Here is a 121,896-nt window from a genome sequence, read left to right as displayed (position 1 = left end):
TGCGAATAATCGCAGAGCTTACAGGAGGAAAGGAACTGATCGGGGTAGCGGGCTTCAAGGAAACTAGGGTGGGGAGAAGTATGGGTCGAGTCGACGCATCTCAGCTGCGGCTAGCCTGAGTAAAAGGACAGGAAGGAGAGCGAAGACGAAACATAGAGAGGAGCGATAGAGGGAAATAATAGGGGGAGGGCGGCAATATACACAATTTACAAACAGAAATATGCTAGTAAAAGCCACCGTAAGGGAAGGGCGCTCTGAGAGTTTCGCCTACAAGGAAAACACAGTCTGGCGGCGCTAGATACACTTGGCGTCGTTGAGAGGAGGATGCCTCCTCGCAAACTTCAGCAAACGAGATTATAGGTGGCGTAGCCTGAGCCGTGCCACGTGACAAGGTGGATAAAACCTTTCGATGATGACGTGTACGAACAGTGTTCGACCAGAACTGGAGGCGAATGGTGGCGTACGGCACGGCGGAGCCGTGCTCTGCTCCTGGGTCATCTTTACCTACCGACGTTGGTGTTTTACAAGGGAAACACGTGTTCCGCATTGCACCCTCCGCTTTCTCCGCTTTCCTTCACCTCCAGACTGCAGGCTCCGACCACAACGCGCCAGGCAAGCGTTCCGCCTTCCTCTCTGAGAAATGACCGAGGCTCCACACAAGGTCCCGGGAGCGACGCTGTGCTCCAGGTTCGACCTTCCTTTTTTCTGTGCATTTCTTGATTCCCTCTTACTGCTCGCGTACATACGAGAACAACAATTGCACTTATTCTGTCTATTACGGCCCAAAACATGGATATTGGTACAGCGTGACCAGCTCTGGGCTTTTCGGTGCGGCGTCCCTGCCAGCGTTGCATGCTGCCTTCAACACCATGTAGCCGCGTGTGGAAAAACAAGGTAGACGACTTTCTTGGTTGTGTTCGAGTCAATAACTCGGTTGCGTTCGCGGTGTCCGCAGGCAAAGGACAGTACAGAAGGATCCAGACATCCGAGGTAGAAAGAAGATAGCTTTCGGGACATTTCCTAGGCTTTCTTTTTGATCTACCACAATGATGACGTAGATTAGGCGGAGGCGGACACGAAGCGGAGCCAGCGCACCTGACCGTGCAATCGTGGCCGCGTTCGACGTTCGATGCGAAGTAACGCACGTGCCGGCATCTTGCGTTTCAGCGTTCGGTGCGCTTCGTGGTTTCTTTTTCGATTCGGCACTTTCTTACAGCTTGCCCTGCCTTGAGACTGACTAGCGATGCCTTGAGACTGACCAGAGGAAGATGCTCTCCTTCTGACACAGCATTAACAGTCAGCGTGCCCGCCGCGGTGGCTCAGTGGTTACGGCGCTCGGCTGCTGACCCGATAGACATGGGTTCGATCCCGGCTGCGGAGGTCGAATTTCGATGAAGGCGAAATTTTAGAGGCCCGTGTACTGTGCGATGTCAGTGCACGTTAAAGAACCCCCGGTGGTCGAAATTTCCGGAGCCTTTCAATACGGCGACCCTCATAGTCTGAGCCACTTTGGCTGCAAGTGCTGCGTCAGAAGGAGAGCGTGTTCCCCTGGTCAGTCTCAAAGCATCGCTGATTACTGAGCCTCAATATTCAATAACTCTTTGAGCCAGCATGGTGGGCAGCATTTAGCAAGGCACTGCCAGTCTTGTAAGATCAATGACAAGAATAAACAAGTATTTTGTACGCCGCTTTTCAAGCAAACGAAGATTATAGGCTGCGCGAAGGACAAGAAGGCACGCGAGATCTTTGAAGCCTGGCAAATTGCTAGATACGGTGCGGAAAAATGTGTTAGCGAGGCATCAATTCACTTGTATAAGAAGGAACTTGACTTTTTAGGTTGATAAGATTGTGTACTTTTGCTTTGGGCGTTAAGTTTGGTTGCGCATGCGTTGCTTTTGAAGGAAGATTGTTTTCGACCAATAAATCAGTTGTTAGTCTACGCTCGTCCTGTCTGCTTCTTTTCTGTGTCCTGTTTCCTGCGTAGTTTTGTGTCTTCAGTATGTCTTACCAACTAGCCTCCCATCACACACTTCTAGAACTCAATATTCAGCCGAAGTTTGCAGGCTTGCCACGGACGGCAAGCTATAAGAGAGTACCGAATCGAAAAAGAAACCACGGAGCGCACCGAACGCTGAAACGCAAGATGCCGTCACGTGCGTTAGCTAGCATCGAACGCCGAACGCGAACCCCATAAACCAAGCCAAACCATTAGACAAGACGCATTACTGGCTTTGCAGGTGGGAGCCTGAACAGCGCTGTGAGGTAGAAAGAACGAACGCCACTAAAAGCTTGTTTCCAGCTAACGCGTCCCACCCTATCGTTTACGCGACAGGGTATTCCAGCTCGTTCGGTCGAAAAGCTAACGGTATCGTAGTTGGCACCGACGCTCATTCCGGCCGTTTGCCGCAGGATGCTCTGGGTGGCATTAACTGATTCGGCGTTTTGTTCAGCCTAATATTAAGGCGGAAGCCTTTAATGCCTCATCGTTGTAAGCAGGAGTTGTCGACAGAAAATGTCACGCTTTTCAATTGGTCGAAATGCTCGTGACGTCACAGTGCGCGAATTTCAAATGGGGCCAATTGTACTTTGGCTAGTAACCATGCAACCAATCAAAGGGATCGTATAGTGATGCTCCAACTAAGTGGGACTGAGTTTAGTTAATTGCTTAATTAATCAATTAGCCTAATTAAGATAGAGGAGAATGAAGAGGTCAGAAGACAGAGGCATAGAAAAGAAAAGAAAGAAAGAAAGAAAGAAAGAAAGACGCGCGTCGCAGCGACAACAGCGTCCGCGGAAGGAGACGTTGCTGAAAAAACATATGTACGAAGCCGCGTTCGCTCCACCACCACGCACTTCCCCACTCAGTTCGACGTAGCTCGTTTCATATACGTTGTGTCGAACATCCTAGACAGTTCCAACATTTGACAGGTGAATGACAGAACACGATGGATAAAAATACAATGATATAAATATGAAATAGCCTAATTAACCTTTCTAGTTAGACCGCATAAATCAATAAAACAGAGAACGAAATTGGTCGAGTTGGGGAATCGAACCAGGGTCTCCGGAGTGCGATACGAGCACGCTAGCCACTCCGTAATGCCAGCTGAATGGTTTGGAATGAACAAAGGCGCGTCTAGCTAATACGGCGTCTTCGTTCACTTCCATCTTCCCCCTTTCCCTTACGGCGAGGTGCAGGTGTCCACCCAGATATGCGAGAGAGATACATTTCCTTTCCTCAAAAAATAAATTTACCGTCCAGCAAGGCGTACAGCCGAATTGGCGATGGCGTTCTGTGGACTCCCTGACAGCGTTGCAAGACGCTGTCGCGTTCCACTCTTACAGGCGAAGCTAAACATGTTAACCACACGTCAGTAACACACGCAGACAGCCAATGGACGCGTCATTCGCTGGTAGCACTTGAATAATCATTCACAACCACATTCGTGGCAGAATGCTGTACTCAGGCTTTCGCCTTGCACCACTTTAGTCGCCAAAGTGACTCCTAATTTTTACTGGTTAAGTTGCAGCCTAGCTTGCGGCAGCAATTCTAACCGCCGACCTATAAGCGGAGGCTGTGGGTGTCCACCGAGATATTCGATACAGTTACTCTGTCATTTTCTTTCTTCAGATCAACCCACCGCGGTGCCTCAGTTGTTACGCCACTCAGCTGTTGGCCCGAAAGATGTGGGTCCGATCCCGGCCGCGGCGGTTGAATTTCGATGGAGGCGAAATTCTAGAGGCCCGTGTGCTGTGCGATGTCGGTGCACGTTAAAGAATCCTAGGTGGTCGATATTTCCGGAATCCTTCACTATGGCGTCTCTCATAGCCTGCTTTCATCGCAAGTTCAATTATATTGCGTTGGGTACATGAGTGCTAGTTTCGAAGGTCTAAAAGAGGCTCTCGTCTGGAGTCTACTCCACGTTACCTCCTCTTTTCTACAGCTTTTTGCCTGGTGACAGATATATCCCCTTTTCTAGTTTGCGCTGTAATATTAGTGTTGTTGTGAAAGGATTCGAATGCATCTGTCGTGAAATATGGAGACTCAACCCGGCTCACTACCCGGCTGCCATCCTCGAGCTTTACTGGGAGCCAGCTCGTTTGCCTCTTCCTGACGTGCACCGGCATCCATAATAGTTCCATGTTCCTTTTGTTTCCGTCTTGATGTCAGGATTTGATATGTCTACATGGAGATCATACCCTGCGCGAAATTGTTTATAGCGACTTTGAAGTGCTATAGTAGGATACAACTTTAAAAAATGGCTGAGGTTTAACTTGGTTAAGCCTGGAGAATGCGAAGCATCATCGTGTCGTGTAATTTGGAGGCGCACAACCACAGCGGCGGCGCGAGGTGGGCCCCCGTTTCTCTACTGTCGTGACGTCATCGTGTCACGTGGTGTGACGTCATGTATCACGTGATTTGGAGGCGCATAACCACGGTGAAGGGCTGAAGTGGTAGCTAAAGTAGTATGCTTCGCATAAAACAGCAGTTCCCAACAGTGCGCCACCGTCCGCGGCATCCTGTATTACACCGCTGGCCATTCGCAACTGTAAATAACATTAGTTTTTAATGGTTCACTATACCAAACAGTCTACGTATCAAAATTCTGGAGCTCATAATTTTTTTTCATGTGATAAGCTTCTTATTTACGTAACAAGAAATGTTTTAGCAGCGGACTACTTTTACGCGGTGGAGGAATTCTGTGCGCGGAGGCTGAATATGTGGGCGGAGCTTCACTGTAGACTTAAGTTGTTTGGTTGGTTTGGTTTGGTTTGGTTTATGGGGTTTAACGTCCTAAAGCGACTCAATCTATGAGAGACGCCATAGTGAAGGGCTGCGGGAATTTCGACCACCTGGGGTTCTTTAACGTGCACTGGCATCGAACAGTACACGGGCCTCTAGAATTTCGCCTCCATCGATATTCAACCGCTGCGGCCGGGATCGAAACCGCGTCTTCAGTTGTATCCGACTGGTTACTGCTTTGATGCGGATCATTCTAATGGCGATAACCATCTCCTCCGCTGTCCGTTCGTTCTGTTTTGACCGAACCGGCCGTTAATATTTCACCAAGTCGTTCACGCCCATGACCAGAAAAAAGTCACCTCGATCTTACTTCGTGTATTTGGGCGATATATTCCAAGTCTTCTACAGCTTGGATTCAGAGGCCTTTTGCTCTTACTATCCTCCGGTCTTCGAGAAACACAGGGTGCATGTTTTTGGGGGGATCGGTTTAATAGTAAGTTCCTCACTTCGCTCGCTGGTTTACCTGAGCGTTTCATTGCTATATTCTGTCATCTAGTCCTATCCAGAGAGAAGTCGTCGGTTCTAGAAACGGCTTTACGACCGACAGGCACACACACATAACTAATGCGTGGGTGAGCCAGTACAGCTGCCCAAACGCTACCTTCACGGCGTTTTTATAAGCACGGGCGAGGGGATGAAGTAGCACCGGAGGCCACTAGCACTGCGGCGCAAAACGCGGGCGTTGCAACGAGCGTCGCAGAGAATGCGCAGCAGCCTTCCACAGAATGCGTTCGCAGACCACAACGCGCGGATGGAACAGCCGATTAAATAGTTGACAGCCGGCGTTCGTGATTCTCTCATTTTTTATTGCGAAAGCGATACTAATCGCACTTTCAAGCCTTCGCGTGACCAGGCCACAGTTACGTTTGACCTTTAGCGGAGTGAATATGGGCGACCTACTCGTTCAGATAACCCGGCCGCAGTTACGCCGCGCACCTGTGGCGCTACTGCCGCTGTGACGTCATACCAGCTGTAGATTGTTTTCTTTCTCTCAGTCGCAACAACATCAAAAACAAAATATAAACAACATTACCGAAGATGCTTTGAGTCGTCGCGCAGCGGCGGCCGGTAGCCACACGTGACCTGTAGACGCGGCGCACTGCGTTCCTTCAGTTGCCGGCGCTGCGCTTTTGCTTTCGCAACCTACCAGGCTTAACCAAAGCTAAGCCCCCGCCAATTTTTCGTACGCGTCTCTTCGCGGGAGGAGGAAGCGCGGTGATAGTGGTGAAAAAACATTTATCGTCTATTAAATTTTTTACACAGAGGTGATTGGGGTAGAGCCCTATTGGCCCTTTCCACTCAAAATACCAGGTGGAGCCCCTATTCCGGGGCCCCATTGGCAAGCAATGTCGCCCGCGTCCGTTGAGCTAAGGCCTTTTGCGTGTTTAGGTTTGACCGCCGAGCAGGGCCGCCTCCCAGTCCCCTCTGGTGGGGCTGTGGTTGGGGGGGAGGGGGGGGGGGGGTTATAGATTGGTTTTATTGACACGCCCAGATCATGTGGAAGGTGTCAGCCACCTCCCCACAGAACTTGCAAGCGCCATCAAAGGATGTGTTGAAATGTTTCAGCACCGCCGGGCACAGTACAGTGTTAGTGAGAATTCTGGTCAGGAGGCGCTCGTCAGCGCGGCCCAGTCCCTTACAAGGGGCCCGGTATCGCCGGTTCTACTCCTGGTAGTAATCGGTAGTGTGTTTCAATGAAAGGGGCAGATTGTCTGATTGGGAGTAGGCTTCCAAGGACAGGGAGATAGCCTCTGAGAGAGTGCGCGGGGGGGGGGGGGGGGGGGGGCTGATCGGCCAGTTCTTTTCCCTGGGCCGCCGCGGTGGCTCAGTGGTTATGGTTCTCGGCGGCTAACACGAAAGACGCGGGTTCGGTCCCGGCCGCGGCGGTAGAATTTGTGTAGAGAGAAAATTCTAGAAGCCCCTGTCCTGTGCGATGTCAGTGCACGTTAAAGAACTCCAGGTGGTCGAAATTTCCGCAGCCCTTCACTACGGCGTCCCTCACAGCCTGAGTTGCTTTGCGACGTTAACGAACATAAACCATAAATCAAACGTTTCCCTGCAGTCCCTGGTGACCAGGGGCCCAAATCAGGTTACGTGGAGTTGGATGTTCGCATCGGCAGCTATATATTGCAGTATGCGCCAGGCAAGCGGGGGATCCGAATGCGGGACCTTCCAGTGTGGGACCTGCGTCGAAGAGAACAGTGTTCAGTTTGCCAGTTACAAAAAACACCGCAATTCGCTGAAGGCACCTGTTAAAGCTATCACATGATAACATTTCATACCTCTCTCTAAGCGCGAGCCGCCGCGGCGGCTCAGTGGTTATGGCGCTCGGCTGCAAACCCGAAAGTCGCAGGTTCGATCCGTGCCGCGGTGGTTGAATTTCGATAGCAGCGAACTTCCAGAGTCCCGTGTACTGTGCTGGGTCAGTGCACGTTAAAGAACTTCAGGTGGTCGAAATTTCCGGAGCCTTCATAGCCGTGTTCCTCATAGCCTCAGTTACTTTGGGACGTTAAACCCCCATAAAGACATTAAAGCGAAACCGCTCAGCGCGACTAAGATATCCGCTGGCAAAATGAATGATATACTGAGCATTTGCTTCCGTGAAAACCATGGACAGCCTCAATTGACCATAAGACTAGACTGGAAACTAGGCTGGCTGATTAGCTTCCTCAAGCGATTCCTAGAGCAGTGCTAGATGCTAAAATTCTTGCAGCTAAAGTTCTTCGGTGAAAGTCAGCAGCAGTATATGTGCAGACGGAACTACGACTTAGTTCGGGTCGCTAATGCTGCCAAATAAAAGGCATATTAGGTCTCTTTATCGAAATCGTGTCCTGCAACGCTTTTCAGGGCAGATGTGGGAGTCTGGAAACTGGAGAGCAGAGAGGCGTCTGTTTTCCTGCTTGTATTGGCGTTCGAGGCTTTGCAGCAGCATGTGCACCCATTGGGTACAGACTATCGCGCATTCTTCTGCCCCACTGACGTACAGTGTTTTTTTAGGTATTGAGCCCAAGCGATCTGCTTCTGAACCTTAAGTCCGCAACCTAACCGAGCCCTCCCAAACGTATATTACTGTCAAATGTGTTTAACATCCCCGCTACAGGGCTTGGAAGCAAACCCCTTGGGCTGTATGTATATTTTTGACAAACTTTTCTTGTTTCGTCCGTGAATTGAGGGTGCACTTGTGAACAGCTAGATCGGTGAGATGACTGATTACACGCACATAAAACTGCTCAAAGAGTATCATCGAAGGATTCTTGCGGCAGTTTAAAAATTTTAGTCCACACACCTCAACACATTGCGCTTCACACAAGGTCCTTGGCTGCTTATGTGTAATAATACCAAACACACCCTTTAAGGATGCCGTTCTGCCTCAGTGCGTTGGGTGAGGCACTAAGTTCTACCTTGATCACAACGAGCTCAGCGAAGCATCGCTAAAAAAAAGGCTTTTAAAAATAGCGCCCTAAAAGGTACCTTAACGGAGCGATGATCTTTTACGCCTGTTATTTGGTTGCATGTTCAGGTTCTCTTGGATGTCTGATAATTATTCCTTCCAGTTTCCTTCTTGGTTTTGTTCGCGACTATTTTAACAAGTTGGTTGAAGAGTTTGTTGTTGGCCTAATTCCGTTTGCAATTGGGAGAATTGGAGCAGTAAAACTTCGCAACATCTTTTATGTTGCTTTGTGTTGTCTGAATAACTTGGAACACTTATGGGGTTCATGAAACTCTGACCGGCTCATATGCAAGTATTTAAAAAGAAGGAACATAAATGGCCAAGTGTTGCAGGCAAGGAATGGTTATCAGCTGTCGCTAGATATTGGTATAAAGCTTAATCCTGCGCGTGGCTTCCAACCAGGGCAAAACACATTTCTAGAACAACCGAATGCGTGTTCCGCAGCTTCCAAGTTGCTGACACCAACCAGGAAGGCCAGAAAAAAGGCACCGAAGGCCCATGAGTTTAACTGCACATGCTTACATCCACACCAACTTTGCGCAATAGTTAAAGGCCCCGTTCTGCAGAAAACCCGACGTCGGCGTTTTGAGCAAAAAATAATGCACATAGCACTGGCAGGCAGTTCCCAGGGTGCAACCTAGGAGGCAAGTAAGCCACCCAGGTGACGTGACCTTGAGGTTTCATCACTACCTGCCCACCGGATAGTGAGCAAACTGCCCACCGTGGCAGGTGGCAATTAAAATAATGGTTGGCCGGTCGGGCATAGCAATCTTGGCCGGAGAAGGCCCAGTAATTTGGCGGGTTTCCATCACGATCAGCATGACAACTCTCCAAGCCAACGTCACCAGAAGTAATGGCATGGGACAAAATTATTTGGAAACGAGAGAAAACGCCTGTGGGTCCGTCGTTGATTCCTGCCTTTTTCTTAGGGCTTTTGATCTGTTCCCGTGATTATGCCTCAACGTAGCCACGATGGAGACTTACGCTAGGTTTTTTGCGCAGGTAACGAGACGTTGAATCTCATTGGGTCGTGTGGAATACCTGCGCCGCGTTTGGACCACTTCCCCAGCGAAGCGTCTCCACTCAGTCTTCGTTTCACTACAGCGACTGGGTGTGCGATGGGAGGTACGCAAGGTAAGAAAGCGACAAGACATCCAGCCAGCATATTACTCGGAAAAACTGAACAGAATTGATGCATTATTCTGCAGTGCTGAATGGCCTGTAGAAAAAACATGGATTGCCTGTTGTTGGCTGTTGTTGGCCATCCAGGTGGTTTACAGTGGCCAACTAGTAGAAAAATGCAGATATTTGCGTAGGCGAGTGCCAGTTACAGCACTCAAACTATTTATCATCGCATTCACCTACTCGCACAAAGGAATTAATAAGCGTTTGGAAGGTCAAGGAATTGAATCCAGGCGGAGTCGGCAGCATTGCACTGCATGCAGCAGGAGTATCCGTGTTGGAACCCTACCGCGGCGGCCGCGTTTCAATGGAGGCGAAACAACGCGGCCGTATGCTGCCGATTTAGTGAACGCTACAGGTCCCCAAGGTAGTCGAAATTTTTCCGGGGACCCCCGTTTTGCGCAGCTCTTTTTTCCTCCATTTCTTCTCTCACTCCCTTCTTTATCCCTTCCCTCACTGCGCGGTTCGGGTGTTCACCGAGGTATGTAAGACAGTTTTTGCCTGAAAACAAGTTTAAGGCGGAATCCTGTAATAGCTCATACTGTCGGCTCGCACTATAGCTGTCCATCAAACGGGTGACGGGTGTTCACCAAGATATGTGAGACAGTTACTCCGTCATTTCCTTTCCTCAAATATAATTTTTATTTTCTTCATTACCCACCTCTTCTAATTCTTGTTTCACTCCCTTTCCTGCCTTCCTATATGGTACGGTTCAGGTGTCCACCTAGATGAAAATTACTGTGCCATTTCCTTTCCTCAAAAATGCCTTGTGTTCAAAGGTGTTTCCAACCTGTTTCCAACCGTGGAGTCCCTGGCAGCGCTGCAACACGCTGTCGCGTTCCACTCCTAAAGACGTCATTATGCGTCTTAAGCGTCATTAATTTCTAATTAGTCACTGATCAGTAATTGTTTACGAATTAGTAAACAGTCATGATTGGCAATTACTCACTAGTATTTCCTCAAATATTGGGTGTGACTTCATCCAGTGGTGACGTCACCAGTGCCACAGAGGCAGTGAAAGTGGTGCGGAAAACGCTTTCGCCTCTACGCACATTAGAGAGCCTAAGTGCCCCGCGATTTTTTCAATCTTTCAATTGGAAAACGCACTGCATGCTACGTGCGACATCAAAGCCTCTTAAAACGAAACGCGCGTGCTCGAAATTTCAAGCGCTTCACTTTCTTCTCCGCCGTAACACACTCGCAATTTTGTAATGTGAAACCCGGCACTCCGGAACAAAATGACAAGGCTTTTCCCGCGTTTTTTTTTGTCCATAGGCAGAAGGAAAATGCCAGGCGCCTTCATTTATAAGTGTTTGGAGGCGCAGAAATCTGCGCCTGCCTTTTGGTGTGCATCTATGAAGTACAAAAAATTGGACATTCAAGGCCCTCCGAGTGCCTAAGCATGAAAGGAGCTTCCAGAGGCCGCGGAGTATTGGTGGCTATGAGCTCTTGCTCTGATTCTCCAACGCCATGTCCTAAGTTTACAGTGGTCTGAAGCCGAAAACTTCAAACTTTGTCACTAAGCTCCGTGAAAGCGTCAAGGTTATGCCTCCTTGCCAGACGCTGCCTGTCCTGCCTTAGCACTAAGCACTTTAGATTTCGCGCTTGTATTGTTTCATCAGCTTAACTTGACACCGGTGTCACAATGAGGACGCAAAGTTTCTTTTTCCATCTTTCAGGCCTAGCGCGGGCACCAGTCGGCACCGCAGCGACCCGAACATGAGCGCCTCCTCCTGATGATGGCTGTGCGACGATGACTGCACCGACATTATTTGAAACTCTTGCATAAACCGGGTAATTAACTTGTGTTGAAGCAGCGAGATTCGGGTGTCACACACTCTTTGAAATGAATATCAAGGAAGGTATTTATGTGTGATAAGATATGAAATATGAAGTGTGATGCTCCACTCCGCCGTCACTTCCTTCGAAACAGGTGTAATCCACTTGCTCTGAGCATTTCAGTAATACATGATGTTTCACCTAAGGCGTTAAACAAATTTTATCGCAAGTCGTGCAGTTGCTTTAGAATGAATTTCTGAAAAATGTGTTAAATTATATGGAATTTATATTTTGATCCCCCTTCCACCTTTGCAACCCTCGAAACCCGTGTAGTCCACTTGCTTTGAGCATTTGAGTAATAGACTGTGTTTCCCTTAAGACTTTATGCAATTTTTATCGGATGTCGTGCAGTTGCTTTAGAACAAATTTTGGAAAACTTAAGTGTTAAAATATATGAAACATGAAGTTTATTGTTCCGTTCCGCCGTGGCTACCTCGGAAACTCGTGTAATCCTTTTGCTCTGAGCATTTGGTATTTCACCTAAAAGTTTGCACAATTTTTAAACCTACGCTTTTTTTTAGTTAGAAGAGCACTTTTCCGGCATAGCATTGTCGGGAGTACAGTACATCAGAATACAGATAAGATGTGCTAACCAACAGCCTGGTTAACTAATATTTAATAGTTAACATTTTATCTAAATTACTGCTAGGCTGGTTAATTATTGAGAGGCGTTTAGCCCACCCTAAGTGATATCCAAATCAGCTTTTAGAATTTTGAAAAGGTGGTTACCCTCGGTGCTTTGGCACATCAAATTTTGGGTATATTGTTCCAAAATACCTGTGCTTTCAAAAAGCCTGTAGGCAAAGGAACTCGTTCAATGCACGTAACTCGCCGAAATAGCCAAAATGTGTTGGGTCACAGCGCCGACGGTAGTTGTGCTTTCGAAATTCTAAAAACTTTTATGGATATTATTTACAGTGGGCTAAACGCCTCTCAATTATTTAAGTCTTACAGTAATAGTAAAAAAGCTAACTATTCAATATTAACCGTCCTGCTAGTAGTTCAGCTGTATCCTAATGCGCTACCACTGACAATGCTGTATCAAAAACAGCGCGCTTCTAACTAGAAAATCCTATTTTTAAAAATTATGGGAAGTCTCGGGGTGACACGCCATGTATAATAAGGTTTTGCATAGGCTGGAAGACAATATAAAAACGGCAGCAAAAGAACTAGAACCATCAAAAGTACCCGTGCCCTGAACATGCCAGCTGGCATTCTGTAAAGCAGGCCATTATGAGATGGCTTCAACGGATGAACAGCAGTGTGGATTTTATTTGGAGCCTGTCAAGACCGAACGCTTTGAAAGGGAAAGTATATGCTGGAACGTTTCGTATGCGCGACGCATATAGAATTAAGGACGTGCGTGTTGAAGACATGTGGAAACATTACGCTTTACAAATAATTCCTGTATGCTTTCACGTACTTCTCGTTTTGTAAACACATGAATAGCTTCCCCTCGCCCCTTTATTTCATTACATTCCCTGTTTCATAGAATATTTTCTCCAGTGTCACTTAGTTCAGTATTTTTTCACATTCCCGGTCTTGAATTGTGGATGCCTGCAGGGATGCTTGAGCCACTCAAAATTATAGGGAGGTGACACTTCTCGTGACACGCCACTGCACAAAACTGCAGTTATGAAATTTCAGGCATCATTATTTCTCGCACCAGCAGTTGCTGGCCAATTTTTCTAACGTGTTAAATCAACGGCTGCCTTCAAAGAGCACAGCGCTGGGAAGCCCGAAGCACTTCGCAAGTTTGCTTGCTGAGGGAAACAACGTTTTTTGCAGTCAGATGCGGGCCTGTAAATTCCAAACTAGTCATTGTAGTGCTGTACTAAGAGTCGATGTTTATGAAATGTTCGATGCCTTCATACCGGTGTTTTTTTTTCTGCCAAGGCCCTTACAGTGCACCGAAGCAAGTGTGAAAGCAGATCACACATGCGAGCTAAAGACGATTGTCTGTACGCTGGCGTGGTTCGGAAGTTATCGCTTTCATTTACACCGACCAGTACCAGTGAACTTTCCCTCTCATTAGGGCTAATCTCTCCAAATCATTGCGCAAGAATGACTACCAAGTTGGTGCCTAAGGAGAAGTACTTTGCTTAGCTGTTTCACAATAACAAAATCCGTTGGGAACCCTTAGACCAAGTAGGGCAGGATTTATCTGACGATGGCTTTACTCCGTTCCATAGATCTTTTTTCTCTCACCTGAATTTTGACAGCGGCGAAACTGAAGAGGCCCGTATACGTGCGATGTCAGTGCCCGTTATTAAAGACCCCAGGTGGTCAAAATCTCCTGAGCCCTTCACTACAGCCATAGCCCGAGTCACTTCGTGACGTTAAACCCACACAAACCGTAAAAAAGGATGTATTCATAAAACTTTATTACGCGTAGCCATGTCTGCAATTTTAGAACTTCCGCTGCTTAAACACATCTATGATCTTGCTCAGTTACACATCCTTCTTTGTAATCAGTATCTCTCATCGAGTAATTGACTCTGCCGTCGACACTGCTGACGATGATAGTAACGAAATGACTCTTGCTGGTGTTAACAGCGTTCGTCCTAGTGTCTTTCCATACGTCCTTGTTGTTTGAAGCACTTCTTAAAATGACCTAACTTCTTAAAAACCTTTTTCACTTCTTAAAAACCTCGTGTAGCTAACACGAATTATACCGCAGTATCAAGTGGGAAAACAATTTTTTTTTGTAGTCACGACACATTTTCGTAGTATTCTAAAACGTACCTATCACGAAAAGCCGTCGTTTGTCCAGACAACATATCTTTGTAGCAGTCCATAGCATTTAATTGGTCACAGATTTAGTAAGCTCCCTGAGAGCTCCATGTACTCTTCGGGGTTATAGACGATTTACAAATATACTGGGGCTCCTCTGCCCAGGTTACTTTCGATCTGTACAGCCAGCCAAATCTTTTTTTAGCGTGAATGGTGGCTGCTTTTTCTGTGTGGCTGCACCTTGTGATGGAGCTAACTTGCAAAAATATTATGTCTGCGAGCAAGAACACCAAGCTGATGCTTAATATTGAGCTTTCCGCATGTGTGCTTCGCAGTAACGCACACAAGCGTACAAAAGGTGGTGGTTGCGCACTCTTGCAAAACACTTGGTCAGCTGTGCTGGTTAACTGGCCTCACATTGATACGCTTGGGTTGCAGTGCTAGCTGTCTAATGGCTGTTGGCCCGTTTTACGACCTTTGACATCTGTATGTATAGGTGTAAGCTGCACATATGATGGCCACACGTGCACCAGTGTCACAGTTTAGACGCATAAAAATGAGTTGAGACTGGAGACTGCAAAGAGGGATACCAGACGTAAGAGCGTCAGGGTATAGCCGTAATAAGAATTTCCTCAAGAAAGAGCTTATAGTTGTCAAGAGCTGCAGCAGTTAGAGACCGAACGCATAAATCCAGGCTTTGCAGCTCGCGTAGTTACAGCAATCTTTAGCGGTTACCGGCTAGCATAAGGTGGAATAAATTGATATAAAAAATTAGCAGTGGCTTAGCTTGGAGGCGCGCGGTGGGACGTCACGCCAGATGGCGCGGCGAGCGCGCGGCGTCCGCCAGGTGCGGCGGTTGCTAAGTAAAGACTCAAGGTCGGTCTCTGTGCCTCCTCGGAACTAGTTGCTTTAAATACAGGATAGGATAATTGCTGCTTAATATGAACATTCTGACAGGCATTGGAAGTCTAAGACGCGACAAGCAAGCTGGGACAAAAGTACTCAGATTGATTTCCAACTGCTGACAGCACTATTGAGAACATGACTGTATGTAAGGTTTCTTAGGTTTGGGCCCCAAAGTGTCCCATTATGGTATAAAAGCAGAAAGAGTTCTCTTTGAATCATAAACCTCTATAAATTTCTTGTAAAGAGCATCATATCAAAGCATGTCTTTTTCAAGTGTCTTTTTCTTACTATCAAAAAAAACCTTGGAACTCTTCCGGTTGACATTATCACACCAAGCAAACCTTGAGGTGCAAACGGAATGATGTGACGACTTCTTCCTTCTTTTTCGCATTTGGAGCCGGTGCACTTTTTCTTAATTCATAGTGATGAACTCCCTTCACGTTCTTCCACTTGCAGAATGGCCAGCCTCGCCACGATCCTCCATGGAAAATGCACTGGGAGTGGTCTGTAAGGCGTCCAGGACTGCAGCCACTACAAGAGCCATAGTGGAGACAGCGCCACAACCTTCCTCTTACAGCAAGAGCCCGGTGAGCGATTTCTGGCTATGCCGTTTCCTGATTCATAGGCATGGCCTGCAGGCCTGTCGCCGGGACGAACCGGATAGAACAAGGCTATTATAGCGAGAATTCACTGACATCACAGCGGCCGCTTTTTTGTTGCCTGTGGAGAAAAGCGATAGGCTGCGAGCGTGTCTGATGTTATCATCGCCTCCTGCTCCAGCCTGTTCTGCTGAAACTGCGCAATGGACAACTTGGCCCCCGTGACGTCACGTGTTCACCCCCTCAACATGGTCACAAAAGCAAGCGATTTTACTAAGCGCATTTTCATTCTGCCAATTTAGTATCTCATAAAGCAACCTCTGCGATTATTGCACTGTAAAATCAGGTGAACTGAAGGTTATCAAGCGGCCCTTCAGTTCCAGCGATCAGTTTTATTGGAATCCCCTGCAACCTTTGATCCTTTATTTCCAAAAATGCTTCAAAGATCGGGAAATGTGGCTAGCAGGGATGCGCAAGTACTTGACAGCGCGCTGCTGTATACGCAAAAATACGGTGCCAATAACTCCTATTAGCCAACCAAATACTGAGTACTTACCCTGTCGCATCCACGAGAGTACGATTCGAAAACAAGGTGTAAAGACAGCTAATGCAAAAATACTTCCTGTTTCATTGTACTCCTTCTTGTGGGTATCCACAAAACGCAAGGGAGAGGGGATTTAATGGTATAGAAAATAGAAGAGGGCAGAGACAAACACCAACGCTAGCTGCAAAAGGGGGATTTCAACTTTGGCTCTGCTTGTTTGTTCTTCCAACGGGTAGGGCAGGAATTCCCTCAAAGTGGAGTTGGCCCACCAAATGAGCCAATTACTGCTCCTTTCCTTTCCTCAGAATCAACAGAGAGTGAAGACTGCGAATAAGACTAGAGTTGGAACTAGACGACCCAATTTGCTTTGTGCAAGTAGGACGAGAGGCACAGATCTCTCTCTCCGAGCAGTTTCATCGTGATGGAGTAATTCACGCCATGATCATTTTCACCATATTCACGCTATGAATCAGGTTATAGAGAAATGCGCAGAATATAACCAGCCTTTATATATAGCTTTCAATCATTACGAGAAAGCATTCGACTAAGTCGAAACCTCAGCAGTCATGCAGGCATTGCGGAATCAGGGTGTAGAAAAGTGTTATGTGAAAATATTGGGAGATATTTATAACGATTGCACAGCTACCATAGTTCTCTATAAAGTCAGCCAAAAATTCTAATAAGGAAAGGTGTCCGGCAGGTAGACACAATCTTGCCTATGTTATTCACTGTCTGTTTTCATGAGGTATTCCGGGGCTTGAAATGGGAACAGTGGGGGATAAGGGTTAATGGAGAATACTTAAGTAATCTGCGATTCGCTGATGACATTGCCTTGCTAAGTCACTCAGGACGTGAACACCAAAGCATGATCTATGAATTAGACAGGCAGAGAAGAACGGTGGGGCTAAAAATTAACGTGCAGAAAACCAAAGTAATATCAAACAGTCTAGCAACAGAACAGCAGTTTGCAATTGATGGCACGGTGCTGGAAGTAGTAAGGGAATGTGTCTATTTAGGGCAGGTAGTGACAGCTGATCCAGATCATGCGAAGGAAATAACTAGAAGAATAAGAAAGGGGTGGAGGGCATATGACAGGTTCTCTAATCATGAATGCCAGTTTACCAATATCCCTCAAGAGAACGTATGCAAAAGCTGTATCTTTTGCATACTTTTCTCCAATCCAGCGGATAGCGCTGCGAAATCTTGACAGCACAAGCGGCATAGAATTGCGGAGAAACTCCCGCGCGCAACCTTTAGATATGCTTTTCGCAGCGGTTGATGTATCGAAGGGACGTCCGTAACATTTCCTGAGGATTTAAAGCCTGCTGCTTGTCCATTGTTACATGCCATTAATGCGCGTGGAACATCCTCATAGGCTGCCACCTCAGCATGGTCTTCAAGCCCCCCTGAAATAAGGCTGGTGGAGTAGGTGACAAGTTTACAAACTACACAAAGTTTGCTGGCCTCTTTCCTCTGTCATTATTTCTAGTTACTAAAATCTCGTTTTAAAGCGAAAGCTTGACTACACCATTTTCTGCGAGTTTCACCGGCTCCATCACTTTGACCTTCGACGACCTTCAGCCACTCCTGAGATGGGCAGAAATCGATGAAGTGCTCGAGCTTTGAAAGCAAGCGAAAGGCGCATAACTGGCACCCCTGGGACAGTAAAGACCTTAAGCTACGTGACGTGACGTGACAGTAGTGACAGACGTGTGCTACATCCGCATTCACAAAGTTGTTGCAGAAACGCGGCACTAGGCGAAGCGCTAAATCCGCCAGTCTGTTGTGCGATATCAGTGCTCCCTAAAGGTCCAAGGAGGTCGAAATTATTCCGGGGACCTACGGCATCTATTTCATCCATTATTCTCTCACTCCTGCATTCCTTCGCTTACAGCACTGTTCGAGTGTCCGCCGAGATACGTTAGACCATCTTTTCCTTCTTCAAAACCAAGTTTCAATTTTCATTTCTATAGACCTTCGGCGTTTATTGTGGTTATAAGCGTTGACAACGTTCTTGACTAACCAAAGGAAGAGTGCATAACTCGCTCCCTGGGTCAGCAGACGCCTCAATCGCGATTTGAGGTGCGTGGCGTGGCGGGGGTTAGAAAGGGATGTGGGTTGCATGCGTTAGCACTGACAATGCTGAGGCAGACACGTGGCATTACAGCATTAAACCACAGCGTTCATTAGGGCGGAATTGCACTGGGTTAGCAACTCTGGAATGTCGCCTCCATCGAAGTTTTATCCCGGCTGCTGCGGTTGACTTTCGATGGAGGCGAAATTCTAGAGACCCGAGTACACTGCGAAATCAGTGCACGTTATTGATCCTAGGTGGTCGATATTCCCGTAGCCCTTCGTACAGCGTCCTTCATAGCCTGCGTTCCCTTCTGACGTTAAACCACCATGTACCAAACCAAACCTCTCGCGATCAACCATTCGTTTAACTGCCACCTGCCAGGGTGGCAGGGCGCGCTTGCTGCCAATCCAGTGCTCCGAACGCACTCAACATTCCCGATACACCACAGGTTCGCTCTCTAAGCAGTTAAACCGCCGCTACTTTTTTTTCATATAGTAACTTTAGTACTAATATCTCCTTTACTCGGCTGGCTCATGTGAGCAATGGGCAAGCACCGGTCGCATTCAGTACACTAAATTGAGCAAGCGTCGTTTATATACTCACGAGCAGCTCCAATACGGCATTGGTTCTTCAAACACCAGAGCGTCGCGGCTTTTACAGAAGCACTGATTATTCTCGACGCCATGAACAATCAACCATTTTTCTGCAGATGGCTGGGCCAAATTTGAGAAGCTTGTCCCCGCGTCCGTCCGAAGCAGGAACACCATGCAGCCGGAGGACGGGAAGCCCCTCGGTGTCATCCATCACGTGCGTGGTGAGGCCTCACGTTCCCGCTTCATGACCTCCGCTGTCATGTGGGACCATGTGGTGACCTCCATGAGTGGAAGCTTCTGGTCCAACTCCACACCCAAGGTAAGCATGCATGTCAACTTCTCCCAGAGGCAATGCCTAATTCCTCCCGCACGTGATGTAAGTCAGTATGAGACTGAGCATACTGGCACGCATTGTGCGAAAGGATTTGTGTCGCTGGCATGCCAGATGGCCTTGAATTCGTTACCGCGCGGCTGGCTTGTCTTAATGACTGGAATTCGACTAATGCATCCTACCAAAGGTTCGAGGTGTATTCGAGAGCCCCAGGAAGTGACACGGCCGTCAGGGCGACAAGGCACGACGTAAGCACTCTGTGCAGATTGGGTAAATTGAGAGTTGTACAAACTTGACTCGGGAGTTCCCGAGGCAAAAATTCCAGGCAAAAAAGAAGGTACCCGAAAGCAAGATATTTTCATAGGGTGAGTTGTTATTGCTAGAAAGCAAACTTTCAGGTATGAGCATATTTTGTCTGCATCAACTTGCGAGTGGAGATTCTGAATTTCACTGATCCCACACACTCGCAAATATCTCTGTGCGGAGCGCTTACAGGAACCTCTCCGCGATTTTGCCTTTAAAAAAAAGGTACCCGTAACAAAGATATCATCATAGGGTGTGTTGTTATTGCTGGAAAGGAAATTTTCAGGTATGAGCATATTTTGTGTGCACCAACTTGCGAGTGCATATTCTTAATTTTGACTGATTCCACATACTCGCAAATATTTCTGTTTGGAGCGCTTACAAAAAACTGTCTGCTATTTTCGATTTGAAACTCGGACCTTAATCGGTCCGGTTCTTTCCACAGTTCGACGAAACGCTCTCTTTGTGATGAGCGCGGCAATGCCGCTGACTCAGAGAGAAACATTGACCTTAATTCCGGTACGCTCCGCAGTTCGACGAAACGCTCTCTCCGTGATGAGCACGGCAATGCCGCTGACTCAGAGAGAAACTGGGACGAGAACATTTATAGTGAATATTAACTGCTGAGGGCACTATTGAGCACACGCCTGTATAAGCTTTTCATAAGCGTGAGTTACAGTGTACCATGTTGGAATAAAAGCAGAAAACGTGTTCTTTGAATCCTAAACCCTAATCAATTTCGTCGGAAGAGCCTAATATCGAAGCTTGCCTTTTTCATGTGTCCTTTCTTAACTGCAAAAAAACCTCGTACTCTCACGGTTTACTTGATTGCACAGAACAAACCACAAGGCGCAAACGGAATGATACAATGATCCCTCTTTTTCAAAAACAGAAGTCAAATCATTTGGACCCCGTGTACTTTTTCTTTCCTCATTGTGATGACTGCCCTTCAAAATCGTCCTCATGCAGAATAGCCGGACTCACCATGATCCTCCACGCAAAATCCACTGGAAGTCCACTAGCTCGGCCGCAATGCATCTTTCGCTGTAGAAGCGACATGAGCCACAGTGGTGACAGCGTCACAGTCTTCGTCTTACAGCAAAGGCCCCGTGAGTTATTTCTGGCTATCCTGTTTAGTGGTTCGTTGGCATGTCCTGCAGGTTTGTTGCCGGGACGTACCGTATAGATCAAGGGTAATGTAAGGCATATTCACTGATGTCACAGCGGCGCCGTTTTCTTACCTGTGGAGAATAGCGAAAGGCTGGTGGGCGTGTCTTATGTTATCATCGCCTCCTGCTCCAGCCTGCACTGCTGAAACTATGCCCTCGACAACAAAATAGGGCCCGTGAGGTCATTTGATTATTCCCTCAACGTGGTCACAACAGCAGGCAATTTTACCAAGCGCGTTTTTGTTCTGCCAAGTTAGCATCCTGTAAAGCAAACTCGGCGATTATTGCACTGCAAAATGTGGTGAACTGAAGGCGATAAATCAGCCCTCTGATTCGAGCGACCAGTTCTACTGGAATCCACTGCAACATTACTACTCTACTAAGGGTGAGCAACTCTGCGATTGTATCTAAGTTGACAGGCTCCTTGATGACACACAAAATGACATGCGTTTTTCCAGGAAAACTAAAAAGTGCGAATTTCATGACTGTAAAGATCCTTTTACATGCCGGAGACGGGTGATCCTGTAGCATTGAGATGCTACATTCTTGAGCACTGTACAAAAAAAACTCCTCCGCGGTCCTCGGTTTCTACGCGTGCGGAACGCAGAATTTTTGAAGCAGTTTGCTGTGCAGTTTCTTGTGCACGGCGCCTTCCTAACAACATTGACATGCAAGGGATATCCCTGCGAAATCTTTACAGGACATGCGCAGAAACGCTCGCGGATATCCTTTAGATATCCTTTTCGCCGCGGTTTCTGTATTTCCTACTCAGTTCTACTTATTGATGCTTCTGGAGTTTTTCACTCACGGCCCACACCGCCGCAGCCGACACCGGCTTTTCTGCAGCACGGGTTCCTTAACACTATCGCCTTAAAATCTGCATAATTTTTGCGCTGTCAACGCGAGCGTGGAAAAAAAATATGAGAAACAGATATCAGGCTGCAGAAACGGTACATACCTAGGACACACAACGCAAACAATTTGAGCATACATCTACAGAACGAAGAGTTTCTAAGAGGTATACTCCAAATCTAAGGCCCGCGTTTCGAAGCCAGCCTCTGTTGCACGTTGAGCAATATTATTTCACTCATTTATGAATCTTTTATGACACAAACAAGAAACTGGAATGATTAGGACACGTTGCAGATAACTTCCATTTGTCCACTCAGCCATCTTTCTCGCGAACATTCCGCCGACGTAATGAGAAGTGAGACGCCACGGTGGCTCAGTGGTTATGGAGCTGAGCTGCTTACCCGAAAGACGCGAATGAGATCTTGGCCGTGGCAGTCGAATTTCGATGGAGGTGAAAATTTAGAGGCCCAGATACTGTGCGATGTCAGTGCACATTAAAGAACCCCAGGTGGTTGAAATTTCCGGAGCCCTTCCCTACAGCGTCTCTCATTGCACGAGTCGCTTTGGGGAGTTAGACCCCATAAACCATTAACGGTAATGAGATGTGATTGGAGTAATCTATTTATTTATTTATTCCTCGTCCAAAATATCAGCAAAACTGATTATCCAATGGTTAACATGTCACGACACCTCTGCAGAAAAAGTATGCAAGCCAAGTTAGGGCCTGTAATATCGCTGAAACGGTATATACACCGGATAATATATCAGGACTTGCGGCAGACATATCCCGCAGGTACTCGGAGGATTTAGGATATATCCATATGATTCGGATATCCCTGTTGTCTGGTGATCGCACTGCGCAGTTAAAAAAATCTTAGAAATCAAGATCTTGATTAATTTAATCGAAAATGAGGGGACTATGGAACTACATAGAAAATGGAAAACCCAAGGCAGAAAGGAATCGTCGTATGGCAACTGGCTTCACTACTTGAAGTTAGATCTGGGTGTCTCTGAACTTATATGTGAGATGTGTGGTAAATGTGAGAAAAAATGAGTCATCTTACACTCTAAGGTGGCCGTGTCCAATCTGGATGCCGATGCAGGCACACACTCTCGATGAGTCGCTAGGGCATAGAGGCAACTAATGTCGTGTGAATAAATCCTTGGCAGGTCAGCAAAAACCGACTGGAAGATTTGTGGCTCAAAAGGAGAGTGGTGACGTGAGGTTACAAGTTGAAGGTTAAAAGTCGACCTGATGGATACAGCGAGTTTATAGAAAACGTCATCAATTTTGATGTATTGCACAAAGAAATAAAAAGTACCCCATTTCAAAGAGGGCGCGACCATCTTTCATTTATCGACCATATTGATGCATATTGATGCGGTGCCTTCTGCTGCACTTGTCTCTTTTCCTCCTCTTTTTCCTCCTAACGCGTTCGGACAAGAATTTTGCAGGTCTTAGGTTGTGATCCGACCGGCGGCATGACATTGCCTTGTAGATTTAATGAGTTGTCTTTAAGCGAGAAAACAAGTATTAATTTCCCATTGATCAACACCATAAATAAAAAAAAACATTCTAATGTGGTCCTTGGCTTCAGTGAATGATGGTTTCCTTCATTTATGTCATAACAAGCCGTCTTACCCTACCCCTTGACTGGTCACCATCACACAGAGGGGATTTATCTTGACCGTATTTATATCCACTTTATTGTTGAATATTTTAAGCGCAAATCATAGTACGCTTACTTGAGACGCATCTAAATGCGTACCGTTCAGTTCATGCGCAGCTGTTGCCAGCACGGAGTGACGGTGATCACTATTGGTCTCCATCTTGCAGACCAGCCAGCATTGCCTCGGTTCCGGAAGGATGCAACATGCCACTAATCCGTCGTCTGCATTGCTTGCGTCGCGTTTCAAACTGGTTGCTACACTTATAACACCGTCACTGTCCTCATCACGCTATAGGAGCGTGGTGATTGATCGCCGATCTATGAGATGGCATTGGCATAATCGAGAACCAGAATGTACGGTGGAGACCCGTATATGGGAGGCCAGGAGCGAGCATTTCAGATGTGGATGTTAAGGCTCATGGGTCCGCCTTAATAGATGTACCGCACGTCTGTCACTACAGTCACCTAGCTTAAGGTACGACTGAAGTGTTCTCAGTCCCAGGGGGGCCAGTTAAAAACCTTTCGCTTGCTTTCAAAGCTCCCGCTCTTCATCGGTTTCGGCGCAGCTGCGGAGCGGCTCAAGGTTGCCGACGGTCAAAGCGATGGAGCAGGAAAACCTCGCAGAAAATGGTGCAGTAAAACAGATGCTTGGGCAAGTTGGTAACTCATTTTCACCGGAACAGCGCGCACTAAGACACGGACACGAAGGGAGACACGACACACACGAGCGCTGCTCACAGCCATCAGCGCTCGTGTGTGTCGTGTCTCCCTTCGTGTCCGTGTCTTAGAGCGCGCTGTTCCGGTGAAAAGGTGCAGTAACGCTTTCACTTTAAAACGACACTTCATAAACTAGAAACAATGCCAGTGGAAAGAGGCCAAGAAATTGTTTTTTACATTTTTATAGGCCTTTGGCGTTCATTGTGTTCACAGCCATTGGTGTTGTAAATATTCGACGTCTATTATTCCAGAGAAAGTAAGTGCGCATAACTGGCTCAATGGGTCAGCAGACACCTCAATCACGCTTTGAGGTACGTGGCGGTGGTGAGAAAGAGTTGTTTGCATGCGTTAGTGCTGACAAAATTCTGTCAGGCACGTGGCACTACACCATAAGCCACACCATTCATTGGGGTGGCACTGCAGCAATAGGCCGCAGCGTTCATTGGGTGAGCAACTCTGGAATTTCGCCTCCATTGAAATTCGATCCCGGCTGCTGCGGTTGAATTTCGATGGAGGTGAAATTCTAGCGGCGCGTGTAATGTGCAATGTCAGTGCATGTTAACTTCTCGCCATCAACCATTCATTTCACTGTCACCTGCCAGGGTAGCGGGCCCCTTTAGTACTACAATTCCCCTTGCCAGGCTGGATTATGTGAGCAATGGGCAAGCACCGGGTCCATTCAATACACTGAATTGAGCAACCGTCTTTTGTATACTCACAAGCAACTCTCATATGGCCTTTGTTCCTCAAACACCAGAGCGAGGAGGCTTTTTAAGAAGCATTGATTATTCGCGATGCCATGAACACCCAACCATCTTTCTGCAGATAACTGGGACAAATATGAGAAGCATGTCCCCGCATCAGTCCAGAGCAGGATCTGCTTGCAGCCAGAGCGACGGAAATGGTGCGACCCGTCACGTGCGTAGTGAGGCATCACGTTCCGGCTTCATGACCTTGGCTGCAGTGAAGGCCCCACGTGGTGGCCGCCTTCGAGTGGAAGCCTGTGGTCCGACTCGACACCCAAGGTACGCATGCATATCAACTTCTCACTGAGGCGACGCATAATTCCTCCTGCACATAGTCTAAGCCAGTAAGAGGCTGAGCATATTGGCACGCATTGTGCGAAAGGATGTGTGTCGCTGTCTTGCCACGTGACCTTTAAACTACCGCGCACCTGCCTTGTCTGGATGTAGTGGAAATCGACTAACGCATTATTGGCGAAAAGTTCAAGTCATATTCCAGAGCACCAGGGAGGGACACGGCCCAGAGTGTGATGTAAACATTCTGCAAAGCTTGGAGAAATTGAGAGTTGTACAAACTTTTTTTGAATCGAGAGTTTCCGAGGCACAAATTCCTGGCAAAAAAGAAGGTACACGAAATCAAGATATCTTCACAGGCTGTGTTGTTATTGCTAGACGGTAAATTTTTAGGCATGAGGATATTTTTTCGCTGTCAACTTGCGAGTGGATATTCTGAATTTCATTGAATCCCATCAAACACTCGAGAATTTTCTGTGCGGAGCGCTTGCAGAAGTGTCTCCGCGATTTGGATGCAAAACTTCACCTTAATTCCGGTTCACTCCACAGTTCGATTAAATGCTCGTTGTGATGCCGCTGATGCAAAAAGAGAAACGCGAGCTAGCAAAAAAATACGCTAAGTAATCATGGTTTTTCCGACTCCGTAGAAAGATTACGAGCGAATTTGAGCCGGCCCTAGAGCAGGAGATACACTCCGAGCCCGGATGGGATGACCCGCAGGAATATTTCCCCCAGAAGGCATCACCCCTCTGGCAGAGAGCGGAACGCCGCGCCTACGGTACTACACCCGACGAGTAACCGAGCCCGAGGGAGCTATCACCAGCGCCCGCACGCAGCAGTCACCTCGTCCGTGCCATTAGGACACCGACACTCTCCCTTCTTAACGATCCCAAAAACTAGAGAAAAATCATCGGGGGGAAGCAAACTGAAGGGTACTGCCGGGGGCGAGTCCCCATAACGTAGTAAAACATTGTTTACGATCATTCAGAAGATTGGGTGGGCCAAATACGAGAACCGTGACCCCACATCCAAGCGGCGCTGCCTTCACAGGAGGCACCTAGCTAAGGGCAGTCGACATATGCCAACACGTGCGGGGTCTGGCGGCTGGGTTTAGCTTCGTGGCCCTCGCTGCCATGAAGGCCCCACGTGATGGCCGCCGGCGAGTGTGACTGCAAGGCACCTTATGTTGCTAACGTTTCAATACTGCTATTGTCATGCGTTTTGTAAAATGGATACCAATTCTTGCCTGATATTTTTTCTTACTGATATTTGTAAGAAACGCTTAGGATTAGCGTGTATTTTCCTTAGAAAGAATCGCAATTTGAACAGATTTGCCCTGGTGCTCATTTGCAGTGGACGTGTTTCTTCTTCAATAGAGAAAAAAATTGCATAAAGAAATTATCGCAGGTATTGTTATCAAATATTTCATAGTCTTGAGGCAACTCGGGTATGGCCTACCCTCCCGTAATTTCGGGTCCTCTCAGTCTACGCCGAATAGCAGCCGCCTAGTACCGCCCCTTCAGAAAGCATTGAGCGACGACGGCGGTGGGCTTTTAGTGACAGGTGCCTTCTGTTCCCTCGTAGCCTTTCAGTCCTCCTGGCAACTATTAGCCAACTAGAAAAACGAGGCCCTACACTAGTTTTAAAACCAAGCACAAGCAAGATCTAACAGAAATCGTGCAGGGATGATTTTACGTATCTATAGGCGGGTCCATAAGTTGAACCGATCGTTTATTTGGAACAAAAAAACCTCCGGCCATTTATTCTTTCTCTGCAGCTTAACAATCGGTATAACTTGCGCACTTCCGCAAGGTAACCACCGCAGCGTACACTTTGTTGAAAATTCTTGATAGAGAAACGTAGAGGCACTATAGTTACAGCCTCGTTTTATGGATAAAATTGAAGGATTTCACTGCGCTTTCTTGAATTGAATTGTCTGTGCAACTTTGCTCTTGTCAGTGTTGTAAGGCAGAAGTTTTAAAGTAGCCGGAGCATATCTGACTTTGCATTTGAGAGAGCAATGGTTGGAAAAAGCTAATAAGGATATGTTTGAAATATGTGCACTTCACATGAGATGATTGATAAAAGTAATATTAAGATATTTGCAAACTTCATAATTAAGGCATTTGTACTTGCAATAGCTAGAACCAGTACGGCTGCCTTAAAGACGTTCATCTGTGGTCAGCTACACCTTCTGGACAGCACTTGTTTCGCGGGTGACCATCAGCCCTCCAGCCCGACCCCACAGCCGGGAGGGCGACGTGGGGTGGGTATAGCTGTCCATGGCAGATTGGCATGTAGTTCGCAAAACTTGTTTTCAACATAACCATATAGTGCATTTCGACAGCAAGTTTTTTTTTTGTACGTGAGTGCTCCTCCAGTGTTCGAGTGCAGAAAAGCATAACCCCAATGAATGCCCTTTTAATTTAATCTAGTACATTGCCAACGCACCTCAATATTGCAATCCATCTGGTCGTACGCAGAGATTAGCAGAGAGACTGCTGTCAGGTGCGAAGTATACTGCTGCTCGACTCGATATGGACTTCATAGTAATCGCAGCTCACTTATTCCTCGCCGCTACCATTCAGCAAATACTGGATATGTCCCGTCGGCACATATTCCGAACTCTATCACATTCAGTAATATCCTCGGTGTTAACCACCAAGGATGCTGAGCCCAAAAAACTGGCTATACATGCGCTGATTCCTTATTTCAAAACGCCGATCTGCTGCGAGTGATTTTCTACCTAGGAACATCTTTTTAGTGACAAAGACCCGAATTGACATAAGTTCCATCTGCGTCATACCTCTGTTTTCTGGCCGCCACATATGTCGATGAAACTCCACTTACAGACGGTAAGCAATCTGTGAGGTGTTTGCCGAGGTATCGGCCAGAGCAGCAGTTAAAAATCTCGAACAACCGGAGACCGCGCTCCATTCTGCGCGCAAATTTAGCTGCTAGAATAATTAGCGACTTGAGTGTAAGAGAGCTCGAAAGCCATCGCTGAATTTCCTAAGGCTACCATAAGCCTATAAAGTACACATATGGGCTGTATACTTGTTACAATGTACACTTATTAAAAATATTTGTATTCTTGGTTTTCGCAGGTAGCCTTAGCGTCTTGGAGCTCAGTTCTTGCACTGTGGTCCACTTGAAGGCGCTCTATATCGGCTTACCTGTCCTGAACTTGGCAAGGAGCCCTCGTGTCAACCCTGAAGCCAGCGAGCGGGAGACATGACCTGCTGCAGTTCAACTTTATTCTTGAGGCCATGTGGGTGAATAGTTGAGCTGAGTTTTCTTGTGTGCCTGCTTGGTGTGACAGTATAATTGTGGACTATACCAGTTCGTCTGGCACCTCCGGCCGCATTAGTAATCATTGAACAAATGGACATCGAACTCTTATTCACTGCCATTGTTAGACACCAGCTTTCTGCAGCCGCTCCTACTTAATAAAATAACTTATTTAAAAACGGAATACTCGGAACATACCCACCGTGATGCACAGCAAATATTATAGATTAAAAAATAAAATATTTTACTTTAGGTAAGGCAGAAGGAAGGGAAAATGCCGGACTAATTGTCGGAAGCCAGGAGTGAGTCTATGAGCGCCCTTGCAGAGTTACACGGTCTGCGCGGAGGCCGAATCCAGGTCTTGTACGTTGGACAAGTAATGCAGAAGAACTTCTTGCTGGGCGAGTTGGTGCATAGCTTTCTTGGGATGGCGTTGCGCATACGTTGGACAAGAGAGCCGTAGAGGTGGCCCTTCGTACATTTCTTCCTGTTTAACCCTTTACAGCCAAGTTCTGTCCATTCGCGACACACTTGTTGCACGCCATCTACTCGTCACTATATGGAATTTATCCATAGTAAGTTTCATGTGAACACGTTCCCAACACAGAGTGCTTTCCAGTCAAAAGCTTAAGTACCATTGGATTTGGTTTGGTTTGGTTTATTTGGGTTTAACGTCTCAAAGTTACTCAGGCTATGAGGGACGCCGTAGTGAAGGGCTTCGAAAATATCGACCACCAGGGGTTGTTTACCGTGCACTGACATCGCAAAGTACACGGGCCTCTAGAATTTCGCCGCCATCGAAATTTGGCCGCCGCGGCCGGGATAGTAAGGAGGGAAAAAAATGCGCTGCGAATGTGATACTTCAAACCAGAGTCCAAGAATACTACTGTAAAATGAGACGTTTGTTGCAGGAATGATAATCAGTCTGTAGGGCTTCGAGATGGTTCAATACCTTCGACTTGGTCTTTCATTCAACTTGAAATAGTTGCTTTAAAAGGGCTATAGGCTAATTGTTCCGTAATCTGGACATTCTTACTTATCTAATTTGGCGCCACCAACAAAGTATAACGTGGTGGTACCGATTTCTTCATTGCTTCCCCTGTAAAGCAGGCATTAATGGGTTAAAATGCGCGGACTATACTAGGACGAAAAAATTTCGTATGAATATTAAGTGCTGAGGGCACTATTCAGAACAGACTGCATATAAGCTTTCATAAGCGTGGGTTCTAAAGTTGCCCGTAATGAAATAAAAGCAGAAAGAGTTTTCTTTGAATCATTAACCTGTGTAAATTTTGCCTGAAGAGCATCATAACAGAACTTAGTTTTTCGGAGTGTGCTTTCCTAACTAAAAAAAATCTCGTAACCTCACGGTTTACGTGTTCGCACAAAGCAAACCACGAGATGCGAACGGAATGGTTCTACGACTTCTTCACTTTTTTTCGCAAACAGAAATCAAGTCATTTGGACCCGGTGTCTTTTTATTGCCTCACAGTGAAGAATACCCTTCACAATCGTCCTTTTGCAGATTGGGCGGGCTCGCCATGATCCTCCATGGAAAATGCACTGGAAGTCCAGTGGCTCCTCTGCAATGCGCCTCTAGCTGCAGCAGCGACGGGAGCCACGGTGGAGACAGCGTCACAGCCTTCGTATTACAGCAAAGGCCCGGTGAGGCTTTTCTGCCTCTCCTGTTTCCTGATTGGCTGGCATGTCCTACAGGTTTGTTGCCGGGACGAACCGGATAGAACAAGGGTACTATCGAGAGTATTCACTGATGTCACAGCAGCAGCCATTGTTTTTTTCCTTTATTTGTTTCTTAGAACGTGTCTAAGGGGAGGCCGAAGCTAAAGGCGTAACAACGCCTGACGGGGCCTCGGCCCCCCAATACAAATTCAGCACAAAATATTAATTATTACATTTCGGGAAGCGGCACTGCACTTGAGAGTCAAACAAAACATTTGCACATCTGATAATCAAATGTAAATAAATGCATAAAAACAAGGTAGTAGCAAGGCTAAAGTAATGATCTCTGGGACAGAGAAAGCACAGAACATTTTTTTTTATCTGGCTTCTTTCTTTCTAGTGGATAATACGCATGCAAAAACACACAATATATTTACAAAGCAACGGAAAAACCGCTTGAAACCAAAACATTTTTACACTCTTTTTAGAATACAGGAAATCTTTTGTTGAAATCTACATTGAAATCGGTTCTGTTCAACATCTTAATTGTTTGAAAGTTTAATGTTTGTCGTCCGTAGTTTGTTCTTATAGCTGGTAGTCTAAGTGTTGGGTTTCGGATTGAATAGCGAGATGAATTACCTGAGGAAGTTGGATAGAGTTGGTATTTATGAATCCATAGAAGTAACTTGAAATAGTACACCTGGTCGGCCCGGACCATAGAATATTTTGTGAAAAGTGGTTGTGTGGGTTGAGTTGTGAACTCAAGGCAGTGAAGCTGTCCTCAGATTTTATGGATCATTTCTGTTGAAATCTAGTGTGAACTTTTACGGTTTATTCCTAAATATGCTTCAAAAACAGTAAAATGGTGCGCAGGGATACGCAAGTTCTTTGCAGCACGTTACTATATACGAAACATGAATTCCTAACAACTCCTACTACCCGATGAGATATTAATTACTATGTCGTATCCTATCCTCAGGATTGCGATTCGAAAACCAGACTAAAACAAGTCTGATGACCAAGGACTTCCTGTTTAAAATCTTTTCTCCCGTGTGCATTTAAGAGTGGTTTCGATGCCGCAAAAAAAGGGAAGACAAACGAAAATCACCAACCCTAGCTGCAAACTACAGATTTCAACCTTCGTGGTTTTTTTTCCTGATAGGCGGTGGGATGTGGCTCACGGTGCAGTGGAGGTACCTATCCACTGATAAAATGAGCCAGTTACTGTGCCTTTTCTTTCTTCAGCACCATTAGAGGGTCTAACTAGATTATCAAACTATCAAATTTGCTTTGTGCGAGTGGGCCAAGGAGCACTGATCTCTCACAGCAGTTTCATCGTCGAAGGGTAATGGTTCCTCTTTGATGAATCCATGATTATGGAAATGCAGCTAGTCCCCAAACGACTAAGATCTCCAGCATTTTGGTTGTTTCTTGAATTAGTGTACCACGTTTGTCGGCTTATGAGTAGCCACGGATCAGCTGCCGGAGCTGATGGTGCGCTGCCTTGCCGTACAAGCTGACTCCGTTTTGGTCCACCCACACGAAGCGTCGGGATATTGTTGTTTTATACAAGTCCTGTAATTCAAGCGGCTAGTCAGGCAGATTGGAACGAATTTTCTGCTAGATCTGTCACCTTGTTGCCTTGGCAAATGGAGGAGAGATTTGACTAGAGGTGAGATTAAACCTTTCAAGAGTGTTGAGTGTTCCAGCACGTTACAGAACAACCGATCACTGGAATAGTTCTACCGTGTCCCACTCCGAGGCGTTAATAGCCGTGAAAAGGAGGCAACAATATATTGGGAGCCCTGTGAGTGAAATAGTTATGACGTACTCCATGCAACTAAAAAATAACGTCAGAGAAAAGAGGCAGCAGCTGTCCTCGACGTAGTTTTTTTTTTCCATTACTTACGTGTATGCATGGCCTTTGCGGGAACCTTTTGGCTCTAAGGATAGTGAACATGACTCGGGATCAGTTGTATCGACTTGTCTGCTCTGAACTTGGTGACCTGTGAGGCCTCCCGGTCTAGCTGCCCGCAAGTGAAAAAAAAACAATTACATTCATGATTTAATGAGCTTTCAAGATTTTTGAGTGCTTAAAGGCATCCTGCGTGGCGTGCGCCCCGAGTATGCGTCATCTTTTTTGTGCACTTTTTCTCGATAAAAATGCAGGGGCAGCCTTTGCTGTATAAGACACAGTCACAGAATAGTTACCGCTGCGTACTGATAGATCAGCGACGGCCCCTTACGCCGATTAATGTAATATCTTTATATTCGTAATTATTTTTCTTATTTCTGACAGAGTGCCCGTGCCGTCATTATGCTCTCATTTGGGACATAACTGGGGTCAGACCACTCCACGTAGTGCGGTGCCATTGCCCGCTGAATGAACCTTGAAGTCACTGCATGTGGATGAGTTAGAGCAGTGTGATGCGGTGACGTTGTGAATGACGCCACTCCATGGTGACCGATCAGCGTGGAGCGGTGGTAAGGCGACAATGCCAGAGCTGGTGCCGCAAAACCAGCAGATGCACCGCTACTGGCGCTGCTGTGACTGCAACAGGCCGCAGATCTCTTAAAAACCGAACTATTACTACCTGGCCACATAGAGCGCGTACACTTCATACATGGTTCCGAAGATAGTAGGGTAGGCCACCTGCGCAATCTAGAGGAGGTCGGACGATGTCGAAGATAAATATTCCCGAATCATTGAAAGGCGTTTCTGCAGCAGTTGAAATGATAGAGCGTTGCTGTAACGGTAAACTCTCCATTCAGTGCAATTGCGCAACTTTCGCGCCCAACACGCAGCTGTAGTAATGTTTAAACTATCATGTGTGCGACAGAGTTTCGTCTGTCTACACGCTATGGCTCGGGAAAGAAAAATACCCAGCACAAACATCTGGCGACGTGTCAAGGCGTTTAACCAGACTGATAAATGCCTATTAACTCTCTTTAGACCCCCCATAACGCCTGTTAAAGACTGTTAACATCAAATGCACCGCCTATTTCTCTTTGCCTTCTTTTCATACAATATGGAGCGGCTAGGTAAGCGAAACAAACATTATGAGCTTCTTGATTTTAAACGCTAGCGAGACAGGGAAACATTACTGCCGGAGAAGCCCTCACTCTGAGTTGGCACACTGAGATTTTGAAAGCAGGGAGTGTGGTTTACCAGAAGAATATCTTGCTTCATTGAATCAGACATGTTAGATGTTCCGCCTTAAAAGCTCAAGGCTTCAGTCGTCAGGAGGCTGAGAGCAGCAGCAACTTTGCAGTAGCAGATGATGTGCACCTGTCCGCCTTATGTCCATCTAGATTAGGATGTGGAACCGCGCCAGAGTTTAGTCCACAAGTGCAGTGTGTTCCTCTAGAGCCCCACCTCTGCTGTGCACACCATAACTCAACATATCCATAACAGGCGTTAAATTTCTGCGGCACATGTGTGAAAACAGCTGACAAAAAAATGTTCAGAGATCGGCTGAAATCCGAGATGAGCTGTCGTGGGGCGCAACCTCACCGCGGTCAATGACAGTTTACACCACTAGGGAATAGAACCAGTATGTTTTCATTCAGTTCGTTTTTTTTTTTTCAAAGAAAACATTTAACTGCGTGGAATTTTACGGCTCAAAAAACGGTAAGCAACTGTGTGACTGTGGTTAAAAGTTTTCACCATGAGCGGATCTGATCTATGCTGCCTGTTTGCTTATAAAATAAAGGCAGCCTATGGCAGGCTCCTCGATGGGCCAGAAACCGATGTGCACTTCTCGCACATAAGTAAAAGTGCCAACATCATCTCATCAGAGATTGTCTGCGGGGAGATTGAGAGACATACTGAGTCCTTTTAGATGCTGGGTTGGTGATCCTGTAGCCTTGAGACTCTCCATTCTCTAAGACTGTAAATAGAAAACTCTTCCAAGGTTTGTACAGATGTGCAGACAGTAGTTTTCTCGGCTGTCTAAATTTGCTGGTTTGAGAAGACACGATGTCACTCGCGCGTGTCGCCTTCCTGACAACACAAACATCCAAGGAATCTTGCCCTGCTAAATCTTGGCAGGACACGCTGCAAGGAAATGTAGAGAAACTCCTTCGAAGATTCCTTATGTAACATTTTGTCCGCAGTTTATGTATGGTATTAACAAGGAGGAACATGTCGGTTATTGTTCAAATATTTTTATCGGTTATTTTTTGTTGCGATTTTTATCGGGCAGGGAACAAATTTGCTGGCCACACATGAAGAATGCTCGCAAAGGCGAATTTGTATTTCTGCGATTTAGAAGTGAACAAAGGACTGCTGCTTTTCGCAATTTTGTGTTCACTTGGATCAGTGCTGACATTTTTTTCAGGTAAAATCTGCGAAGTATCACACGTTGTCACGGCGAAGCTGTCTAGAAACCATCATGTGCCACACACAGATCAGGCTACGGAAATGATACAACCCAGAGTCACGACACACGAACATATTAACCATACATCTACAAAACAAAGCATTTGCAAAATATACTCCAAATCTAAGACCCTCGCTTTGAAGCCAGCCTCGCTTGCACCTTGAGCAGTATTATTTCATTCATTTATGACGCAAACAAGAAACGAAAATGACTGGAACACATTGTAGATAACTTTAATTAGTCCACTCTGCCAGCTTTGTCGCGAAACTTCCACAGACGTAATGAGACATGATTCAAGTAAATGTCCATAATATCACCAAAACGGGCTATCCAAAAGTTTACATGTCCCGACATCTCTGCAGAAAAAATATGCATGCCAAGTTAATGTCCCTATTATCTCTAAAACGGTGTATCCATCAGACAACATATCAGGGCATCCAAAACAATCGCTTGCCGTAGACCCGTTTTGATATTTCTATGATCTGGAGTGGTGAGTGGGCAGTTTAACACGTAGAAGTCAAGAACTGGATTAGTTCAATCGAAAATAAGCGGTCTGTGGAACTACATAGAAAATGGAAACTCAAAGCTGAAAGAAACGGTCGTGTGATAACCCGTCCCACTCTTTGAAGCTAAATCTGGGTGCTTCAGAACTTAGGATGTGAAATCTGTGGTAAATCGGAAAAAAATCAGACATCTTATACTCGAAGATAGCCATGCCCATCTGGACGTCGTTGCAGGCCCATACTCTCCATGAGACCCTAGGGTTTAGAGACAACTAATGTCGTGTCAATAAATGTGCGTTAGAAGCCAGGAAAAAGTGATTGGAAGATCGGTGGCTCAAAAAGAGATTGGTGACATGAAGCTATGTGCTCAAGACGAAAAGTGGAGTTTATGAAAAAATAGCGAATTTAATGGTAGCGTCACTTTTAACAGATTCATCAAAGAAATTTAAAAGGAGAGCACCCCGTTTCAAACAGGATGGCCCCATCTTCAATCCATCCATCGAGCATGATGCGATGACTGGTGCCTAGTGCTACACGAATGTATTTTCCTCCTTTCTTGTCCCCTAACATGCCTGGACTCGAAATTCGGAGCACATTGGTTTCGATCCCACATCTGAGCTATGGCTTGTAATTCCACCTGCGGCATGTGGCTGTATTGTGTTTTTAACCAGTAGTCTTTAAGGGGACAGGGTAAGCCCCATCTTTCCCATGTATTTTGGGGCATATTGTGGTACACTTTCCTCAGCAACTAATAAAGATAGCAGCAAGATATTTATGTCATTTTGTTCAGAATTTCATCTTCTAACCACTGTACCAAAATTATTTTAGTATACGAGAAATTAAAATATTAGTGATTTTTTTACTTTCTACATCCTAATTTTGACCAAATTTTGTATATATTTTTATTTTAAAACAAACAATATTATTTGCACGCTGATAATTTTGGTACAGTAAATTGCCACATATATGTATTGTATACACAGAAAAAATCAGCTTGATATCTATTGTCATTTAGAAAATAATGGTACCGACGTAACAAAAAATCTTGTTTTGAGAAAACTGAGTTTAAAGTAAACAATACCTTCAATCCTAAGATTTCGACTTAGCCAACTCATTTTGACCAATTTATTCATTAGGCACCAGCTGCATAGTTATCATCTAGGTCAGCTTGGTGCTTCTTTTCCTGCCGTTTAGCTTCTCGTGCCTGTTTTGTCACTTGCTGCGTAGCTCGAACAGCAAAGTAAACTCGACGCCGATCGACTTGCTTCAGCCAGCGGACAGTGTTGCTGCCCGGACTTAGTCCACATGCCTCAAGAACTTTAGTTCTTGCGATGGCGCCATCATTGAAGGTCAGAACAGCATCTAATGTAGCAATCTTCATTGTCTGTAGGCCCGCAAAGACATTTTTTGGAGCACACTCCCATACGACGTTGTTGAAGGACTCGTTTGTGTTCTGGATGGTTGCCAGAGAGCTTGAATGGTAGCCAGAGAGCTTGGATGGTTTCCAGAGAGCTTTGTCTTGCAGCTAAATTCCGTAACATTTCGAGTTATTTTAGTTTTTAGTAAAAACGGAAAAAAACGCATCGCTGGCAAAGGGGTGTGTCGCTGACCGCTTTGCTTTCAGATAGCTTTTTCAGGCTGATTTAAATTGCCCAGAATGAAGTGTAATACATCAAACGATGCAGAAAAGAATGTAATTTCATATTTAGCAAAAAAACTAAAAATTGATATTTTTCAGATTTTTTGCTTACCCTGTCCCCTTAAGTGAGAAAATAGTTACAGTATTAATTTTCCATTAATCAACACCACAAACAAAATACATTCCAGTACGCTCCTTGGTTTCACTGACTGATGGTGTCCTTCATGTACGTTATAACGAGACCTCTTTCTCTATTCCTTGACTGGTCAGCATCATACGCAGATCGTTTACCTTGACCGTCTTCAAATCCACTTACATGTCGAATCTTTGTACAGAAGATCAGAGAAGACTCATGTGGGAGATCCCTGAACTCGTACCGCTTAGTTCATGCGCAGCTGTTGTCACAGTGGCGTGGCGGTGATCACTGTTGGTCTCCATCTTGCAGACCGGCTAGCCTCGCCTCGGTGCCAGAAGAAGGCAACTGTGACACTGGTTCTTCGTCACCAATGCCTGCGTCGTATTTCAAATTGGCCGCTACGCTTCTAGCAGCGTCACTGTCCTCATCACACTACAAAAGCCGGGTGAGTGATTGCTGATCTATGAGATGGCATTTGTGTATTCGAGAACCAGAATGTACGGAGCAAACCCCTATATTTGACAGCAGGAGCGAGCATTCCAGATATGAATGTGTAGACTCGAGTCCTATGGTACTTGAGGTTGCTTATCGGTAAATGTGGCTTTTTTATCTTCTATCACTGGCTTTGCTCCATAAGGTAACTTGGAGCCCGCGCTTTCCTTCGCCAGTTTTAAAACAATGTATAGAACAAGAATTCTTCGCCCCGTTATTCTGAGCGTTCCTTTCGAATAGATCAATTAGGTCGGCAATTCTTTGGCTGAAAGCGTCCGATTCGATTCCTGTATATACAGGTAGAAGCAAGACAACATGGCACCCTCCTTCTGCCCAAAGTATTGTTTTTTTTGTTATTATGCTCTAGAAACCTGGGTTTCATCACCCGGGTGGAAAGTTGGTTATAAAAGTTTAAACTGTCCTTCTTATCTCTTACGCTGCGATGACTGCCATAATCACTGACGTCATAAATCAGTGCACATCGTCAGGGAGCAAGCATTGATTAGCATCTACCCAGCCGCAGTCATACTGCTACGGAGAAAAGCTATGCAGTTTCCACACAAATGACATAGTTGAAGAAAATTTTGGTCCCGTTCCCGTGTTCTCAGACCCAGAGCAAATTTTCTTTAAAATACGAGGTACATATTTTCTTTGTGGTCGTATCTAGTGGATTCTAGAGAGAACTTGATGCCTTAACTGCTAATTTTCTCCACATTGGAGTAGTCCCCTAAATATTGCACTGCTACTCGAGCACACAAGACATTATTTTCTGTTCTTTCGCCACCTATGTCAAAAAGCATAGTGCCTTAATATTTAACAATTGCCAAGGCAGGGCAGCTACAGAATTCATGGAGCGCGTCTCTATGCTCCTTCACCAGGGAAATCGAATATATCAATTGGATGACAATTCTGCATGTTCCATTGATGCTATCACTGCATGAAAAAAGGGGAAAATGGAGACACTATTACCGAAACTTCAACACAAGGCGTAGCGACCTTGTAAAGCACAGATGCTGGTGCGACACTGCAAAGTGGAGCACAAGCAGAAGGCCATGAAAGAGGACTGACATCAGGTCTTGAGGCTGCCACGCTTGGCAGGAATGTGTGTGCCAATTTAGGTGGCCTTAACAGACGACAACTCCTGCATTGCGTAGTTGTCACTGAGCATAACACCTCCCAGACGTCGCATGCGCAGAGGTAGCAAAATAAGTTTCTGTGGGCGCTGCTTTCTAGGCAGCTTTAAATAACAGTGCACCTTCTTAACGTATGTCCAGGGAGAACCATTGTCCCTTATTTATTAGTAGGACCGCGTATATGCGTATGTATTAATTAGCCTCAGCTGTAGTCAGTCTTCCGCAGTCAGAATACGCACTGTATCTACATGTAGTGTACACGCTTTCAAATATGATTACGGTCAACGCAACCATCCACGTTACATCCAAGCCTGTACCTTGTATCGGAATGTGATCTGCGTAATTCTTTTACCAACGGTAATTTACTCGCTGTCTAAAATAGTACATCTCTCTAAGCTTTGCTCGCATTATAAGAGACTGCAAGCTAACTTTATGGGCATCCTTTGATCAATAAATGTGGTGAGTGACGAAATATAATTGATCGACTCTGTAGTAGTGCCTCTGTCGGTGATTCCCAGATCAAAATCTAAAGCACATGAAGCCATCACTTAATAAAGCATGCTGTCTGTATATTTTACATACTATGACAGTGCGCGGAACGCGGAACATTCTTACGCGCTGCCACCTTGGCTCAGTATCCCAGCCCCCATGGCTGGAATACTGCAAAATATGGCTAGTGCTTTAGACGATCAGGTTACAAATTGCACAAAACATCGCGACCTCTTTCCTATCCCATTACATTAGGTGTATGATCTCCCCATTTTTAGATGACCTCTCTTCAGTAGTACAAATCCCTTTGCGGTGCTGGTTAACAGGAGCAATAGCAAGCAGAGGGCACATTCCACACTTTGAATTAAATAAAGGTTTATGCCATTGATGCGCGACGTTCAAGCATCTTGTACCTACTCTCAGACAGCTGATTTTGAGGCATTAGGAAAGCACCATAGCGCGGTGGTATATTCCAAGAACAATTGACTATTCTCAATGCCATAAACACCCAACTGTCTTTCTGCAGATGGCTGGGCCAAATCTGAAAAGCATGTCCCCGCATCGAGCAGGCGGGGTCCGAGAGCGGAGACCGCCAGCAGCGGACAGTCGGCGTCTGCCATCACGTGCGTGGTCTGGCAGCAGGTTATGGCGTCATGACCTTGCCTATATATTTTCAAGGTCCCACGTGATGGCCGCCTTCGGGGGAACGTCCGTCCCGAGACCCAAGGTACGCACGCGTGTCAACGTCTCGCTGAGGCAATGCGCAATTCCTCCCACGCGAGAAGTCACCAACTATCAAATAGTGCGCATATTGACCCGCATTGTGCGGAAGGATTTATAGTGCTGCCACGACTGTTCGCATTGAAGTTGCTACCGCACGCCGGCCTTGTCTGGATGGAGTGTCTGTGTAGCTTAGGGAAATCTACAGTCGTATAAAGTCTCTTTGCCACAGGACTTCTGAAGGCGAATATAACAGTCAAAAAAACGTGACCCAGCAAACATACGGACTTCTGAAGGCGAATATTACAGGCAAAAAAACGTGACCTAGCAAACATACAAGCCATTGATATGGTATCCACAGCATATCTTCGCAGGATGCTTTGTTAATGCTAGCAAGTAAATTTTGAGGCATATGCATATTTTTTGCTGAACATGGGAGTGGATATTCTGAGAGAACTTGAACCTTCGCACTGATGAATAATATATATATATATATATATATATATATATATATATATATATATATATATATATATATATATATATATATATATATATATATATATATATATATATATATAGCAATGTAGAGCAATTCTTGCCTGATACTTTTTCTTCTTCGCGATATCTGCAGGAGACAAAGGATCAACGTGTATTTTCCTGCAGAAAGTATCGCAATTTGAGCAGTTGTGTCCTGGCGCTTATTTACAGTGGACACGCTTCTTGTTTGCGAGGGAAAGAATTATAGAAGAAATTATCACAGCTATTGTTATCAAGCAATTATTAGTGTTTCGACATTTTGGGTATGACCCACACTCCTTTTATTTCATGTCCAGTCAGTCTTCACAGAATCTAACCCGCCTTCTAATGGTCGCTTCTGAGAGCATTCAGTGAAAAAGGCGGAGAGCTCTGCGGGACAGGCTTCTTCCTCTTAGCGTCCGCGTTCTCCGGCCAACCCTGGGCGAGCCAGGAGCGCGAGGCCCTACACCAGTCGTAAAGTAAAACATAAGCTAGATTTCGCAGAAATCAGTGAGACGATTTGTCATACTGCGAAGCGGGTATCGAATTTCAAAAGATCTCCGGCAAATTATTGTGGCTCCTGTGACTTAGCGATCTGTATAACTTGCGCACTTCCGCAAGATAACCACCCCAGTAAATACTGTTCTCGTAAATTTTTGAAAGAAAAATATCAAGGCACTTCATAGTTACAACTTGAGTTCGTGCAAAAAATAAAGGATTGAATGAACTGCATTTTCTTGAAGAGAATCTGAACGAGAAATTATCCACGAATAAGAACTTCACACATATTGCGTAAGATATTGGCTTTGCAAAAACGGGCTGTAGTGAGCGTTTGCGGTGATGACACACAGAACTGAAAACTGAATCGCTGAACAATTGACTTGACATTGACTTCACAGTCTTGGCAAGACATGCGGCCAGGAAATGCAAAGAAGCTCTTGCGGATATCCTTTAGATATCCTTTTCGGCGCGCTTCATGTATTTCCTACTCAGTTTTACTCATTTATGCTTCTGGGATTTTAAGGCGAAAGCCTTTAATGCCTCATCGTTGTAAGCAGCAGTTTCGACAGAAAATGTCACGCTTTTCAATTGGTCGAAACAGCCGTGACGTCACAGTGCGCGAATTTCAAACCGGGCCAATTGTACTTTGCCTAGTAACCATGCAACCAATTGAAGGGGTCGTACAGTGATGCTCCAAGTAAGTGGGACTGAGCTTAGTTAATTGCTTAATTACCCAATTAGCCTAATTAACTTTTCTAGTCAGGCCATATAAATAAATAAAACGGAGTAGGAAATTGGTCGAGCTCGGGAATCGAACCCCGGTCTTCGGCGTGCGAGACGAGCATGCTATCCACTCCGCCATGCCAGCTCGATGGTTTGGAATGAACAAAGGCGCGTCTAGTGAATACGGTGTCTTCGCTCACTCCCATCCTCCTCCCTTCTCTTCCGGAGAGGTTTAGGTGTCCACCGAGATATGAGAGACAGATACATTTCCTTTCCTCAAAAACCAATTTACCGACGAGCGAAGCGTAGAACCGAATAGGCAATGGCGTTCTATGGACTCCCTGGCAGCGTTGCAAGGTGCTGTCGCGTTCCACTCTTAGAGGCGAAGCTTAACATCTTAACCACACATCAGTGACCACACTTTACGTAAAAAAAGTGCCCCCTGAATTTTGACGGGTGTTCACCGAGATACGTGAGAGAGTTAATGCGTAATTTCCTTTCCTCAAATACAATTCTCATTTCCTTCATTAGGGGCCCTCTTTGTCTTCTTTCACTCCCACTTCCTCCCTTCCTCTACGGTGTGGTTCAGGTGTCCACCGATATGACAGAGAACTACTGCGCCATTTCTTTTGAGTTCAAAGGGCAAGGCATCGCGCCGAACGGGTGGTGGCGTTCCGTGGACTCCCTGGCAGCGCTACAACACTGTCGAATCCACTCCTAAAGGCGAAGCTTAAGCCTAATTAATTAGCAGTTAATTAGTATTCAGACATCAATCAGTAATTAACCATTAATTACAGATTGTAATCATTTAGTAATTAGTACTCAAGTATATGTGACGCAACCAGTGCCGGAGAAGCAGTCGAAGTGCTGCGGAAAACGCTTTCGCCTCTACGCGCTTTAGACAGCCAAAGTGCCCCCGACTTTTTCGCTCACGGTCAGCACCGCCGCCGACGACACCGGCTTTTCTGCAGCGCGGGGCCCTTAATGCTGCCGCGTTAAAATCTGTGTAGTATTCACGCTGTCAACGCGAGCGTTTATAAAAATTATATGGTTAACAGATATCAGGTGGCAGAAAACAAACCAAAGTCACACAACGCAATCAACTTGAGCATCCATCTACAGAACGAAGAATTTCTAAGAGCTTCTATATTCCAAATCTAAGGCCCTCGTTCCGAAGCCAGTGTCTGTTGCACGTTAAGCAATAATATTTCATTCATTTCTGAATCTTTGATGACAGAAACAAGAAGCGAAAACGAGTGGGACACATTGCAGATAACTTCTATTAGTACGCTCAGCTTTTTTTCTCGCGAACGTTCCGCAGACGTAATGAGAAGTGAGCCGCCAAGGTGGCTCAGTGGTTATGGAACTCAGCTGCTTACCTGAAAGACGCCAATTATGTCTTGGCCGTGGCAGTCGAATTTCGATGCAGGTGAAATTCTAGAGGCCCATGTAGTGTGCGATGTCAGCCCAGGTGGTCGAAATTTCTGGAGCTCTTCACTACAGCGTCTCTAATAGCCTGAGTCGCTTATGGACTTTAGACCCCCATGAACCATAAACGGTAATGAGATGTGATTCGAGTAATCATCCGTAATTACAGCAAAACCGGTTATCCAACGGTTAACATGTCACGCAACCTCTAAAGAAAGAGTATGCAAGGCAATTTAGGGTCTGTAATATCGCTTAAATGGTATACACACTGGATAATGTATCAGGACTTGCGGCAGACATATATCCCGCAGGTACTCGGAGGATTTTGAATATATTTATATGATTCGGATATTCCGGTTGTCTGGTGCAGGTAAAAAAACTTAAAAATCAAGAATTGCATTATTAATTCAATCCAAAATGAGTGTACTATGAAAATACATAAAATGAAAAACCCAAAGAAACGATTCGTTTTATGAGAAATGGCTCCACTACTTTAAGTTAGAACTGTGTGTCTCTGAACTTAGATATGAGGTGTGTCGTAAATCTGAGATAAAATGAGATCTTACATTCAAAGGTGGCCGTGTCCAATCTGGATGTCGATGCAGGCACACACTCTCGATGAGTCACTTGGGCTTAGAGGCAACTAATATCGTGTGATTAAATCTGTGACAGGTCAGCACAAAGCGATTGAAAGATTTGTGGCTCAAAAGGAGAGTGGTAACGTAGAGTTACAAGTTTAAGATTGAAAGTCGAGCTGATAGAAAAATAGCGAATTTATAGAAAACGTCATCAATTTTGATGTATGGCTCAAAAAAATTACGAGGAACTTTAGCGGCTAAAGTGGTGAAAGGCGAAAGCCTGAGAGCTGCTCTGCTACGCGATTGTTCACTGCACATTTTGTTGGTGCATTAATTAACTGCCAATTACTGACGCGACAGCGTGTTGTACCGCTGCCACGGAGTCCAAAGAACGCCACCACCCGTTTGGCGCGATGCATTGCCCTTTGAACGCAACGCTTTTTGAGGAAAGGAGATGGCGCAGTAATTCTCTGTCATCTCGGTGGACACCTGAGCGCACCGTACAGGAAGGGAGGAAGTGTGAACGAAAGAAGAAAGAGGGGCCGTAATTAAGAAAATGAAAATTGTATTTGAGGAAAGGAGACTACGCATTAACTGTCTCACATATCTCAGTAGACACTAGTCGAAAATTGTATTTGAGGAAAGGAAGTTGCGCAGTAACTGTCTCACATATTTCGGTGGACACCCGTCAAAATTCGCGCGCGGTGACGTCACGACAATTTGGACCAATCTGAAACGCGGACAAATACGCTTTGCTCGTTGGTAAATTGGTTTTTGAGGAAAGGAAATCTATCTGGCTCTCATATCTCGGTGGACACCTAAACCTCGCCGTAACGGGAAGGGAGGAGGATGGGAGTGAGCGAAGACACCGTATTCACGAGACGCAACTTTGTTCATTCCAAACCGTCGAGCTGGCATGGCGGAGTGGTAGCGTGCTCCACTCGCACTCTGGAGACCGAGGTTCGATTTCCAAGCTCGGCCAGTTTCTTACTCGGTTTTATTTATTCATCTGGTCTGGCTAGAAAGGTTAATTAGACTAATTCGTTAAGTCAGCAATTAACTAAACTCAGTCAAACTTACTTGGAGCATCACTATACGATCCCTTTAATTGGTTGCATGGTTAGTAGCCAAAGTACAATTGGCCCGTTTGAAATTCGCTCACTGTGACGTCACGACCGTTTCGACCAATGGAAAAGCGTGACATTTCTGTCGACAGCTCCTGCTTACAACGATGAGGCATTAAAGGCTTCCGCCTAATAAATAAAAAAGCCATTTCACAGAGGGCGCGACTATCTGCTACTATCTTTCACTCATCGAGCATATTCATGCGGCGCCTACTGCTACACCTGTCTCCTTTCCTCCTGTCTTTCCTCCTAACGCGTTCGGACACGAATTTCAGAAGTCTTATGTTGTAATCCCACCGGCGGCATGTCATTGTCTTGTATTTTTAATCAATTGTCTTTAAGCGAGAAAACAAGTATTATTCCCATTGATCAACAGCACAAATAAAAAACATTCGAATGTGCTCCTTAGTTTCAGTGACTGATGGTGTCCTTTATGTATGTCATAACGAGCCCTCTTACCCTACGCCTTGACTGGTCAGCCTCGCAAAGAGGTCATTTATCTTGACCGTGTTAATATCCACTTTCTTGTTGACTCTTTTAACAGCAAATCATAGTACGCTTATTTGGGACACATCTAAATCCGTACCGTTCAGTTCATGCGCAGCTGTTGCGAGCACGGAGTGACGGTGATCACTGTTGGTCTCCATCTTGCAGACCAGCCAGCGTCGCCTCGGTTCCGGAAGGAAGCAACATGCCACTAATCAGTGGTCTGCAATGCCTTCGTCGCGTTTCAAACTGGATGCTATACTTCTAGCAGCGTCACTGTCCTCATCACACTACAGAAGCAGGGTGAGTGACTGCTGATCTATGAGATGGCATTCGCATATTCGAGAACCAGAATGTACGGTGGACACCAGTATATGGGAGGCCAGGAGCGAGCTTTTCAGATATGAATGCTTAGGCTCATGTCCTACGGTACTTGAGGTTGCTTATCGGTAAATGTGACTTTTTTAGGCTGGTTTGGCCTCATATAAAGCAGCGTCTATTTATCACTAGCTTTGCTGCCTAAGGCAGCGCAGAGCTCGCGCTTTGTTTCGCCCTTTTGGAGCACTGTGTATTGTAACGGCATACGACCTTCGCAACCAAGAGCGCGCTGCGGTATACAAATAAAGAAGAGGCGCGGGGCGAGCGCGAGGAGAGAGCGCGCGGCGCTAGCGCGTGAGGTTGAGAACGAAAGAGAATGGCCGCGGCCGGTTGTGTCCGAGTCTCCTGTGTCTGAGTCTCTGTGCCTTTCTCTGCGCGGGCCCGCCGTCCCGTAACATTTGGTGGCAGCGGTGGGATCATGCCGCTCACCCGCTCCCAGAATCAAGTCCCCGACGTGCCAGTCGACAGGACTCCGCCACCAGCCGACGGCGCCGACGACGCTGCGGCCGGCATCGCTACACCTGGGCGCTCGGAGGGGTTCGGTTCTCCGCAGCGGCTGGACGCCGGTATTGAGCGCCTCCTCGATATTTTTACTCAGCGGATGGACGCATGGGAGGCCCGTCTGACTGTCCAGGCTGGGGAGATGGAGGCGATCCGGCGCGACTTCCGTCGCCTTCTGCCAGGCGAGCCGAACACGGGTCCGGTGCCTCTGGACGTCCCCGCCACCGCTGTACCCAGCTCTGCCGTCGCTGTACCTGCGGTCGTAGCCGCCAACAGCGTACTCGGCGCGGGCGCATCATTGGACGTCGTGGAGTTGCCCACGTTCGACGGCACATTTCGTGGGATGCTTACCGCATCCAGCTGGACAGTATTGCGGCGGCGAGAGGCTGGGACAAGCAGATGAAGGCACGGATGCTCGTCGCCAAACTGAGAGGCCGCGCGACTGAGCTGCTGCAGAACGTGCCGCCTGACCAGCTGGGCTCTTATACTGTCCTGGCGGGCCTCCTCGCCGACCACTACAGTACCTCAGGTCACCCCCGTGTGCAGTACCACCGCCTGCAAGTCCGCCGTCAAGAGCCCGGGGAGACATACCAGGACCTCGCCGCCGCCATTGAACGCCTGGCTCTGCAGTCGTTGCCGGGGGCGCCTCAGAACGCCGTGGCCCTGGTCGGCACCGAGGCATTCGTCGACGCCATCCGACTCCCTGAGGTGCAGCGCTTGGTCCGCTCTGGGCGTCCTGAGTCTGTCCGCGCCGCCATGGCGCTCGCCGTCGAGGCGGAATCGACTTTGCTGGCCACGCGGGGGTCGCCACCGTCTTCCGAGCACAGCGTCCCGGTGCAGGCTCCTCGGTTCTCAGTCCCCACAGCGGCCTCTACCCGACGCAGGCGTAATGACACCCGCACGACCTGCTTCCGCTGCGGCCTGAGGGGACACTACGCGAGGGACTGTGCTGGCCCTCCGACGTCGGAAAACGATTCGGTGGAACGGTGCCCCCGGATAAAGTCCGTCCCCGCACTCCTTAGTTCGCCGCGTCCCCTTCTTTCGTCGGCTTCGATGACAACGGAAGCTCCCTACGTGCTCGTTGACGTCGCCCTGCTTGATCGGCACGTAGCGGCCTTGGTCGACACTGGAGCGGCTGTTAATGTGCTCGACAAATCGCTTATTGTCAACGCGCCCCACCTGCTTCTTCCTGCCGCCAAAACCCGGCTCGTAGCTTTTAACGGCGCCCCGGTGGAGCAAATCGGACGTGTTACCGTCAACCTGACAGCACTCGGAAAGACCATCTCCACCGAGTTTGTTGTCGCGGACAGCCCTATTTGGCCAGTGGTCCTCGGGTGCGGGTGGTGCCAGCAAGCCGGAGTCGTTCTCAATTTTACCGCCACAGAACCACGTGCGAGCCAAACTCTGTGTGAGCCGGGTTGGCTTAGCTGGATTTCCAGCCTCGGTGAAACCCTGTGGCAGTCCCTAGTGTCGGCGACCAAGCGTGCTTCGGGATCTGTGCGTTACCTGGGAACGAAGTGGCCACGTCGAGTCAAGCCAGTCGACATCACTACCGTGACAGTGGCGTCCTGCCAGACGTGCCAGTTCAGGAAGTCATCCACACGAGTAACCAAGCCACCCCCGCAGGCGTTTTCGCCGCCGAGTTCACCTTTCGAACTGGTTGGACTGGATCATTTGGGCCCGTTCCCGAAGACACGCGCCGGCAACCGGTATATTCTGGTTGCGGTCGACTACTTCTCCAAGTGGGTCGAAGCACTGCCCGTTCCCGACACGTCGTCCGCTCATGCCGTCTTGTTTGTGGAACAACATCTTGTTCTTCGGCATGGTGTGCCACAACGCCTCATCACGGACCGCGGGAGCTGCTTTATGTCCCAAGAATTTGAGCGTGCCCTCCGCTCCTTCGGCATTGCGCATTCCACTACATCCGTCAATCATCCCCAGTGCAATGGCCTCGTGGAGCGTGTCAACCGCACCCTTACGGATATACTCGCCTCCTACGTCGCTCCGTCCCACACAAACTGGGATCGTTTTGTTTCTACTGCAGCTTTTGCACTCAACACTGCGGCTCAAGAAACAACGCATGTCACGCCGTTCTCAGTCGTCTATGGCAGAACGCCCTCCATCCCTCTCGACGCGCAGTTGGGCCTTCGCCATCCTACTGCGTCACCGACTGACTGCGCCCAACGACTTCGTTCCGCCCGCCTCGACGCTCAGCGCAACCTTCTCATGGCCCATGCGCGTGCGCAAGTGGCCAAAGCTACAGCACCACCACCTCCCTCCTTCCGGTCCGGTGACTTGGTCCTCGTTCGCCGCACCATCCGCGCGACTGGCCGTGCCGCGAAGCTCTTGCCCCGATACCGCGGCCCTTACCGTGTAGTTGCACGGCTCGGCCCCGTTACGTACCGTCTAGAAGACCTCCCCGAGCTTCGACCACGCGGTGTACACCACATTTTTCCGGAACATGTCTCCAACATGAAGAGCTATGTCTCCGGCACTCACCGTGATCCCGACTTGGCTCCCACGTCCTCCCTAGTGCCGCCCTCCCGTACCCGCACCAGGCCTCCCTTCCTGAATGCCGCCCCTTAAGTGGAGCGCTGCTCCGTGAACGCAATCCCAAGTCCCGCGGTGCGAGAAGCCCTCGCAGTTTTCGTACGGCGAGGAGTCGCCTACAAGCAGCCCCGGGATCTACCGGGACCGTCTCGTGTCAGACGACACTGTCATCACAACGTGACGATGCCTCCTGCGCACCAAGCTGCGCCGGTGCGAAGAACCTCAGCCCGGGCTCATCGGGACGTGTTCGATGCCGCCTGCAAAGCGAAGCACGCGCTAGGGGACACCAGCGGTGTCTTCCCCCTCTTATCTTGGAGACTGGAAGAGACTCTTATTCCCCCCCCCCCCGGTGGAAAGATGTAACGGCATACGACCTTCGCAACCAAGAGCGCGCTGCGGTATACAAATAAAGAAGAGGCGCGGGGCGAGCGCGAGGAGAGAGCGCGCGGCGCTAGCGCGTGAGGTTGAGAACGAAAGAGAATGGCCGCGGCCGGTTGTGTCCGAGTCTCCTGTGTCTGAGTCTCTGTGCCTTTCTCTGCGCGGGCCCGCCGTCCCGTAACAGTATATAATGAATTCTTAGCCCCATTATCCTCAGCATACCTGAAATAGGTCATTTAGGTCAGCAATTGTGGCTGGAAGCGTCTTGATTATCTTCCTCTATGTGCAGGTAGAAACAAAATTTCGCGACATTCGCGAAAGGTGGCGTTCTTACTTTCCAATACAACGCTTCGAAAAAAACCACAGGATGACGACGCGTTACAATAACTTCGCCATAAGAGTGTTCTACAGCACTGGTGATAAACGGTCAAAAATAAGCGTACGGAGCTCGTAATGTGCCGCAGTTGAGGCAACGCCACACTTTTGGGCACAAGCCAGTCGTTTTTGAAAGTGTTCCGTCACAAAAATGCGACGTCAGGTAATGGGGCTGCCGCATTTGGCAGGAGGTCGTGTGTGCAAATTTGGGTGGACTTAGTTAATGGAACAATCCTGCATTGCCTCTTTGTAGCTGAACACGGAACCTCCCTGAAGGCATGGCGCGAGGTTGAAACTTGTTTTCCGGACGCTGCTTTCTATTTAACCATAAATACCAGTGCGCCTTCTTCACATATGTGCATGGAGAGCCACCCCCTCACCTCTAATCGTGGCACCGCGTGTATGTGTCGCCACTTCGCGCACTTATGCGTGCATTCCCAGACACACTTAGAGTGTCTAGATGTAGCGGCCTCCGTCACAAAGGAGATGCTCTCGACTTTGGGTCGCAAACTCAAGGAGAGACCAGCTACCAGGTGACAAGGGGTGCAGTTGTTTGGTGCCCAGCTTTCGCTGCTCGGAAGCCAGAGAATGGGTCGGAGCCAAAGGTTCACAATCAAGGTTTACACAGCAGAGAGACGACGCACAGTATTTCTCGGCCACTTACGAGCACATAAAAAAGTTATTTACACTACAATTTGCAATACAATGCAACTCGTGCAAAGCAACATTCGAGAGTGGTTATGATACAAAAATCAGGTGGGCGCTTTCTGGACCTAAACTGTAGTGAGGCGAAAGCTTTAAGCACAGTGTTGCTGCTTTTGTCACTGATGTGTGGTTAAAATTTTAAGCTTCGCCTGCATGAGTGGAACGCGACAGCGTCTTGCAACGCTGCCAGGAAGTCCACAGAACGCCATCGCCCGTTCGGCTCTATGGTTCACTCCTCGGTAAATTGGTTTTTGAGGAAAGGAAATGTATCTGTCTCACATAACTCGGTGGACACTTGAACCTCGCCGTAAGGGGAAGGGAGGAAAATGGTAGTGAACAAAGACACCGTATTCACTTGACGCTCCTTTGTTCATTCCAAACCATCGAGCTGGCATGGCAGAGTGGTTAGCATGCTTTTCTCGCACTCCAGAGACCTGGTTCGATTCCCCAACTCGACCAATCACCTACTCGGTTTATTTATCTGGTCCTACTGGAAGAGTTAATTACGCTAACTGGTTAATTAAGCAATTAACTAAACTCAGTTCTACTTGGAGCGTCGCTATACGATCCCATTAACTGGCTGCATGATTACTAGCCAAAGTACGATTGGCCCGTTTGAAATTCGCGCACTGTTACGTCACGGCCATATCGACCAATTGAAAAGTGCGACATTTCTGTCGATAATTCCTGCTTAAAACGATGAGGTACTCACCTTAAAAGAATTATTGCACCTAAAGTGCACTAGCACAAGAGACAGAAATAAACAAACGCAATTCGTTCAACGGCCTTTGCGACAATTAGACGACCTTAGGTTCACGACGAAGCTGTCCGCCAGGCTGGCGCACACTGCCTTCCTGGTCCTCGGCTGTGTGACCGGTGTTGACCAGGAAGTCGAGCTGTTGCGCTTCTCTGGAACTTTAATGGCGCTCGTATTGACAAACAGTGGTAAGCGCCATTCATTTATAGGTCGCTCTGCCTCAGTTCGCTCTTCACGCCCGGGCAGACTTTCACATACACACTGTATCAGCTGCGCACTTTCCTCCAACCTCTCGCGCCGAGCGCGCGTCCTCATTGCGTCGCCACCAGGGCACGAGCGAAGGGGAGAGGGCATCACTTAGCATTGTCAAGGCCACGCCCTCTCCGTCAGCACTAAGTATAGACCACTCCGATGTATAAACCACTGAAACAATGTGGAACAATCGATGACACGCGCTTACATAATTCCCTTCGCACCTCACACCGGCATGCGATTGGAGAGAGCAACAACAGACACAGTTGGGTAAGGCACTTCCCGGGGGTATTTATCCCTTGCTTTAATGGCCCCTGCTGGCAAGATTCCTGCTGCGCGGCACTGATTTTTCGAAAATTCACAGAATTTTTATGTGACAATATGTAGGTGTACTCAACTGTACTCAGCTGTACTCAGCTGTATTCAGTCTTCAATTCACTACTATAACCGTGCGGGCTTTGAGGTGTGAATCACATGATTGTCTGATTGATTCCTAGACCTTGGCGCACTCTCAGAAATCAACTCAGGGACCCTACCTCCTGTGTCAGCGCAAAGAGAGGCGCAGAAAATGTTCGAGGCAATAGTCCCGTTGTAATCGCTTAGAGGCAAACAATCGGTGTTTTATTCACGAGTGCATGCTCTGATGGCTTAGTGGCAAAGAATCGGCGTTGTATCTACGTTAAAGAACCCCAGGTGGTCGAAATTTCCGGAGCCCTTCACTACGGCGTCCCTCATAGCCTGAGTTGCTTCGGGACGTTAAACCCCAATAAACGAAACCAAACCATCTACGCTGTATACGCGCATTCAAATATGACTCTGGTCAATGCGTGCATCAAAGGTGCATCCAAACATGCATCCTGAATCAGAATGTTCTGTTTTTTTTTTTTTTTTTGCTGACGGTAACTTACCGGTTTCTTGTAGTACGTCTCTCTACGATTTCTTTGCTTTATGCTAGGCTGCAAGTAAGGTTTTCGTGATTTTCTTAACCAATAAGGAAATATGGTGAGTGACAGAGGCCCGTGTTCTTTGCGATGTCAGCGCATGTCAAAGAACGCCAGGTGGTCCAAAATTTCCGGAACCTTTGACTACGGTGTCTCTCATAGTCTCGAAGTTTCTAAGAATGCTCGGAACGTGTGGATTAAGTTCCCGCGGCAAAAAGACGAGTTCAGATTCCTCTTCACTGCACCTTTAATAAAGCCTGCTGCTTCTCTGTTATTACATCCCATTACGTTCGCGTGTGGAACATCCTTATGCACTGCCACTTTAGCACGGTCTTCCAGTTCCCGCGATATCAGGTTGGTGCTGTAGGTGAGAAGGTTACAAAATACACAAAATTTCCTGGCCACTTCCCTCTGCCATTATTTCTAGTCTATAAACTGTCATTTTAAAGTGAAAGCTTTACTGCACCATTTTATGCGAGGTTTGCCTTCTCCATCGGTTTGACAGCCAGCAACCTTGAGCAGCTCTGCAGCTGCGCCGAAACCGATGAAGAGCGGGAGCTTTGAAAGCAAGCGAAGGGCGCATAACTGGACCCCCTGGGACAGAGAACACCTCAGTCGTACCTTAAGCTACGTGACTATTGACAGACGCGCGTACATGTATTAAGGCGGAAGCCTTGAATGCCTCATCATTGTAAGCAGGAGTTGTCGATAGATATGTCACACTTTTCAATTGATCGAAATGGTCGTGACGTCACAGTGTGCGAATATCAAAAGGGGCCAATCGTACTTAGACTAGTAACCGTGCAACCAATTCAAGGAATGGTACAGGGATGTTCCTTTTGAAATAAATAAATTAAATCCTGTAGGAAATTGGTCGGGGTGGGGAATCGAACCAGGTTCTTCGGAGCGCGAGACAAGCAGGCTAACTACTCCGTCATGCCAGCTCGATGGTTTGGAATGAATAAAGGCAGGTCTAGTGAATAGGGTGTCTTTTTTCACTCCCATCTTCCTCCCTTCCTTTACGGTGAGGCTCAGGTGTCTAACGAGATATGCGAGACAGATACATTTTCTTTCCTCAAAAAACCAATTCACCGACGATCAAGGCGTAGAGCCGAATGGTCGATCGCATTCGGTGGATTCCCTGGCAGCGTTGCAAGATGCTGCCGCGTTCCACTCTTAGAGGCGAAGCTTATCTTAAACACACATCAGTGCAATAAGCTGCAACACCGCGCCTAAGGCTTTCGCCTCATCATACTTGGCGAAATTCTAGAGGCCAGTGTACTGTAGATGTCAGTGCACGTTAAAGAACCCCAGGTGGTCGAAATTTCCGGAGCCCTTCACTACGGCGTCCCTCATAGCCTGAATTGCTTTGGGACGTTAAACCCCATAAACCAAACCAAACCAAACCAATAACCAACCAACCTTTCTTTCTCCAGACGTCTGGGCCAAATATGGGAAGCATGTCCTTGCATCAAGCGGAGCAGACGACTTCCGCCAGCACCTGACCCCGAGTGACGGGCACTCAGAACCTTCTGACCCATCATGGTCGTGGTCCGGCAGCAGGTTACGGCTTCATGACTTTGGCTGCCATGAAAGCTTCACGTGGTGACCGCCTTCGAGTGTAAGCTTCTTGACCGACTCGACACCAGAGGTACGCATGAATGTCAACTTCTCGCTGACGCAATGAATAATTCGACCCGCATGTGCAGTAACCCAGTATGAGACTGCGCATGTTGGCACGCATTATGCATAAGGATTTGCACCGCTGCCATGCCTCGTGGCCTTGAATTCGCTACCTCGCGCTTGCCGCATCTGGATGGAGTGGAAGCCCGAGTTGTGACCAACCGCAAATACTTTCTGTGCAGCTTGGGGAAATCGAGAGTTTCATAAAATCATTTTGCCACAGGAGGTCCGAAGGAGAAGATTGCACGGAAAAAAAAAACAATCAGCCAACATTGAAGCCATTGGTGCGCTACCAAGTAGCATATCTTCACAGGGCACTTTGTATTTCTCGAAAGTAAATTTTCAGGCAAGTGCATATTTTGTTGGTGTAAACTTGGGAATGGTTATTCTGAATTACATTGATCCTACACACACGCGAATATTTTTATGTTTGGCGTTTGCAGGAATCTCTTGGCGGTTTGGATGTGGAATTTTCCCTTAATTCTGGTTCAAGGCACAAATCGATGTCCTCCCTTTGATGAGCTCTGCTATGTCACTGATGCAAAAAATTGGCTGTGGCTTTGCTGAAGTTAAGCCTGGATATCTCGAAGCGAAAAGCTGCGGCAAGGCGGAGGAGGAGCCGCGCGTGTATTGAATATGATGCTGTAGGTTGCTTTAGAGACACGTACTGTGGCGTGCATTGCTCTCGGGTGTACACCAGGATATGAGAGACAGGCGTTTGCTGTCATTAAGAGCAATTTTCATTTCATTTTTCTTATTAAGGCCCTTACGGTGTGGTTAGGGTATCCACCGAGATATGAGAGAGGCAGTAGTCGTTTCCTTTCCTTAAAACCAATTTTCTTTTCATTTTCCATCCCTTACGGCACGGTGCGGGTGTCCACCGTGACGTCACGCAGTTCGCGCATGCGGACCTGTGGTTTTTTCTGACGACGGGTCCCACGCTAGCCTCGGTGTTGACTAGCCTAGTGAAGCTTTTCGCTTCAAAAGAGACATTTATTGCTACAACAATAACGCCAGCTAGCAACAATTCCTGAGCCAATGCTTAACTCACTAGCAAGGTTAGGAGCAAATGTTTGCCCATGCTAGGACAGAGGAGATACTCCGAGGCTGGACACGACAAGCGCGTGGGAAATATTCCCCCCAGGTGAGAGCAAAGAGTGGAGCGCCGCTGCACGCGACGAGTTCCCTAGCTGGAGAGAGCTATCCCCAGCAAACGCACACAGCAGTCACGCCATCCGTGGCGTTGGGACACCGAAGGCCTCCCTTGTTAATGAACCTAAAATCTCGGGAAGATATCATCGCAGGAAAGCAAACTGAAGGGGACGTTGGGGAAGGAGGGGGGGGGGGGTGGAGTGAGTTTCCACAACTTACAAATATACTGCTTTAAGTAGCCAACGATTATTCAAAAGATTCCAGGCGGCGCTGCCTTCTGAGGGAGCACTTAGTGACGGGCAGTCGACATCTGCCAACACGTGCGGGGTCTGGCAGCTGGCTTTAGCTTCGTGGCACTCGCTGCCATGAAGGCCCCACGTGATGGTCGCCGGTGAGTAGAAGTTGCCGGTCTGACTCTACAGCGAATCCACACACGCTTATCCGCTTTTTGTCCATACGGCTCCGAAAGTATTAGAGATCAGAGTGTACCTTCAAAGCAGGGTACCTTACGTTATATGGGCTATATGGGCTATATGGGCCATATAGCCCATATAGCTACATGGGCTTTTGCGTAAAATAATGAGCGCTACATGACAGGAAACGATCATTCACCCCACTCTGGTGAGCAACGTTTTTAGAGTGAAAGCGCTTCCCACTTTTTTAATCCTCGATTCCTTACGTGAAACACCTTATATATATGGTACGAATTTCTCCGTCACCTAATTGACAGTATGAATATGGCCGCGGTGGCTCAGTGGCTATGGTGCTCGGCTGCTGTCCCGAAAGACGCGGGTTCGATCCCGGCCGCGGCGGTTGAATTTCTTTGGAGGAGAAATTCGAGGCCCGTGTACTGTGCGATGTCAGTGCACGTTAAAGAACCCCAGGTGGTCGAAATTTCCGGAGCCCTCCACTACGGCGTCTCTCATAGCCTTAGTCGCTTTGGGACGTTAAAACGCCATAAAACCAAACCAAACCAAACCTTTCTTCATGGGGTCAAGCCAAATCAAAAATCTTTCGGCGTGCATGACCTTGAGGGAGTAGAAATAAAAGTATTGCCGCGATGGTGTTTCCAACCCATGGCCGCGCGAATACATCAGCTTCGCTAGCCACTGCACGACAGCACATCGCAATCTTCAACAACTTATGTCTGCGGTGCTAACAGATCAGATCACCTTAAACTAGATCAGAGATTAACCTGTGTCTAATACTGTCTCCAGACGTGCCGACGACAACGCAAAGCCATGAGCCAGTCAGGCTAAATGCTTTCGCACGTCTACTGGGTTTAACACAGTTAACGCAACGTAACGCTAACGTAGTTAAACGCAGTAGATCACTAAACCACTTTTAAATCATTGATTAAAGTTACGTGAAACGCACTATATACAGGGTGTCCACGCTAACTTTAGCCAAGGGTTAAAAAATAAAATATTTCAGGTCGGCCAGGGAAACCACTTACATACATCTACCAACCGGCTTGCGCATCATAGGCAATTTTGCGTTTTCCAGTTAGTTTATTAGCAATTATGATAATTTTTCTAAATGCTTAAATATTGACTTTAGACAGCAAATGTGAATAGCAAAGTTGGAGAGCACCTTCGGAAACCCCCATTCCATTTATTTGCGATAAAGAAAACCTCGTGTGTATCTTTTTTCGAGCTCCAAAGAAAGCCCGCGAAATACAAAAAAGTCACGTGACTAGTGCATTCGCGCGCCACTACTGTGCTGCTCTCAACCGTGGCTTCAGTGAACGAAATCAGCTGCTGGCAAGGCGCGACAACATAAATGCGCCGGCAGGCCGATATGTCAACGGTGGTTGCGGCGCCCGCGCGAGCCGGTCTCCAACGTGATGGTGCAAGTTGCAGCGAACGCGCCGGCCATTGTGAGCTATGAATTGGCCAAAGGTGACAAACACAAATGCGCCGAGTTTTATTCGCCACTGAGAGGCAAAAGAAGATAGGCAAGTATACCTACCTTGCCTATCTATCATAGCTCACAATGCCCGGCGCGTTCGCTGCAACTTGACACCGTCACGCTTGCATGGGTTACTAACATGGGTTAGTAGCCTTTATGGAAGCCTCCCTGCTCATTTGGTTCATTGGCGTCTAAAATTGTCCCAAGTATATTAGTGAACACCTCAGCAAATACCCTGTTGCCAAGGGATAGCAACCTTATCGGTCTGTAATTTTCCCCTAGAGCTCCCTAACGTCCCCTTTGTTATGTAGTCTGATAATGTTAGTGTTCTTCCAATCTTCCAGTGCGCTCGATATCATAAGGCATTGCGTGAACACGGTGGCTAGTTTTTCCAGCGCTATCTCCCCCCGTCCTTCAACAGATCTGCTGTTGCCTGATCTTCACCAGCTGCTTTCCGCATCTGAATTGCTCCTAAGGCTTTCTTCCTCTTCCGTTACAAGCTAGATGCCCCACTACTGTGCACTACTCCCTCTCTCATATCCTGATTAGTTTGGCTACCGTATAAATTTATGCTGAAATCTTTGTCTAATGCAACAATCTCATCCATACAGCTAATGGCATTCCCCTCTTTCTCTTTTAATTTATATTTATCATTTTTTCTTAAGCCTAGTTTTCTTTTCGCCGTTTTTAGCCCACCTCCATTTTTAAGAGCATCCCCAATTCTTTCCATATTAAACTTCCTTATGTCTGTAACATTGCGCTTATTTATTAGCTTCAATAGCTTTGTCAGTTCTGTTCTTCTGGCCGCCGCCGTGGCTCAGTGGTTATGGTGCTTGGCTGCTGAACCGAAAGACGCAGGTTCGATCCCGGCCGCGGCGGTTGAATTTATTTGGGGGAGAAATTCTAGAGGCCCGTGTACTGTGCGATGTCAGTGCACGTTAAAGAACCCCAGGTGGTCGAAATTTCCGGAGCCCTCCACTACGGCGTCTCTCATAGCCTTAGTCGCTTTGGGACGTTAAACCCCATAAACCAACCAACCAAGTTCTGTTCTTTCTGTGGGGTTAAAGCGCTCCATCCTTTGGCATTTCTTAACATCTTTTGTCTCCTCAGAGCTTGAAGGTATCTTGTCTAATCATCCTTCCGCCTACATTACCGGCGCACTATGGTGAATGAGAGTTCTGAGATTAGTGTCCATAGTTTGAACATAACTGTCGTCGTCCCTAGTTAAAGCCGAATGTATAGTCTGAAGTCAGGTATTGAGTACCTCTATTTTCCCTCTTACCACTAACTCCTTAATTAGCTTCCCCCTTCCCCCTCCCCCCCCCCCCCCCTAGTTTATTGTGCTGCCTAGGCCAACTCCAGACCTCAACATCCTGTCATCCTTACAACGCACCTTTCAGAGCACCTCCACATGGGGCAAGATGCTGCCAGGGCTGGCGCACAATATGACATCTATTTCATTTTTAGTGTTAAGACTAGGGTTCTTCCTTGTCCACTTATTGTTCTTTTTCCGGCAAAAGGTATTCATCATCCCTAAATTATCTCTCTGCAACCTCGACTAATAACTACCACCAGCTATTCCTGGAGCCTATGCCATAGTTGCCCCCTGCCTGGTTTCCAGCCTGCTTCTTGCCTACTTCGGCATTAAAGTCGCCCATAAGTACTTGAAGGAATTGGTGAGCGCTACCAATTGGTGTAGCGCTCACCAATTCCTTCAAGTATGTATTTCCAACTAGCCCCAGTAGTAGCTCTTTTGGCCATCAGTACTTTGTACTCTGTTTGTACTTCGACCATTTCAGACTCTATGTCCTCATCGATGCTTTCGGCGATTCGGTCACCATTGCTATATGTGCTCACGTAGACCTGTACTACCTTCAATTTTCGAGAATATTAAGCTAAATTTAGATAACTGCCACCCCTCGTTAATACTATAGAATTCGTCAATGTTGCCAGCTAAATCCTTATTGATCCGAAGTTCCAGCCCAACTTCTCGTCTGCCTGCTAATCCACAACAGCATAGTAGATTCCTGCCCTTTGGCATTGTATACAACTCATCTGTCCTCCTAATCTCCCTATTCCCTATGACATCCCATTTATTACATGCAAGTTCCTGGAACAGCACACTGTCAGCGCAAAGCAATGCGCGGCAAACCTTGGAGGAAATGGCACTCTCTGTGGTGGCTTAGCGTCGAAGAACCCGCAATGTATCTACGCACAGTGTTCGAGCTTTCAAATATGATTACGATCAATGCATGCACCCAAGTGACATCCAAGAATCCGCATTGTATCAGAATGTGCGTTTTAATATGTTTACTGAAGGTAATTGTCCGGTTACATCAAAACTACAAGCCTCTGTGCACTTTCCTCGATTTAAAACAGACTGAAAGCAAACTTTTCAGGGATCGTTTGACCAATATGTAAATATGGCGAGTAACGAAATATAAATGATCGGTTTATATGCAAGTGCCGTTGTCGATGATTGAGAGGACAAAATTAAAAGCACATGAAGCCAACACAAAATAAAGCCGGCTGCTTTTGCAATGTTACATACTATAACTGCTCGCGGAACATTCTTATAGGCAGCCGCCTTAGCACGGTCCTCCAGCCCCCATGAAATATGGCTGGTGCTATAGGTGACGAGGTTACAAACTACACAAAATATAGTGACCTGTTTCCCGTGCCATTGTTTTTAGTGTATAAGCTTCCCTTTTCCTCATAAAATCTCTTCAGTACTGCAATTCCCTTAGCTAGGCTTGCTAACGTGACCAATGAGTAAGCAGAAGGCACATTCCTTGCATTGAAGTAGAAGTTTATGCCATTGACGAGTAATGATCGAGCATCATGTGCCTACTCACACGCAGCTAGCTGTCTTAAGGTGTTGGGAAAGCACCAGAGCGCAGTGGTACTTCAAGAATAGTTTATTATTCTCAACGCCATGAACTCGCTTCGATCTTTCTGCAGATGGCTGGGCCAAATATGAGAAGCATGTCCCTGCATCCAGCCTAGCAGAAGGGGCTCGCCAGCGCGGAGTCCGTTGACTCTGGGCGACGTCCAGTCGGCCTCACCATCACGTGCGTGGTCTGGCAGCAGGTTACGGCTTCATGACGTTGCCTGTTGCGAAGATCCCACGTGGTGGCCGCCTTCGAGTGGAAGGTCCTGGTTCGACTCTGCACCCAAAGTATTATTATAGCGGAGTGCTTACCTTAAGAACGGACAAAACAGACGAAACAACACACAATACACCGAGTGTAGATCGTGTGTCGAGACAGCTTTTTAAAGCACTGCTGACCCAAGGAATGCATGCGGGTCAACGTTTTGCTGAGCGAACGCATAATTCTTGCTGCACGTGCAGTAAGCCAGTATGAGATTGTGCTCATACTGGCATGCATTATGCGAAATGATTTCTGTCCCTGCCATTCCACGTGACATTGAATTCTCTACCGCGCGCCTGTCGCCTCTAGATAGAGTGGAAATCCACTAATGCGTTGAACCAAGGGTCCGAGGTGCATTTGAGAGCCCCAGGAAATCGACATCGCCTGGAGTGCGACAAACCGCAACGTAAATACTGTGTGCAGTTGGGGAAATCGAGATTTCTATAAAGTGCTTTTGCCACAGGAGTTCCAAGGCGCAGATTGCGGGCAAAAAAAAAGTACACAGCAAACATAGAAGCCATTGTTATTGTACCCGGCAGCATGATGTTATCTTCAGAAAGTGCATTGTTCATTGGACACATCTGGAGAGTACCGTCGGAGCTAAGCAGCAGTTCGGTCGAGGCTGTATAGATCTATTATTTATGGTGTCAAAACACCGCGATATTCAGACTAATTACTGGCCGCCGACAACACCGCTACTGCAGGATCTGCGAAGGTGATTTTGATTCTAAGGCAAAGGGGACGGTGGAGTTCACTGCAGTTTCCACGTCTGGAGCAATGCTGTGACGTCACTCCTCAACGCGTAGAATGCACGCACACATACGCGAATGCAAACAACTTAGCTTTGTGAAGCGCAAGCCGCCTGGTATAAGCAGTAAACGAGCTTGGCTACAGCATAGTTGTTGGGCACAGAGGCGTGGGTAAATGGTGCCGTTAGCTCCACTGCGACGACATTCGCGAGTGGTGCCATTTTCTCTTCCCATCCCAACGCTCAGAAAGGGCCACAAAATAACGCTATCACCAAAAATTCAAAAATGTGTGTCCTTGGGTACTGGTGATAATGGGTCGAAAATTATGCGTAGCCAGCTTGAAACGCACAGCAGCTGACGCGACACCACGGTGTCCGGGCACAAGCAGGCCGTTTTGACAGAGGCCCACCACAATCATGGGACGGCAGGTCATGAGGCTGCCACGTTTGCCACGAGGATATGTACCAATTTAGGCGGACTTAGCAGGCGGAGCATCCCTTTTGAATACTGAGCTGTAAGTGGGCGTGGAACCTGCCAGAAGGCGGTGGGGCGGAGGTTTCAAAATAACCGTTTCTTTAGATGTTGCTGCTGTTTCTTTCAATGCAGCCGTAAAAAGCAGTGCACCTTCTTCACGTATGCTCAGAGAGAACCACCGGCTTGTCTGTAATCTTGGCACAATGTATATGGGTATGTGTCAGCCGCAGCTGTACTCGGTCTTCAATCCAATACTGCACCCATGTGAGTTTTGGGGTGTGAATCACAGTATTATCTGGTCGACTCCTAGGCATAGTGCTCTCTCAGAAATAGACAGATGGTCTTTACCACCTGTGTCAGCGCAAAGAAAGGCGCTGTAAATGTTGGGGGCTATGGCCTCCACTGTGATGGCTCAGTGACAACGAATTTGCATTGGGACTACATATACTGTACATGCTTTCAAATATGCTCGCGATCAACACAAGCATCCACGTTACATCCAAACCTGCACCTTGTGTCGGAATGGGCTTTCCTTAATTCTTTTACAGACAGTAACTAATTACTGGATATCTGGAATAGTGCAAGCCTTGCTAAGCTTTCTTCGCTTTATAACAGGCTAAGATTTCTTCGCTTTATAACAGACTACAAGCAAACCTTCCGGGCATCTTTGATCAATAAGTAATTATGATGACTGACTAAATTTAAATGATTGGTTCAACATGCAGTACTGCTTCTGTCTGTGATTTGCAGGACGAAATGTAAAGCACATTAAGCCAACATTTATTAAAGCCTGCTGCCGATATATTACTGCATACTATGAAGGTGCACAGACGATTCTTATGAGCAGCCACCTTAGCGAGGTCTCCAGCCCCCAAGAAATAAGGCTGGTGCTGTAGGCGACGAGGCTAAACTTATAGGGACTTCTTTTCCGTGCCAATAATTTAAGTGTATTAACTCCCCTTCTTTCCATAAACTCCCTTTAGTACTACAATACCCATAGCCAGGCTGCCTAATGAGCAATGGGTGAGCACAAGGCACATTCCATACATTGAACTGAAGGTGTATGCCATTGACGCGTTCAAGAATCTTTTGCCTGCTCACAGGCAGTTGTTTTGAGGCAATGGGAAAGCATCAGAGTGCGGCGGTATTTCAAGAAGCATCGATTATTCTCAACGCCAGAAACATCCAACAATCTTTGTGCAGACGCCTGGGCCAAATATGCGAAGCATGTCCCCGCATCCACGCGGAACAGGAGGAGCCATACAGCCAGCGGAGACTCCGAGGGACGGGCAGTCGGCGTCACCAATCCTCTGTGTGTTGGCGCAGCAGGTTACGGCTTCATGATCTTGGCTGCCATTGAAGGCCCCACGTAGTGGCCGCCTTCGAGTGGAAGGTTCTGTTCAGACTCGACACCCAAGGTACGCATGCGTGTCAACTTCTCACTGAGCAAGTGCATAAATACAGTAAGCCAGTATGAAACTGTGCGCATATTGGCGCGCATTATGTGAAAGGATCAGTCTCCCTGCCATGTCACATTCCCTTGAATTCGCTACCGCACGCCTGCCATGCCTGGCTGAATTGGAAGTCGACTTCATCCTCATTTACAACCTGACTATGACCACTGCAGGCCAAAGGCCTATCTCATGTCTCTCCATTAACCCTCTCCTTTGCCAGTTGCGTACACCCTGTTCCCTCATTCTTAATCTCATCCACCCACCTAACTCTCTGCCGCCCCCTTCTGCGCTTGCAGTCTCTTGGAATCCACTCCGTTCCTTCGTTACCCTTAAGGACTAATGGTCATTTTGCCTTCTCATGACATGCCCTGCCCAAGCCCATTTCTTCCTCCTGATTTCGACTGGGATGTCATTAACCCACGTTTGTTTCGTTACCTACTCCGCCCTGTTTTGATCTCTTAACGTTACACCTATCATTTTTCTTTCCATTGTTCGCTGCATTGTCCTTAAATTAAGCTGAACCATCCTCGTTAGCCTCCACATTTCTGCCCCACAGGTGGGTACCGGTAAGTAACAGGTGTTGTATGCGTTTCTCTTGATGAATATTGCTAAAGTGCTATTAATGATTTCAGAGAACCTGCTTATGGCTCCACCCCATTCTTATAATTATTTCCCTCTCATAATCCAAATCAGCAGACACTAGCAGCCCTGCCTGTCTAACTCATTAAGCATGCTTTGCAGTTCATGTCCTGAGTGACTTAGCAAGGCAATATCATCAGCGAATCTCTGATTACTGAAGTATTCTCCATTAACTCTTATCCCCAACTGTTCCCAATTCAGGCCTCGGAATTACTCCCACAAAAAGGCGGCGAATAGCATTGGCGAGATTGTGTCTTCCTTTCTGACAACCTTCCTTATTGGAATTTTATTCTTGACTTTATGGAGGACTATGGTAGCTGTGTAGGCGTTGTAAATATCTTCCAATATTTGCACATAACACTCTTCTACACCCCGATTCCGTAATGCCTGCATGGCTGCTGAGGTTTTCACTGAGTCAAACGCTTTCTCGAAATCAATGAAGGCTACATATATGGATCGGTTATATTCTGCGCGTTTCTTCATTACCTGATTGATAGTGTGAATGTCGCCAATTGTTGAGAATGCTTTACGAAAACCTGCCGGATTATGTGGTTTATTGAAGTTTACGGTTGTCCTGACCCTTACCTAAGTAAATACATTGTAGGCAATGGACAGTAAACTGATAGGTCGGTAATCTTTGAAGTCCTTGACGTCTGCTTGTTATGAATTAAGACACTGTTAGCATTCTTCCAAGCTTCTGGTATGCTCGAGGTCACAAGGCATTGCGTACACAGGGTGGCTAGTTTTTCTAGCGCAATCCCCCCTCCATACTTCAACAAATATGCTGTTATCTGATCCTTACCAGCTGCTTTCACCCTTCTAAGACTTTCTTTGCTTGCTCTTTTTTTACTGGCGGGATGTCCCATTTCTGCGCCCTGCTGTCACTCTCATTAACGTTCCGATTTCATCGGCTGCTGTAGCCGCCTCGGTGGCTCAGTGGTTATGCTGCTCGGCTGCTGATCTTAAAGACGCGTGTTGGACCCCGGCCGCGGCGTTCGAATTTCGATGGAGGCGAAATTCTAGAGGCTAGTGTACTGTACGATTTCTCCAAGTGGACGAAATTTCCGGAGCCGTGCACTACGGCGTTTCTCATAGCTTGAGTCGCTTTGGGACGCCAAACCGAAACATAGATTTCTGTAGAACTCTCCGGCAATTTGAACTATCTTAAGTGGCATTGCCTTCTTTCTCTCAATGCATACACCGGGTTTTTACCTATGCATAATTTCCTCTTCACTGCTTTTAGGCTGCCTCCATTGTTTAGAGCATGATCGAGTCTCTCCATATTAAACTTCTTTATGTCGGTTACCTTGCGCTTATTAACTTTGATAGCTCTACTAGTTTTATTATCTCTGTAAAGTTCAACTCGCGTTCTACCAAAGGTTCGAGGCGCATTTGAGAGCTCTAGGAAGTCGACATGGCCTGGAGTGCGACATATACTCTGTGCAGCTTGCGGAAATAGAGTTGTAAAAACTGTTTTTGCACACACGAGTTTCCGAGGCGCCAATTGCGGGTAAAAAAAAATGTACCCAGCCAATATAGAAGCCATTGTTACGGTACCCGGCAGCATGATGTTATCTTTACAAAGTGCATTGTTATTGCTTGAAAGTAAGCTTTCAGGCATTTGCATATTTTGTGAAATATTGGGAGTGCATATTCTGAGTTTTATGGATCATATACATATTCGCGATTACTTTTGTGCGTGGCGCTCGCAGAAAGCTCTTGGCGGTTTGGATAAGAAACTTGACCCTAACTGACGCCTGTAACTTGACGCCCTCTCTCTGATGAGCGTGGCAACCTGCCCAGCCTGCAAAGCAACGCTGCGGCAATTGTTGAGGACAACATCACTGTCTTTTGCTTACCTTTAACAATCACTTCCCATAGCCGGGCCCCGGGACATGTCGTAGTCGTCGGTCGCATTAAATAACGCCTTCTGATCGTAAGGTCAAATAAGCGATTACCAACACTTCATTTTCCAATTCATGCGATCTCTTTAAGGGGGACCCTGCTCTTAAAACATTTTTTTAATTATTTAGATATAGTAATGAAATTTTCATGCCACATGTATTTATGTGTGCTGATTTTAGATATGCCATTTAATTTTGTGTAAAACAATTCCTTGAGCACTTGTGCAATTTTTATGCAAGTCTTTTGGAGAGAGCATATAAGAAAATTTGCTGCAGGAAACTTGCTGAAATGCATGCCATTGGGCTCTCTTGACACCAAGGAATGCAATAAGGGTAAAATTATCATCCTGGCTATCATAAAACTTGAGTTACAGGGTACTGAAGCTGCCACTTCACACACAGGAATACACACTTTTCTTCTCATTTCTGAAGCGACAATTTCAAAACTCTATAACTCAAGTTCTATGATAGTCAGGATGATAATATTACCCTTATTGCATTCCTTGGTGTCAAGAGAGCCCAATGGCATGCGTTCCAGCGAGTTTCCTGCAGCAAATCTTCTGCAAAACTTTTCCCAAAATACTTGCATAAAAATTGCACAAGTGCTCAAGGAATTGTTTTACACGAAATTAAATGACATATCCAGAATCAGCGCACAAAACTACATGTGGCCAGGAAATTTCATGACTGTGACTTCATTAATAAAAATTTTTTTTCAAAGACCAGGGTCCCCCCTTAATTAAGGCGCTGCACGTTCTAATAGATTCCGTGCATTCACACGCTTACTCACAATGACCCTTTTAACGACACGCACTGATGTTTGTCAAGCTACTCGTCTAGCCTGAGCCGCTTTGGGACGTTAAGCTCCAATAAACGAACATCCGTATTTTTTTTCCGTTGCTTGGATTGCTACACGTACCATACAAAGGCCAAGGTGCAATGCGTAGTGTGACCGTGTCATACGGAGGCACTATGCTTGCTTTACCTGAACACTTCAAACGTGGTGTGCGGCTAGTGCTGGTTAACGAATACTTCAACAGACACGTCTGCTGAACTTAATGGTTTGTTGCGAAATGTGCGTGCTCTATCCATCAGTGGCTTCGGACATCGTTTTCCCAATGCTGTCATTCGATGAGAGAAACGTCAACCGAGAAAAACATAAAAAAAGATGGCACATGCTCGATTTTATTTAGATGTGCCGGGCTTCTTTAATGGTGACAACCAAAACAGAGATAGTTTTTGCTGCTTCACGAGGGGAAATTCCAACCCACCCTGGCACGAGCGGCGAGTGGTGCCAATAGCAATTACTGTTTTTTTTTTGAGGAATAAAAAAATGGCGCACATTAACTGTCTCACTTCCCCATGGACCATACTCAACAATTCTGGACAACAGCATTTTTAAACCGGAAACAGTTTATGAAAGTGATTTTTTTAATGTTATGAAAGATTTAAGTATAACAATCAATATATCTGCAAACTACACGACGGCACTCTTGCAATTTATTTGCTATCAACTTTATTGCTATTGTCAAAAGTGTTCCGCATTGGTTTTGTATAGCATTCTACTCAACGATGCGATTGATGGTTTATGGTTTATTGTTTATGGGGGTTTAACGTACCAAAGCTACTCGGGCTGTGAGGGATGCAGTAGGGAAAGGCTCCGGAAATTTCGACCTCCTGAGGTTCTTAAACGTGCACTGACATCACACAGTACACGGGCGTCTAAAATTTCACCTCCATTGAAATCAGACTCTGTGGCCGGGACCCCGCGTCTTTCGGGTCAGCAACCGAGCGCCTAATCGCTGAGTGGAAACACGTTAAAATGAAGGTTTTGTTACATATCGAAAGCATGAACCATATCTTATATATTTCCATAACAGTATCTTTCAGCTTTTCAATATTCACAGTTTTTTTCTGAGAAAGCTAAAAATGACCTCAACCGCGCCCTGAGGGAAGGGAGAAAGGTGCAACTGAAAGAAAAAAAGAGAAAAAGCGGGGCAGTAGTGGATGGCTATAGAAGAATTTCTACCATCTGGTGATCTCTAAAGTTCACTGACACCGCGTACAGCACACGGGTGCATATTTCGTTTCGCCTCGATAGAAACGCGCCTGATGCGGTCGGCTTCGAACTCATGTACACCGGGTCACTAGTCGAGGGCCCTAACCGCTGAGCCTCCGCGGCGGGTGGTGCTGTTAACAGCAAGTACACGGAAGAACCGCTCATAAATGTCCATTAAGGCGGCACAGAAAAGAGCTTTGTGTCCAAAAGCGTTTCTTGCACAAAGGCTACTTTTCCATACATCATATCAAAGAAACTACGCCGAGGGCATAGTTTTCATTGGCAGCTTTCTGGGGCCACGGTCCACATTACTTGTTTTCTTATCAGTTCGTGCGTGACAATAATCTAACCGCTGCATTTTTTTCCTCGACCACAAATACCCGTGGCCGCGAATATTCTACCTGAGAGCTTCTCCTGTGTGGTACTGCAATAGTCTGACTAGTCGTTTACGGCAGGATGTATGGGTAGACACATCAGCTTGTACCTCTACGGTGTGAAATCGTTATGTGAAAACTTCCACAACTGACCACTTTTGTGTTTCCGCAAACATGAATTTAAAAAATATTGGTTATCCCTCATTTTCGTCGTGTCCGTAGACGGCTTCTAGCTGTTTCTTTGGCATTAAAACTTGTTCATTGCCGAACGAAAATGACTTAAAAAATTCAGGGGGCACTTTGGCTGTCTAAAGTGCGTAGAGGCGAAAGCGTTTTCCGCAACACTTTGACTGCTTCAGTGGAACTGGTGGCGTCACATATAATTGAGTAATTACTGTGATTACAAATCACTAATTAATGGTTAATTACTGATTAATGACTGAATACTAATTAAGTGCTAATTAATGACGCTTAAGCTTCGCCTTTAGGTGTGGAACGCGACAGTGTGTTGTAGCGCTGGCAGGGAGTCCACGAAACGCCACCACCCGTTCGGCGCGATGCCTTGCCCTTTGAACGCAACGCTTTCTGAGGAAAGGAAATGGCGCAGAAATTGTGTCATCTCGGTGGACACCTGAACAGCACCGTAGAGGAAGGGAGGAAGTGGGAGTGAAAGAAGACAAAGAGGGCCCGTAATGAAGGAAATGAAAATTGTATTTGAGGAAAGAACTGTCTCACATATCTCGGTGGACACCCGTCAAAATTCAAGGGACGCTTTTTTTACCTTAAGTGTGGTCACTGATGTGTGGTTAAGATGTTAAGCTTCGCCTCTAAGAGTGGAACGCGACAGCGTCTTGCAACGCTGCCAGGGAGTCCATAGAACGCCATCGCGCATTCGGGTCTACGCCTCGCTCGTCGGTAAATCGGTTTTTGAGGAAAGGAAATGTATCTCTCTCATATCTCGGTGGACACCAAAACCTCGCCGGAAGGGAAGGGAGGAGGATGAGAGTGAGCCAAGACACCGTATTCACTAGACGCGCCTTAGTTCATTCCAAACCATCGAGCTGGCATGGCGGAGTGGATAGCATGCTCGTCTCGCACGCCGAAGACCGGGGTTCGATTGCCGAGCTCGACCCATTTCCTACTCGTTTTTATTTGTTTATCTGGTCTGACTAGAAAGGTTAATTAGGCTAATTGGTTAGGTAAGCAATTAACTAAGCTCAGTCTCACTTACTTGGAGCATCACTATATGATCCCTTCAATTGGTTGCATGGTTACTAGGCAAAGTACAATTGGCCCCGTTTGAAATTCGCGCACTGTGACGTCACGGGCGTTTCGACCAATTGAAAAGCGTGACATTTTCTGTCGACAACTGCTGCTTACAACGATGAGGCATTAAAGGCTTTCGCCTTAAAAGAGAGCATTTGTTGCCCGCTGCTCAATTCAAGCTCGTGGCATCCAGACCACAAAGGACTGGTGACCACGGTTGAGAAGTGGAGGCCGGTCGAGCCTTGACTCAGGGATCTGTTCGTGAAATTTTCTTTTGACGTCAGCACTTTTGTTTGTGAACAGTGAAGGTGACGTCGATAGCTTTATTTTTATTCTCAGTATTGACACCGTGAAAGCCGATCGAGACAGGTGCCTGATGGGGGTGGAGTTGATGGCCTGCGCAGAAGCAGCAAGCTCACGAAAAGTGAAAATTTTCATACTGTGTTGTTACTACAGGCAATAAGCAAATGAAAAGTTTTCCATTGAGGAGCTCCGCTTTATTGTGTCTGTGTAATCTGCTTATAAGACACCAGTAGTTCCAAGAAGTATATTACCTCACGTAGTGTTTGCTTCTCGGCTTCACCTCTTGTTCGTGCCTGTGGATATTCTAGCTTACGCATCACACTTTGGGGATGAGCTTACGGGAGGAGATTCCCATTTCTTGGAAATAAACCTGTCGGCGTTCTGCGTTTTTGTTTTTCAATTTTAGCTTTGCAGCGCTCCCGCATCCCTTTTCTTGGAAGCCACTTGAAGAAAAGGTGCCTGGCACGGTGAAGCTGGTGGCCTGTTCTCGTGCATCAAATTCTACAAGGTCCAGAGAAAGAGACGGCCACATGAAAACGTGGATGGGCCAAAGAGATTCTACGAGGCAGGCATCTGCGGCTGCAACATTCAAGACCACATGCTGGGCGACTCAAGATCCTGCAAAACCGGAGCGGCCAACTTCACTCCCACGCAGTTTACGCCGCATCCTGTCATTTTACTCTCACCAGAAAATAAGCGAAATAAATTATTGAACGTTTATCCCTGCGGTATATCAGCGATGGAATGGCTGGTGCGCAATAGTGATACCAGTTGTAATGAGCTGTAACACAGGACAGAAGTGTGGAATTTTTTGTTTATGCCGTTACAATCGCTTTAGGTTAAAGGGACAACAGAAGGGAATACTAAGGCTATATACTGGTACTGATAAGCAGACGAGTAAAGGGAAATGAGGGGCTCGTTATAAATATGAGAGAAGCCAACAGCCACAGAAACCAAGGGGCACAGGGTATTTTTTAATTAATTTATTTATTTTGTGGTGTTGATCAATTTATATTGCTGAATATGTTATGAATATGGTACTGATAGGTTAGCGTAACGTGATAGCAAATATGACATTTCTGGAGAATGGAAAGCTTTCATAAGCCAGTGTTATGCAATAACAACCTACACGTCGTGCTCCAGCGCACTAATTCGTAGAATTGCGGCTGATGACTGTGATTTCACGACGAACACTATTTCAGGGCGAACTGGGCATTAAAAGTCTATACACGAGAAAATCAGCGCGGCTGGAGGACGCAAAATGCCCATTCTCACGCTGCACAATTCGCCTGTTTCCTTCATAATAGCATGTTCTCGTTATGTTGTGATGTGCGCGTTTGTAAAATTAACTGATATACCGAGGAAATAAACCGGAGATAGCGAATGTGGCTGCAAATTGGTAGTGCAAAAATGCATGTGGTAGATGGCGCTGCGTGTGTCTTAGAAGGGATGTCTCTGGAAAGGAAACGCATGTTTGGATTTAGTCCGCGTTTGGTGAGCACACTGATGTAAACACTTGAATCTCCCGTATCTAAAGCTCTTAAGTAGAGCAGAGGCAGTGTTGGCGAACAAGTTTTTTGTTCAGTGTGCTTTCAGTTTAAAAGATTATAATGTGGACGGTAATCTTTTTTAGAAAACTGCACAACACAGGAGACTAGCAAATAAGCTTGCAGCATAAACTGCGGTACCTACGGGCATTTTTAAATAGGTGTAGTAATTTCTATGAACATCTGGACGACATCAATTGCAGTGCTACGTTTCATCCTTAAACGATCCTTCTGACAATGCTTGCAAGAAACAAGTGAAGGAATGCAGCCGAGTTCATGTGTCTAACTTAGGCACAAACAGAGATAGAAAAAGTTGATAAATGAATTCATTTATGGTGGGGCATTTTCGGCACCCTCTCTCACATTTATACTCCGTTTCATACATCAGGTACAACCTTGCGAAAGGTACAGAGGTAGTCCGCGCGGGAAAATAAGGAGAAGTGTTACTCCGCGCTTGTTCTGTGGTCTAAGGCTCGAGAAAGCGACAGCATGTTATCAGCAATAAGAGTGGATTTAATCAAGCTCATAACAAAGGTGTCATCACAAACGTGTGCTTTGCCTTCAGGCAAAGCATTTTTTATATTTCGTTCACCACAAGGAACGCACTATATTTTGGTCGCGGATGCAGGAAGCACAAACAAGAAGCGATAGCTTCGGCAGCGTTGCACCTGATGTACGAAAGAGTATAGGCAGCCTATCACAGTGTCTGTCCATACATGTTCTTCATTGGAAATTAATTCATCTACTTTTTTATTAAATGTTTCCTTTCCAACCAAATGGCTGCAATACCGTTGCGGCGTTTTGCGGTGAACGAATGTAGAAGCGTCGCCGCGAGTAAATGCAAGAGTTATGGAGAGTCACAAGATATTGCAGAAGCTTGCATAACGAATTTCAGTCATCGTTTATCGTAAAACGACTAAGCTGCGATTTGATTCTTGCAGTTGAAGCTAAGAAGAATGGGGCTTCAGGAGGGTATATATACATTGATTTTCAGCCACCCACCATTTCATGGCCGCCAAACCACTTACTGTTGCTCCTGAACTGGTTGCCGTGGAGCAGCTTCAAGCCAGGACCAAAATTTTGTTAATTCTAATCAGTGACGAATAAAATGGCAGCAGAGGTTGCAAAATGGGCGTTCAGGGCCGGGTTCATACTTTATGAAAGCGAAGTGACACCATTCAACTGACGGAGCTGATATTGGGGCAAGGTCGCATGACGGCAGCATACAAGGAGCGTTTACATCGCACCGCCTGCGATGTAAACGGTCCTACTGCGCCGTCTGGTGACTCATGAAGGTTTTCATGTAGTGGATGGTGTCGTTGAGGCAAATTTGTACAATCATTGAATATTTTTATGATGCATGCCTGATGAGCGCGATATCACTGCCCGAAAGGTTGAGTTCGACGCTTGGAAACGCTAATCAGAAATGCTGTGATCATGGCAAAATACAAAAATGCACTTCCTTCGCCTTTCTTGTCCAGCTGGGGCTTCTTAAATGTTAATAATTTATATTTTTGCTTATCACACGAGTAATTTATTGGACGAATCTGCACAATGATCGATTTTCGTGTACATGCCGACAAAAGCACTGTGGCTGCCATTTTCTCCACTGTCGGTGAGGCTTCCGCTACGGGTTGGTTGCATTCAAGACGTCCACAACGGCGTGGAACATCGCGTATGACTCAAACTTGTACGCGCGGCCTCGAATCGTAAGGTTCGCCTTGAGGCCGTCCTCGCCGAGGTCGTCGAATACGATGCACCGGTCGCTTGGGTACGCCTTCAGCAGCTCCGTCATCTGCGAGTGTCAATCAGTCATGATGCCCAATCTCACGGGGCACAGTGAATTCCCAGGAAAACTGGCGTCTGTGCCTTGCGCGACATTGATGGACGTTTGGATGAAACAACGTCCGCTTTCAACTTAAAGCGGAGTGCACCAACTGTTTGGTTGCCTTCATTGGCCACTAACACTTACCAATGCAAAACCAGACATTAAATAGGATTAACGTTATGTGATACAAGTTGCGGTATCTAGGATAAGTATTCATTTCGGACCCTGCAGCGCAGCATGATAATGATAAAGAGAATAGCAAAAGAGCAGACTAGACAAGCGGTTAATTCCAAGCTGTGAACACAGACCACATTACATAGTTCTCATCCTTTAGTCGGGCTTTCTTTGTATTATTTTCTTAAACATGACACCACAGGTTTCTACATAAAACACTTAATTATTAGCCGAGTAACGCTACTGAAGCGGCCTTACGTACTCGCTGCCAGCCGCTGCGATGAAAAAAGTAGCCTATAATTTCCCACGCTATCTGGTCATTGCCCTCGTGAGGAACATGCGCATCTTTTAGTATCGCCGTACAAGGGTTACAACGGCACTTTTAGCAGTGTTCCACCGTTTTTTTTTTTCGAACGATGCTTAAAAGGTCTCTGAAAAGGGTGTTCAAGGTTGCCAATAATACGCTTGTGTCGTGCAAAGTACAGGCCACATAGTGTTCATGCTGCATGCTGGACCTCAAAAAGCTAACCGATCATTTAAAATATGATTTTAACAAATCGAGCGCCTCATGGCTACCTACAGTGACGAGCTTTCGCCCGAATCTGCACGCAGCGCTTCATGCCGCACTCTAAGTCAACAGCGAAGGACGGCCATTGGTTCGCCGTGGCGCTTGCAGACCAACACTCTGTTGTGTCCTGCAATAGTGAAACATTTCGACCCCAAAACTGATGGGCGCTGCCCTCACTGTGGGGAAGTATCCGATACCTTCCACATGGTTTGGGCCTGTCAAAAGAATCCTTCCCTTCCCCTCAATCCTTCCCCTTCCCGAGAGGCATGGGAGGCAGCCCTGCTGAACTGCTCGGGGCTGGAGTCTCAAAGGGGTCTAGTCCAACGGGCGCGAGTAGCGGCCTTGGCCAGCGGGGTCTCGGACTAAGGACTCCACCTATGTAAAGGGCCATTTTTGGTCTGCAAACTAGAGCACTGCACGGGCCTCAATCTGAAGCCCAATCCCGGCCCGGGCCCGAGACCTGAAGCCCGAGCCCGGCCCAGGCCCGCGGCTTCAAGCCCGGGCCCGGCCCAGGCCCGCTAAATTATCACTCTGGCGAGCCCGGCCCGGCCCGTGAATCCCGGAGTGAAGCCCAGCCCGGGCCCGGCCCGGCCCGTTTCACAGTAACGCTTGAGGTATACTGCTCACTCTGAGCAAGTAGACTGCTACTAGACCGATAAGAGACTGGCCGACAAAGGTTCTGAAACCACAGTTTGGCTTGCAGAAAGTTGGTTCTTTTTATCCCAGAAGGAAGTGATTAAGAGTAGTGCTCGCCAGGCCCTCCCTATTGAAAATACTGAACGTGGATTCTGCGTGCCTATCTTTGCGTGTTTATTGCCACGCACATTGTGACGATTGAGCGAGGTCGCAGAACGCGAGACATATTTCACACAATTTGCGCAAGCCGAGCAAGCTCGCAAATGCGACACATCTGTCACATAAAGTGCGCAAGCCGCGTAAGGCTCGTACAGCAGGAGACATCCTCGCGTGATATGCGCAAGCCGGGTGGGGCTTCCAGAATGTCCGAGAGCCAAGGGTGAGTCCCAGAATGTTCAAGAGCCTTGTCTGGCTCACAGAGCACTAGACAGTGTCAAATGGAGTTACCATCATGATACCGATAATACCTTGCATGGCTGCAAGGCTCCTACATCACTGCTCAACACGTTACGCCAATGCCCTACCTAAAGGCCTCCTCACCTGTCTGTCACTGCCTCATTCAGCATGCATGTTGTGAGATAACAAGCTTTGCAGCAATGTTCGTGGGATGACTCTCATGTGTGTAGCATGCTTGCAAAAGGACATAGATAAGGTCACCTTAACTGGCTTTATTAATGCCACATCCCTCATGACGGGTGCCACACAGTGGCTAAACAATTTCTTCAGCTTCTCCAAGTCCAGCAGGTTGGCGTCTTGATCCAGGTTCTCACTATGCAGCACCTGCAAAAAGGTAGCAGTATATGCAAAAAAATTCAGTTAATTTGTTTTCTCGAAATTCCAGAAAAGGGCACAAGTAGTTCTTCCATTAATGAACTAATGATGATTTCGAAAAGTATCAGGTTTGAAATACAGACATTGGAAAACCCGACTCAAGCACGCAGGCTGCTCAGCATCAAACCTGCACAAAATCTAATAACCGTGTCACACAGGCATTTTGAAGGCTTTCAAATGGCCATCAACTCAGTGGCACTTGAATGCAGCTAAATGGGCATTTCCAATAGCCACAGAGTCCCTAGAACAGTGTGGACATCTATCAAGATTTTGAAGGCTTTTCAGTGGTAGAAATTTGCACTCAGACATGGAGCACTCGCAACTTACACTAAGGAATAAAATCAAAGCAATTTAATCGCTGAAAGAATACTCAACATGAAATGTACAACTTATTTCACTGAAAAAAAAGAAGGCTGGCCACAAAACACTGCAGCAAGCGGATTATCACTGTTGCCAATAGCACAAAAACAATGAATACCACCTTTTCAAAACTGCGTGAGTGCTACAACAGCTTCCCAGCAAAATTATCAACTGTGACAGTGGCTCCACAGCAGTTTGGTGCGAGATGATGAAATATCTCTACGGCGATCAAGTATTCTGTGTAGCAGCGGCATAACTCCCGAGTTGAAGTGCAAATCTCAAAGCTCAATCTCCCACCTTAACTGTTATCTTTAAATACATATTTAAATTCATTGCAGCATGCTGCAGAAGTATGTGGTCAGATCATTCGAGAGGATACCTGCAAGCTATCTCAGGAGACGAAAGATCTGATGAAGGAACGCCAAAGCATCAGGACGTCTAACTTCAGAGATAGAATAGGACTAGGAGAGCTATCGAAGTTAATTATAAGTGCAAGGTAGCCAACATAAGAAAGTTTAACATGGAGAAAACCTAGCATGCTCTAAAGCATGGAGGTAGCCTAAAATCAGTGAAGAGAAAACTAATCACTGGTAAAAACCAGATGTATGCGCTGAAAGACAAAGAGGGCAATGTCATAAGCAATATGGATAAGATAGTTAAAGTAGCCGAAGAGTTCTACACAAATCTCGACAGTAGTGAATGTAATCAGAAGGTTACAGAGAGAGGCAGTAGAGCACAGCAATGGGACACCAGCCAGTAACGAGGGAGGAAGTAAAGAAAGCCTCAGGAGCAATGCAAAGGGGTAAAGCAGCTGGTGAGGATCAGGTAACAGCAGATTTGTTGAAGGATGGAGGAGAGATTATGCTAGAGAAACTAGCCACCCTGCATACGCTTGCCTCGTGACCACGAGCGTATCAGGAGCTTGAAAGAATGCGAACATTATTTTAATTCATAAGAAAGAAGATGTCAAGGACTTGAAGATTTACAGACCGATCAGCTTACTATCCATTGTCTACAAGGTATTTACTAAGGTAATCACTAATAGACTCAGGACAACCTTCGAATTCAATCAATCAAATGATCAGGCAGGCTTTCATAAAGGATACTCAACGAGAGACCACATTCATGCAATCAATCAGGTGATAGAGAAATGGGCAGAATACAACCAACCCCAATATATAGCCTTCATTGACTACCAGACAGCAATTGACTCGGTGGAACCACAGCTGTCATGCAGGCATTGTGGAATCAGGGTGTAGAAGAGTGTTATGTGAAAATATTGGAAGATATTTATAACGACTGCACCGCTACCATAGTTCTCCATAAGGTCAGCAATAAAATTCCAATAAGGCAAGGTGTCAGGCAGGGAGACACGATTTCACCAATGCTATTCACTGCCTGTTTACAGGAGGTATTCCGGGGCCTGAAATGGGAACAGTTGGGGAGAAGAGTTACTGGAGAATACCTAAGTAATTTGAGATTCCCTGATGGCATTGCCTGGCTAAGCCACTCAGGATATGAACTGCAAAGCATGATGAATGAGTTAGACAGGCAGAGCAGAATTGTGGGGCTAGAAATGAACACGCAGAAAACCAAAGTAATGCTCAACAGCCTAGCAAGGGAACAGCAGTTCACAATTGGTAGCGAGGTGCTAGAAGTAGTAAGAGGATATGTATACTTAGTGCAGGTAGTGACCGCTGATCCGGATCATGAGAGGGAAATAACTAGAAGAATAAGAACGGGGTGGAGCGCATATGGCAGGTTCTCTCAGATCGTGAAAGCCAGTTGCCAATATCCCCCAAGAGAAAAGTCTAACACAGCTGTATCTTACTGGTACTCACCTATGGGGCAGAAATGTGGAGGCTAACAATGAGGGTTCAGCTTAATTCAAGGACAACGCAGCGAGCTATGGAAAGAAAAATGATAGGTCTAACGTTAAGAGATCGGAAGCGGGCGGAGTGGGTGAGGGAAAAAACGCGGGTTAATGAAATCCTATTTGAAATCAAAAGGAAGAAATGGGCTCGGGCAGGGAATGTAAGGCGAAGGCAAGACAACCGCTGGTCCTTGAGGGTAACAGAGTGGATTCCATGAGAAGGTAAATGTAGCAGGGGGCGGCAGAAAATTAGGTGGGCGGATGAGATTAAGAAGTTTGCGGGGATACGGTGGCCACAACTGGCAGAGGACAGGGTTAATTGGAGAGACATGGGAGAGGTTTTGCCCTGCAGTGCGTGTAGTCAGGCTGCTGCTGATGATGATGATGACAGCCTGAGCACACCTACAAAGTAAAACTGTGAACTCGACCCAGCAGCACTTTACTGTGTTGAAAGAGAACAGGTACAATTGAATTACTGCATTACCTTGTTATCATTAAAAAGTACAGGGCTCTAAGGACTTCCTAATTTACATCGAAACGAATGGTTTACAGTGAACTTTCACGGATTACACTAACAGGCACTGAAAATCCAACACAGCTGCCCAAGAGAATATTAGGCAGCCGCGCTAGCCTTCTTTTGCGCTATGCTACCTGATACCAGATTAAGATTCGAGAGCAATTTACTCATACTCTAGCACTGGGATACGTTATGCCCCAGACTGATGCAGCTGTCTTACTAAAGGCAGAGAAGCTTTCAGTGTGGGTCATGTGTGCTGTGGCGTGAACACATGCACAGGATCGCCTGCTACCATTCAAGTCCTCTGTGTACACAAATGCAGGTGCAATAGAAAACCCACATCACAAATTTGGCTAGTCTGGTCGGCCAAGCATGGGCCAGCTGATAGCACGAAGCAGCAGGTGCGACACATACCATCATCATCAGCCTGACTAGGCCCACTGCAGGGCAAAGGACTCACCCATGTCTCCACATTAACCCTGTCCTTTGCTAGGTGTGGCCACCATATCCCCGTACACTTCTTAACCTCATCCGCCCATCTAAGTTTCTGCCGCCCCCTGCTATGCTTGCATTCTTTTGGAATCCACTCCATTACCCTTAAGGACCAGCGGTTATGTTGTCTTCCCATTACAAGCCCCGCCCAGGCCCATTTTTTCCTCTTAATTTCAAGTAGCATGTCATTAACCCGCGTTTGTTCCCTCACCCACTCCGCCCCCTTTTGGTCTCGTAATGTTAGACTTATCATTTTTCTTTCCATAGCACACTTTGCTGTCCTTATTGTTTGGCACGTGTTTTTTTCTTTGTAATAAGGCATAAAGTATTATACATGAATTACCACATGGCATCCTCCTATGACCGCTAAATAATTTATAATCAAATTTCTTTCTCCTGCTGTATTTGTTTCGGTTTCGACAGCTGAATGATGGCTGTGACGTCAAAGCGAGGTTATTGGTCACGTGAGGCATGAAAAACTGCAATACAATTGGTACTTCTGGCTCTTAAGGAATGCTGGTGTCAGCGCTGTAGCGAATTAAAATGATGAAGCAGCGATTATAAGTGCAGTTTTACCACGCCTCACGTGACCTATAACCTCTCTTTGATGTCATAGCCATAGTCAAATTGTTGACCGAAACAGGATGGCAGAAAAAGTTGATTATAAATTATTCAGCGGTCTCACGCGAATACCAGATGGTGATTCATGCATAGTAGTGTCTTCCGCAGCATTATAGAGAAGAAAACATGCCACCAAGATTAGGTGTCTATACTCTTTTAAGCTGAACTCTTTTAATTAGCCTCCACATTTCTGTCCCAAAAGTGAGAAACATGCAGGCTAAAGAAAAGATTTCAGCTTAAGTACCAAAGTGGCTCTAATCACACGATGAAGCGGAAAAACTCTCGACACTTGAACAGAGAACAAATAGGAATACCAACAAAATTTTAGATTCTTGTAAGGCTATCAAGCATTTCTGAATATTGTAAACTGCACTTTCACACATACAGTACGCATGTATGCCAAGCTCACATTCAGTAGCCCTGTTTTCCGGCTGTAGTTATCACGGTCTGAGCTCAGTTACAGATTTAAAACCAGCCAAAAGATGCAACACAGGAAAAGAGAAGAAAACAGGTTGGACTATCAATTGAATTTTTTGTGAAGGAAAAGAAGGCTCGCATGAAGATGCGCCACACATGACCCACACCAGCGAAAGGCAGGACAACAAATAACTGTCACTGATATACAAGCACGTCATCTAAAAGAGAAAATTCTTTCCGTTGAAGATTGACTAATGGCTTCGCTACTCATACAGCCAGTGCCTTGGAGATATGCATCAAATACCTTACAGATTTGTTTACCACTTCTATACACCACTGAAGTGTCACAGAAATCAGGCGTACACACTGATGGGTCATCTTATGATTTACACTCACGACATTGGCACTGTAGTGCCAGATTAGAAGCTGCCTTCCCCCTAAGGAGTTAGTGCTCACTCAGGAACACATTAAAGACACCTGCACATATCCCTGAAGTAGTTTCTTGCACAAGCTAGCGGAATGTGATAAACCACTTCCTGCAAGTCCTGAACCTAGTTTTATGGGATACCATACTGCTATCCCGGGTTTTAACAGCAGCGCAAAGGCCATCAACACAATGATTGGCGCAAAAATTACATTTAAAAATTTTCCCGACACTCGATTTGAACACATGAAGTCTACACAAAGGACTCCATGATAACCGTTCTGAGGTGAATGGCAGTTCAGCCTAGCCTCTGGAATCTGTGCCAAAAAAAAACGGAGTCAGCGCATCGCAATTTATTTCCGATATCAGCCGGTGCTGATGACAATTGTATGTTTTGCTTTCTCTGGCTTATAAAGCTCCACTTTCAGAAAAAGTGTCGTCTTTGTGGTTAGGATGCGGAACTTCATCATCACAGGTCAACTTCAGCTTGCCATCAGTGTCCTTTTAATGCCTCAAAGTTGAACAATAGCTCCATTCATAGAGGAGGGCTGTGCATAAATTTCGACCACCAAAGATTCTTTAACATGCACTGACATTGCATAACACACGAGCAAATATGCATTTCGCCTTGTCGAAACGAAGCCACCACAATTCAATCCCGCGTCTTTGGGCTCAGTAGCCGAACACCAATGCAGTAGCCCACAGCAGCAGGTGAAAAACAAAAGAGAGCCCTTAATAGGCAACCTAACTTGCAAAAATCAACATAACGAGGGGTCACACAAGTAGCAGTGGACTAGGAAAATAAAAGCTACTTGTGTCGGAAGATGTCTTCAGTGCTTACCTCAAAAGCCTGCTTGCTTGCTGGGCATCCTAGCACCAAGTGAAAGGCTGGCACAGCTATACTGGAGAGCTTGGAAGAGGCATTGCTGGTAAAGCTATGTGGAGCTTGCTGCAAGGTAAAAAGACACATTTAACAGCAGCACAGTGCAAAAAATGGACTAGAATCAAGCATGTAAGGCAAAATGCAAGGCACAAAAAGGAGCCGGTCGCAGAATGGAACACGACTGTTTAACCACATTTCGAAGTGGGCCAGGCAACAAGAAATTCATAACCACGGCAGTCATTCACAAGCTAGCCTCAGACGAGACATCACTTGCATATCGATATCCAGCATCGTTTCTACAATACATGCCACCATTCAAAAGAACAGACCACAGCAGAACGATATTTTCAGTAGAAGGCTGGTTTGCTTCAAATTCTGCATGCGTCCCTCAATTTGAAATCTGGCATGATTAGCACTGATTTCACATTCTCACAGGTATGATGAATTAATAGTGCCAATTGCAGAAAAACCACACTTTTTCCTTTAACATCAAATAAGGTATTGGAGAGGTACCTCAGCATATTTAAGTCAAAGTCAGATTTATTTGCGCCATTGGTTATAATCATGAAACAATTAAGTTTATTCTTCGTACATATTAAAGGCTCAATTACCCTTAAATTTCACTGCAACTTCGGGATTTAGGCCAAATGGAGCTAGGGCACTTGTGTGCATTTTGCAGTTGTCTGTACCATTTCAGCTCCGAGCCAAAGTATGAAAAAGCGAATGCCAAAATAGAGGCGAAAAACTTCAGAGCAATTTGTTTTTATCTCACCGTTCTGCTATTCAAGGCTCGACTACACTGGCTCGGCTATAAGTACGAACGCAGCTGGATCATACGGAGCTTCGTACCTTAAATACACAATTTATAAAAGTACAAGTGAAATACAAGTGAAATAGGAGGAAGCTCAATCCTAAGGCATACAGCTGAATCGCAGTCTACGTAGTTATACTGCTCGAGCGCTGTTACTTCAATTACAGCGTAACATGCGGCGAGAATGCAAAGCCCGGGCCGAAGATCTATTCGCGGGCACATATTCCATTCTCGGCGAGAGATGAATGGCAGTACGGCGGCAGTACGGCGCCGATATCGTGCACCCCGCGATCGGATCAGCTGTGCATATTTGCATGGCATACTGACCATGACCGTGTGACCACTGACACTACACGCGCATTCATGCCCGTGTGCCGCCAGCAAACAACCTTTCAGCGCTGCGTGCTGCCGCGATAGGCACTGCGTCTTCGCGTCTCTGTACTAGCTGTGTTGACGTGGCCAGTTGTGCGCAAAGGCTTTGAAATAATGAACAGGTTCGAAGAAAATTAACTTACCCCCAAGATGCGAGATGTCACCCGGGTAGTGGTCTCCCACCAGCTGCTCCGCCATGGAGGAAATGAGCCCCGCCGTCAGCATAGCGTTTCCAGTGAAGGCGCGCAAAGGACGACGCGCTATCCGTCGAGCCCGCTGACGCACGCTATAAACACAGGTTTAGCGAATTTCACTGCTGTCGGCACATCACATATCGGAAGAGTGACAAATGCTCATGCCAGCGATGGTTCACGCCCTCGGCACCACAAAGGAGGACCACGACCGACCACGACAAACGTAGCAACGCTGTCCGCCATGCTGTCCCTTCCCAGACGCTGCGTTCGTTGGCTAGCGCTTCGGCCAGTTCCGGCTTCCTTCGGCCCGTTTAGAAAGGCATCGCCTCCAGGCATTCCTCCAGGTCGTCTCTTTCGGGCTCTATGCTTTGGGCAGTGCGATAGCAAAGGATTAAAACCAAATGAAACTTTCGTTACAAAAATAATTAAGTTCTTGTGCACATATTAGCATTAAAAACTTGAGAAATTTGTGACGCGTGGACGCATGAATATGCGTGTCGGTACATGCGTGCGTGCGTGCGTGCGTGAGTGGGCAAGGTCTAGCGCGTCAAATCCAAAGCCTATCCGACATGCTGCATGGTTTCTGAGATCACCGCCGTGGCCGTGAGCTTCGCTTGTTTTCTGGTGCTGCTGCTGGGCGGTCTTGTGCGCCACTGTTACTGTGCTGGAATCGCAAAAGAAGAAGGATTACCGGTGTGTGCTGCCGGTGGGCGCGCTCTCATCCAAGAGTAGTAGCAGCTCCCAATTAAGCGATCCGTCGGGGCATATGTGTTATGGTTGTCTGGTCGACAACGATAATGAGGTCAGCAGTGCGGTGCCGTCGTTTGATGAGTCGAACCTTTCGGCCTATTGCTCTGCTAACTTTGTTGCAAAAATGCCTGGCTCATAAGCAGCGACAGTGGCCATTGTTTCTGTGGTGTGTTTCGATTACAAGACGGCGCCCTTCTACAGTGTGGCTTCCTTGGAAACTTAGTCGGCGGTGTGCCTGCAACGCCTGTCGCTGTCAGCTCAAACTGACCGCCTGCGAGCGCTGCCTTCTTTTGCGATGTGAACGGTGACGGGACACTTACTGCCTGTGGCCGGAGCTTATAGCAAAAGCGAAGAGTGTTTTCTGTGAAGGTTTGACGAAGTGCGTGTGTCAGTCTGGACCCTTAGCAAGTCATACGAGATGCGACATGCAAAAGTGGTCCACCAGTCGCTTCAGCAGAAAGGAGTGCGGATGTTTTTTACGTTACTTCAATCTAGAACTGCCCATGCAAATATTTCAACTCGTCTCTTGCCTAAACAGCATAGTAAAGAAGCTAAAGCAACAAAACTGCTGTTTCCATGCTGTATATTGATTCCGCACTCGTGCTAGAGGTGGGAAATATGTAGCAGTTATTGGCGGAGTTACAGCCTATGAAGCACGTGCAGCTTCATGTAACTGCAGGTTAGGATATGCGCCTTACTTGGTATTGACTTTGTGACCAGACATAGCCATTTGTCAACTAAAAGAAATTTTCTTGCTATAGGATTCTGCAGCATTATGTATGCTTCTGGACACTGAATACCGGGTGCGTCACCTCTCTTGAAAGCACTCAGATTTGTGTACTTATCAGTACGTTTGAGATGAGAAAATTTTATCAGCTTCTTTTCTTTATTTTATAATTAGCTACACAGCATGTTGCAAAAAAAATGTTTTAAGGAAAAGTATTTCAGTTTAGAGTAGAACAGTTCAACAAAGTTGTTTTGGGCATTCTGGTAACTTCAAGATGGTATTTGATGGTTGCATACAGACGCGCAAGTCAAACCTCAAAGGGCATCAAACTTAACAGTACCGCTGAGCTTATCCTTTCGTGCTTTTTATGTGTGTGTAGATCACGTGGGGAAGTTCAGTATTGGATGTTGGATTTCATAGTTCTGCTACAACTTTTATCTTCCTTTCTACACATGAAACATGACTGAACTTGATTACATTCCCCAAGCAAATACCTGACGCCTTACAAGCGTTCCTTACTGTGCACAGTTGTCCCAGTGCATTATATCCACTCATGTGCAGCACACTGTTGTGTTGCTCTTGGTCTCCAAATGTGACTCTCAGCAATATGATGGAATCATAGTCCATCCAGATGGTCTTTGTGGTAGTGCAAATTTCAAAACAGATTGAAGAAGAATGAAGAGTGTGATACTTCATCATGCATCATGCAATGCTGGTGCTAATCAGGCAACATGTGTGGTATATATACTTCGCACATTTGAGATTCATTGGATTTGTTCTGGAGCCATACTGGGAATTAATTAATCGATCTGTGATTTGTCACTGAAATTGAGAGAGGGCACTAATTTCTGAACTTTTGACACCAACTGTGAATTCAAAACTGTCTTTTCATGTAGGCTTACATGGCTTTTTTACGTGTATGTAAATTTATGCTAATGACTTTGGAAATTGCTTTGGAAATGGTTTTAGAAATTGCCTCGTAACATTCCTGTTACAGCTCACAATTCGCTTTCTGCACGTCATGTTTGATTGAACCTGATTATATCCCCAAGCTTGTTTGTTGCACCTAACAGACACTGTTGCCCTTTCAGAGTTATTCCATTGATTGACTCCTTTCGAGTGCAAGCAACAAATGGTTGTGTTGCTTCTGATTTCGAAATATTGCTGTCTGCATGACGGGCGACAACATAAATGCTCTGGATGGCTTTCATCATGCATCTATAAGATATCTGTAACTTTCAGAATTGGTTAAAGGAAGAACTGAAGGATGCTGTAAGAGTCGTTAGAAGCTTGTTTTTTACATTATTTTATAATGAACTTGCAATGTTGACAAGTTCTTGCTCAGTGTGCATGTTGTCATGTACAGGTCCCTGCAGTTTCGAAGGGAACCATTTTGCACTAAAAGATAATTTTTTGGTTATTTGTTTGCTGAAGTTGAAAATGATTAATGGGTACTTACGCCAAGACGAAAATTATAAAACAGCAAAACGTGAGCTTATTGCTCATTATTGAGAAGTAATCATTAACTGAATGCTCGAACTTTGTTTGCTTTCACCCTAAATGGGCCTTTACAGTCTCGACAAGTTGCTACTAAGCAAGCAAACGCACACATGGCCACACGCAGCCTCACTGAGCTTGCTCAGTGTGCACATAAGCACGCACAGCTTCGGCAAGCCCCCTCTCAGCACGCAGATGTCCACGCACAGAGAGTTGTCCACGAGAGTCCACGATTTTTTACACACAAAGAGTGTGCGTGTACGTCTTTCAGCTCACAGTACGCGATCATGTACACACAGGACGCACAAATGCGTACAGGTAACGCACAATTTCTGCGCATTCGTGTGCAAAATGAACGTGATCGTACAAAAATCACTGTTCTCGTGCAAACTCACGCAGAGTTTTTTCAATAGGGCTCTTTTGGACAGTGATCTCGTGTAGGTGCGCGAAGATAAACTCGGAAGTTCCGAGAGCCAAATAAAAAGGGCTGCACACGCGCGTAATAGACTACTTTGCATTCCCCCATGATTTTAATCAGTTATATTTTGCCGCCCGCAAGTATAAACATTAAAGCTGCCTAGCAAACAGTGGAATGACATTTTTTTTAGTGAACGCGATCTCACAGGCTGAACTCATAGCCGAACTGGTCGCCTTTCAGCAAAAACGAAAAGCTAAAAGGCTTGAGTATTTCACGGTGTGCGGTTTGGAGACTATAAGCGTCCTAAACTAATATGTCCGTCATGAATGCATTTCTGATAGTGTATAGGTATGTTTTGGGATGACGAACGATCAGTGGCTGATTAAGACCGGTTAAATTTTTCTCTTGCTGGTGGAGCAGAAGATAACGCGCGAATCACGTGATAACTTACAGGGCAAAACGTCTGTCATGTCAACCAGGCTGAAGAAGCGAGGAGGGATAGATGTGGTTATGAGATGAGGTCATCAAACTCTCATGAGCTTTTGTGTCTATTTCATTTATGAGACGTTCCGGTCAGATGATCAAAAAGAAAACCAAACGCGCTATAGTTTGTCAATTCTCACATTAGAAAAATATAGCTATAAAATAAAAGCTATATTTTTGGGTCTTAAGGGCCCAAGGGGAGTCAAGCTGTAAGAGACACCGAAGCAGAGGGCACCGGATCATTTCGACCACCTGGGTTTCTTCAACGAGCAAATACAAAGTACAGTCTTTGTCAAAAGTAACCACGCTGCATGGTTGCTTCTAGCTCGTACAGTGGAGCCCTTACAGCTTACTTGAAGCTGTTATGGTCGTTAAAGGTAAGAACGGGGGGGGGGGGGTCTTCTTACCTTTCAACAACTTTTGGTCTTTAGGAAAGTCTCATGGGCTCCACTATACAAGCTAGAAGCAAACCATGCCGCCTGGTTACTTTTGACAAAGATGGCACATGGCTGTCACGCTGGTCGCCTGAACAGAAATGCGGCCGCCGAGGCTAGGAGCAAACCCTGAACCCCTGGCTCAGTAATCAAGCGCCTTGACCACTAAGCCACCACGGCGTGGAAATGAGGAAATAAATAAGTCAAAGAATAAAGCTTAGTTTTTTTCTCAGCCCGTACTATAACCCATAGCTCATCCGTATCGCTGCTCCAATGCCACAGTTATGTACTTCACTCTGCAATAGTGAATGAATAGTCGGACACCAGCCGTTTCTATACGGACCCAAGCCCGGCTCGGGTCCGCAACTTTAAGCACGAGCCCGGCCCGGGCCCGCAACTTCAGGCCCGGGCCCGGCCCAGGCCCGGCTAAAGTGATCATGTCCCGGCCCGGCCCAGCCCGCGGGCCGGGCCGGGCCCGGGCTTTCGGGCCGGCCCGAGCCCGTGCAGTGCACTACTGCAAGCTCTCCTTTTGTTTATTAAAAAGTTTTCACCACCACCACCGTGACGCCTCTTTCTGACTTCACGCAGCTCCCATGGCCGCGGCCGCAAGCTCCGCAAGCTCCGCAACCTCCCCCTCCTCCCGCGCACGTCGGCAGCTGGCGGAGGGACCGGGGGGGGGGGGGGAGGGGAGGGGCAGCAGGGATAGTTGTGCATAGGCGCCCTTTAACATCATAGGCATACCGCAACTTTATTGGGTGCTGAGAAATACTGCTCTGCCCGCTCGTTGTAGTCCCGCCTCGCCGATGTAAACTTCTCGCATCGATCCCAGAGAGGGCCGACCTGCATTTGGTCTGTGGTGGGTATTTCATCTTTTTCTCAGGTTAATATAGCTCTACTCCACTGAAACTTTGAATCCCTTAGAGTGCAACCCTCGGAGTCTAACTGTACCACGGTATAATAGAGGCCACATTATTGAGAGCGCTCCTGCGGCACATAAGTGCCCTTTGGTTATCGCGTGGGCGAAATTTCCTTCTGGGCGCAAGACTGTCATACTATGACGACCGCATTCAATGTTTGCATTTTCCGCTCTTCGTCATTGGCTAAAGCCAATCCACACCCCTGCTCTCGCTGCTGGTGGTGATGAATTAAAATGCTTGACAGTTTCGGCAGATTTATTGATGTGGTTGCATGTGGTTGCGGTCCCAAGTCCGGCACTGCAATGCCTGCCGCTGAAGGTCCGAACTCTGTCAAAAAGTTGCACCTGGCCCCCGAGGTTTCAGCTGGATGCAGCCGCCTACCATCCCTCCCTCGTCGACTAAGCCATTAGTTCAATTTTTGATTTTTAGTTTTGGCAGACGCACACAATACGATATAGGTCCGCCTACCTTCTGAAGAACTGCCTATCTTTATTGTGAGATGCCGGGTCCACTGCGTCTAACTTGGTTGATTAGAGGTCTGTGTTCAATCGTCTGAGATGAACTTCCTGTTTATTGCTGAGGCCCATAGCCGGAGATGAACAACTTCTACGTTCTAATTTTTGGTGTCACAGTAGGTCTGCACGTTTTATGAGTACATTTTGAGTATTCTAGCTCATTGGGGGAAAAATGAGGAACCCGGAGAGAATATGCTCGGTCGGCATTGGGTGCACACTGATCCCCAACGTTCTCTTGATGACCAGGTACACGAACTGGGTATTTGATTTACGATATGTTCTTTGCGCTTTAGAGTATACGCGCAGCCAGCAAGGTAATCTTCCCTTTAGCAAAGTTTCGGTATTCCGCTTGCAAATCGGGGATTATGTTCTGTGAGCTTGCAGGGGTCGCGCTAAGGCAATAAACAGCCGCAATCGTCCACCAATCCAAAACAGTGAATGGCCTTACTTTCCGAGCCCGTGACATAACACACGCGGAGGATATCGCCATTGTGTTGGCTGCATCAGATTCCAATTCAAAAACAATTATTTCCGACTCGCGAAGGGCATGTCGGCACGTCGAGCAGGCCTGGGTACCGTATCTAGCCTACCGCATTCTCCAAAACAGCGTCTACACCGGTGACCCCGCGCACCGGCGTATCGTTTGGGCTCCCGCTCACATGGGCCTTGAGGGAAATGAGGCAGCTGACGCCGCCGCTCGCGCGCTCTCTCACCGGACATTCCCGTCCGACCCTGACGATCAGGAACTCGAATTTATTCCAGCTTACACCTTCAAAGACATCGTTTTACTCTATCAATCTGGCCATGGTCTTTATCCCCGCCCGTGTAATGGTCTCTCAAAGGCGGAGGAGCGGCTTCTGCTCCGCCTGTATACTAATACTTTGCTGTGCCCGGCAGCTCTGAAACACTTCTACCCTTCTTTCTCGGGCAGCTGTCCGCACTGTGCGGAGAAGTCTTCGGACATCTACCACATGGTGTGGGCCTGCCCCTCCAACCCTGCTATCCCCCCTCACCCCAACCCAACCCGGGAGGACTGGGAGGCGACCCTGCTCGGCTGCTCTGACCTGCAGGTCCAACGGGCCTTCGTAGCGCGAGCCCGGGCGGCGGCCGATGCCACTGGGGTCTCGAACTAGGGACCTCCACCTAGTATTTGTAAGGGCTGGCCCCCTCTGGGTCATCTCATGCATAACCTCCTGTATTATACCTGTACATAAATGTTTTCCACCACCACCACCTCTGATTCAGTGGAGTACCGCTCACTGAACCGGCTGAAGCATGAACGTTGGGCCACAGCGACTGTGACTGGAAGTAGAATATATTTGGCAGAATAATTACTTTATATCGGCTCTGACCATATCCAGATATTTTCGCCATGACATTCCACTGTATTCACGTGTCATTTTTTTTTTCATCTTGCACTTAGCATGACGCCTCAAGCGGTAAGACTGATTAAAGGAGAAACTTTATGAATGAAAGAGGAGGCTGAAATCCGGCTGGTCAAATGTTTAGGGGAATCCCCCAAGGTGGAGTAAATTTGTAATAATGGAGTAATTACTCATTGGCATCCACCCAAGCGCAGCCATACGGCTACAAAGGAAAGCTACTCAGCTTTCTCAGAAACTTCGTAGTTAAAGAAAAATTCATCCTGGTCCGGGGTTCGAACCCGGGACCACCGCTTCACCGGAGCAGTCGCTCTACCAACTGAGCTAACCGGGAAGGCAAGCTTATGGTATGGCGAGAGCGAATTGACCAATAACTCGAAGTGGGAACAGGTTCGAACCCCGGACCAGGACGAATTTTTCTTTAACTACGAAGTTTCTCAGAAAGCTGTATAGTTTTCCTTTTTAGCCGTATGGCTGCGCTTGGGTGGATGCCAATGAGTAATTACCCCCTTATTAAAAATTTACTGCACCTTGGGGGATTCCCCTAAACATTTGACACAGTTACCACTTCGAGTTATTGATCAATTCGCTCTCGCCCTACCATAAGCTTGTCGTCCCGGTTAGCTCAGTTGGTAGAGCGACTGCTCCGGTGAAGCAGTGGTCCCCGGTTTGAACCCCGGACCAGGACGAATTTTTCTTTAGCTACGAAGTTTCTGAGAAAGCTGTATAGCTTTCCTTTGTAGCCGTATGGCTGCGCTTGGGTGGATGCCAATGAGTAATTACTCCCTTATTACAAAATCCGGTTGTTACCCAAAAATAAAAGGCGCTACCTATAAAGCATGCGCATGCGCAAAGACGCCATCCCAATCTGCACCCCTGGCCACTGTGATACGGAAACGCTGCCGTCGCCACCACTTCCCGGTTCCTTGACGTCGTTCGATTCTAGCTGACGCGATGCCACACTTTTCATTCGGTCTTCCGCATTCGCTAAGCCTAACGAGAGATGGGTGTGGAGGCGCTTCAGCCAGCGCTAATCAGCAAGAAATATTGAAATCGAATATAATCGATATATTAGACTAGCCCGTGACTAGTGCCGGTATGCCGGTATGCCGGTATACAAGAAGACCCGAACCTTGTACTTAAACATCACGGCATCGTCGTAGGCAAAAAACCTCTGTAGCCGTCCGGCAGGACCGGGGTACCTCCAGTAATGAGTATGCGTGATGTTGTCATAGTAGCAGACCATGTTGTGTGCCTGCACGGGGTACTTGACCATGGAGTTGCGAAAGTGAACTGCGTACACACGAAACGTCGAGTTATTAGTCACTAAACAAAAGGAATGGGCCGGTCGTAACTCACCTATTGCAAGCATGTTCTTGCTGCAAAGTTCACGGGACTACCGCTTCTGCTGATAAGATGACCCGACTACCCAATGGGCACTGGAACTCCCTCTCACATCCTGTACATGTCCCGAACGTCCGCAGTACGTCCATGGGAGTTTTAATGTCCACTGGGTAGTGCTATATTAAGTGGAGGCTCGTAATGTAATTGAAATATGGCACCGCGAGAATTGAGTCGCATAATTCATGAACGAGAACAGCGTGGTGGATCAACACAGACGGGAAGGCAGGAATTGAAGACCGGACAGGCGCTGACGCGAAAAAACGTGATTGAGGTGATCTGGCAGCAAAATCCGTCCTCGTCGATTACGTCCCTAGTTCACCCATTGCTCACACAGGCATTTCACTTCGCATATCAACAAATGGCGCTTTGAAAAATGTTTCTGAGGAAAGCGAAAGCCGCAAGAACTTTCCCACTTCAAGGACGACACCTTAACCGCGCCGTTAAAAAACCGATGAAATGGGGGCTTAAAAAGGAAGATAATAAAAGAGGTGCAGTAGTGGAGGGCTCCAAATAAATTGGCCCACCCGGGGTTTTTTGAAGGTGCACTGAAGAGGAATCGGGACTCTTCATTTTACCGCAGGAACTCAATCTCCAAGAATTCTCAGAAACTGCGAATTATTGTCCAGTGCCGCCAATTTCTATAATTTAAATCGGATTAAACGTCCCAGCTCACGTCTTTTTTTTTTAACTCAACCGCTGATGGTAGGAGGGGTCAGCCAACCTTTCAACCTGTCCCATGGCGTCTTGCCGCTCTGCCATCGGCGGCTTGATACGTAGAGATCGGCTAAAGCAAAGAGTACACGCTTATTTTTATTTCCGTGGGCCTAATTTGCGGCGATGTAGCCTCTGACTGGATCTTTATGTTCACGGAAACATAAAAAAATAAAAACGAACGCGACGATCGTGTCACGCGACTGCCTGAAAGGTCTTCCACACATTAGATGACTCCTCCTACCGTCTGCGGTTGGGTTCAAAAAAAGGTCGGAGCCGGGACGTTTAATCCGATTTAAATTATGGAAATGGGCCCCACCGGACAATAATTTGAAGTTTCTAAGAATGCACGGAACGTGTAGATCAAGTTCCCGCGGTAGAAAGACGAGTTCAGATTCCTCTTCAGTGCACCTTTAGCTTGCAGGCACCGCACTGTATACGGAGTGAAAGAAGTAAGAGAGAAAGTGCTGCCGCAGCGGAGAGCCTCCGAATAGTTTCTATCGCCTGGTTATATTTAATGTGTCACTGCAGGTCAACCGTATAACATGTCAACAGGTGGCCGAAAGTATGCCCTGAGCATCGCCCACTGCTTGATGAGCGCGACTTTCAGCTTAACTGCACACTGATAACCAAGAATTACCTAGTCTGCAGCGATAGCGCTGATTGGACATCCATTCACATATCGTTAGCAGTGCTGCACAATGCGCCTCAATACGCCCGCAGAAATGGAGCGTTTTACTGCTCGCAGCACTTGATATTCACAAGGGAGTGCAGCCTCCCAGTTTTCCTCTGTCCAGTTTTTCCCAACAGGATATATTTATGCGGACCTGTTCAAGGCTGCCTAATCAACTAGCAAATTTCTTTCCCAGTGTTTACTTTTTTTAACGCGGCAAAAGATAGGCACAGAGGCAAATGGAAGTCTCTAACGCAATAAAAGTTTTATTCTGAGTGTGACCAATCGCAATCTAAGTGCGACCATAATGCGGAGCTTCGTAATGCAGGTGACATTTCGTCCGAAAACTTCTCGATAACTATGCATCAACTCATCGCAGAAAGTAGATGGTAGAGGCAGTTCTTTTGAGTGAATAGTCTCGCGTTTTGTTTGCGCGAACGGGGCAGATGAATAGCGCCAGAAAATTGGGGCCCGAGGCATAGCGCGGTGATAGGCTCGTGACCGCTTCTTATGCCATGCAACAGAGGAAGGCTTGCAACAGGGGCCGTAGCACCACTTTTTTTCCTTCTTTCGATATCCGCATTTGTGGCCAACAAACAGCGTGATAAATGACGGAAGAAACAAAGGCCGCTCTCGCCGGGTCACGTTCCTTTCCTCACCACAGGATCCCAGCTCGACAGAGAAGCTTCTAATTACAGTCTAGCGCGATTAGATGTGCTCTAGCGAAACCGCCAATCGCTACTTATGTGTCACACGCGCCAGTTTTTTTTTCTTTCTTCTTTCTTTCCTTGTTTCCCTCGCGTTGTGTTTCTTTTGTCTCTCCATTTCTTCCTTTCCCTCCTTCCTTTTTTTCTGTGTTCGTTTTCCTTTAATGCTTTCCTTTTCCTTTCTATTTTTTCTTTCTTTGCCTCTCTCCTTCTTGCTTCCTTTGTTTCTGCTTCTTTATTCTTTATAGCTTCCTTTATCTCTTGATTTGGTTACTTTTTATTTTTTTCTCTTTCTTTCCTTATTTCTTTTATTCTTTCTCTCTTTTTTCTGTACTACTTTATTCATTTTTTTTTCATTCTTTTCGTCTGTTTTCTTTCTGCTCACCGGCGTTCCCTAGCCTTTTGAAGACGACTGTACGTTACCTTTTCCTTATCACGTTTCTTATTTTCCTCCAGTTCAAAAACAGGCGCAAATGCAAGCCCCAGAGAGACTGCACTCAACTGAAGTGATCGAGAACCGAAGCGCAACATTCCCTGCCCTCCCCTTTGCGGCCGAATCAAAATTTTCTATCACCGCGCCATGTACTTTTCGGCCCTTTTTTCCCTCTCACTGGCCGAGTGAGCGGCAGCTAGACTAAAGTGCTGTTAAACTAAAGTGCTCCATACCCCATCTTCAGAGTTTCACAGCTAGGCTTAGCGCTTTTTTAGCCATATTCTTGCGAAGATGCTTTCTAAGTAATGCATTCCATGTCAAATCGGGTCTGCTCATAGCTTCCCAGAGCTGACATTGCGATACTTAGCTCGGAACTTGTCGCATTTGGAAATGTCGCGCTACTCACCAGCTTGCAGATTTGTCATTCGCAGAGCAAGAAAAAGGCAGGAAGAATGTCAAGAGAAGCAAAAGGCTGCGGTTTGCTGATTTGTCATTCGCAGAGCACGAAAAAGGCAGGATGAATATCAAGAGAAGCAAAAGGCTGCGGTTTCGTTGCTTCAGTACTTCTTGCGCATCGGTCTTCAGAAGGAAGAAAGCGCTCTCGCTTCTGGAAGTTATGGTGGGAAGGACTTGATATTTCCAGAACCTTTCCCTTGCATGACCATTTTCTATTAATTAAGATTGCTTTAATTCTACCTACCACAAGGACTTCAATGTTATGCCAAATTTATGAAGGCACCATTAACTGAAACATCCGGTTTTCTCTCGCAGAAATGCTCTACCATCCGGCTAAATTCATTTAAAAATCCATTGCTCGGACCTATGAAACGGTTGTTCATGATGATGAGCAGTGAATGTATATATAACTTTTTGCTCTCATGAAAATAATAAATCAATGAAAAGGTTCTGACAATTTTATTCTTTTAAATACGCTTAATTTCACGAGAACTATCAGGGGATTTATGTGGGCTTTTCGGCAATCCTATCACTTACGCAAAAAGTTGCTTTCTTAATACGCTGAAGGCTGCGCAAAGAGTTAGTCAAATACTTTTATCCAGGCTTCCTGAAACACAGCCCTGAATTTAAGCTTAGGCTTACATTTCCCAGTGTCTCAATTCTCACCCTGGTGAACATTTCATACTGCAACTATCAGGGAGATATGGAAGATTATAGCACTGAAATGAATGATTGCATCATAGATGAAATGTTAAAGCCCCCGATAAAATGACGGTTTTGAAAAACACCCATTGGTATATAAGCGAGTGAATGCAGTGCTTTGCAGAGGCCGACAAGCTATATTTACAGATACAGCTGCAAAAAGGGTGGCGAAGCGGAGATCGGAGGTGAGGATAGGAGAGGGGGGGGGGGGATGCATTATTCGCTGGCTGTCGCCTGCTGTGAGACGACGGCCGTCCTACCCTTATAAAAATCGTCTATAGACAGTCTATAGACTTCTTATAGAGTCTATTGCCTTCCTATAGATATTTCTTTCTGTCCGTTCGTAATCTATATACTGTAGATAGACAAAATTATATTAAAATGTAGCCATTAATGTATAGATTGTCTATAGACTGACAGTACCATTTGTATTGCCTACACACTGTTCTCTAGAATTTCTCTATTGATAGTCTAATGACTTTATAGACAGAAGTCTGTACACTGCCTAAAAAAATTTGTAAGGGTCGTTTCTTCCGTCTCTCTTCAAACTGCATACGTTACACTATCGTCAAGGATGCACTGCGTGAGTTTATTCGGGCGCCTGACACGAAATTCAGATAATAAAGGCCGTAGTGGTATCTATGTACAGTACAACGCGCTTGCACTCGCGTATAAGGAAGAGCTTCATAGTTTAAGACGTAATTCTGAAGCAAACAGAAAGTCACCATTTGTCACGCAAAGTCGCCTAAAGAAGCGAACGCATTATTGCGGAAACAAAGTCGTACAGCGACGGCATAAGTGCGAAACTGCAAAAACAAACAATGAAAACCGCTTGGGCAGGACTTCTTATCAGTTGTCCAAACACCTTGCGTAAAAAAAATGTCTCGCGTTGTCGTCATCCAGCTACGCGAAATAACGGGAGAAGTAATAGATTTGTTTTGTGAACGACGGGTTCGCGGACAAATTCTTGAACTCAGGACAGTTTGGCTACGATCCTGATCTTTTAGTTCCCGATAATAACGACAAAATATAAAAAAAGGCTGTAAGTTCTTTCTTACCAACCAGCCAATCACCAAGACACCTCCCATGAGGGCGCATAGAGAAATACGCACTTTCCTCCTTTAAAGCTTCCGCCGACTGAAATACTTCAGAACAAGAAGATTCCTACTTGGGATCAATATAATATCACATGTCTTTCGAGAAATAAGTTGATAACGCAACATGGCCGCTTTCCTGTTTCCTGACTGGTGTATTGTAATAAATTCCTTCCTGACGCTGCCGATCACGGACAGTTACTTCTCCCACGTGAAGTCAAGTTGACAATGCTTCGACTCTTTTCTCAAAATACTCGAGTCTCTACAGGACTTTTGACACTTTATCTAACCGCCGATTACTTAACCACAGAACGCAAGTCGACTCCGTCGCTACAAATGTCTGAGACTGCATGAAATCAGCTCTCAGAAGTTACTGCTGAGTTTTTGAACACCTGGCTGGCACTGATTTCCTTATAACTAAAATATCGTTGCTTGCAGCACTTTATTCGTGCGTAGAGGTTATGTCGCAGAGTTGCTTCTAAGGAACAAAAAAAAAATAGTCTTATGTTGGCGACAATCTTATATTTAATTTCACTAACAAAAACTCTATTCTCTTTCACTTTATCTCCTCATTTATAGGCATGGCTAACATTTAAAATCCATATCTTCGATTGGGTGCACAAAAAAAGTTATTCTCATTGAGCACTGAGAAAAAAACTCACCGAACACAAATCAAACATATTTGCAATGTCTTCTGCGAAAGAAACAGCAAATGATCCCCTGTTGCTTTGTGAAACATAAAAACTCTGTGATTGATACGAAATTTCTGTAGGATATTTTGACGCAACAGTTTCCAGTAGGTTGCAATAAGCAGCTGTGTTTGCTGTTGACGAGCCTGCTGGCGCACAGAATTTGCACACAATACGCGACAAGTGAAAGGCTTCTCAACACAATGAATAGGAAACCCCCAAGCAAAGTGCGCATGAAAAAATGAATGTAAACATAATTGTCCGCTCAACGTTGGCGTTGCATGATCGATTAGGGATGCGCGACCGACGGAAGTGCGAACACCGTTCGTGAATTATTGATCACTACAGTCCTGTAAATAATATTGCTTGTGCCTTCTTGAGGACGATTCGACACTATGAACAATAAAAATTAAGAAACACAACCAGTGTAAAAGGAAGGAAGGAACGAATGAAGAAAGAAAGAAAGAAAGGAAGGAAGGAAGGAAGGAAGGGATGAAGGAAGGAAGGAAGTAAGGAAGGGATGAAGGAAGGAAGGAAGGAAGGAAGGAATGAAGGAAGGCAGGAAGGAAGGAATGAAGGCAGGAAGGAAGGAAGGGATTAAGGAAGGAAGGGATGAAGGAAGGAAGTAAGGAAGGCAGGAAAGAAGGAAGGAAGGGATGAAGGAAGGAAGGGATGAAGGAATGAAGGGATGAAAGAAGGAAGGAAGGAAGGAAGGAAGGAAGGCAGGAAGGAAGGAAGGAAGGAAGGAAAGAAGGGAGGAAAGAAGGAAGGAAGGGATGAAAGAAGGAAGAAAGGAAGGAAGGAAGGGATGAAGGAAGGAAGGAAGGGATGAAGAAAGGAAGGGATGAAGGAAGGAAGGAAAGAACGAAGGAAGGGATGAAGGAAGGAAGGGATGAAGGAAGGAAGGAAGGGATGAAGGAAGGAAGGAAGGGATGAAGGAAGGAAGGAAGGGATGAAGGAAGGAAGGAAGGGATGAAGGAAGGAAGGGATGAAGGAAGGAAGGAAAGAACGAAGGAAGGGATGAAGGAAGGAAGGAAGGGATGAAGGAAGGAAGGAAGGAAGGGATGAAGGAAGGAAGGGATGAAGGAAGGAAGGAAGGAAGGAAGGGATGAAGGAAGGAAGGAAGGGATGAAGGAAGGGAGGAAGGAAGGAAGGGATGAAGGAAGGAAGGAAGGGATGAAGGAAGGGAGGAAGGAAGGAAGGAGTGGAGGAAGGAAAGATGGAACGAAGGAAGGGAGGAAGGAAAGAAGGAACGAAGGAAGGAAGGAAGGAAGGAAGGAAGAAAGGAAGGAAGGAAGGAACGAAGGAAGGAACGAAGGAAGGAAGGAAGGGACGAAGGGAGGAAGGAAGGAAGGAAGGAAGGAAGGAAGGAAGGAAGGAAGGAAGGAAGGAAGGAAAAGAACATTTAAGATGAGAACTGTAATTATTGATTGATACGAAGGACTCTGCTTTGGTGAACTAAGATAAAAGTTTTGTTACTGTCTCATGGAGCTTTCCTGTTTGTAGTTGAATACTCCGTTCTGCTTGGATCATTACGAATAACGGGAAACAAGTTACACAACACTTGCAATAACGGAGAGCACCATGATAGCTCATTTTCGTGCACTGAAGATTGAGAGCGCAGTGATTCTTTCTTACAACACGAACCTGCAAGCTTGCATCAATATTTAGGGAACCCAAAGGCCAACAGTCGCACACCCACCCGCAGCTGTTAACCGCGCATACGGACTTTGCGCGCGGTATCCTCAGCGCTAATCGTTCGGTTTAATGGAATGAAGTCATCTCTAAATTGTGCGGCGGGGGCAACTTGGTTAGGAATCTCGGGTGCCGCCTTTAGATGCAGGCGAAACAAAAGGCGAAGGTGTACTCTACAATACGAATGCGTAGAATGGCATGTGGCTGAAATTACTACATAGAATATTTTTAAAGTAGCACGCACATTTTTGTGGCTCGCTGGGTGTGCGCAAAAGCAACGTCCGTGGAATTTCTACTCCCGTTGGTTAGTTCACAAAAAGCTTCGCCAGAAAGATGAGGACGGTTCTGCATGCAATGTTGTGACCCGTAGAGGAAATTAGTTTTAAAATGCACCAGTCCATTCCGGGTTGCGATCTTTGTTTCCCGCTCCATGTTTTGCCGTTGGCTCAGTACGCATCAGCTCTTCTGAAGTCTGCTGTATCGGCTTGCGAAAAAAATAATAGCAGATATAATCATTAAAACCCAATGGCTGCTAAACTCAGCGCTTTATCTTGGACTCTCTTTACTCGTAAGACATGTGTCAGTGCGACGTTTAAGAGTTCAGATTTGTCACAATAAAGCACAGTTTATGTTACAGAGAGCAAGCAAAGGGGAGCGCTGATCACGTTTCCAAGCCGACGTTGTATGTTCTGCCGTGCTTACAAAGTACCGCGTGCATACAACGAAGGGCAATTCGTCTTCAGCGCCAGCATTTTCATGAAAGGCATGTATATACCTATCGTCCGCAAGAACAGACTGAATTCAAAGCACCATTCTATCTCTTTAACTAGAATTTCTGAGAGCACACAGGCACACAAAGATGCATGTTTGAATAGCATAGCCACACAACTCAGTTCGTACTTGGCTATGCAATCCGCCCCACGAGATGTTCTGTGTTTATTTACAAATCGTGGCCAGGTCCTCTGCGTCGGTCCGCTTAAATACTTTCTAAAGCCACATTTATTACTGAGTGACTGAGCACTGTAGAAACCGGCAGGGCAGTGAGCATTTAAGAACGCTTGGTGGAGCACGTATCCTCGCATGACCCCGCACTACAGCCTTGTCTGCCACCTAAAGCGAGCCCTCGCAAATTTATCGCAGCACTTCGGCGTTCTTCCCTGTTCGCGCAGCACGAAATCGGGACCATCTTTGTCTCTACGCAATGACCTTCTGTTTTATAGCTGTTTGTATCAAGTACAAGTGCTTTTTGAGGCTAACGGCTACCCCTATTCTAATGCGGCCTAAGCCTTTCCTTCGAAACTTTACTGATGAAGAAATACAAAAATCGATAAGCGGTTCCGAACTTATTGAGGCGGAACTTTTCCTTCCGATTACGCATGAAGGGCCTTCGCTTTTATTAGCCTCACCGCTTTCGTGAAGAGCGCAGTCATGGTTCAATGTTTCTTTGTGTTTCCTAAAAACACAATGGAAAACGTCGTTTATGTTCCTTTGGGATGCTTTCAAAATGTTTTATTTCTCCCTTATACTCTCAGGAGAGTCTCGGAATCTATCAGATGCGTAGCAGGAATTAATGTGCCTTGAAGAAGAAAGTCAGAGAAGAAATAATTCGATGTACTTTATTGTATTACGGTATGGCACAGGTTCCTAGGGTGGTTAACGCTTTTCCTGCTGTTTGTAACCGATTGCAACCACAAAATTTCTGGAGAAGCACTCGAGCTTTTCATTCCAGCCGTATAGATAGGCTGGGGTGGATGCTAAGCATTAATTACTTCTATAACAAAAATCAACTCTACGATAGGGGATTCCCTTAAACATTGCACCAATACATTTCCCACATCAAACTGTCGTTCAATTATCTCTCCCCTACAATATTTCAGCAGCCACGGTTAGCTCAGTTAGTATGCTGCCCTCCCGGTGCTGCAGTTGCCCTGGGTGGATCCCCGGACCAGAAATAATTTTTCTGCCGATACGATGTTTCTATGCAAGCTGTATTGGCTCCCTGTATCTGTATGGTTGCGCTTTGGTAGATAGTATCTGGTGATTTGGTTTTGTTTATGCGGCTTAAACGTCTCAAAGCCACTCAGTCCATGAGGGACGTTGTAGTGGAGGGCTTCGGATAATTTCGACCACCTTAGTTTCTCTAACGCGTTTAGTTACATCGCACCGTATACTGGCATCTGCCATTTCGATTCCATCAAAATGCGGTCGCCGCGGCTGAGATCGAACCCGCGTATTTCGAATCAGCAGCCGAGCACCATAACCACTGCGCCACCACGGCGGCGTATCTGGTGTTTGCTTCCTTATTCCAGTTCAAAGTGAAAATTGCGTTGCGATAGTTGCGAGGTGTTTGTTGGGAATTAACTAGACATGGCAGGCTCTTTGGTTGTTGAGACCCATTTTTTCTAATTACAGGCGTAAGGAAAAACAAATTTCTGGCAACGTTCGTCTGCCGGTTTCAGTTCTAAGCCGCGTTCTCATTTTGCTTTGGCGCTCGGAAACCCCCCCACTTGTCACCTAACTGTTTCCTTCTTGAATATTTTGGCGTCCATAAAAAAAGAGAGAAACTTCTTCGCGAATTGTATAAAAAAGGCGAGACTGGGCCCCAAAGAATACCTTCGTTGCAACTCTAAATTCCTCATAATTTCATTTGGCCGATTAGAAAGAGAAGTTAAGCAAGCCTCCTCTTATACAATGTGACGGCTGTAGCACTTCCTCAACGATCTCCTCAGCTTGAATATGCCACCATGAGTTTTTTTTTAGGAGGCGTAAAAAACGATGCCAAATCAAGACGGCATTGCATTAATGCAATGAACCGAGAAAACATCATTGTGTTACGCACTAGGTCAACTATGGTTGTTTTTTTTCGCATAGACATGCTAAAATCCAACACTGAATCCACCAGCTCTCGATAAGCGCACCACTGTCGAAAGAACAGAGCCGTCGGGAAAAACGCTCTAACCAAACTTCTTTTCGTGCCTAAACTTGTTGGACAGCGAAGTGCTTGAGGCAGCCCGAAGCAAATCCGATCGGTCTTTTTTCCATGCATACGAATCGGGGTAAGGCCGTCAGCTGGCCAGCGCGAGTGCCGAAATAGAGCGCCTTCGTAACGAATGGGCCTTGCGTTGATAGCAATGGCATACGTTTCTGGGCAACTCTTATATAAGCGCCGCTGACTGCGTTCCATCAAGAGAGAAATCGATAGCGTCCTTCCGGCCTTGAAAAGAACGATGGCGTTCAATTTCGTGGACGTTGTAAAAAAGAACTACGGTATAGTTTGCTTCGATAAAAGAAAAAAATTTAGGCTTCCCGCCTTGCCCACTGTCGAAGAGATGAAAAGGGCAGCTGGGGTGGTATTCTCCCGGTGTCGCCTTTTGCGACATGTCGCATTCGCTCTTCGCTGATTGGCTCGAGCCGCGGTGACGGCGGCGTGACGACATGGACCCGCCTTCCTGCTACGTCATCGTGACGTCGCCCCAATTTACTACGCTTAGTCGAACAACGGAATGCGCTGAAGCCATTCGCGTAGGCGACGGGCTACCGTTAGCGTACGAACGCAATCGGCAGTTGCGGCTTTTGCGCCCTTGGCGTGAAAACATGGCGACGTCCTTTCAAGCGAGAGCCGCCCGCTTCAGCCAATTCAGCAGTCCTTGCGATTCCGGTCGGCATGTTTACCGGCAACTACTGGTGTTGTTACTTTTCGCTATGACTTACCTTGCTTCGACGATAAAGTTTAAGCTGCAATTCAGCCTAGTTTTTTAGATACGCTCTCGATTCTGGAGCGCGCAAGCCTAATGGGACCTCCAGCTACACTGCTACCGTCTGCAACTGCCCGAAACGCAGCCGAAACCTAGCACAACCGTCCGGAACGAAAGAAAAATAGATTTGGAGTTTTTTCGCGGTGTTTTATAGACTTAAATGAAGTAAAGCGAGTTTATATTAAATTTGCAAATGTTTTTTTGAACATTAGACATCATGTGAAGGCAAATATTCTTGCTATAAAAGATACGAAACTACTGCTGCTAGTGAATCAGCAGTGGTAAATTGTCGCTTCTCGGAGTGAATGAATGCACCGCAGACGAAAGTGCCGGCGGCTTTTTCCGTTTCTTCGAGCATCTGTAAGCACTTTTTTAGTCCCCGCCCATATGCGACATGTCGCAAAAGGCGACACCGGCAGAATACCACCCCTGTCCTTTAACACCCCTCTAAACCAGTGCAGCTTCGCTCAGGGGCACTCTCACTGCGTGATCAATCACTAACCACATGCGGCTTGAAGGCAGAAAAGGCGTTTGACGCTTGCATGTTTTCATGTCTAAGCTCATGAATGAAAGGGCTGCAGAACTGCACCTCCCCGGAAACCCCGCATCTAATCGCCTTTCTTTTATGCGTAGCATATTGCAATCACCCAGTTCAGCCCTTGGGCGCGGCCGGGCAGCCACGAAACCACGTGACGTGACGCCACGTGGTTTGGTGACGTCATGTCACGTGGTGACGTGACGTCACGAAACCACTTAAAGAAACAAAAACAAAAATAACAAAAAAGGGAAAACAAAAAAAAAGAAAAAAGGAACGGCTGAGCATGGTGGCGGTTGCCACCGCCCCGTTTAAAAGGGGGCGCTCCTATCCATCCATCCATCCATCCATCCATACGTCACGGAGCAAAAGCTGCTGAGAAAATCGAGTGCCGCCAAGAAATACCTCGCGCAAAAAGACCGCGCAATATGCAACGCATTCTTGGCTTAACCAAGCTAAGCCTGGGCATTTTTTAACATGTTTCCGCTTAGGGCTGCAAAAGTCCATACAACTGCTTGCTTGTGGGCTCTTTTTAAGCACCCTGCTCCATCTTAGCACCCGAAATTGTTACTGCGCGTAGAAGAGATTCCGTGTCTTTTCAGCGTATCAGCTAAAGCTATCGGGCTGATTCGAACCATACTTTTTTTGCTGGTCGTCTTCAAATACCACGCTATTTGCGCTACAGAATTACGGCCGGTGTCAAGTTAGGGCAGGTGCAGAAATAGTCTAAATTTATACCATGCTCTTTCCTTACTTACTTTGTATTAAGCTCTGGATGGCTTGCTGTAAATGTTTATTTTTTTTCGTAATACAGAAGTGTGCACAAGGTTGCATGCGCTTGATGTTAAAACTTGAGCCACAAGGAGCAGTCAAAGAAGCGGTTTGTCAGAGCAGTTCTTTATAGTGCAACACGCAAGGAGTCTAAATTCATTAACAGAAATAATTGGATTCATCCTAGTATTACTGTGTATATAAAATTCTTAATTTTGTTTGAAGCCGCAATTCAGCGCGAGTGATATATTTTTCTCACATTATGTACTTTTCCTGCTCGAATGAAATATGCAAACGTAACCGTTCTCTTCAAAGGAGGGGATAGAAATAATTTGGCAGACTATAGGCCAATTTCTATTCTTCCTGTGCTTCAGAAGGCTCTTGGAAAAGCAATGCTCAATTGAATCTATTGGTTCTCTTCGAAACATGGGCGGTTAAGGAAGGTAGTTTTTCATGAGTGCCGCACAGTCTTTCTCTTCTTTGCCTAGGTGAGCTTTGTCATCAATACACATTATTTTTAGGTTGAGCCACGTTGCCTGCGTACTGCTTGACGATCGTTGACCCTTAATTACTGTCTCCATTCTAATTTGCTTGTTTCATGGGCGCAGGTATTCCTTTTGCTGTTCTCCATAGCACATAATTTAATTCTTTATATGTATGGTTTGGTTTGGTTTATTGGGGCTTAACGTCCCAAAGCAACTTAGGCTATGAGGGACGCCGTAGTGAAGGTCTCCAGAAATTTCGCCCACGTGGGGTTCTTTACCGTGCACTGATATCGCACAGAACACGGGCCTCTAGAATTTCGCCTTCATCGAAATTCGGCCGCCGCGGCCGGGATCGAACCCGCGTCTTTCGGGCCAGCAGTGGAGCGCCGTAATCACTGAGCCACCGCGGCGGGGTTTTATATGTATGTTCGCCTTGAATGTGCATGTGTTCTGCTGCTCTGCCTTTACCAGGCCTCGGGCATCTCTCATGCTACCCCTGTTGCTATGCGCCCGAGACCCATTTCCTGTATCTCGGTAGGTAAACTGTCTTCAATTCAAAATGTTTTGTCTTCGCTGGTAACAGCTTATAATTAGTCTACTGAACAATGATTCTCATTATTATATGAATGTCTCTTGAAGCAATTATATAAAATAGAAACCTTATATAGAGCGTCCACTGTTAAAGAATTATCTGCCCGCATGTGATCCGAGAATTAGTCGTGACAGAGTAAACACAAAGGTTTCTGTGGAATGCGTCTTACACGGTTCGTTTTCCAAACATTCGATTAATTTTCTTACAATATAATGCTTTATATATCGTAGTATTGCATGGCTTTTTTTTCAGCCCAGAAAGAGAAGCTAGTGCCTATTCATCTCCGACAAAATAACATCTCTAAAGGCGCAGGTGGCCGTTAAGAAATTTGTGATCGCGGACATCCGCGCGCTCATTTTCATAGGTGCGCAGTTTCTGAGGCCGGAAATTGCGAATACTGGTAGCGAGCGTCAGATTTCTCCACCAAAAATAGTTAATCTCAGGCACATTCGGATATAACCGCTCTAACAATGCGCGGTACCTAACTTAAGCATGTTTGTGCCTTGTTCAGCGGGATTCAAATTCTTTCTGATTTTCTCTTAGTCATAAACTCCAAAAAAAAAGCATGGTTCAAAAACACTCTGAGCTTTATAAATAAGCGTAATTGCAGTTTTGGAGTCTACGAGCAGTGTTATCTCAAAAAAAAACGCACAGGAGAAACACAAAGAAACGCGAACAGTGGGGTGCCAACGCACTTTGTTCGCATTTTTTTTCGTCTCACTTTTATCAGGGTAATAACAAAGAGACTCTGCAGTCATGCGTCTTGTTTTTCTTTGATCGTTTTACGAGGAAGGCACCAATGCGATAAGAAGGAAAGCGAACAGCTGAGCGCGTATGTACCACCCACGCAGTCCTCGAAACGTCCAAGAATGCATGCCGTTCCTTTAAAGGTTCGTTCCTGCCGCAGCAGGTGCAGTCAATAACAACTGCTCAAAGTCAGAGTCCAAAAGCTCTTTCGAGCATTGAAAGGTGTTGTCGGCAACCGGTAGCGGAGTAATTAAATTGTTGTTCACAGTCTGCTGAGCACTTCTAGCGTCATCTATTTCCAAAATGTTTTGTTCTTTTTCTAAAGACGACTGCGAGCCGTTACCTGGTTCGCAGAACATGCAAATTGCCTTCCTACTCACGCAGAAGAGGTTCAGCCTGAAAACGCGGATCCTGGCGCTGCAGATTATAATGAGCTGGGCTGTATTCGTTTGGTCCATAGTTGCGGGGAACTTTTCTTTCGCTGCCTGCAAGTGAGACTAGAGGCAGTCAGTCCCTATTAGGAGTAATGCAAGTGAGACAAAAGAAAACGAAAAAACTCATTGATTAACTTTGAAGGTATAAAGTGGGTATACTTATCTCTGAGCGGTACAAAGTATTACAGGGAAAGAGGGGACGCAGGGAAAATGCTGTCGTTTTCCCGACAGCAGTAAAGGAACAATCCTTACGCCAAACGCCAAGTTATTAACCATTTATATCACGGCAAAAGGATGGCATGAGAATCCTGTGTTCCATGCAACTGACTAGAATACCTGGCATAAATTTCGTGGGATAATATATGAAATATTCAGCAAAAAAGTTAAAAAGGTTTCTTGTGCAGATATTTGTGGGGAAAAAAATTTACTTCGACTTGTGGCTCTTCTTCTAAAGAGCATTTCACGAACTTTGTGCATCGCACTCTGGCAAATGCTTTGTACTAACACATGCTATTTTCTATTCAATTAGAATCCCAAGTATCAATGTGATTATCTCCACTGCAGTCACTGCCTCGCGCTATGACATTTAAATTTTGTTAGAAGGGAAAATATAGCTGTGAAAATGCAGGCCCAGTAACAGGGCTCGTCAGGCTTCATCCCGCTTGGAGCCTGCAAAACAGCAAGAGCTATTTGCTTTGTTCATGACTCGAAAAAGACGTAATAGGAGTTGACCGTTTTTTACGCTGGGTTGGGAGTCTAACCTTCGTTTATCTCGCATCCTTCATCGTGCTGCTCACTGTGTCTTCGATTATGTGAAGGAAGCGCTGGAGACAAAAATTACAGCTTCTCCATCGCTACATCTGTAAGAGCCGTTATGAGCATCCCAGAATTTTTTATGTGCTGCAGTAAGGCGTGATATTTCTGCATATAGTGCGGAATTTCCGGTTCCCACTTTGAGTAGCGAAAAACTGCGGCTTTTATGGAGGTGAGATTTTATTTTTTGACTAAGCACTTTAATTCCATTTATCCGGCTGGTTTCAATTCTGCAAAAGCCTGATTTCCTCTCGTCTCACCCGTAGGCATTGAAAAAAAAGTGCCTAAAAACAATAGATATGAAAATAAAAGCATACCTCATTTTTGTTTGCAACGCACAGGATCCGGCCTTTCCGAGTAGGCCTCTTACGCGCCAATAGAAAAGCAATTTACATGTTCTGTCAACCTAGTAACGGCTCGAAGTTGACTCTGGAAGAAGAAAAAGAGTTTTGGAACAGACAACGCGCGCATTGCCTAGCCGACTGCGAATAACAGCTTCATTACTTTGCTGCCGGTTGCCGACACCTTTATAAGCTCAAATGAGCTCTGCAGCTCTGGTTTTGGGCAGTCTTTATTGCCTGTCCTTGCTGCACCAGGTACACCCAACTTTACAGGAATTGCACATGCTCATCGGTGTTGCGAGGGTATAAAAAAATGGTGTAGTTAGAGCTTTCAGTTGCAATAGCTTGAGTTACGGGACTGTAATTTCGCAATACAGAGAAGTGTGAACAGTGTGGCACTTACGCAGTCCGCATCTGGCGTTTGTTTCGCAGCGCTGGCTTCTTCATAGTACGAAAAGGACGATAGACTTCAGCGTCCTCTTATCGCATTTGTTCAGGCATAACGAGACTAAATGCGAACGGCGGAGAACTAAGGTGCCTCGCTGATCGTATTTATTTCTATTGCTCCTGTTTGTGTCTGGAAATTACGCATCTCGAAATAGATTCTAACGTGCAGTTACAGTGGTTAAAATTATAGCGCATATATTGTTTGCGAACAACGTTTTCCTGGTTTGTTTCTTACGACTCAGAGGAAGTGAGCGCCTGGAATTTGAAGCAGGGTGAACAAGGCGAAAACCTGTCTAAACGAGGTCTGGTTGCGTGGTAGAAGCAGTTTCTTCCAAAATTTGGTCGCGGTTAATTACTTAAGTGCAGTACTAACTTAGACGCAAACAATTACAATTTGCAGTGCTAGGCCTAAAAACCGCTCAGTTATAAAAAATTAGCGCGCAGATGTCCACGATGACAGATTTCATTACGGCGTGCTCTATTTGTTCAGGTGTCACATCGCAAGTGTGAATCTACCGTAACTTTGCTTTGCGTGTCGAGAAAAAGCTCCGCTGCACTACACCAAGTGGCTCACAATCTTGGGAGAGCTAAATCAAGTACACGCGCGAAAAACAGAAGCTTGTAGGACGTGATCTTTACAAACTTCCTTGATTACCTTGACAAGAATGGTTCTGGAGGAACACTGTATATTAAATGTGCTCGTTAGCAACGCTGAGGGCTTGTCAGCCTCTAGTTTTACATAACGCCTTCATGAGGCAGTCACACGGATATGATTTTAAGCGTTCAACACATTATGTATAAGCTGTTACCAGAAAGGAGGAACTTACAGAAATCCCACTCGCAGAGTTTGGGTGGCAAATGAAGTGTAGCATTTTTATACATACCAATACTATACGACGGTTTCAATGTTTCTTTTTTTTAATGAAGTTAAGTTCTCACTTGCAGCATCATGTGTCTCACGATAATGAGCTGCTTTAAAAAAAATAAAATTCAGGACGATCAAGGCGGCGAAAGACTGAACTTTAACTGCATGCACCCCGGTGTAGCTTCTGCTTCAACTACGATTACTAGCAGCCACTCTCGGCAAAGCCCTGCAATGCTAGGAAAACCAGAACTTATTGAACGGCAGAGCTCCGCCTAGTGCAGCGCAACTAATGAAGGGCCATGTTATCAATGTAGGCAATTGTCATCACTCGCCTCTCTAGGTGCTAGCCTCATTGTAGTAGTGGAAAAGAATTGGAACTTGACGATGGTTCTAAAACAAAAAAACGGGGGGGGGGGGGGGGTCTGAAATAGTATGGTAATTGGCACTAATAACTAGAAACCGCACTGAAGCCGTCCTGAATGCAAAAACAATTTTGGGTGCGAAGATGTAGCCGGCCGCTTAAAAATGAGAGCGAACAAAAACCCGAACCTATTTTTCTAACCCGTCGGCCTACAGGCAAAAAAAAGTAGGTTAGGTTTGGCTTCTACTAGCGAACAATTCTGCAGGCCTTTCATTTGTCGACTGAAAAATGGTACTTCTCAACAACAAGCACATTATGCTGCTATAAAACAGCGTTTTCTTAATGACTGATCACGCAGTGCTGGTGGTCTTAGGAGGTGCCGCACCTGTGTGCAAGATGTGTCAGAGTGCACGGGCACCCTTTTCATGCCTTCGTCTCTATGAAAGGCAAAATGTCTGTTTTTTTTCTTTCTATAGCACCCCACTCTGCCTACTCCTTAGTTGCACCGTCCGCTAAATTGGATGCCCTCTTTCCCCTAATGACCAGGAGGCCCTATCGATTGCTTTCTTTATGCAACGCAGTCAGCGGCGCTTCCATAAGAGTTGCACAAAAGCATATTACATTTGTATCAATGCAGGTCCCATTCATTAGGAAGAGGTCCTGTCTTGGCGCTCGTCCTGCTGAGCTCCTTACCTTTCCTACGTTCGTATGGAGGGCAAAAAGACCAATCGCCATTGCTTCCGTGTGTCTCCTGCACGTCGCCGCCTAATAAACTTGTGGACGAAAAGAATTACACTGTTACAGGAAAGAACGAAGCTGATTTTTCCAGGAGATTGATTTATTTTTCATCAGTAGTGTGTTGAGGAGAGCTGATGAATCGTTCGCTTGCTTTGGACTTTTGCACTCCCATGCACCACAAAAACAGCAAACGCTCCGCCCAGTCCATAACGAATATAACGTCATCGCTTCCTGGCGTAAATGGAATGATATCCCGGCACAGCGTCGTCACTTTAATCTGCTAAAAAAAAAAACGGACAACGATGCCTGCTTAATCAAGCTCAGTCCCTCGTCATTAAGGAAGTGTGGCAACAATCGCAATGTATAATCCTCTAAGATACTCAATAGATCCAGTATCGAGAAAATTTTAACATTTGTGCGTGTACATTTGGAAGTCCTATAGTTTTACAAAAATACCAATAATAGTATTTCATGCATGCCGCACATTTCCACGCTCACAGAATTCCAGCCCTATTCTTTAAAAAATTATAGTTTCTACTCAAATAAATACTTTCATTATTATTGGGAACTATTTCCGCGATGAAAGATTAGCTACAGCGTCTTTTAGCAAAAGACTGCACCGCATGGGAGAAAAAATAGGTACAGCCACGGACAGTATTGCCATGTAAACCGTAGGGCATAGCAACGTACCTCACTATATCTTGCGACTGAAGTTACATTTCAGAAGAGTCTTAGTTTTAAGGACGGTATTATAAACGACCAACACCCGCCTCCAGTGCATATTCAGCAGGGAAATTTTTCTTTCTTCGTCTTTAACTGGACCCAAATCGTGAAAGTATAAAACTGGGATATGGGTGATGAATGCGGTGGTTTCCGAGGGCCCAAATAGAAAGAAAACAATGATGAGAACTGAAGCGTCCTTGCGAGCGCTATTTAAAGTTGTTTTTTTTTCGGCTACAATTAAAAAAAAATTTGTCCTGAGCATCCAAGAACTACACTGCACACTTACCTTAACAAACGGCTCAGAAGAGGTCTAGCAGACGTTTCAGATAGAACACAAATGCCAGAGAAATCAATCAATGGAATCCCTCCAAGCACCACAAAATGGCTATAAAGGGTAGCTATAAAGCTTGCACAGCAACTTCGAAGTGCGTGAAATATTTTCTTCGTCTGAGGTTCCAAACCGGGGTCATCGCCTTACCAGGGCAGTTCCACAATCAGCATAGCTGATCGGGATGGCTAGCATATGGCAGGCTTTAAATGAGCTGATCAACAACTAGAAGTGAGAACGGTTTTGGCAGAACGATTAGGGGAATCCTTTAAGGTGGAGTAGACTTGTAGAAATAGAGCACTTACTTGTTAGCATTCACCAAAGCCCACCCATACAAAGCAAATCTTTACACCTTCCATAGAATTTGTGCATTTGCATTCAGCACCGACAGAAAAGAGTCGATAGCCCTGCACAAACATGCTATTCAGTAACCTACAAAGTCGCATCGAATAGTTTCTTCTTTTTCCTTTTTGGCTCAGGCATTTTACTTAGTGCTACAAGTCTGAGTAGAAGGGAAGGATAAACAACATGGAGGAATGCTGAACGCTACAAACGATGCTTCCAAGTTTTTTGAGAAACAAAGAATGAGCCATTACTGTGACATTCACGAACGCAGCGAAGAAAATGAACGCCAGGACCATTCGTGCGTAGGCCGGAGCAGTAGTTCCGCTTCACAAAACACTCTGCGGGGCTAGTTGGTCATGCATGGTTTGCATGAATGCAGCTCCGGTCTTCTAAAGCTGTTTCTGAGTGCTCTTCTTCGGTGTAGCGCAGGATTACTTTTCAAGTTCCGCTTCACTGAGCTCGGTACAAACCGGGCCACTGACTTTTGTATGCCTTCCTGACTAATGTTCCGAGACGACAATTTATGCCGTATAAAAAGTCGCGCTGAGATATTCTAGGTAAAGGATTTGTAATATGTACAACCACTTAAGCACAAAGACGCAGCGTAGCGAAGAGTCTCTCTCGTGATAGAGCTATGTGATCAGTGCAAAGCGCCGGAGTGCCGCGACAAATTTGGAAGGGACTGCAGTAGCCGGCAGGCAAGGCTCTAGTTCTGGGTCATGCGAGGACGCGCTATTCACAAGCGCTCGAAAATGTTTGCCGTCCGGTCGTATTGGGCTGCTCTCTACCTCGGTGTAAATAGGCGACAGCCTTTAATGGCTCATACTATCGTTCGTTAGCAGAGGGTGTCATAGGCGTTTAACTCGAGAACTAAAAAAGATACAAGAAAACCAATGGTTGCTTCAGATATAAGAGGAAAAAATTAACCTAGAAGCCAAGTTTTATGACTGTACATTAATTAGTTAATTAATTATAGGCAAAATGCCGAAATTCTAACGAAACAGCGCGGACGTCGTTATAGCCACGGGAATGTTGTGACGTCACATCCATTGGAAGTCCTCACGGCATAGTAAAAATTGTGACAGAATTGCCGGAAAAACGTCGGATTTTCGTCACATTAGATGGGAAAATTTGTAATTAAGCGTAATTAACAATTAAGGTCCCCAAAATATGTAAAATTTTGGTATCGATAAAGCCACGGGAACAGTGTGACGTCACATCTACCGGAATTCGTCATAGGAAAAAGTCCTCGGCTTTCGCATCTCAGGACTTTAGTTGCCAAAGTGTCGTCGCAGTTTTTATCGCGTAAGCAATATTACGCCAGGTCTCAGCCTTTTCGTGTGGCCACGGCGGTAGGCACGTTTGACCTTTAGAGCGGCCGCAGATGGGCCCCCCACTTCAAGCTGTCGGGTGGTCGTGGCGGTAGGCACGGTGCGCAACAGATAGAGCGTCGTTGCCATAGCAACAACACCGGCTCCAGATGGCCCCCCACTTCAAGCCGTCAGGTGGAGCGGGAAGAATGGGCGTAAAGCGCGTTCGCTTGCTTGCTGGATTCATTCGACATGCCACCCGATAAACAGAAAGAGAAGCTACGCCGACTTGCAGCAGCCAGGAAGCAACAGCGGGCCCAAGAGACCGATGAGGAGCGTGAACAGCGGCTTGCTTGCCAAGCGGCGAGCTCAGGATGCTGCTAGACGGGCGCGCTGTGCGCGGTGCTTACGCAACCTACCGGGTTTAACCAAAGCTAAACCTTACCTAATTTTTTTAGTGGGCCTAGATTTAGGAAACTGGCATCCAACAGGACACGTCGAGTGGCGGATGACATAGACATGGATTAAGAGACGAGTGTGGTTTGACACTCACGCATGCATTTTCATGTGCCCTTGTGTCCTTAAGCATTCGAGTTGAAGAGAAGCAGTGGTGCTTCGAACTGACTAAAGTAAATGCCCCAGGAGCTATTAGCCTTTCCTGGTAGACGTCGGAAATCTTATCTGGCTGCAGACAGGTACATACGCTCCAACGGTGAAAATACTGGCGTTGAAGATGAAAAGAACTTCTGTGAATGAGGAGTTGAGCGATAGAGGGAACGTCTCTGGTAAGTACATCCTGAGCACGTCAGAACATAATACCATACTGGCATTTTGCTAGTCTGCACTTCCAACGCATACGGCAAGTCAAGAAAATTTCGACAAACCCCTTTACTTTGCGTGGCACTCAACCCTTAAAATAAGTGCGGGAATTTTCAATCTTTGGAACACTGCATAGGTCAGTGTGAGTGCAGAAATCACTTTACAGGTCGAATTTTGCAGCAAAAAGTGTCCGCCATGATGATCCACATGTATTAGTGGAATCTTGGGACACTCTCCAGGTTTCTCAAAATAAACACTTTGAATCACGAGGTTTTCGCTACAGGCGACCATAAGACACCCTAATTGGTGTGATGTCCTGCAAAGCTGGACATGGTGTAAGGTAAGGGATTTGTTTGAAAGTAAAATAATTTGCTCTGTATTTAGCGGCATTCGTCAGTAGCAACATACTAAAAAACATTGCACATTTTATATGAAAAAGGAAACAAAACCCTCCACCAGCGCTATTCTCAACACCGAAGGAATATGCCAAGTGTTCAATTAAACAGTGAAAATTAAAAAAAAAATGGTTTTGTGAGCTAGAAGAGCGTCAGTCTGGCATAGTTTTTTGTTGTGGTTTAGCTCATCAGAACAATGGTATGACGTGCTAAGAAGTAGGCTATTTAACCAATAATAAATATTCAACTTTTAAACTATTACTGTTGATCTCAATTTTATGAGAGGCGTGTAGCCCACTGTAAGTAATGCACATATCCATTTTATGAATTCCTAAAATGCAGTTACCGTCAGTGCTGAGGCCGCACAAATTTTGGCTACTTCATCAAGTTATGTGCACTGGATAGGTTCCTTTTCCTGCAAGCTTTTAGAAAGCGCATGCATTATGGGGCGATGATGACGAAATTTGTTATGCCAGAGTGCCAAGGGTAACGGCATTTAAAATTCAAGAATATGATATGGATAATACTGCCACGTATCATTGTAGTGTTTGTCCGTTCACGGTCAAGGCTGCAGGAAAGGGTTGTTATCATTTTTGTTCGTGACGCGAGAAGCGACCGGTCTAATCTCAATTGTTCACAGCCATGAACAGCTGCATCTACGTGTTTCCAGATTACTCTAGATGATCTCGACTTTTTATCTGGAAGTTTCCTTGCCGGCTTTAAATTGAACGATGCCGCGAGCAGCGGGCATTCGTAGTTCGACGACCGCCGAGCACGCCTGTTGCTTACGCCGCCGCCGAGTGATTGAGTTCTTTTGAGGGCGCAAGTCAGCCCAAATAAAGAGCTTCGTTTACAAGTCTTTCTGGTGTATTCCTGACCGCTGGACTGCTGTCACTACAACGTGACATCTGGTGGAGGTGCTGGGTAGCCTTCCATGTACCGGACACCCCCAGCAAGTCGCGACGCCAGCCCTTCGAGTCATTCACCGGAGGACTTGACTCCAGTCTACCACGCAGTCTCTTGGAGCCTCCAGCCATGACTTACGCCGCAGCAGTGCGCCGTCCTGTACCTCGACGACGGCACCTAAGCCCCTATCGCCATTAGCCAGCTGCGCTGGAGCGCCGCCCTCTCGCCCCAACTCGGCCGTCCTACGAGCGTCGCACACGGCCTAGGAAATGCGACGAGTGGAGAACACCCGACCAGCGCCGCCAACTATGCTTCCACTGCGGAGAAGCCGGTGACATTCTCCGGTACTGCCCATACAGGAGAATGGGCATCCGAGGATTTTTTTACGACGCCCCACGACCGCGACCTGGCCTGCGAGCAGCCGCAATCGAAGAGTTCTTGCGTCGGGAAGAATACTCATCGCCGAGCTGCCTATCTCGTTCTCCGTCGCCATCGTCACCGCGCTATGTATCTCCTAGCCGAGCCTACGCAGTGCGTGGACGCTCCCCGAGCCCCCGAAGATTAAACTGAATAAAGCAGCCTCTGGAGGTGAGGTTGCTTCTGAGCGCAAGGACTAAGACCGTCCATCGACGAAAACACAAGACTATGCCTCAACTACGACGATGACTCCTACGACGATGACCCCTACGGCGACGACCCCTACGACGACGACCCCTACGACGACGACCCCTACGACGACGACCCCTACGACGACGACCCCTACGACGACGACCCCTACGACGACGGCCCCTACGACGACGGCCCCTACGACGACGACAACTACGACGACGACGACAACTAAGACGACGACGACGATGACGACGACACAGCCAGACTTGAAGCTTTTTACCGCTGCCCTTAAACCTTATTACGAACGCTAAAGGACTCGAAGTTCGCATTCTCCGTGTTTATTTTCATTTTAAAGCATCGAGACGATGCTTCTTTGGGAGGGGGGTAATGCCACGTATCATTGTAGTGTTTGTCCGTTCACGCTCAAGGCTGCAGGAAAGGGTTGTTATCATTTTTGTTCGTGACGCGAGAAGCGACCGGTCTAATCTCAATTGTTCACAGCCATGAACAGCTGCATCTACGTGTTTCCAGATTACTCTAGATGATCTCGACTTTTTATCTGGAAGTTTCCTTGCCGGCTTTAAATTGAACGATGCCGCGAGCAGCGGGCATTCGTAGTTCGACGACCGCCGAGCACGCCTGTTGCTTACGCCGCCGCCGAGTGATTGAGTTCTTTTGTGGGCGCAAGTCAGCCCAAATAAAGAGCTTCGTTTACAAGTCTTTCTGGTGTATTCCTGACCGCTGGACTGCTGTCACTACAACGTGACAATACTTATGGTGGGCCACACGCGTCTCAATAAATAAGAAGGCTAAAGTTAGCAGTTAAAAGTTAAGAATTGAATATTAGTTAACCAGCTTACTAGTTAGCATATCTTAGCTGTATACTGATCCGCCACACCGCATGCTTTAGAGAAAAAGTGCTTTACAAACTCAGAAAGCCTTTTTTTAAACTGCAGAAGGCCTTAGGTGAAAAACGCTAGCGTACAGAGCCTACCACATTGGCGGCGCGGAATTAACTAGTGAATTTTACTCCTGATCCTAGCTTGACATTTCATTGCGACATTTTTGGAATTTTTTTTAGCAAGCGCAGTTTCTGTTACATGTTCTTCCTTTGCCTCTTGTTTTCTTTTTTTCCGTGCAAAGTTTCTTCTACTGATACATACTTTCATAGCATTCTTGTCTTGTTGAACGTGTTCTTTTTCTGCGCTTGGTACGAAGTTTTGCACCTTGTTTTTTAGTGTACGTTTCTTTCAAAACAAGATCGTCTGTTTCATTCCAAACAAGCGCACGTTTGATGCATGTTTTCGAAAGCACTGATAACATCATGTAATCGGTATCGGTGTCTTCCCGCATTCTTTGTCTTCCGAGATTGCAGTAAGTTCTAAATAAATGAAATGAAATAAATAGGCGGTGTACGCAGTACTAAAGCTTCCTATAGCCTGAAACTCATCGGTGGCGGTGACGTAATAAAAACTGAGTAAAGTATACAAAAAAAAAGAATGTAATCGCATAAATATCGTGTTATTAAACCACTGCCAATTCATTAACGAATACACACTTGCAGTTGTGATGATAAATTACTTCAACGCCAAAGTACGAGACTGTGGCTGACAAGCTGGAGATTTGCATTTGTAGCTGGTAAACAAGCTGCCAAGGTAGAAGTCCGCTAGAAGCACTACGACTGCAAATTACTGCAACGCGCACGTGCGTCGAAGTGCTCTCAAAGTGTGTTTTCCGCCAGTCTATTCCGCAATAACTAACTCGTACACAGTTCTTTGAGGCCGACTACAAGGGCCGGCTACGTGTTAGGAAACGCCGCGCCGAGCGTTTGTTCGGCATCACAGACTCGTGTCTAATGAGGGTCGCTGGTCGTAGGCGCGCCTAACGCAGCGGGCCGCTTCGCTGTCGCGAAAATAACGCCGTCTGCGGTGGAAACAGAGAGGTCACATGCGCGGTTTACTCGTTAGCAGTGCCGTTTACTTATTCCGAGATTTCCGCGTCATCGAGTCCCAACGATGCCGTGTGCTCAGTAGGCACCATTCCTGCTGCGCAATTCAGAGCAGTTAGATAACTAATGCGGTGCTCGTTAGACCCAGCTGTGGGCTGCAGCCACGCGTCAGCGTTAATTAGAGAGAGATGGGAGAGGCCTTTGTCCTGAAGTGGACGTAAGTCGTTCGTTTCCCATCAATGGCGATACGAGAGACGTCTTCCTTCGGTGTGAGAGGGCAGCAGTATGGACGCAGTATATCGTAGCTGAAATCCTCTCAAGACGTTATTATCCTAGCTTTAGTTCAAAACTACCTACTCTGTAGGGCTTTATTACTAACGCAATATTCTGTCGAGAACTGTAGTACTGTCTCAGCGGGAACCGAAACATCATCTTGATAGCATGTCGTCAGTGGACCTAGAACCCAAGTCGGCTTTCAGTTAGTAGGATTCCTAGGAACATAGGAACTCATTAAAAAAGTCGATTTCAACTAGAGAACTCATAGCTGGGATGGTATGCAGCTGGGATTGGAGCGAAACGCTTCGAATAAGGGTGCTTTCATCAGTTACCATCGCTCAGAGACTGCGTATTTTAAACTGATGAGCTGCACTTGAGTTCATCTACAAGCTCTTAAAGACAATGGAAGAGACAGAATAAATATTTTGGCAGTGGTTCTCTAATGAACAGAAAAAGGAACCAGCAAGGCTCCAGAAAATGCTAAAGGGGACACAGAGAGAATAAAGTCAGAGAACATCAGTGGCTTACACGCATTGAAAATTACAAATACTGAAATTCATTTAATAGGCTTCTCCGGCACTTTAGTCTCTGCAAAGTAGTAACGAGAGCGCGTCAGCGCATTGTTAAGTGTAGTATAATCAAAAAGAAAGGCAATATGTATCAAATACAATATCATAAATTTTCCTGTATTTTTTTAGCGCTTATTTGTGCTGCGGACATTTTCCTCTCTGCGCCCTGTCTTAGATTTGCTTAAAGCTTTAAGCTGGTCGAAAAATGCTTCTTCATATTTATTCCTAACTGAAACAAATGGTTAGAACGCCTGGCATGTCATATCCTCGTAATTCTTCGTCTCTTCTTACCTCATTTTCTTTTTAAGCTTTCACCTCGCGCCGAACTTCCTTCCAATTTTTTCAGCCTTTGTCATCATGCATTTGAACGCATGCGAAGTATTTTTTAATAGCCAAATCTGCTAAACCAGAAAATTCCCAGCTCGTGGTTTTCCTGTTTATATATTTCAATTAAATTTGGAGAGAGGGAAATGTGGACAACGGATGTCCTCGTTTCTAGCCTCCTGCTATCTGATGTCTTTGTGCGCGCCAAAACTGCGCGACACTCCTGTGTACTTCATGCTTCTCCATAACGTACACCCTGTCTTGTAAAAATTTTAATTCCGCTCCAAGAAGCTTCTGTGCCTCGATCATCGTTTATCAATACTCGCCTTGAAGTGGCATAATTACTGACCTCAGCCTTGAGTATAATTGTTTGGGACACTGGCTTCCCCGCGTCTTTTCTCAACTTTTCATTGCTTCAGCACTAAATATGGCGTTCAGATTTATAATGACGGCAACTTCTGCGGAATGATTTGTTAAATACTCAGCGCTCAAGATTATCGAGCAACGTTGCGTACGTGGAACGAACCGTTTATTCGCTCTGATTCGAGTTTGGATACTGCCGCTAGGTATCATAAAATAACGGCGCCTCGTTTTCTAAGTCAAGCTGCTCTAGTCGGCAAAATTGCAAGTTCCTAATGTTAGTTTTTTGGCCCTGCTTTTATTTCTGGATAATGATGTTCTCGTTATTCCAAACTGATGTTTCTTTCATCCATTTTTTTTCCCCGAACTACCTTCCTAGCTTTTCGGAGTTTCGTCACGCTCCCCATTGTAAGCTAGTGTATTAAACGATTCCTTTGCATTCTCATTTTATTGTCTTTTGTTCCTTCATTAAGCGACATCATGCCGCCCGTTGTGTCGTTATTTCTGGCCGAATTCTAGCAGCCAAAATGAGTACAGCGGGAGGTGGGAGGGGTGGGCGTGAAGTCTATGCGGAGATGCCAGTCATATTTTTACGGTTTTTATAGAATTCGCGACTAGAATTTGCATTCAGCCATATCTAGTCTTGCTTTGGCTTCTCATTCATTTTTTTCAATTTTTCTTTGATTTTACACTTTGTGGAATCAAGATGGGCATTTAACGCAATGCATCACATCCTTAGACATTCTGAAACACCGGCCACGTGGCCACATATAAGTTCGCCGAACTAGAAGTATTCCGCTTAGGCGTGTTTGATGGGAAGATCTCCCGGCGTCTGCCATATTCCTCCACAAGGCTCCGCAGTTTTAGGGTGGCGACAGTATGGCTTATACTATGGGCCACTACATCTCCTAACTTTTGTCTAACTGTGTCAAGTCCTCGACCACAGTGCGCGTAATAAATGACGTGAAGGGAATACGACAGGTCTCTCGGGATCGCGTTGGCTCCCTGACCACAATATCTAAGCTCGACTTGAAAGCCTGTAATTGCAGACCAGCTCGAAGGGATGGGCTCCAGGGCCACCACGACTTGCAGCTCCTGCGTCGCGCGCAGTAGTACGCTTGACGCTCTACGCCGTTTATTGCGGCCACTACAAGCACCCGACTCACTCCGTTTGTTCAGAACGCATTACTCTAGTTATTTTCAGTTTACGAAATTCAGCTGCGGCAGCGCGTAGCCAGTCCATTGGACTAAACACCGCGTTACTTCTATGCGGCGCTGCTCCTGTTGGTGGTCGTTGGAGAGATATGACGAAATAAACAAAAAGCACCATGGCTTCTGCTTTTTTTTTTGCGTGCGCGAGGTGGCCTCAAGAGACTTTAGTTGTCATCCTCTGATAAGTTGTTGTTGCGCAAACTGTGCACGCTTGAGAGGTAAAGCGCACAGAATAAAGGCAAGAAAAATGAAACAACAGTGGCTTTTATTGCTTAAAGTGTAGTTATTTTAGTGTACTTGGCATAAAAGCTTGCGGGGCGTACAGCCCTTTTCCAAAAAATACAGCTCAAGGGGTTTGCTTCTAAGCTGTTTAGCGGTGCTTCGTAGTATATCTAGCAGTCCAAAGCTTGGGGGATTGTGGACACGAAGCCATTCCTGCTTCGAGAGGCTGAGGATGCATAACGAAGCATTCAACAGGCCTCCCAAGCGAACAACTTGCGCCGCATACTTTTGAGGGGGGTGTACGTGATAGACAGCAGCACTTTAGACTTCATGGGGACATAGTCACCTATTATTACTAACAGCGAATGGAGAATAGAGCCAAAGGAGGGGCCTTATGTCTGCTGCCATTTCTTTTTCTTCTTCTTCTTCACCTCTTTATAATGGCACATACCCACGTGGGGGGATTGGCCAAGGTGTAGTGGTATACATAAGAAAATTTTCAAAAACCAATTTATTTATTTTTGCTTCGCGACGCCAAATTAACCTCATTTGAGTCCTCCCAATATTCGTAAACTTTTGCTGCCGACTTTACGTCGCCTTTGATTTATGTAATGTGCTATTTTTTGTTCCATCTCAAAATGATAGTCGTCAAGATAAGATAATGGTCAGGAGTACGATTCATTGAGTCAAATTTTACCCGTAATGCAACAACCCAAACTGAAATGTTCCGAAGTGATGGGGCTGATTTTAACACTGAAATGAATTATTGCATAACACAAAATTTTCGAAAACTTTCTGCCTGATCGTGATTATTCGTCACGCATCACTGTTTTTATTGCAATATAGCCATTCCCCAGCGCACGGCAGTTATAAAAACTGCTTTCAGCTAGCAAGTAATTTGCTCGATTGCCTGCAACTTAATGCTTTCAAAATGCAAAATCAGGCTTTCTTGTCTAAAGTAACAAAATACAACCAAAGTTCATTACAGCAGCAACGAATGCAGCCACGACTCCAGATTTTGTAGGTTGAATTCGCTCATATAATGAGGAGTCAGTTCCGGGAAATCTTCGCCCCAACTGCTTTCATTCACTTAAGGGCACTACCTCCGAATGTGCGTACAATTCTGGAACAGCCCATTTAATTGTTTGTGGCATACCTTCTGCGCTTGCGTCGCATCTGTTGAACTTTTTTCCTAAACGCCTACAGGAATCTTAATGGAGTCAATGATGCCGGCTATATTTCAAATCCCCGCTGAACAGAATAGTAGGACCATTCCGTGCCTAGAAAATGGGGTAACTTTAAAAAGAGAAATAAAAAAGGACGTTGCCAAGGTTCGCGTTGTGACTACGAAGTGCCGTCTAGTGCTTTAACGTTTTCTTCTCTGACGCTATGAAATGACTTATTGAAGCATACTGTAGCAGAGTCTTTCCTGCGGAAACTCATTTTGATTACAAAAAAAATATTATTTGGGCTCAAGTATGATTGCTTGAAGAATGTGGCTGATATTCTGTGAGTGTGGAAGTGCACGCCTTTCGAGAGTTCTTGAAGGTTTTCTGCTTTAACGCCATTGTACTGAAATTGAGCGTTAGGGTTATAGACATATAAATCATCACATTTTTAATAGCGAGGAGCAGAACATTCTTAGGAGATTGCAAATGTATTCTCAACACCAGTTGAGTTACACCAGCGTCACCCTGTGGTTCCCGCCCTGTGGAGAGCAGCTAACCTATGCCGTACGGCGTGGGCATGTGAATTCAATACCACAGCTGACCCGACAAACGCCTCGGGGGAGCGGTATGAGGCCGTAGTGCCCAGCGATGACCCTGACCGCAAGCCCTGGTTGATAGTGATGGTCAGCACAGCAGCGATAACCAGGGAACTGGGGGTCTAGGCAGCCCTCCCACAGGCTCTATAATTATTCAGCATCAATAAAAATGTTTTCAGTCAATCAATCAACCTCCACACTTCAACGTGTGTGATTGAGTTAACTGAGCGTTTTATACGCTTGCATGTATGTGTGGTGGTTGGTTAAGGCAGGAAATAATGTCATCGGATTATACAGCGCGAAATTATGCCAGTCGCAAAACACGAATAAAAACTTCACCTTTGTGACATCTAAGTTTGGTAAAACCTGGCCCTCATTCAACTTTTGCAGTTGAATCTGCTTTTAACGCTCCTCCCACGCCTTAGTGTGTGACGATTGTTCTTCTGCTTCAGGAGAATTCCGGCGACTGGTTTATCATCGGAAAATTTTGTTGGCGTGGACATGTTGCACATCTTTTCGTCAGCCCGTTGGCGGGTAGCGTTCCGAGGGCATTGTTGTGTCCCTAAGTTTTCCGCTCCTACATCCCGCACTGATTAAACGAGAGTATAAGTCACTACAACAATTTTCCAATCACCAGTAAAGGATCAACAAAACTAACTTTGATGTTGACAATAATTTTCTATTTGCTTTGAGTGAAAAACCGCTATGTACGTCGTCTGCGTTTTTTGTAATGCTTATTTCTATACGGTGGAATTATTTTACTGCATATGCTCAATAGGTCCTACAAAAGCCAGTAACCGCTCTCTGAATGCACATGTAGGCAGCGGCTTCTTGAAAAGGAGCAGGTATTAATAGCGTATATACTTTCTGCATGAAGAGATATGGCGGCCTAAATACCAAGAAAAATGTCACATGTTTCCATTGAATTATTTCCAGTGTGTTTCAGTAATGATCTTGTTTTCGTAACGAGCAGCTTGCCGATGGTGCGAATATTATACGCCGCAAGCGGCAAGTGAAATATTACTGTGCACGAAAAGCGAGACGTCCACAACAACATCGCGCATGCAGCAGTGCAAACTAACGTTTATTTAGTGCTCGATAGTGGTGTTGTATACTCACATACGACAGCACGACGAACTTGGGTGCGACGCCGTTCATGAATTATTTATTCATCGTTGGTTGTTTTTCAGTGCATAACATTAATCGCCCCGTCTCGAAAACGATTCCAAAGTATTAACATTAAAAAAAAAATGAAAGGAAACGCATCCATCGTGATAAACAATAAATTTTCATTGATATCTCTAACCGGAAGATTTGAGTTTCGTGCGTTCCAAAAAATTTTGACGAGTCACTTTCCGGTCTTCCTCTTGCAGTTTTCATTCTCATTATAATGACCGCAAACCAACAAGAAACGAAACTTACAAACAGCAAAAAATAACTGTCTGCACAGTTTATCGCAGCTTCGTGAACTGAAGGCTGGTGCACATGCAAGCGAATGAGCGACTGAGCGGCTCGTCGCAGCGTAAATTTCCATGTTGTTGGAATCTCGCCGCTCATCGGAGCGACGACTCTAAACAGGTTTTTCCGCCGCGCCGGCAGGATTCGCTAGCAATTACGCATGTATGTGAAGCAGACTTTGAGGTTTTACAGCTAGCGATTGTTTAATGCACCAAGAACTCATCAGCTTCGCTTCACTCTTGAAGGTCTATTTATAAGCGCTGCGTGGCAAGGAGTACCGGGCCTGCTCATTAGTAGGTTGCAGGTCCAGCGCTGAGCGCAATTATTAGGTTTAGCGTAGAGACGTATTTCCTAAAATTACAAGCGCTGTCTTTCAGCTAACTGTGTGTGCACGTTACCGGTGTCTAGGCACTTTCTAGGAGGTTAGTGCCAGCTGTAGCAAACAAGTGTCACGCGAAAATCGAGGACGGCTTTGCCTGCCGTGTGCGTAACTGTACAGGGCACGAACTAGAAAATGCGATTAAGACTCCGGCTTGCAGTCCATAGCGTTCGGGCCACTCCCATTCGCTCTAAAAGAAGACTCTTGTGTATCATTTTTGCGAATGAAAACGACGGTACGT

The 121,896-nt window shown here is 46.2% G+C and overlaps 1 protein-coding gene, 1 long non-coding RNA gene and 1 other non-coding gene across 12 annotated transcripts; 1 reads left to right on the top strand and 2 right to left on the bottom strand.

Annotated features, from left to right (window-relative positions):
* Positions 1 to 442: 442 nt before the first annotated feature.
* On the top strand, positions 443 to 69,308 carry LOC149346562 (uncharacterized). Of its 10 annotated transcripts, none has more exons than XM_089586485.1 (16): positions 443 to 687; positions 9,258 to 9,389; positions 11,117 to 11,231; positions 15,372 to 15,502; positions 18,845 to 19,047; positions 20,332 to 20,471; positions 24,596 to 24,795; positions 27,915 to 28,078; positions 29,624 to 29,814; positions 36,748 to 36,883; positions 39,079 to 39,279; positions 44,800 to 44,934; positions 52,905 to 53,119; positions 61,793 to 62,007; positions 68,625 to 68,709; positions 68,995 to 69,308. In XM_089586485.1, the coding sequence occupies exons 9-13, from the start codon at positions 29,804 to 29,806 to the stop codon at positions 52,971 to 52,973; spliced, it is 552 nt and encodes a 183-aa protein (XP_089442611.1). In that variant the 5' UTR covers positions 443 to 687; positions 9,258 to 9,389; positions 11,117 to 11,231; positions 15,372 to 15,502; positions 18,845 to 19,047; positions 20,332 to 20,471; positions 24,596 to 24,795; positions 27,915 to 28,078; positions 29,624 to 29,803; the 3' UTR covers positions 52,974 to 53,119; positions 61,793 to 62,007; positions 68,625 to 68,709; positions 68,995 to 69,308. The 10 variants fall into 10 exon arrangements, with proteins under 10 accessions (XP_089442611.1, XP_089442607.1, XP_089442610.1 ...); XM_089586481.1 differs by lacking the exon at positions 68,625 to 68,709 and adding an exon at positions 59,176 to 59,392; XM_089586484.1 differs by lacking the exon at positions 68,625 to 68,709 and having other exon boundaries at positions 24,658 to 24,795.
* A 4,686-nt stretch (positions 69,309 to 73,994) lies between these two features.
* Positions 73,995 to 81,670, bottom strand: LOC149346561 (uncharacterized). Its single transcript, XR_016292404.1, has 3 exons — positions 81,086 to 81,670; positions 79,718 to 79,825; positions 73,995 to 74,121 (listed from the first exon to the last, which is right to left on the bottom strand). It is a non-coding gene; the product is annotated as an uncharacterized LOC149346561 (long non-coding RNA).
* A 6,849-nt stretch (positions 81,671 to 88,519) lies between these two features.
* Positions 88,520 to 88,593, bottom strand: TRNAT-GGU (transfer RNA threonine (anticodon GGU)). Its single transcript has one exon. It is a non-coding gene; the product is annotated as a tRNA-Thr (tRNA).
* Between the last annotated feature and the right edge of the window lie 33,303 nt (positions 88,594 to 121,896).

Source organism: Amblyomma mixtum, chromosome 4, assembly GCF_055824585.1.
Source record: "Amblyomma mixtum isolate Tamu chromosome 4, ASM5582458v1, whole genome shotgun sequence".
Taxonomy (NCBI): Eukaryota; Metazoa; Arthropoda; class Arachnida; order Ixodida; family Ixodidae; genus Amblyomma; species Amblyomma mixtum.
The sequence above is the reverse complement of the archived record's forward strand: the minus strand, read 5'-3'. Positions and strand labels throughout refer to the sequence as shown.

Bases quoted from the DNA above. Each gene is read 5' to 3' on its own strand.
- LOC149346562 (XM_089586483.1), top strand. The intron at 36,884-39,078 runs GTGAGTGATTGC...GTCTTTCTGCAG, and splicing joins CATCACACTACAAAAGCCGG to ATGGCTGGGCCAAATCTGAA. The intron at 44,935-52,904 runs GTGAGTGACTGC...TTCTTTCTCCAG, and splicing joins CATCACACTACAGAAGCAGG to ACGTCTGGGCCAAATATGGG.